The sequence below is a fragment of the Amphiura filiformis genome, chromosome 16, assembly GCF_039555335.1.
Source record: "Amphiura filiformis chromosome 16, Afil_fr2py, whole genome shotgun sequence".
Classification (NCBI taxonomy): domain Eukaryota; kingdom Metazoa; phylum Echinodermata; class Ophiuroidea; order Amphilepidida; family Amphiuridae; genus Amphiura; species Amphiura filiformis.
In genome coordinates, this window is record NC_092643.1 from 46,216,604 (window position 1) to 46,344,064 (window position 127,461).

General features: G+C 37.3%; 4 protein-coding genes across 5 annotated transcripts; 2 read left to right on the top strand and 2 right to left on the bottom strand.

The window, feature by feature from the left end:
* Positions 1–1,379: 1,379 nt before the first annotated feature.
* On the bottom strand, positions 1,380–16,410 carry LOC140136091 (BBSome complex member BBS4-like). Its single transcript, XM_072157797.1, has 13 exons — positions 16,222–16,410; positions 14,064–14,184; positions 13,307–13,386; positions 11,778–11,953; positions 11,233–11,359; positions 10,418–10,545; positions 9,678–9,732; positions 9,053–9,121; positions 8,470–8,622; positions 7,266–7,437; positions 6,470–6,539; positions 5,975–6,116; positions 1,380–2,608 (listed from the first exon to the last, which is right to left on the bottom strand). Exons 1-13 carry the CDS (start codon positions 16,408–16,410, stop codon positions 2,384–2,386), a joined length of 1,707 nt encoding a protein of 568 aa, XP_072013898.1. The 3' UTR covers positions 1,380–2,383.
* On the top strand, positions 16,383–61,938 carry LOC140172693 (multidrug and toxin extrusion protein 1-like). Its single transcript, XM_072195824.1, has 11 exons — positions 16,383–16,515; positions 22,345–22,531; positions 23,390–23,491; positions 24,303–24,371; positions 28,889–29,037; positions 29,332–29,374; positions 30,434–30,576; positions 31,774–31,871; positions 33,154–33,267; positions 60,001–60,068; positions 61,822–61,938. The coding sequence occupies exons 2-11, from the start codon at positions 22,400–22,402 to the stop codon at positions 61,936–61,938; spliced, it is 1,035 nt and encodes a 344-aa protein (XP_072051925.1). The 5' UTR covers positions 16,383–16,515; positions 22,345–22,399.
* LOC140136090 (uncharacterized) lies at positions 38,828–54,665 on the bottom strand. Of its 2 annotated transcripts, XM_072157795.1 has the most exons (4): positions 54,616–54,665; positions 52,022–52,124; positions 48,329–48,416; positions 38,828–45,850 (listed from the first exon to the last, which is right to left on the bottom strand). In XM_072157795.1, exon 4 carries the CDS (start codon positions 45,028–45,030, stop codon positions 41,188–41,190), a length of 3,843 nt encoding a protein of 1,280 aa, XP_072013896.1. In that variant the 5' UTR covers positions 45,031–45,850; positions 48,329–48,416; positions 52,022–52,124; positions 54,616–54,665; the 3' UTR covers positions 38,828–41,187. The 2 variants fall into 2 exon arrangements, with proteins under 2 accessions (XP_072013896.1, XP_072013897.1); XM_072157796.1 differs by lacking the exon at positions 54,616–54,665 and having other exon boundaries at positions 52,022–52,307.
* Positions 61,939–62,906: 968 nt separating the features above from the next.
* On the top strand, positions 62,907–70,408 carry LOC140136619 (uncharacterized). Its single transcript, XM_072158306.1, has 6 exons — positions 62,907–63,175; positions 63,349–63,424; positions 64,142–64,211; positions 64,752–64,884; positions 68,141–68,235; positions 69,499–70,408. The coding sequence occupies exons 2-6, from the start codon at positions 63,351–63,353 to the stop codon at positions 70,081–70,083; spliced, it is 957 nt and encodes a 318-aa protein (XP_072014407.1). The 5' UTR covers positions 62,907–63,175; positions 63,349–63,350; the 3' UTR covers positions 70,084–70,408.
* The last annotated feature ends 57,053 nt before the right edge of the window (positions 70,409–127,461 follow it).

A 127,461-nucleotide genomic window follows, 5' to 3' on the forward strand; every position in this document is an offset into this window, starting at 1 on the left:
CCCCTGACTAATTTTGCATTTTTCTCAAAAAGTAACTGCACACTGGTAACAAAAGTTATGTATATTATAGGGGCAAGGAATCCAATTACTTCACTGAAATTTCAGTGATTCAAGACAAGGGTTCATTATATATGTTAAAAAAAGAGGTACATTCTAGCAGTACTTCTTTTCTTACCATAAATAACATACCTCTTGTCTTGAGTCACTGAAATTCCAGTGTAGCAACTGGATTCCTTACACGTATAATATACATAACTTTTGTTACCAGTGTGTTATTATTTTTTGAGAAAAATGCAAAAATAGTCACAAATTTATCAAGGGGTGTAGTAAAAGCATGTAGGATGGCTTTCACATACTTGTGTGCGCGGGTTTGAGAGACAAACCTTTTTTTTTGGCCTTAGTTGCATTCTATTTCTTAAATAAAGGGTAATGCAGAATCAATTATTTAAATGTTTTTACTGCTGAGGACACATTATTTGAGAGTGAGTTCACATAATAATTGAGTGTAAATTTAGGATACTTGTAGCACCCTTTATTTCTATTCTATTACCTCAAAAACAGTTTGATGTAATAAGAAATATCATTTATAAATACAAATATTTTGAAGTAGAGCAGATCACAATGTAAGTGACTGCACATATTGTGAAAACATTGCATGTATAACCATGCATTTGGTCAACAAAAATGTGCCCTTACATGATGCAATTGAACAAATCACAGTGTTTGAATACTGGGCAGTGGAGGTAATAGCATAAAAAATGTGTAAGCGTGTATAAAACAAGAGGGATACTTTTGGAATGGCATCAATTATACAAAACTTTAATCAAATTTAGCACATACATCACACATGTGGTGTGCTCAAGCAAAATCAGTCTGAAGTCAGGCATATTCAATTTTCAGTTTTCTACATTATTGTATAAGGCATTTGCAAAGATACATTTTGCAGAAACCCCATTAAAATTGAATATTTAGTTCCAAAAATATGGACAGTTGAAGTGTTTCCAAAACAATAGACAGCAAAAGAAATAATTTCCTTTGTTGGGTTGCATGAAATCTGAAAATCAATATTTCCGACTTCTGACTGATTTTGCTTGATCACATCGAAACCAGTATAAAGTTGCACATCTTGGAATTTGAATTGGCTAAAAAAAATTAAAAATCCCAATAAAACAAGCTTTAAAATGGTATATCACATGTCACAATTGCTTGTAAACTTGGTACTCAAAATTCAATATTTTGCCTTAAAATCCTTTTTTATTTAATTTTATTTGGTTTATTGGTCCATATCTCTGAATGTGTACTGGCGACTTTACACTGGATTCGTTGTGGATGGTCACATATGTACATACCTAAACATACGTCACACACAGAAATAGTCTCTTTCTGAATAAGTTCAGGCGAGACAAAACAGAAACAAATTTACAGTTTTCTTAATTTGTGTACTGAAAGCTTTGTTAGTACAATAAAAAAATATTTGGTATACATAAAACAAGTCATACACATGTAATTTTTCCTAATACATCACAAATATATAAACATCAAGGTGTATCAATTAGCTCCAAGGTTTTCAGAGTCACAATACATGCAGTCAGCGTTTTGCATGCAATGGTCTATTTCATCTGAAATTCATACACTCTATAGAAGACCTGACCATAATCTCCCACACAGAGAGTGACGATTTCAAATGGATTCACCAAATGGTAACCCCATTTGAAATTCACACTCCCTGTGTGGGAGATTAAAGGTCAATTGTTCCATATGGGGTGTATGAATTTCAAATGGAATAGTCTATTAGTAGTTCTCTGTAAAAGTAGGTGTTTTCGAAAATATTGAAAGCACATTCACAAGATGTTAATTTCAATTGTGTTAATTCTGTTGTGAACACAACAAATCAAAATGCAAAAAATGTTGAAGGCACTTTCCAACATATTTCCAATAGCGAGAAGGGATTTTCCCATTAACTGCAGGTTTGCACAAATCGCATCAATCCTCATTCTCCTGAAATACAACATTTTGGTATTGGAATTCGTAAGGACCCTCTAAAATCAATCTTGCCCAAGACATATAAACCAAGCAGAGCCTAGGTCCAAAGCCGTGGTCCATCAGAGCTTAAATCTCAGCCAAGACTGAGAAAGAGAATAAAAGAATACATTCGAGAGTGTGATTTGATTCTTCCAAAATTGTTGAACTCTGATATACAGTGGTAAAGTATCAAACTACAATTAGGGCGAAACTGAAGATTGCACAAAAAACACTATTCTGCAGGAACTGCTTTCCTGTTCTTCTTTGAAGCAGCACTCGCTGACTGATTGTTGAACTCTGATATACAGTGGTACAGAATCAAACTACAATTAGGGCGAACTGAAGAGTGTACAGAAAACCATTATTCTGCAGGAACTGCTTTCCTGTCTTTCTTTGAACTCCTCGGCTCCTTATCAGGAGGTGAAGGTGCTGCAGCCACTGCCTGCTCTATACTGGGTACTCCCTGCCTGTTGGTATTAGTGTCTTTAGAGCTACCTGTACCTGATGTTTCTTTTGGTTCTTTCTTCCATACATGTTTCTCTCCAACTTGTAGTGCTGGTCCCATCTTGTTGGCTAGATCAATGATCTGTATGATCAAAATAATACAAAACATAAGTCCAAAGATTACAAAAATTGGCCTGTGTGTAAATGCTTTAGTAAATCCGCATAGAGCCCAAAATTGAACGATAATTTGCTTCTTTAAAGGCGCATATTGGAATGTCATCTTTCCCTGGGTAAGATTTGACACCATGCCAGTCCATGGCCAGAGGGTAACATAAGTAGGTTTGTTTCACCTTGAAGGCAAGGATAGTCATGCAAATATGGGCTAACTTTCCCCTAGGCCATCCAATATGCCATATACAGTAGGACTACAACTGGTATCTACTGGTCAGTTTATACTCCTATTTCCACATCTGTTATTTTTATATGCTCCTTTAAACTAGAGTGTTACAAAGGTTCAGGCACTCAGCGCTTAGTGCGCATGAGCTCATATCAGCTGATACTCAATATCCCTTCACTCAACTGGTGTGCAAATGTATTTGTTTTCAATGATAAAATTTTGCAAAATGTTAATACAGTGCCTCATTTCAAATATATAGTTTTAGTTTTGGTTTTGGTTTTGGTCACGTGGTTTCCTATTGTCCTGCCTAACCACTTGAATCATAAGATATCGAACTCATTGTTTCTACCTTTTGTTTAAAACCGAACATTTGTGTCAGTCAGTTTCGGTTTTGGTTTCAGTTTCTTATAAGTGGTGTGGATCGTAAAATTATTTGATTTGAAGTTACCTACTCTAAGTATACAAAAGAAATGTTTAAATTTCGCAGTGCAATATTCACGAGCAGAGAAGTCGAACAAAGCAATCTACATTTGAAAGCATTGATTTAGTTTGAAAGCATTGACTTGAGACTACGAATTAGCCTAAGTTGATTTCACTGTGAAAATATATAGACCATCGAAATATTTCCACAGACATTACAATAGGCACTTGACAGATTATGACTTCAGTGTTATAAACACTATTATACACAACTCTATTTATGTGCATGTCGCATGACGGAAGATCAATATCATAGAAAGCTGGTTTAAACTAACTTTTATTCAATTTATTTATTGGAGAATAGAGAGAGAGATAGAAGAGATCGCCAGGGAAAGAGGGTATGTGTGTGTGAGGGGGGAGGGGTAAGGGTAAGGGAGAAAGAGAAACAGAGGGGAGAGAGCATTGGAAGTGGGAAGGGAAGGATGGGGAGAGGTGGGCTCAAGAGTGGAGTGGAATAATCGGGAAGAGTCGATATCATGTGTGGGGAGGGGGGAGGGAGGAGGTTATATATAGGTGGCGGAGGAACATAGGTAAGAGGTATGGGTTGTGCTTTCCGGGAATAATCTAATTCATAATCAAATCATCTACATCATCATGCATCGTTTATATTTCAGACAAATAAACAAAACACCCCCACCCCACCCCTCAATATATGCACATGATGTCTATGCATAACTTATCAAACGAATCTCGAAACTCGGGTGTAATTTTATGGTGTCATGGAAGTGTGCCACATACGGCAGAGAGCATCAAAAGTCGTCCGCGTTGATAGATATCGATAATGAAAATGTTAGCACAATAGGCTATTATATACGTATGGTTATAGGCCATTATACTTTTGATTATATATACCCTCTTGTGTCCTCCCAGCACAATAGTGTTATGATTGCATACCAGTTCATCTCCACATTTTAATCCCTTGATTTTTGGTTTCTGAACAATAGAGAAACCAAAACTATATATTTGAAATGAGGGAGTGCCTCATTTCAAATATATAGTTTTAGTTTTGGTTTTGGTCACGTGGTTTCCTATTGTCCTGCCTAACCACTTGAATCACAAGATATCGAACTCTTTGTTTCTACCTTTTGTTTAAAACTAAACATTTGTGACAGGTAGTTTCGGTTTTGGTTTCAGTTTCTTATAAGTGGTGTGACGAATAAAATTACAGGATTTTCGAAGTTACCTGATCTAAGTATACAAAAGAAATGTTTAAATTTCGCAGTGCAATATTCACGAGCAGAGAAGTCGAACAAAACAGTCTACATTTGAAAGCATTGATTTAGTTTGAAAGCATTGGCTTGAGACTACGAAATAGCCTAAGCTGATTTCACTGTGAAAATATATAGACCATCGAAATATTTGCATTCGACATTACAAAAGGGGCCACTACTGTAATTGTATAGGTGCTATAAACAAAATCGATTCATGTCCTTAATCCCATGTACCAGAATCGATGGAAGGCCATTATATGACCTCTGATAACCTAATGACTTTTACTGAAGCAATTTTTACTGCAAAAAGTAGAAGATAGAGGGGAGAAGATTGGTGTGTGTGTGTGTATGTGTGTGTGGGTGTGTGTGTGTGTGTGGGGGGGGTTGGAGGGCAAGGGGGATATGGGCCGGGAGAGAGAGAAACATATGAGAGAGAGCATTGGAAGAGAAAGAGAAGGGGGAGGGGAGATCGAGATGAAGATATCGAAGGTAGGGGAGGAGGATGGGGAAAGGGGTAATTTAGGAAAGAGGTGGTTATATAGGGGGGAGCCCCCTCTTAAAGAGGTATGGGTTGTGCTTCCCAGGGATAATAAACTAATTCATAATCAAATCATCTCCATGCATCGTTTATGTTTCATACAAACAAACAAATTCCCCACCCCACCCCATCCTTCAGTATACGCTAGCATGTATATGATTTCTAGGCCTAGAACTCGTGAGTATAATATGCCACCTATACCTTCGACAGAGAGCATCAACTGTCGTCCATGGGATAGATTTCGATATCAATCATGATAATAATTATGTTAGCACAATAGGCTATTGTATACTTCTGGTTATATACCCTATACTGTGTCCTCCCAGCATAATAGTGTTATGATTGCAGATCAGATCAGCTCTACTTTTTAATCCCTTGATTTTTGGTTTCTGAACAAAAGAGAAACCAAAACTATATATTTGAAATGAGGGAGTGTATATTACCCGACAATTTTAATAATAGTAAGTTGGATTTCGAATTCCCTACACTGGACCCAAGATTAACTTCTTATGACATTAACCAAACTCAGGCTGAATTCCAGAGAAACATGAACAAATGAAAAACAAAATACATGCATCTAAAGTACTAAAAATAAAAAAGACAGGTCTTCAAAGTGATTTTACAGCATCTCTCCTGATGTCCTCTGGTGGCAAATTGGGCTATGCCAGTTGAAATCCATACACCCCCTATGAAAATGTAAGCTTAATCTCCCAACAGGGAGTGTGAAATTTAAATGGGATTACCTGTATGGGTGCCTCCATGTAAAATCTACACCCCTAGTGTGAGAGATTAAGGTCATGTCTTCCATAGGGGGGTATATGGATTTCAACTGGAATAGCCCATTGCATTATTTGTACAAAGAACTGACATTGCATGTCTTACCTCCTGATCTATAGTGTTTATGGCATCCTTGCCCAGTTTCTGCATACGCTGGTCAAAGTTGTTGAACTGTTTAACAGCTGCTTTGCGCTCTCCTTGGTTATACAGGAATACACAGAAATTAAGTGCCACTGCTGGGTCTTTCCTGTAGATACAATGCAGATCATTTGAAGGATAAGCAAAGGCTTGATTGAACTGTAAACCTTGCTTTGAACACTCACAACAGGCCCACCAATGAGAGTGAATTTTCTGGGTTTTTTTTAAAAAGTTAGCACAGTTGATAGACAGTCAAAGTTAGCGCAGTTGATAGTTCATCAGACTTCAGTGCAAGAGGTCCGAGTTTACACAAATGTTCACTGAAGCAGAAAATTGTCACTTATGACCCTAATTTTAGTTGGGCGAATTTGGTGTAATTCGAGAGAGATCATGATTGCAATTTATTTTATATATAATTTTGGCAATACTGCCAAAATGAAAATAAATAGGTGACGTACTTACGTTTCTAAATTAACCGACTGTTCATAAGCTTGCTTTGCATTATCAGGATCATCTAAATGTGTCAATGCCACTGTAACAAAATTAAATTGCATGAAAAATAATGTTCAATCATTCAACAGTTTACTAATATTTCAAAAAAGGAAAATGATGCATCTCTAGCATGATTATATCAGGTTAAAATTTTTGCACAAATCTGTCGAATTCACTCTCACAGTTTCAAAAATGATTCTCATAAAATTTTTTGGTGAATGCCTCTTTTTGGAGCCACCAAACTTTTACATTAGCAGAAACTGAGGTGTTCTTGTTCTCTGTTGACAAGGAGCAATCTTCTTGGAGAACATCTCTTTTCAGAGCTATCAGAAGAAAAAAAGGGGCGGCCTACATGTCTCATTCTTAGGAATTTTGTCCTGAAGAAGTCAAGTTACTCCTGGTGAAAGTTTGCCAGTTTCCAAAACTGTCTGATGGTAAACCCGTTCAAAAAACCCAAAAATTTAGTTCAAACAAAACCAAATTTGCAATGAAAGTAAACTTATCCAATTGAAGCAAGACAGAAGACAAACAAACAAACAAACAAACAAAACACAATACCTGTATCACAGGTTTCTCTCTTCCCACAATGTAATAGGCATATTGATAATAATACAGTTTAGAAGGTTTATCCATCTCCTTTGTTATGCAATATACATATTGCATTGTGGGAAGGAATTTCAGTCAAACTGACTTCACATAGAGAAACCCAGGATCTATGTATAGATGACACGTTCAGTAGCCACTACTGAAGAGAAACATAACCTACCTGCTAGTAACATGAACAGCGCCCCCATCTTTGGTCTGAGGTTAATTGCAGCACTAAGGAAATGGAACGCCGATGCATACTGCTGCATAGTGATGTGTACCAAGCCTAAATTATGCATGATTTTCCAGTCAAATGGGGCTAGGTAGGTTGCTCTCTTTAAACAACTAATAGCCTGTAGGAAAAAACATTTACAAGAGAATGAAACTAAATAAATATAGGTTCTGTAAATGCAAATCACTCTGGGAGCCACCTTGAAAGAAAGCATACGAAAAACTAAGCAAATAATTCCCCTTTAGGGGATGTGAAAAAGACCCTGTTTCATAGGTGGACAGACTGTTCAAGTCAGTCGGGCTTAATAATAACATCAAAAGTTTGAAAAATCAGGTAAAAATTTGATGATTTTATGCAAATATTTTGAAAATGTTCTGCATTTTTTTCAAAATTTTTCATTCAATAGCAATATATTTTTGCATGATTTTAGCAAGATAAAAATAATAAACAGTTCTGTCAAAATACAAAATCTGGGTCATTCGGGTCCGTAGAACTTTTTTTTTTTTGCTTCTAGTCACTAGCCACATCTTAACCTGATGAGCAAGACAACCTTTCTTATGGAGAACCTGGTTGGTAAATTGTGGTTTTTATTAGCTAGTCTATTCAAAAGCGTTTCTTAGCCTCATGGGGTTCTTGTTTTGGTTTAGTTTTGGCTGGATTTTTTTTCATTTTCGAGAGGGGAGGAGAGAGGGAGTAAGGTGGTTTGGTTTAATTGCCATTGCCCCGGCCATATCAGTAATGTCACTCTTGTGAGGTAGTATTAGTGATCGATTACTATTAATTGATAGCCAACAGGCGTATCTTTTAATTCAGTCATAACTGTCATCCTTTCTCAATCATGTATGCCACGTATAATTCTTCCAAATCAATCCTCGATATTGAGCTAGACAGTTTTCTTACTGGTTGATGCCTCCTCTTCTCTTGATATACTACTGTTGCCAAGTGTCCATGGGCTATTCCAATAGAAATCCATATGCCCCTAATATGGAACACTTGACCTAATAATGTTCTACATAGGGAGTGTGAATTTCAAACAGGGTTACCCGAATGGTAACTCCATATGAAATCTATACCCCCAGTGTGCAATATTAAAGTTGTGTCTTCCATAAGGGGTGTATGGGCTTCAACTGGAATAGCCCAATTATCAACTTACAGCTACATATTTCTTCTTGCCAAAGAAACACATGCCAATGTTATTCCATAGTGGTGCACTCTCTGGGACTGATGCTGCTGCGATACGATATTTAGTCAGAGCTACGTCGTAATCGCCATGCTGCTGCATCATGCTACCTGCTGCTAGAATAGCCTGTGTGGAAATAGCAGGAATTATATAAATTAATAATCTCATTTATATTTGACATTACTAAATTAAGGTTTTTAAAACGGCTCTCTATGTTTTCTGGCCAAATATTTGCAAGAAAAAGTATATTATGATCAGCTCATACTAGGCAAGAATCATTCGGTTTTTGGTACTGTACAAGTCAATAAAGTCCCAACTTGCGCCCAATTAAAAGCACACGTCAGTCATGCAATAAGTGACTGCGCTCAGACGTGTGTACGCCATTCTTTATCAATCCACAATATTATGAGCCCCACCTATTAGATATAAGTTACTACAAATACATTGGGAGATATATCGGCATAATTATAAAATCAAGCCAAAATTAGAACCCTCCTTTGAGTGCAAAATGGTATTTAAAAGCACTCTCATGATTAACCTCCGAATCATTACTTACTTTGACATTGCTAGGGTCATAGGTCAATGCATTGCCAAGATGCTCAAAGGCTCGCTGATTCTGTCCAATCTGTAAGGCAAGACAAAAGTATCATATCATTTAACACAAAGTTGTGACTTCCTCATACTGACAAATACTAGAGTTCTATAAACCATCCAAATGCATGATCAAATGCTGGTAGCATTTGCACAATCACTACAAGCGTTCAGTCATGACTAGTGACATAGCAACAAAGTTGCCTTCAAGTCAACTGCACGTGACTTGCCAATAGGGCACGCTATAGTCCTTATACCTTCCGCGGATCAATAGTAAAATCAAATTTTGAGATTTTGCTCATCAAGTGTTGATTTTTGCAGGAATCTGTTCTGCTAGTTGGAATCCTCGCATCCTTTCCTTTCTGAAAATGTATACTTTTATATACTTCTCATCATTACATTTAGAGATACAATAAAAAAAACAATTTCAAAATTACTGACTCGAGAAAGGTATACAAACTATAGTGACTTATTGTTCAAATATCGGCAATTGCTTTTCTGATAAGCGACTCCTTCCGACTACCTAGTATGATCGATATGGGCATTATGTAACCCATAGAAATTTACTGTAATAATTTTGTGCAACATACCTGTAAGTACAGGAGACCTAGAGTTGTCAGCAATTCAGGATTCTCAGGTGAAAATCTGTTAAACAGGAAATATAAAATAATAAATTTACCATCTTCATTCATTTCTCATTGCTGCTGGCAAAGACAAAGGATCACCTTTGAAATATCATGCCTGAGGAGAATTCTATTAATAAGTTGTATAAGACAGGCTAAGAAATGACTTATTTCATCCACAATTCCTTGGAACTTCTGACTACACCATTCTGGACAGAATCAACCTATTGGTGCCAGTTTCGCAAAAAAATTACAATCAATCTTACAATTAATTTCACAAGGTAAGGAATGACATCAAAATTCAAACTGCCGGTCAACCACCAGCACCCTGGCAAAACTGCAGGTTGGGCCTGGTTTCTATTGTTCTGAACAATAGAACAATGTTTACCCACCGGTTTTCCAAGGAGCAAGCAGTTGACAGATGGTTGCTTTTTAAAAATGGGCCCCAGGAGGGGTTGGAAAAGATTTCCCAAAATATACTGGAAAGTAGAAGGTAAAATCCATGAAACAAGACAAGAAAGCAAACCCCATAAATGTTGAACAGACAGCTTAAAGAAATTTACAAAAGCTGCATTACCATCATTTTTGGCATTACTGTCACAAGCTAAGCATCAAGCCCAGAACTGGAGGACCTTCACCTTGATAGAGCCCTAGGCATGGGCAGGCAAAGTATTAAGTCAAGCCATAATTGTATAGTCTCTACTTACTCCACTGCTCTCTTGTATACATCTATAGCCATATTGACATCACCTTCCATCAAGTAGATCTTAGCTAGCATTACATAGGACAAGTCGTGTTTGTTGTACTGGATTGCCTGCTTTAAACACTCTTTAGCCTGTGACAAGGAAAGAAACAACAATATACATGTATTTAAGTAGATTATTTACCCATCAATTGAAATCAAATAGGCTATTCCAGTTGAAATCCATACACCCCCTATGGTAGACATGAGCTTAATCTCTCACACATGGGGAGTGTGAATTTCAAATGGGGTTACCTGAATGGGTGACTCCATTTGAAATTTACACCTCCTGTGTGAGATTAAGGTCATGTCTTCCATAGTGGGTGTACAGATTTTACCTGGAATAGCCCAAAATGTTACACTAGAGAGGCCGTACTCAAAATAGCTGTGCGAAACGCTATGGTAAATCTGCCATATTAGATTGTCACACATAGGGGACTAAAATAGTATACTGTCAGCATTTATTGCAAAGGTCTGAAACTTGAACGATAATTGGCATCGGCAAGCTTGACCATTACAAAGGTTTGTGCAGCGCATTAATGCTCAAATGCAAACAGGCACTTTTTAAATAAACTTTTGCTAGGTATATAGTAAAATGTTCTCTGGTAACACACAAAAATATGTATCATTGTCATTTAGTATTGGCAAGATTATGATGTTATGAGTCATCCAGTGAGTAACCAAATTTAATCAAAATTCCGCAATTTCAATTTTGCTGCAACCTATTCACCAAGTCTTCATCAGAAAATGTTAATAGATTAACTTGTTAACTTTCCCTACCTTCATATATTCTTTGAGATATATATAACAGACACCTTGGTTGTGACTCACTTCCCAGTCCCTCTCACTCATTTTAGCTGCCTCAGTGTAAACATCAATAGCTGCTTTGTGTCTTCCTAACAGAAATCTTGGGTGAAAAGTAACAAAAAAATACTCTTTTTTATAATTACAAAATAATACAAATGTCTTTTACATCATTGTTTTATCAACGTTTAGAAATGTTTGTGCATGCACAGAATGACCCTGAATGTAGGTACACAATCTCGTACTCCACAACTTGAAGTCAGATGTTGAGCTATGATTGCTGAATTGAGGTTGATGAACTATGCCATTGAGAATGAGACGTAGTCGGTAGTCTGGATGTAGGTGAGGATAAAATGTTGAGGGTTTAGGAGCAGAAAGCCCCATCTGCAACAGCTGCCAGATGTCATATTTTTAGATGTGTACAACATAGAATGCAGATATTGTCAAAATGTATATAGGGCAGCTATTGCAGATATGGCCTTCTTGCTCTTAACCCTCGACTATATGCATACAATACTTACAATGACCTAGCCAACTGTTTAAGATTATCTGGATTGTTTGCATTAATAAGAGCACACATCTGAAAGCATTCCAAGGATTCTTGTATCCGTCCCTCTTGTCTCAGAATCAAGGCTTGTACATATGTGGGATATTCACACATTCCACCTGTCTCCTCCATTTGTTCTTTAATAAGTGCCTGGAAAGAAATTATGCCAAAAATACAAACAGAGTTAGAGTAAATATATTTAAAAACAAAAAGTCTGCCATACATAAAGGTGAACCGAATGTTGATCCCCCTCCCCAATTCATCATTCAGTCTGGGCCACACGCTCGATGGTACCGCTCAATCAGTTGATCCATGTAACATGCAGTGGCAAATCACACTTAATGAAGAGAAATTGAAATGTGGTTGTTTATCAACTAACACCTCGCTTTTCAACACCACAACAATTGGTAGTACACTAAAATTTATTGAGCATTCACGCAACATGCAGCTGCGTAAATCTGCTGAATAAAGTAGGATGTTTTACCCTTATCATATCATAGTAGCACTACTACTTGTGTACTGCAGAATACATCTATAGTAACCCCATACCCATGATAATAGAGCAAGGAATTTGTCTTGTGGCAGCCGAGGAGTAAAGCGGAACTACATAGCTGAGCGATAGCGATTGATATTTAGCCAATCTTATTGCTCAAATACCAATCGCTTGTTGCTCAGCGGCAGAGTATAAACTCAACTGCAGGGGACACACAAGCCTGACAATGCTGGCGACCAACCAAAGACTCTGATGCTGACCTGGAGCTATCCTGCAGGTCATATTGGCTTTACTACCAATACACTCCAAAACATAAGGGGAAGGGGGCAACAAAGTGAAAGGCAAAGAAAGCTGCTGGGTGAGAACTATTGCTCATACTTGGTCCATACATTCTGCCTTGGGGTGTACTACCCTATCACCAGTTCAGGACAAGCCCCCCTTGACAATTGGGTAGCTGGTCACTCTTTTTGCTCAGAACACTTCCACTCAAGAATTAGAATGGAAGTACTCCTCGGTGAAAATGATATGCACTTGACAATAACAAAAATTATTATGATGTTGCTACTTGCATTTTTATGCTAAGATGCCTGTGTGTTTAACCAAGACACTTTTGTAAGTTCAGAAATTGCTCTGGAGCAATCGTTTTTGATCAATCGTATATACAACAAAAAGCAAAGAGAGGCGCTGAGGACTGACTTCTACTGAGAATGAAATGCTTTAGAATTTTTGAATGGGAGTGAAATTGAATTGCATAAATTTGACTCTTCAGTAAAACTTTTCTTTTAAGTTGGAATGTGAAATATAACATAAATAAAAGGAAAAATTTATCTCAGAAGGAATGGAAATCATTTATTGCTATGATTATCAATTAGCATTTATTATTGCTATTATGCCAGATGCATTTTTAAAGCTAACAAGGGCTTACTAATGAACTAATGACCCATCTGACTATCGACCTGTCATCATAAAGACTGTCATTTTTAAATTGAATTCCTTGTTTGCAAACCTACCTTGCAAGCATCATGTTCTTTCCTCACATAGTGAAGATGTATCAGCCAATTTCTACGTTCAAATATTGGAATCTCTGGTGCTGTGCATGGAGAAAAATCAGAATTTTTAAGGTACTTTTTAAAAACAATTTCCCACAATACTGTTACATACCAACATAATTGTTCGCTTTACCCGTATTTTAACACATTCCGCGTACATATTCATCAATCTTCCGTGTGACTTTTGTGAGATTTGGATTAAAAAAACCTTTCATGGACATACATATACATACAACATTTCCCTATTATACTAAAACAGTTCTGATATTGATAGACTTTCAATGCATTTTAAGTTCAAAAAGTCAAAATACATGTAATGTTACAGGCAACTGTGATTTGTGTTGCTCCCAAGTCAACTTTTAAGTCAGCTTGTACATTTAGCGATTTGACACCTTGTAACTTCTGGTTGATATAAACAGGCGCACAGCCGAGCTTTATTTGGGGGCGTGGGGAGCTAAAAAAGTGGACCTTTTGTGTTGGCTTTTTTTGGCATAAAAGGTTTAATTTGAATGTTTTTCTTGAATAAACCGGCCTTTTTGATTTAAAAAAAAAAAAAAAGGGCCAATTTTCAACACTTTTTACAGAAGGTTTTTTTTTCAGATTGACATAGGGGTGCATTGCACCCTGCTTCAATCTGGCTATGGTTCTGGATATAAATCATTTCTGATCCTATCTATCCTACTAAACAAATGAATGATCCGATCGTTTGAGTACATACCTTTCTTAACTCTTGGTTTTGGTGGCTGTTGAGGCGGAGATGTTGGCTGTGTCTCTGCTAACTGTGGGTCCATCTTGGGTTCTGGTTGTACTGCTATTGGTTTGATGGGGCCGCCAGCATCCTGAAATCACACATATTGATTGCGAGTTAAAATCAAAGAGATTAAAACAAAAGAGAAGCGACTCAGATTGCCTGGTGCATCCGTCATCTTGCTCTGTCATGCATGTAGACCAAAATAGTGTACATGTACCTCTGGTAAAGCCCAAAATTTACTCACTCACATTTTTGTCTTAACTACATATATTTTTAATGCCAAGAAGGTATAACCACCCAGGTGGTGTCAAATGAAAGAGAAAAAAGTACAGAATATAATAACAATATTTAAATTCCCCACCCAGGGGTGACATTTCTCATGTAAATGTTGGATTTAGGCCTCTGATTTTGCTCATGCATGCATGTTTTGTTCTCATAGTTGTATATATCCAACACTGTTACGTTTGCAATATAATCTATTTCATGTAATATTTTGGAAATTGTTTAAAAATAAAATGACTTAAATAATATTCTAGATATGCCTACTGGTTACAAAATTGCTTCTTATTTAAGCATTGTATACTTTTATCGAATTTTGCACGAATTGATAAATCTTGTAATTTCTCTAATTACAAGGCTTGTTGTTTGTCTTTGTTCGTTTTTTTTCTAATGTATTAAATTTGTTTTGCTTTATTTAGTATTGTATTAATTGAAATATTATGTATAGGGTGCCACAACATCACGCTGTGCGTTTAGTGGCATCCTCATCCACTGCTTCTCATACTTTTGTCATATAATTTAAAACGTTCCGCACTACTCTGTCAAAAGTAATTATTATTCTGTATTATCTTTACACGTATAATTGAATGGATGAAATAAAACTGAAACTGAAACTGAAACTCAAGACTTGAGTCAATATTCATATGCAGGGAAAAAAGTTCATTTTGGCATTTGCGAGGGCAGCCAGACAATTCTTCTCAGGCCTGCTAGGACACCAAGGCAATCACATGCTAAAGAATACATCCAAAGTTACACATTTTGAGGGGCACCGAGACAAACGGGGGTGGGTGAATAATTGATAGTCAATATTAAACCAATAATTAATGATCAATCAGTTATCAACATTTGATTAGATTCTAAAACATAACACATCTAAGATGATAATCACAGACTCGATCATGTTCAATAGCAATTGCTAAGGATGATTTCCTTGTGTGTATCGGGGGGTTGAAGGGAATTGATTATCAATTATTGATAATTGATTATCAAAAATCAATTATCAATTATTGATAATCAATCAATCATTTAACAGTATTCAATGTAATCATGTATCATCATCCATGGACATGTGATACCCTAGTTTGAAAGCCATCCAAGTTCACATTTTGACAAACGAATCAAAACAAATATAATTTTAACATTGTCATCTATGGAAGAAAAATAACTGTCTTTTTCTCAAGAAAAAAAATTGGACCCGAAAATAAATTTTCTTCAAAATCGTTTTTTAAAAATCTTATGCTGAAAAATTTGTCAGATTATGATAATATATCGGAACGGTCGCAAATCGTAGTCTCCTACGAAACCATTTGGTTACGCTCCGCTCCCTCCACACATGTGGAGGGAGCGTAACCAAACTGGCTGCGTAGGAGACTAACTCTGAGGCCGCACTCCAAAAGTGTGAGATATTTCGAGGTGAAGTTTATGATGCTGTTTCCAATGTTTTTCGAATGCAAATGTATTGGGAACTTTCATAATGATTGCATATTTTCATTTGGAAGAAAAAAAGACAAATCTAAAAATTTAAAAAGATTGTACTTTAAGTAGGCTTGCCTTAAGTACAAGCTGATCTTATGTTCATATGGTATTGATGTTATGGTTTCATTTCTTTTGCTAATTATTAGCCGTAAAAATAAGCTTTTTCATGCAGTGAGTGGCATAATTAATTGAATGGACACGGTTGTTGAATTTTGAACCACTTTTCATGAGTTCTCATGACCACGCAAAAAATGATGTTTGTCAAGCTTACTGCAACTCTAAATGCATATCATAATGTTCCTGATCTGGGAAACAAAGCCAATCTTTATTTTATTATATCAAATTATTCACAATTCAACTAAAAACTAACCTTTTCTGAAGGTTCATCGCTGTTTGCCGTGGTAACATTGGACGCCATTTCACCAGGAATGTTTATTTTGCTAGTCTCGTTGCAGTCGCTTAAAATCACGTTGTAAACAAACTCTTGGGCAAGTTTCTTGTCCTTCAGCTGTTCTTGCACAAGTTGCAGGTGATGAAAGGAGGCAAGCAAATGTCTCATACTTCCATGATGAAACTGAGCACTTTCAGAACGTCATTCGTATCTCTGGAATACACAGATATATGTCACTTCACTTGACTAAGAAGCTTTTGTACTCTAGGTCAGGTAAGCTTATCATGATACTTCTTAGTCATGGACATGGTTGCTGAATTCGGCACCACACCAATAAGATGAGATGACTGCATAGTGCATAAACTGAAGAGATACTGCAGGCTAGACTATTCACCAATAGTCAAAGTTCCTGTGCTTTGTAGTTTGTATGCTGTGAATTCTCGCATATTGATATTCATAAGGGCCGATCATTCAATTGTGTGTCTAAAAGTTATTTTGATGAGCTATTCTGTCGGTCCAGCTTCTAGTCTTGGGCCCAAGCTTCACGTGGCTCCTGGGGGGACACGGTTTGTAATGAACGACAGAAACCGGCTGTGAAGGAAGCTATCGATGTTGTCACTCCAGTCCAAATTTAATTTCGGAAAAACCAACACTCGACCATGGAATTTCATCGTCGGTTTGTCATTATGTAAAATGATAAATCAAGTAAGTAACTTCCACTCTGAAAACTTAGAAACTTGTTTGATTCCACTGACTATTTGCGATCAAAATTGGTGGATTTCAATACCAGATTCAGAATGCGATGGAAAGAAACATACCAAAAAGTAAGCCTATATCAGATGATAAAGCAAAGAAGAAGAACAAACCTTTGTGGATGAACAAGGAAGCAATGCAGAAGGTGAAAAAGAAGTATCATGCCTGGAAGAAGTTCACTAAACACCAAGCAGTATCAAGATTACCAGCAGTACTGCAAAATCAGGAACCAAGCAACTAATGAAGTGAGGAAGGCAAAGAAGATGTTTGAGAAGAAGTTGGCAAATGAAATTAAAGACAACCCGAAAAGCTTCTGGAAGTATGTCAGGGCTAAAACAAAGGTGAAGCAAGGTGTAAGTGATCTGACGAGAGAAGATGGGTCTTACGCACACAGTGACCAAGAGAAAGCAGAGGAGCTCAATAAGTTTTTGCCAGTGTTTTTACCATTGAAAATGAGGATGAGATCCCTGAACCAGAGTTAAAACATCATGGGAGTAAACAAGATAGTTTGATCATTACAGAAGTCAGAAGATGATGTTAAGAAGAAATTGAGTAAACTCAATGCTGTCAAGTCTCCAGGTCCAGACGGAATACGGATACATCCCAGAGTTTTGAAAGAAACAGCTGATGTTATTGCATTACCCCTCACCATTGTGTTCAATAAGTCATTGAGTGAATGTGTTGTACCGGTACCAGATGAATTGCGATTGTCACTGCCATTTTCAAGAAGGGAAGTGTAACCAGTCGACAGTCCTGGTAACTATAGGCCGGTGAGCTTAACATCAATTGTGTGTAAGCTGTTGGAATCGATTATCAGAGATCAAGTTATGGAGTAGACTTAAACGATCACCACTTGCTTAGTAATGACCAGCATGGCTTCAGATTGGGAAGATCTTGTGTCACTCAGCTCTTGGAGATTATGGAAATCTGGACGAAGTTATTAGATGAAGGGGAGGCATTGATGTTGTGTATCTTGACTTCTGTAAAGCCTTCGATAGTGTACCACACCAGCGTCTGCTCAAAAAGGCTAAATCATATGGCATTGATGGAAATCTGCTGAAATGGGTGGAGAGTTTTCTAACAGGCAGGAAGCAAAGAGTTAATGTAAATGGAGGCCAGTCAACATGGGCTGATGTACATAGTGGTATTCCGCAAGGAAGTGTGCTGGGTCCAATCCTCTTTGTCATCTTTATAAATGACCTACCAGATGTAGTGGAAAGCTTTGTGAACATTTTTGCAGACGATACTAAGGTATTCACCCACATATTAGAAGATGATGATTGGAAGAAGCTCCAAGAAGATCTGGACAGGCTTAGTGAATGGTCGGACACCTGGCAACTCAAATTTAATGTATCCAAGTGCGGAGTTATGCATTATGGTAGCAAGACTGAGAACCACACTTATACAATGTCAGAGGAAGGTACCAAACGTGATCTTGAAGTTATAAAGGAAGAAAAGGACCTTGGTGTAAAATTTGACCCTTCCTTGTCCTTCAGTAAACATGCAGCCATGGTAGCTAATAAAGCCAATAGAATGGTAGGAATCATCCGTCGTACCTTTGACTTCATGGATGAGGAGATTCTAAAAATACTCTACAAGACATTGGTAAGACCACATCTTGAATATGCCAACAGCATCTGGAATCCATTGTACAACAAAGATGATTAGAGTCGCATCATCAACAGGAAGTGACGTGGCACGGACCGACAGAATATCTTTTGGGTCAAGGCAAAAACACATTCCCGCGAGACTTCTCATCCCTAGGGTGCATATAACAGCTAAATCGCGATGAAGGTGTATATTCTCTAAATCACATATATGATCCGCTGTTAAGAACTGTGCGCCCTAGGGATGAGAAGTCTCGTGGGAAATCATCGCATTACTGAAGAAGTCTCCCGACCAGGGAGACAAAACTGTCTGAGTGAGTAGTTACCTAGCTGGGGGTTTACAACCCCCCACGCTAGGTCCTGTTTTTCTATCCGATTCCTCTTTCTTCTTTCTGGCAACAAACTTCAAAATGCTTCTCCTCCTACATGTTACACCCTACAATTACGTAACTTGCACATATGTATCCGTTATATCCAGTACCCATAGGGTCTAAACAGAATTGGGGTCAAAAGTCATTAAGGGGGCATTTCCGGTATTTAACCAAATACCTTCAAAATGCTTCTTCTGCCACATATTAGTACAATGATGTCATTTGCACATATGCATCGGCTATACCACATGCCTGTAACTTGCATACAGAATTGGGGTCAAAGGTCATTAAGGGGGTAAAATCTTACAATTGCATTATCTGGACATCTGTAAGGGGTATGGGGCTCAAACTCGGTGACAACAAATCTCGTGACCAGGGGAACATTTTGCAGGGGTCAGGTCAAAGGTCATGCAGAGGTAAAATGTTAGAAATGCATTTCCTGGACATCTGTAAGGGGTACGGAGCTCAAACTTGGTGACAACAAACTTAATGATCTGGGGAACATTTTAGAACACTGCAGGGGTCAGGTCAAAGGTTATCTGGGGTCAAATCTTATAATTTCATTTTCTAGATATCTGTAAGGGGTATGGGGCTCAAACTCGGTGACAACAAATCTCATGACCAGGGGAACATTTTGCAGGGGTCAGGTCAAAGGTCATGCAGAGGTCAAATCTTAGAAATGTATTTCTGGACATCTGTAAAGGTACAGGGCTCAAACTTGGTGACAAACTTTATGACCAGGGGAACATTTTTGGAACATTTTGCAGGGGTCAGGTCAAAGGTCATCTGGGGAAAATCTTTAAATTGCATTTTCTGGACATCTGTAAGGAGTGCAGGACTCAAACTCGGTGACAACAAATCTCATGACCAAGGGAACATATTTGGAACATTTTGCAGGGGTCAGATACCGCCACAACACCAACACGCCCAGGCGGCGGATGACATGATCGAGCCGGCAACTCGTGAAACCGCCTGGCCGTATGGCATTTTCCATATACTCGGTTAGTTTTGTGGGGTTCATTATCGAACCCCAACGGTTTTAGCTTGTATTTATACTATTTATCAACATAGGCCTATTTGTTTGTGATATTTCAAGCATTTTAAAATTTCAAAATAATCCCATTCAATTACACGGTTGACGATGAAAATTTACTGAATTTAGGGACTGCACGTCACCACCTGAACACGCCCCAGCTAGGTTTGTGGTCTATGACCACCATTTGCCACTAGTTTTCTATTGGATTTGTCCACATAATTGAGAACTTTAACATAATAATATAGGCAGGGCTCTCAACTTTTTGGAATTGCTTGGCGTGGGACACTGTTGAATCGGATGGAATTATTTTTTGCTGACTACAATGTTCATTTTGACCCATGATTATCTGAGCCATGGTGCTCGAGAATCTAAAAAGTGGGGGGTAGGGACAACAAATTATTTTTACGATGCGTGAGATTTTACTCATTTGACGGCTCTTTGAGGGCTTTTGAGTGAGATTTATTACTTAGGCGTGAGATTATACTACCTTGGCGTGAGACCGTGAGAAAACGACTGAATGCGTGAGACTCACAGCCAATTGGTGAGAGTTGACAGCCCTGATATTAGGTTTATCCCAAATATGAAGTCTGTTAATCAGTGCTAAAATATTTCTGATACCAGTTGACCATGAGAAAATATCACTTGATATTAATCTTCTATTATCAGTGGGTGCTAAAATAACAAAAGATTGATCACCTTTCATGCATTTAATATTAAGTTTCCACCAATCTAACAGAAAGACAAAGCATGACAATTGAACTACCTATTAAAGGAGTGTTTCGTGATCCTAGCATCCTCTTTTTATGACATTTTTCAGTACATATCCACGAAAAAAGCCTATTCCCAAAATTTCAGTTGATTTCGGTTTTGCGTTTGCGAGTTATGCATGATTATGTGTATTACACTGCTCCATAGACAATGCGTTGTAATTTCGTTCTGGTGCACCAGAACGAAATTCAAATTTCACGATATCTTTGCAAAACGAATTAATCTGCAAGAAATATTTTGTACATAAACATTATGTAGCCAGAGGTTTCCAGTGATATAAAAATCTCAACTTTTTTTGAGAAAAGTGGGGGGATGAGGCTGTGGATCACGAAATGCCCCTTTAATTCACCTTGGACAGCATTGTTGGTTGCTTTTTTATGTACACCCAAAATAATATAGTGTGTGGATGACATTGACACTAAAAGTCATCCTTTGTCATTTTTATATTGTGTGCAATTCATTGTTTATCATCACGTAGCTGAACAATTTATTATTACCGTATTGGTCCGAGTATAGTCCCACCCATTTTTTAGGTGAACATTTTTCACAATTGGGGGTGGGATTATACTCAATTTTAAAAAAACAAAAAAAACAATTTTTTTTTTTAAAGTTTTTTTGGTTTTGGAGTGTCTGTGGACCTAGACCTAAATGCTAGGATCATTCATGGTTGACCTAAAAAAAAAAAATTAAAAAAAAAAAAATTTCAAGATGTTTTGTATTTTTAATATGAAAATTGATCATTTGTATTCATGTTGTCATACTCTATTAATGATTTCAAAATGCATTGAATTTGAATGCATTTTGAAATCATTAATAAGTATGACATGAATACAAATTATCAATTTTCATATTAAAAATACAAAACATCTTTTTTTTACAATTTCTGGAATTTTTCGAAAAATGGGGGGTGGGACTATACTCGAACGTGGGACTATACTCGGACGAATACGGTACATGTACATGTGTATGTGCAATTCACAAGTAGATGGTTTGTGACCAGAGAGACCAAGACATTGTGAGTAGTACGGTAGTATTATACTAGTTTACTAGTTTTTTCGTATTCATCATCATTCTCGTAGCTGAACATTTACTATTATGTGGAATTCACTAGCAATATGATCAGAGAGAAGAGGACATGGAGTAGAGTAGTAATACCAGTTTGTATTTCTTCGTATTCATCATTTCAGATTACGAGTATGGATTAGCATAAATTATTTCTTAAGTTAATAGGGTGTTTACATGGTAGTCAACTTCAAAACAAATTGTGAATTCGACTTTTATGCCATCACATCTCATTCTTCAAATAACCATTATGAAGTCGACTTCTAATTACGTGTTCGTTTACGCTGCAAAAGTCAAATTTGAAGTTGACTTTGAATTTGACAAATGTTGCTCTGAGTCGTCATTTGAAGTTGACTTCTGAAGTCGAGTTCAAATCACGACATCCCTGTTCACACACAAATGAAGTCGAGTTTAAAGTCGACTAAAGTCGATTTCAGGCTCTGTGTAAAGCTTTGCTCTGTTTTTTTTCTAATAAACAATTGCTACGCATTGAATTCCATTGCAGATCTAAGCATATTTGAATGATCCATCCAACTGCATTATAATGTTCATCTGACAATATGGCCATTGTTAGAGAAGACTCTCATCTTTCGTCCACATCATCTGTGTGTTGCCATTGCCATGGCCACAAATTCACCAGGAGTGAGGTCAAGACAGAACTCATTGCGCTTCTGAAGATATCTTGGCCAGTGGTACGTACAATTTGTTGTTTGCATGTCTTGTCTTCTGTCCAATACTGTTCGATAGTACTGTCCAATAGTGGTATAGCCAGGACTTTTTCACGTGATACCAATGCAAATTTCAAGGGAGGAAAATTTTGATGAAAATGGTCAAAAATGGGTTCAAAGGTACAAAATAAGGCATCTTAAATATCAAGAATTCTTATGAGGGAGGCAGCTGCCCCCTTGCTCCCCTGGCTACACCACTGCTGTCCAACACCCAGTACTGTGAGTTAAAGGGGCACTTGTGATCGACAGCCTCATCTGATGAGATTTTTCACACATTTTAGTTCATTTATTGATTATTGGTAAAAACAATAAGCTGTCCCGTTTGCTGGGAACACTCTCTAAAAATTGGTGATGGGGATGTGTGGCCACATTGACCCCCATTTTTCAACTACCTCTTTCACCAAATGACCCCCTTTTTGTTTTACTCAATTTACTGTCACCAAAAGACCCTTCATCATTTTTTTACAAATCTGATACTCTCTCACCAAATTTCATTATTTTTTTTTTTCAAATTTTTGATGACTTTCATATTTTGACCCAAATTTTTCTTATGGAAAAACTGCTTATTTTGATAAACTTTTCCCAGTCTCATGGAAAGACACTTTTTTTAGTAAGTCCCAAGAAAAGACCCTCCCCCTTTTTCGGTAAAAATTCCTCCATCTTGTGGAAAGACCCGACTTTTATTGGGTCTTCCCCTAGTTTCAAACTGTTGTCCACATATCCCAGTCATTTCCTAAGTCAAGTGCCACCTCCCACTTCTGGATTGGCACAAAGATGATAAAATAATGGATAGTTTTCATTTTGTATACCGTTGACTTTCAGATGACAAACCAAGTTCTGTGGTTCTTACTGACTGTTATCAGTATCATATTCTCCGGTCATCTCGGTCAAACAGAGTTAGCTGCTGCGGCTATTGGTCAGTCGGTAAGACAAAAACATATGTTTGTCACACATTCATAAAGTTGTGTAGATTTATACTTTTTTCTTGTATTTGATATACAGGGAAAGAAGAATTACGCATCGCAAGACTAGCACATTTAAACATGAATTTACAAATGGAAACATAACATTCATAGACAGATATACCAGAGTAAAAACTCTGGACATACCTGCCTGTGTGGGGACTTCTCACTTGTCGGGCAAGCGCTCTACCACTGAGCTACACAGACTGTCCCTGATAAACATGACTCAAGTCTGGTACTTATGGATATGAGCAGTCAAGGGTAAACAGTACAAACAACACATTACATACCAGTGTACGAGATCAATTTAATAATGATGCTTACCCGCCAGCCTAATATAATCATACAAACAGAGGAAGAGGCTTACGCATTATACACTGGAACATGGAAACATTCAAACATTACAAACTAGTGCACGAGATCAAATTAATGATGCTTAATCTGATCATACTCCCCCTGTATTGTGGCTTTACCTATATCTTCCACACCTGGAGTAAGTATTACAAATGGAAGTTATCCAATTGTCTATTCTATTCAAAATTGATACTCCCTCTGTGGCAGACTTTTTTAGCTAAACCTTCCACAGGGGTAGTATGGCTTTTAAATGGAATAGCCCATTGCATGTTTGTGATGAATTGGTTAAATAGCAAACAATACAAAGAATTTTTTTTTGCTTTGTCTTGAAAATGGTTCAAATTTGTAAGCAGCCAAGACTCATTTGTGAGGGGAAGTTTACTCATATTGGTTGTTTTGTCGTTATTTTTTGCCCTTAGGTTATCCATGTAGCCTTCAGATCAGTTGCTGTGGGGTATACATCTACCTGCGATACTCTGTTTGCACAGGTAAATTACTTTCATAATCATAGTCATAAATACCAGCCCCAGCAGGACGTGCCCATAAGCTAAAGCCTGAAGTATTCCACATTGCAGATTTTACGCGAATAAAGCAGAATTTAGGATGAAAAGCAGAAAATGCAGTTTTCATAAAAAGAGAATAAATAAAAATTCCCTTTAAAAGGAAAGCCAGCCTCAATGTAGAAGAGGTCTTGTAATTAGTTTTGGTCAATGTGAAAGGCATTTTTAGGATCACGACTTACTACATCCATGTTACATGACAGTCCACCAAACCATCAACGGTGAGAAGATGTACACTGAAACTGCAGAAAACATTAACTCCTAATCTCCTGTCAACTCTTTAATTCATTATTGTTCATTATTATTAATTCATTATTGTTCTCTAAATTGTTCTGTTCTGGTTTTATTTGTCTTTTCAGCTTTTTACCCACGATATTTCAATTTTCAATTTTTAATACCATAACTTACGAACTCAATTTCTTCGCTTAGGAATGTCCGATTTTATTGGGGAAAACGGCGTTGTGGAGCAAAATAGCTCTTTATGTGAAAGCCTCCAAATTTATAAGCTGTCCAAAAGATGTCTGTTTTTGACATGATACGCCCAATTCTTAAAGACCCATTCAGTGATCCCAGTGCAAGAGTAAAAAAATTAAAATTGTTTATAAATTGCTTAAAAGAGAAGGATAGGCCTTAGTCATTCTAAAAATACAGATTCGTGTAAAATGTCTTATTTTGTCTTAAATAGGCCTACACGGCTTTTGGCTGAACCATTCGCAGACTTAGCACATCTATGTAATAACAAAGGTACGGTACCAAAATTTTGATGATTTTTACGATCGTCCGGATGAGCAAATCACTGAATGGGCCTTTAATATTAATAATAGATAAGCTGCCTTTAAAAATATTATTGACAATGTTGAGAGTAGGAATTACCTTGAAAAATGTCTCAAAAATACAACATGCCAGTTATATTCCGGTCTGAAACGATCAGACAATATTTTAAACATTAATAACATCATAAACCCAAATCGTGAAAAAATCACCCCGGGTAGATTTTTGGCTATTTCTCCATTTACGATCCTGCCCAAAAGTGTCTGCTTCGATATACCACGTCACAAATACTACACTGCACTGACTGCAGGTTTTAGTTAAAAGGGCATTTCGTGATCCACAGCATCATCCCCTAACTTTTCTCAAAAAAGTTGAGATTTTTATATCACTGGAAACCTCTGGCTACATAATGTTTATGTACAAAATATTTCTTGCAGATTAATTAGTTAGCAAAGTAATCGTGAAATTTGAATTTCGTTCTGGTATACCAGAACAAAATTGCAACACATTGTGTACACATAACCATGCATAACTCTTAAAGGCAAAATCGGAATCAACTGAAATTTTTTAGAATAAGCTTTTTTGTGGATATCTACTGAAAAATGTCATAAAAAGAGGATGCTAGGATCACGAAATACTCCTTAAATTAAGCCATATAACATAATATAAACTCACCTTACATGTACATTTTTTATTTTAAAATAATTTGATATTAATTAGCAATGTATAGTTTACTATATGATAGATGGTGGCAAGAACATTTATAAAGGACTGATTACTCACTGCAATCTTCACTCTTGTGTGTTTTGACTGTAAGTTTATGAATCAAATAAAAAAGATAGAAAGTAGCTTCACTTACGTTATGTGTCATTTTATTTATAACATAGAAGTTATTAAATTAATAAAGTAAGACAATTTATTTATCTATAAGTGCATGTCAAATGGGTACATTGTTCAATACTATAGGCCTACATGCATAAATTATGCCCATATTATAGCTAGGCCCTAAAAACTTTATTTTGCATCGGATTTTTCCCGTTGAAAAGGCAAAACTGATGTTCATGATAGCAACTATTTCATCAATAGCATTTTGAGTCATTTTTATCCATAAAACGACACAGGATAGGATAGATAATTACTTTGACATCAATATGGTCCATATGATGAAGATTTTGATTCTTAGATCTGTTATCAACATGATATCACCACATCTGTGATATCACGCTGTTCAGTGGTCAAGGACCCCGGGTCAAAGACACTGAAATGACATACTTTTCTTCTGCTGACCATATGATGCTGTATATTAACTATTATTGTTACATTTTAGGCCTATACCTAAAACTTTTAAAGTCATATTAATTCAAACATAACTTTGGTAATACTCACTCGTTTTAGTTCGTTGAAACGGCAAAACATACTTACTTTTCCTAACAAATCAATTAAAATATTTAAAAAAAATTTAACCACAAAAAGTAAAAAAAAAAAATCATTCCAATACCACTAAAATATAATCTCTTGAGTAAACTGACCCCAAACCTGAAACAGATCCAGCCCCGAATGGGCTGGCGAAAACATCAAAACCCCACAAAAAATGAAAAGAATGAACAATATTATCAATAAAATGATATAAATATTAAAATCGTGTACAAAATGTAACATAATAAAGAATGTTTTACCATAAAATACAGACCATACCACAGGCCAACAATTTTGCAAATTGCAAAATTTACAAAGCAGAAGAAAGCAGAATTTGACATTTGTAAAGCAGAAATTTTTTGGCTTTACCATAAGCCACACATGATGGATAACAGATGATGGGGAAGACTAATGCTGAATTCATACTTTTCTGCCGCTTTGCTGCTCTGACGACAATTTTTGCTTCGCTAGCGATTAGGCCTGGCATTTTCGGGTAATTTTGTACCCGGGTACCCGCCGCATTTTTCGGGTAACCCGAAATTGCAAAAAAAAAAAAAAAAAAAAAATTCAAGATGTTTTGTATTTTTAATATGAAAATTGATACTTTGTATTCATGTCATACTCTATTAATGATTTCAAGATGCATTCAAATTCAATGCATTTTGAAATCATTAATAGACTATATATGACATGAATACAAATTATCAATTTTCATATTAAAATACAAAACATCTTGAATTTTTTTTTTTTTTTTTAGGTCAACCATGAATGATCCTAGCATTTAGGTCTAGGTCCAGGGACACTACAAAACCTAAAAAATAAAAAACTTAAAAAAAAAAAAAAAAATCTCGGGGCGGGTACCCGCTAGCCCGCCCGAAAATGCCAGCCTTACTAGCGATGACCAGCGACAAGCTGATATGTCAATCACTCCATCACTTTGCACAAAGTGGCAGATCACAAGGAGTTTGAATTCAAGTCAACCCGGGATTGGTGCCGCTCTGACGTATGAGAACGGAAACAATTTTTGGCAGTGCTGAGCGGCAACATTGGCTTTGCTTTCATAGTCATGAGGGAGAGTTTACCATGAAAATGTTGTAACATCTCCAACACCACCACTGCGAGACAAGTAGCCTATTTGCCGGGCCATTTTGCTTCCATATATTGCTCGATTTGAAGACACTTTTTGCACATTTCGTCGTCTGTATTCCATAGTGGCGTATAGTGGGGCGCCGCAAATAAACAACTTTTCAAGAAAATCGGGTTTGAAGAAATGCCAATTTAAAATCGAGTTGTGTAAATCAGACATTCATTATATTTTGTAAATGATGTGAAATTTCTGTAGTAAACTAAATAGATTTTATTGTTATATATTTTTCAAAAGAATAAATACATACTATTGCTGGCAAACTGAAAATAAAACTATACGTCACTATGGAAAACAAACAAAACGCATAATACCCTAACCTAACGTTAACCGTGACGCCACCTCGGTCGCTGTGTAATCCCTATGGGGTTATTGTGATTAAGTATTCCATAGTGGCGTATAGGTCCGATACGTGTACGCCACTATGACATACGATGTTTTTCATTTTTGCCGATATTTCATAATTATAAAATGTGTATAAAAAGTGGCGTATGGTCGATACGCCACTATGGAATACAAAAAATGTCACTTTGTAACTATATGCCTACATTTAATTAATTAATTACTAATTAATTAGCTAATTATGACTGATGAGACTTAGAAAAATGAAAGAGAACATCATTAAAAACATATGTGCCAATTTTCAAAAAATGACCAAAAATCACTATACGCCACTATGGAATACAGCCGACGATTTTATTTGCTTTTTGGTGTCAGCACTATTTTGTCCTATAATTTCAAACAAATCCTTACCTATTAGCAGGATAAAACAAGAATTACTGGTTGATTGTACTGCAGTGGAATTTCATTCTGTGAGTCTGTCATGATATGATTTATGTTGTGGCTCAAGATGTGCAGTAATCATCTCTTCTGACTGAGTGTCCTTTTTCACGTTTATTATTTACATTATGTTACACATCAAAATGATTAGACTGTGTAAGATTATCCTATCACCAAGTGAGGGTACTATCACCCTGTGATAGTTCCATTTTCTTTGTTTTTGCCTGAAAGCAGGAAACGGTAGAAATAGCAAATGTCATGTGACCCCCATTTAAACCAATCAGATGACAGAAAACTATATAATGAAGTATATAATATGTTTTATTCATTTCAGACATATGGTAGCACTAACAAGAAGAGAGTTGGTGTGATGTTTCAGAGGGGTATTCTGACTACTACATTGGTACTCATGGTGTGTGCAGGTGTGCTGATCAATACTGACCTCATATTACTACTGGTGGGTCAAGATCCTGAGGTCGCTAGGTAAGAGAATTCCTATGAGGTAACCCTTAAGATGAAATTGTAACATTTCCATCAAAAATAGATTGTATTTCTTTTCTACAAAATGTTAGTTTTCACTGTCAGATATATGTCCCCGTTTAAGGGGGTACTACACCCTTGCCAAATTTTGTGCCTATTTTTGCATTTTTCTCAAAAATTATAGCGTATTGGTGACAAGTAAGATATGTATATTATAGGGGCAAGGACTAAGTAAATAAGTAAATACCTATTGTTATATATTCTACTAATTTTGTGATTATTTATATATTATTGCAGATTGGCAGGTGTATATGTGTACATTTATTTAATAGGCGCACCAGTAAGTAGGGTAACCATGGTAACCATGTCCTAATTAGCATAATTATATGTTTTATTTATGACATATGTAGAGGGTATCCATTAATCAATGCCAAAGCATTCTGGGCCCCTTGTGTAGCCCAGCTTTTTTCCAGAGGAGGCTGGGGGGGGGGGCAAGAAGAAGGGGGACAATATTTTCCACAGGCTTTGCTGCTGGGTACTCTTTGGGATGTGACAGGGCTAAATTGTGACTGATGAGCGATTGCTGAATTATGTCATGCATCGCTATTAGCAAAATAATAGATCCAATTGATAGGAAATGATTGATTGATGCATTCACTTGTCAAGTGATATCGCTCGATCGAAAGTTGAGATTTCTTCAACTTGCAAAAGCGACATCATTTTTGCCTCAGTGATTTGTATCGATTGATTGGCGTGACGCTCAGAAAACAGAAGAAACATTGAGGGTGTCACTTAGGGATTCAATCATGTTTCACCGTTGTTCATCACCGTTTAACAACGATGCGGCCGCGTCGTCTGCGTGGTTTACTTTGCGAGGGCAGCTTTAGGTGCCCGAGCGAAGTAAACCACGCAGACGCGCCGGACGCGAGTTGTTAAACGGTGATGAACAACGGTGAAACATGATTGAATACCTTTCAACAACGAAAAGAAGCTAAAGATCATATAATTCACATTATTTCATGAGGAATGTCAGTTAAAACCATTGCCACTCAGCCTTACAAAAACTTTGATGATTTCTCTGTTGATATCAGCAATAGGCCTAAAACTACAGAATAAAACTGCAATGTTTAGCCGCTACCTGAAAAATACTGAATTCAAGTTGTTAAGCTTGCATACGCACACAGGTTCCAGGCATGGCCAATTTACGCACTCTCGCGTAAGCGTAAACTTCAAGACGCGTTGGCAGTATACGCTACAGTAAAAGTGTGGATTCATCATGGATTAACAACGGTTGGCTCCTGTACAAAGGTATAGGAGGAGTTGTTGAATGTGAAGCAAAGCACACATTATATGGCTTTGATTTATTGTTAAATTCTGTTTCTCTCACTTAATTTTGTAGATGGATATATTTTCCTATATATTGACAAAGTACCTGCAGTGCCAAAGCTACATGATTCCTACCGTCGTTGTTATGGTGATAACTGCAGGACTTAGTGTCGTCTTCCATTATGTCGCTATTAATCTTCTCGGATATGGCCTCAAGTAAGTTCCTATACTATGACAAAAAAATTGTTTTTTATCTTCATATTGTTATCATTTCCATATAAATGGGCTATTGCAGTTGAAATCCCCACTACACCTGTGGAAGATTTTGGAAATATCCTCCACAGAGGGGGTATGTTTTTCAAATGTAATTGGTCAGGTTAATCATTTTGAAACCCATACTCCCCCTGAATTATGGCTTACCTATATTTTTCACAACTGGAGTGAGTATTTTAAATAGATGTTACCCAATTGTCTATTTGATTCAAAACTTATACTCCCTCTGTGGAAGACTTAAGCTAAATCTTCCACAGAGGTAGTGTGGATTATAAGTGGAATAGCCCAATGAAGAACAGATTGCTGTAAGGCGACAAAATAAAAACACCTATTTTACAGGTCCGACCGACCCAGATTTTGCATTTTGGCATACTTTTTTATTTTATTTTATTCAACTAAAATCATGTTCCATAAGCTGTTTTTTATTATAAAAATGTATTAATTTTGACTGAAAATTTTTGAAAAAACGTTTTGAAAACCATTTTCATTTTTTTTTTTTTTTTTTTGCTTTCAATTCATCAAATTTTTTGCCCGATTTTTCGAACTTCCAGCAATATTTTAGCCACCAGAAAGATTTTTTTCATTGCCTAAACAAATATACAATCTGTCAAGTACCTAGACACTCTGTATTTGTGTAAAATGATTGTCATACATTGTAAGTCTTGCAAGTATCCCCAAAGGATTACTTTAAGGTGACTGTGCACTCTCAGAAATGCATTAATTCATGAATTAAAAGTGCTGTAACTTCACGCAAGATATATAAATGTATACATTTTTGAAAAGGAAATTAGTCAAGGAATCTAAATAAAAACACTGATTTTGCGCAAAACACAAATTTTAGAGAAAAAATGCAAAATGCATTTTTTCCTCAAATTTTTGTAAACACTATAGAAAAAGTAAAATCTAAAATTTGGCTTTATGTGTATGTTTTTGTAAACTAGATACTCCATCCCAGTTTTTTGTTTGGATTTTGGTTTTGTTGAACTTGAATTATTGAATTTTATTGCTATTATTGCATTGTATTTTTGCTTGTAATTGTAGCGATATTGTGTATATGTGATCGAATTTGAAAAAGGTTTTGATATGTGTTTCTATAGAGAATATGTAATGAAGTGAGTTAAATTAATATTGATTTTTCAGTGGTGTGATGATTGCCCAAGTGAGCTCCTATTACCTTCAAGCTTTTCTGTTAGTGGCTGTCACAAAGTGCAAAAATCTTCATGTAGAGACATGGGGAGGTAAGTGTGATGTCATAGAAATGGAAGCTCTCCCACCATTAACAGACGACTTAGAGGAGAGGGCTTCAACGGTGCTCAAATTAATAGTTAGATATAGTTATGGGCATACAGCATCTTAAGGCATTTTGGGTACATCAAACTAAAAATTTGAAATTCCAAGGCGAGACCATTCTGTCAAATTAGAGTATGAAAGCTGTTGCGAGTCTTTAGCCCTACCCACAGTGGTCATTTAGGTGTGGGTGCCCTGTGTGTTAACCGACCCGCTAGTTCCAGTGGAGGCACCCAATGGTGACATTTTGTGAGATTGGGTGGGTTTAGAGTTAATAAAGAAGACATAGTGTTTTGGGTCAACTTTTCTGGTGACCATACGGGCCTTTGTCAACCCTAATGCCAAGAGAGGGGTTTGGTTCGAGTATGTGCCCTATGTGTCGCCTGTCCCCGCCTACTGAAGGGGAGGCATGCACCAGCCTGCAGGATTTTTAGCATTCATTGTGGGTATGGGTTATCCAATAATGTAGCATTTGAGAAGGAGTGAAAATAGTTTGTATTAAAAAGTGTACACATATCGGTCCACACTACTAATACATTGCCATATACGCCATATGTTACTGTGTAAAATGGCAGCCATTCACCATTACAGTGCACAATAGAATTTAGGTACCAGTTATGCTCACCTTTGAGCTTTATTTATCGTAAACAAAGACAGATATGTCATAATTGGAAACAGCAGCCAATAGATTGGCTGCATGTTTTAGTTTGGATTTAAGACCTCATTCATTGAAATCGGTCAAGAAATTAAGGCACGATGATGAAAAACCTGAGGAAGATGCAAATGCAAAAGTTGCAGTTTGCTCCATTACATGCCCTATTGATTTGTACACAAAGGGTTCTCGAACAAGAGAACTAGCACTGTGCTTTCCATTGATTAGTGCATTAACACTATAGTGTCATGCTTTCATTGATTAGGACATTAAAGTGCAACTTTTGATTTTGTTCCTTCCTTAGGTTATAGATCACAGTTTCTTTAATTCTCAACCAATTTCAACAAATGAGGTCTTAAATCAGAGCTAAAGGGTGAGGTACTGGCTGCTTGTTTAAATTTGGAAAAATCTGTCTTTGTTTAGAATATACAGGGATGAACATAACTGGTACCTTAATTCTTTTGCTTACTGTATTAAGTAGTGTGGATTTATATGGGTGAAATTGAAGGAACATACTGAAACATTTATATATTTTCATCACAAAGGGTCAGCTAGTTGTGTAACATTCCATTTCTATATAGGTTGGACACTGGATTGTCTTCAAGAGTGGGGTATGGTCTTTAAGCTTGGTATACCTGGTGCTTTTATGATGTGTATGGAATGGTGGAGCTTTGAAATTGGCTTCTTTGTAGCTGGTAAGTACAGCCTTTATCAAGTGTATCCTTGATGATAAGATGTTCAGGACTTAGATTACTCCCCATTCCAGAAAAATACAGCACTAATTTTTTGGGATTAAAAAATTATTATCAAGTTTGTTCTGCCAAATGAAACAGCTCAATCCTAATCATTCATTTAGTCCTAACTTGAGATAAAAGAAAAAATGCACTATTTTACTAATTTCTTGAAAAAAGAGCCAAAAACATGCATTTTCGGTATGTTTTCTGACAATCGAGTAACAAAAATCACAGACTTGGAACAAGTCTAAGCATTCAAAATCTTGAGTATATGCCGAAATTTTGCTCTAATTTTCACTTTTTTGTGTTACTTTATTATGGTTGGTTATAAGAATGAAACATGTCTTTTCCAAAAATTAGAATGCATAAACTGAAAAACACCCTAAAAATGCATGTTTTTGGCCCTTATTTCCAAAAATGGGCTAAACATTAAAATTTGACTTATATCGCTGTGGGACTAACTAATGGATTAGGATTGAGCTATGTTTCATGTGGCAAAACAGGATAATATTTTTATTATTTCTGGAATAGGGACTAGTGTGAAGACTCCATTGAAAAATTAAGCAGCTTATGCAATAAAGCTGTATGATCATTCAATAGAATATTTATGTTCTAGGCTATTTCCGTGCTCCTTTACACATAGGATAAACCCTTTATGCAGTGGCGGTGCGGGGGGGGCAGGGTGGGGGCAAATGCCCCCCAGTCAGAACTCTTGTCCCCCCCCTGTTGTCCCCCCCCCCAGAAAAAACCCAAAATTACGAAAATTTCCACTTTTTACAATAATTTTAGCATAAACTTTGTTGATTTTGCCCCCCCCCCCTGAAATACACTTTTCCCCCCTAATGCCCCCCCCCCGAAAAAAAAATTTCCTGGCGCCGCCACTGCCTTTATCACAGTTCCTTCACACCTTTTTGCCAATGTAGCATGACTGTATGTGCGTGAATACCTTAGATTGAATAATGTAATGATATAGCGCGATCAACACCTTTAACAAACCCCATGACGTCATGCGACCCTGACAAGAACGGGTGCTTTACATACGATAAACAGATGCATGCATTTGCAAGGGCGAAAGATCTGGCAGAAGGTTGTTTTTTTGTGATACTTAATTAATGCTATTTACGGAATAAATCGCATACACACTACTGTCTACTAAAAATATGTATTGACAATATGTCTCTTGTTATGCCGCACTTTAGTTACTGTAGCCATGTTTGGTCTATGCTCTCTAACACTTTCCAGTAGGTTGCAAGTTCTTATGAACAATCTTGCAAGAATCATTCTTTCTGCTGACATAAGAACTCCTATTGATACATTGATGAATGACCTAAAGTGGCTCAAATTAGACCAAAGCTGGAACAATCATATTCTTGTTATGTTATTCAAGTGCCTTACTGGGAAAGCTCCTGATTATCTTTGTTCTAGATTCAGCTTTACCCATTCTATTCATAGCTATAGTACAAGAGGAAATTCATCTAATTCACTTCTTGTTCCTCATTACAATTGACATTGGTCAATTTAAAAACTATATTCAGGGGGATTGATCATTATGTAATCATATTATTATTATATAATTGTATATTTTAACCAATTCCATTTTGTACAATGTACCGGTACTGTAAATGTTATTCCATTCTTAATATACTTTTGTTAATATTCTTAAGTTATACTCTGTAACAGGGCCCCCTAGAATAGCAGTGCTTTGTCACTGAAGGGGCTACCCTGTATAATGAAAGCGCAAATAAATAAATAAATAAATATGTTCAATACTGAACGCTGTCACTGAATATGAGCTTATGGCTCCCATTACGGTTGTTGAAAGAAAATGCGTCCGGGATCCCCCCAATATATGTGACATCCCATATCAAAAGAAGACACTTTTGGGCAGGTTATCAATTTTAAGGTTTTTACAAATCTTAAATGTAGGGATATTTTGCTCCACAATGCCGTTTTCCATAATGAAATCGGGCATTCCTAAGCAAAGATATTGAGTTTGTAAGTTATGTTATTATAAAATTGGAAATTGAGATATATAGGGTCTTTTCATCTTTTCAGTTTCCGTAAGTCTACTGTTCAAATACGAAAACGCAAGGGATTCAGTAAGTTTACTGTAATCTGACTTCATTGTTAACTTTGAAGTACCAATCAGCTTATTTCAATAGGGGCGGATGCCTATATCAATAAAAGCTGAAGAGACAAGATTATGAAACACTGGTGTTAACACCGGTGTTTTTAATGGTCTAGCGCCCTCTCGTCTTTGACATTTTTAAATTGATCTACATTAATTTGACAAAATGCATGCCAATCCGAATGACAAAGTCCACTTTTTTCTATAAAAACGTTGAAAATAAGCCCTTAAATCACAAAAGGTCCACTTATGAGCCTGTCGCACCCCAATGCACTTGTTCAGGGCCACAGTGGCGCCCTTCCCTCGTATCAATGTCTATCTCCCTATTTTGCTTCCTCCTGCCCCCCCCCATGATCAGTTTCCCCACTCCATCCCCGGTCCCTACTCTCTCCTGTCGAGTTCTTCTCTTTCTAATCTTTCCGTCTCTCCCTCTCCTCTCTTTCTTCCTCACCCCCTCCCACTCTCACTTGTTCAGTCTCAAGTATCTCCTCCCTCCCTCCCCCTCATGAAATTTATCAGTATGATCCATGACTGAAAATAAGCTCTGCAAAAATAAACATTTAAAATAACCCCAAGTCTTGCATATAGGCCCAACCAATTATCAGATTAGCTTGCCATTGCAACGAATGAATAAAATACATTATCTTTGCTCCAATGCAATTCTTTTGCATTGCATTTCAATATAGAACATGATTACCAAATCGCCACTTGTACGCGCCTCATTGGGAGATATTGGGCTATTTCAGATGCTCATTTCATCGCCAATATGAAAGACTTTTGCTTATAACTTGGCAACATGGTTAGTATATATTTCAATGCAAGACTATTTTTACGAGCTACTTACGCCTAGGCGTAAGTGCATATACACCAATCACAAGTCACTTGTATCCGTACAATTTACCGCGAATTTAGGACCGTAAAATTTAGACTCTTCTTTTGTCTAGACTAGATTAGACCTCTCATCTCAAGGTTTTATGTCAAAAATTAACATAACTTACTGAAACAAAAACTGAAATTCATGAGCTTCAAATTATTAGTAACTAACAAACGGCTAGAATAAAAGATTGGTCACACCTGGGAGGCTACCACTTCAGAATAACAATGACTTACAAAAATGGATACGGAAACAGAAACTGAAAAGATAAACGACGGTTGGGCCATTAAAAATATTATTGACAATGTTGAGAGAAGAATTACCTTGAAAAATGTCTCAAAAAATACAAGATGCCATGCAGTTATATTCCGGTCTGAAACTATCAGACAATATTTTAAACATTAATAACATCACAAATTCGCAACAAACCCAAATTGTGAAAAAAATCACCCCACACAGATTTTACCCACATTTTTCCCAATCCTGCCCAAAAGTGTATGCTTTTGACATGGGACGTCACATATTTGCAATGTTCAATTGATATAATGTGCATTTTGAAGTGTCCTACATCTTTTGTAGGGAGGAGGATGGGAGGACAATTCCCATCCAGGAAATATACTCTGCTTAATAGTAGAATTTTCTTATTTCTAGTCCAATAAACAATACTCACTGTGGATGTTTCGATGTCTACCAGACATCTTTTTCTACACTATTGTTGTTGTGACGAACTTCTGTGTACCACTGATGCTGATGGTTGCTTTGCAACATGGTTGCCAGTTCTCTTACCAAGAAGATCGTCAAACATGTGACTGAGAATGTATTGCCCCTCGTCCCTGTTCATGATGGTTTACTGTTTTCTTATCAACCTCAACCACGTTGCTAATAAGCAACCATCAGCATCAGTGGTACACAGAAGTTCGTCACAACAACAATAGTGTAGAAAAAGATGTCTGGTAGACATCGAAACGTCCACAGTGAAATAAGAAAATTCTACTATTATGTTTCATAACAGTCCTGATGAACATGTTCAGTAATATACTCTGCTAGGGGGAACCTAGATCCGTTATTGACATGCAGCAGGACAAGGCCAAATATCATGAACTTTAATCGATAATTACAAAAAAAAGAAAACATTGTAAAATTGCAGTAGAACCAACGAAATGAAATGATTTTATTTGTTTGTGTATGTAAGAAGGTATGGAAGCTTAACCCCCAGAGCACTACCTGCCGATCTAACATTGCCTCTGATTGGTCAATTACATGATATCTTCATTTTAATCACCAATCAGAATGGAGCTTTGCAAATAATTCACCCCAATTTTTTTGGGTGGTGTAATGATTCTAACAATATTGCTGATTGGTTCAATTGATAAAGAAAACTTCTTTTTGACCAATAGGCAGGTAGTTCTCATAGGGTTAAAATTGCCATCCTATTTGACGAGATGGCGAGTTAATTTACGTTGACAAGTGGATAAACTATCAAAATTAAGTTGCCATGGTGAGATCATTTATTTTGATACCTTTTCCTGATTGGTACTTTGATTCAACAATGTTTGACAAAATAATATGAACACTTATTACGTAAATGATACATACATACATACAAACCACTGAATAACATCTTCGTATAATTCTACCTCAGTGGTTATATTTCTTATAAAAGAATGCTTGTTAAGGCTGTATATGTGTGATTAAGTAATCACAATCCCTGCATGTGCTTATTGAAATAGTTGAACCCCCTGAGTACTACCTGCCGATCTAACATTGCCTCTGATAGGTCAATTACATTATATATTCACTTTAATCACCAATCAGATTGGAGCTTTGCAAATAATTCACCCCCATTTTTTGTGTGGTGAAATTATTCTAACAATGTTGCTGATTGGTCCAATTGATAATGAAAACTTCTTTTTGGCCAATCGGCAGGTAGTTCTCATAGGGTTAAACACTAATATTTGTTTCTATGCCGTATTTCTCGAGTGAAAAAAAGAAGTTAGTAACCATTACTGTTTATATCTTAACTTTGTCCATAATGTAAAACTTGTAAACAAGTTACGACTCGGTTGAGTCAACATTGTTTGTATTCATAATATCCCACAAAATCAAAATTATAATGGAATTGCTTTATAAGAATTACAAATAAGCATGCTACATACATTTTTATATTGGACTTAATATGTACATGTTTCGATCAGGGTCATACAATTGTACTCTGCTGATGTAAAAGTTACAGTGAAAATCTTATACTATTAAAGAAAACTAAGCACTAGGTTTACACGGCATATATTATGTAGCAAGTTTGCTAACTACATGAAAATAAGACCTTTGCACTAAATTTCGAAAGTACTCACAGGCTTCACGTTTCAGGGTTGTATAACATGCTATTTAAAATCGCTTGTTTCGAATCGATTTTGTTATATACTACTATGTTCGTTCCTTAACAAATTAACCCTCCTCTTACCAAGGGGGGGTGGTTACTGGTTAGCCCCCTCTAGAATTTTAATTTTTGCACAAAAATGGTAAAAGTTACCATTAAGTGGGCCTAGTGGGTAGTTGTAAGTTCATCCTTTCCGTCCATTTTAGCAAAAAAATTATGGAGGTACAACTTAACCTTCCCCTGGGTCAGGGTGTCCTGTCAAAGTCAAGGTGTAGGGGGGTGGTTGCCACCCTAATTGACTTTGTACAGTACTTTTTTTCACCTTTTTTTGTATATTTGACCTATTGAACTATTGTGGGCCTAAAACTCTCTGATTATTCTAATATTGTTATTTCTCTTCATTTAGAGACAAAAACTGGGTAAAAATCCAACTTTTCCTTGGGCTTTTCCTTAAAAAAAATCCCATAGGAAATGCATGTGATTTTGAATTTTGGCTAATATTGATGACTTGCGGAAGTTGTGACATCCCTGTGATGTCATACTAGGTATGTTGGTACTTATTTTGATATCAATGGAAAGAGGAAGACTATAGCTATCCATTGGTACCCAAATCATAAGTACCGGATGCTTAATAAAAGCATCTGGGGCCGGTGCTCCTGGGTTGGTTATGGTAAACAGCGTTACAAAAATGGCTTGGTAAGAGAGGAGTATTAATATGGCAGGGTAATTTAAAATTTACAGTGACTAGCTCTATATACATGCATATGGTACACACACATATAATTTACATTGCAATTAACATTTGCTTTAGTCTTGAACCCCCTGAGCACTACCTGCCAATCTAACATTGCCTCTGATTGGTCGATTACATGATATCTTCACTTTAATCACCAATTAGAATGGAGCTTTGAAAATAATTCACCCCAATTTTTTTTGTGTGGTGAAATTATTCTAACAATGTTGCTGATTGGTCCAATTGATAATGAAAACTTCTTTATGGCCAATCGGCAGGTAGTTCTCATGGGGTTAATTTATTAAATTGCTTTGTTGAAACATGTCATTTACGTGTTCACGTTTTGGACCCAAATTAGTTTTACGCAATAGTATGCAGTGTACAGTAACATTATTTGTTGTTTTGAAAGGTGGAATCTCTCCAGTTCTTGTAAACCACTGCAAATGCGTTCAACGTCCAAGTTTAAAAGAAAGGCATATTTTAGCAGGATCTCTAATATAAAATAAAGAAATTGAAAATATACTAATATTTTCCCCGAAACGAATGTTCCTTATTAGTTGATGTTTCATGAATATCATTTTGGTATTTTAAGAATGAGATGCATATCAAATCTATACATAACAATTGACAAAGCACAAAATGGGCTATTCCATTTAAAATCCACACTACCCCTGTGGAATATTTTGGAAATACCTGCCTCAGAGGGAGTATGAATTTTAAATAGAATCAGCACATTCCAACTCTATTTGAAACTTATACTCCCTCTGTGAAAGATTCAGGTTGAATCTTTCTCAGAGGGTGTATGGAATTCATATGGAGCTGCCTAATGTGTTCCATTCTATTTGAAAATCATATTCCCCTTGTGGAAGATATTTCCAAAATCTTCCATAGGAGAAGTGTGGATTTCAACTGGAATAGCCCAATATTACTAATCATTGAATTGTACTTAGCTATATCATAGGAGGTATGCCCTGTGATTTGTAAATAACATATTTTAACAACACTAATCTTTAACCATGTGGTACGTAAGAATGAAACACCAAACCTTTGGCAAAATTAGCCACATAGGCCTCAGTATGTCTACTTAATTTTGACAAAAAATGAGGAAGTTTGAAAAGTTGCGATTTCAGGAGAATTGGTCCTTTTTATATATTTTTATTATCACTGTCACTGGTACATGCAAATCTAGCTTATATACATGTATATATATTTTCATGCTATGCTATGATTTGTTCAAATTTCTTTCGTCTTTGTATTTATTTGTCGATTGAGCAGATCAGCTTGTACGGTCATTTACTTCACAAATTTCTTACGTAAAATATATATTTCTGTAAAGTAATTGAATCACTGTTAAAAAAACGGGCGATCGCCCCTCAAGTTTGCGGCATGTCACAGATGAACACTGCATAGGTCTAAAACTCAATCCTCACCACTAGATGCTGTCATAGCTCAGTGGTAGACCGCAGCGATTAGTAATGCCAAGGTAGTTGGTTCAAGTCCTCCTGTCAGCAAAGTTTATTTTTGTGATATTCATGCTACGCTATGATTTGTTCAAATTTCTTGCATCTTTGTATTTATTTGCCAAGCAAATCAGCTTGTAGGGTTCTTTACTTCACAAATTTCTTACGTAAAATGTTACATTTATATGTTACTGATGTTGTCAATTATTTCAAAGCTATAAGATATAAGATTATTTACAAGCAGTAAACTAAGATAATGCCTGATAACCATTGATTGATGACACTAGTAATAATTATTGTTAAATGGTGCTACAGTGTTTCTTGGTCAGGAACGTTGTAAGGGCGACGGCGGTGCTGTTCCTGGTTATGTGGGAACATGGCCGTGTAGAACTCACTCCAGCCACCCATACGCAAACGCAACAGGTCGTAAGCTTCAGGATTTTTCCGGGCCTCATCAAGTGTGTCAGAAGAAGCACATGTCACAGTCATAACGTTCGAGCCTTCACCACTGACAAATGCCTTGAGGGCATCGACTAGATCAGCCTCTGGATAATTTTCGTCGATGTTAAAATCTGTAGCGGCCCCATTGCTGAAGCGGTTAACACCGTCGCCTTTATATCCCTTCAACACCTTGCAAAAGCCGGGGGAATTTTGCACTGGGGCCTGTTTGGGCTCACGGTCATCAGGTGTTGGAGCGGGACTAAGGTCAGAGGAGATGGATCCACCTGCCCGACGTCCATCAGCTGAGGCACCATTCTGATAACCAAAATCCACAAAGCTCTCGAAGTTACCAACACCTGGCTGAATCTGAAAGCCAAATGGAGAATCACAGCTACCAAACTTCTCACGAAAACGGGCCATGTTGTCTTTAATTGGTTTGATTGGATCTGTGAATACTTTCACCGTCTCTTCTGCAATCATCTTTAGCAGTTCCTGGCCCAGATCATCCACCTCAGAATGACCCCTGCCGAAGCGCGGGAGTGACAACGCCACCTCACGCATGCGCTTGTAGCGCTCAGCTGTTAACTCTAACCGAAACCCACCTACCAAGCTGCTGAACAGGGGTTCCACCATCTTATAACCCCAGTCACATCTCAAACAATGTACCAGCTCAGGTAGTGTGATGACTGCTGTTTTGGGGTCAAATACCATGTGTTTGATAGCATACAGAGAGTTAATGGCACTTGGTATGGCAAAGAAGCAAGGGCCAAAGATATTATACTTTGTGCCTCCATCATAGAAGTCTCGACCCCTTTCAATGCAGTCATCCATCAGGACAGATAGCAGGGGAGCGGGACAAATACTTGATGAAGTACCATACAATCCAATCTGGCCGCTGATTGCCTTGGTAATTAACCAGCGGAAATGCTCCTTGTACAACCCCACAAGATCATCAAAACACTTGATACCTTTGATGTCACGAGATGTGAATGAATTTGTCTGGCCCATAAGATAGGTGGGTCCAGCAGTAACATAGAGCTTACCCATATTGAGCGCACATTCCAGGGGGTTGAGGGCAGAGAACCCTCCCAACGTGAACCAGTTCTCACCTGGGAACTGGGGCTCATAACAACCATCACAGGCATAGTTACGTGCACTTTCTAAGGTGACGTCACTTTTCCATTTTGAGGAATTTGCCACATCACCCCCCACATTATTACCACTGGCAAACAGTGCGGGGATAAGTTTATCATCATTCAGAAATATTGGATGTGCACCGCCCGTCTTAAGTACCTTGGCGGCCTCTTCCAGGTATTCCACTGGCATGTCCTTTCTGACCCGCAATGAGAGGCAGGGTGCGTTCAATGGCAATCTGGATGCACGCAGGGCAAGCTTGGTGAGCGTGTTGTAGGCCAATGTTCCATCAGCCGCAGTGCCACCCACAGTGATCTGTTGGACCCATTGGTTGTTGCTAGCCCCTTGTGGATAAGGACCACTTGCGCCACCCATTGCAAGGTTGCCCATGGGTTGGTGATCTTCTATCATCATGCGGTTCTGTTGTACTTTTTCACCCAGCTTGATCCAAAAGGCCTCCATCACTTCCTGGGCACTTGCCTCAGTAATCCGGCCTGCAGCAAGGTCTGCCTCATAGAATGGGTAGATTATCTGATCTACCCTGCCAATGCCACAAGGCTCGCCATTCAGGCTCAGACAAACGTGCATTGTAAACAACAGTTGAAGAGCATCAGTCATGGTTTCTGGCTTTCCTTCAGCAAGTTTGTTCATGCGTTCTTTGATCTCCAGAAGGTTCTTTCTTGTTGCTACTTGGCACGCTTTTAATTTAGAGGCCAATTGGTCAGCTAGTTGAGCATAGTTATGGCAATAATCGACCACACCTTCCAATGATAGAATCACTGACCGGTAGAAACTCCTCTTGCTTTCATCATCATCTGTCCTGTCTAGTTTCCTCTGAACGTGACCAATCAGGCCGGATATGCCAAGTTTTAGTGCCCGCTCATGACCAGGCACCACATGGCCAACCCCACTGGCCTCACTCAAATTTCTCAGGTAGCCCTCCATGGATTCTTCTTCAGTGAGGTACTTCATTACATAACGGCCCTGTCCAAGACCGAGATTTGGCATTGAACCTACGATAATCTCTGTTGGTTGAATATGGAATGTGTTGGCACCATTTATCGCCTTGCCATTGATCTCACGTTGACCTCGGAAGCCATATTTGGTGCTGCTACTGAGTCGCAGGGTCATTTTTGTGGCCCAGCCCTTTCGCTCCATGACTGACAGCGCCATTACCTCGTTGGCTTTCTCAGGACCATATTCTGCTGCAACATAGGCTTTCAGGTGACCAATTTCTTCCTGTTTTCTGTTGAAATACCAGCTATCCTGCCAAAGTGCAAAGGTGTTGGCCAGCAAGGTGAGGATGCGGTAGGAAGGTGGGTTCAACTTCTCCCTGTCTTCTTTCTTTGCTGTGGCCATGGTGAACAAGTAGTCTTTGTGATTGTAGAACATAACACCATTAGGAGAGTGCTTCTTGAAATGACGACTCATCCGTTGCCAATCAATACCTGGGTAGCGGATCCAATCACCAGACCATTCATTTAATGGCAGTCTGAGATTTTTGCAGGAAGGAATGTAGAAGAAGCCTCCTAGATCAGCTCTGAGATCGTGAAATAGGCGATCCTGCATGTAGTCTTCTGTTCCACCAATCATTTGGTCCATGATGGTTTCCAGAACCTTAACATCTTTCGTAAATCCCGCAAAGTATAAACCCTTTTCATCACTTTGGGGGCCTATAGGGTGATTTCGATCGTCAACATATGTCGATAATCCATATGGCAGCCCCAGACGCAGGACCAACGTGGTGTCACCATTTTCATTCCGGGCTCTTGCTGATTTTATGTGGGTGTGCTCATCTTGTCTAGGAATGATGGTATCATCAGTTTTGCGTCCAATCATGTCTTCTATCCCCTGTTCAGACTTGGCATGGATTTGTGCCCAGTTGATGTTCAACCGCTGGGCCAACGCAAATGAGCCACCTATATTGGTGATATCCTCATATCCAATAATGGTATGATTTCCCAGGTTGATTGGATCGGAAGGGTTGTTTAGGTTCTCCGAAAAACGCCTTCCCAAGACTTTCCCATCTGATCCATCAGGCTTCGTGGACCTGGTGTCCACGTCTTGGTGAACATAGTCAGAGCAGACTATGTCTAGCTTCTCAGTGAGATATTTGTGGATATATTGCCGGACGAAAGAGACATGGGCTCGGTTGTCTGATTTTATGTGAAACCAGAGGTCGCCCTTGGAGTCCACAAAAGATGAGGCCCGGCTGAAGACTGTGGAGGTTTTATATTTGGGTATTTTGTCGATCAAGGTCTCCTCGTATTTAAAGGTCATGCCAACCGGTGGTTCTTTTCCTTCCTCTTCACACCATTTTGTCCACAATGAGAAATTCACACCCACCACAGCTGTGGTGTGTGCTTTGCCATATTTTTTGTGGATCTCTATGCGTAGATCTTTCATCAGATGTGAGAGGTCATTTTTGGTGATCTTGACACCGTGGGGATCATCCTTACGCCGCCAATAGGTGACAAAGCAAGCATATGGAGATGGGTAGAGGAGTCCTCGTTGCATATGCCTAAATATATTTTCTAAGCGAACGCGGCCCCCATCAAGGGAAAGCTCTGAAGCCATGTTTGAATTTGTGCGCGATGGATGATGGTGTTTTAATAAATTGTAAAAACAAAAATGAAATGCTTGTTCATGTGAGGAAGGAAACTTTATAAAACGTAACTTGGATTTTCTTTTATGTAGTTATAGTCAGTTCTAATAGTTTACTGTGTAATCATGATATCATTTGACTGTGTTGGCAAAAGGAAAACCAACCTAAACGTTGTTTAATTTAGTCACAAAATTGGAAGAATCGTCTCTAGCAGCTTATGTTTTTACATGTCATATATCAAAAGCTAGATTTGTAATGTAACAGTGACAGTAATAAATTAATTGCTTAGTAAGGGAAATAATAACCAAATCCATTTACTCCCAGAGAGTATTCAGAGATATTTCTTTATCAGACCTTTACAGCAGCTATATGCTAATTTTGTATTATTTGCAATGTATTCCTGCAATAAACAATTGTTACAGTGTTGTTTTTTATCAATGATCTTTTGTCTTTCTCTCTACTTACAATGGTAAACTATGCGGGATGCTCGAAGCTGAACGTTTAAAGATTGTACATAACGTACAGTGTGTGACTACTGCCTGAACATCAGACAGGTTGTACACATGCGTCTTAAGTAATGTATCTGTCCAACCGGCAGTTGGCACTTCAGTGAATGATTCCCCCAATATATGTTCAGGGTGTAACTACAGAACTTCTCTCTATCATTTAGGCTAACTCAGTGTCCAGGGTACTTTCATGTAGGCTAACTCAGTATCTGTACAAGGTACGTCACAGTATGAACATCGGAAACAGGCGTCAGTCTTCGTCAGTAAAAGCTGATTAATTGTATACCTGTAATAACATAGATATATAAAACCCAATTATATATATTATAATTTAGTATAATTGTTACACTTATCAGTGGGTGATTCTGATGATTTTTGACAAGAATGGTGAACAATCCGCAAGAAAAAAAAGTAAAATAAAATAAATTAGTGTCCGACTGTTCACATAAGTCATAGACCTCATAACAAATGCCCAAGGGAAGACCAGCTACAGGGCTGATCTGAACGTTTTTGCATGTATAAATTAAATGTAAATCAGATGAAGCAGGTTGTCCTTTTAGTTCTCTTTCCTCCATTCATGATGATAAGACATAGTTTTACCCCAGCTTGAGCTTAATTATATTATACCACTTTTCCCTGTCCAACATACATACATACACACAAACATACACCCCCACCCCCTCACACACTTGCAGACACCTACTTACACCAGGATTCTTCTGGAGTTAAGCATTATGTGTGTATAAAATAGGCCAGTGGTTCTTTATGGGGTATATTTCTTATCACACCATTCTTTTAGGGTACAAAAAACATACCACCAATTGTTTGTGGGGAATGTTTTTTTTTCACACAGACCCACCTTACCCCCTTATGAGGTACCTCTAAAAATAGCATTTCTACCTAAGATAACTTCATCAATGAGTGCTATCTACCTAAGATGAATTCATCAATGAGTGCTATCTACCTAAGATGACTTCATCAATTAGTGCTATCTATTTAAGATGAATTCATCAATTAGTGATATCTACCTAAGATGAATCCATCAATTAGTGCGATCTACCTAAGGTGACTTCATCAATGAGTGCTATCTACCTAAGGTGACTTCATCAATGATTACTATCTACCTAAGATGAATTCATCAACGAGTGCTATCTACCGAAGATGAATTCATCAATTAGTGCTATCTACCTAAGATGACTTCATCAATGAGTGCTATCTACCTGAGATGAATTCATCAATTAGTTCGATCTACCTAAGATGACTTCATCAATGAGTGCTCTCTACCTAACATGACTTCATCAATGAGTGCTATCTACCTAAGATGACTTCATCAATAAGTGCTATCTATTTAAGATGAATTCATCAATTAGTGATATCTACCTAAGATGAATCCATCAATTAGTGCGATCTACGTAAGGTGACTTCATCAATGAGTGCTATCTACCTAAGATGAATTCATCAATGATTGCCATCTACCTAAGATGAATTCATCAATGAGTGCTATCTACCTAAGATGACTTCATCAATGGGAGCTATCTACCTAAGATGACTTCATCAATAGGCGCTATCTACCTAAGATGACTTCATCAATGGGTGCTATCTACCTAAGATGAATTCATCAATGAGTGCTATCTACCTAAGATGACTTCATCAATGGGTGCTATCTACCTGAGATGACTTCATCAATAGGCGCTACCTACCTAAGATGACTTCATCAATGAGTGCTATCTACCTAAGATGAATTCATCAATGATTGCTATCTACCTAAGATGAATTCATCAACGAGTGCTATCTACCGAAGATGAATTCATCAATTAGTGCTATCTACCTAAGATGACTTCATCAATGAGTGCTATCTACCTGAGATGAATTCATCAATTAGTTCGATCTACCTAAGATGACTTCATCAATGAGTGCTCTCTACCTAACATGACTTCATCAATGAGTGCTATCTACCTAAGATGACTTCATCAATAAGTGCTATCTATTTAAGATGAATTCATCAATTAGTGATATCTACCTAAGATGAATCCATCAATTAGTGCGATCTACCTAAGGTGACTTCATCAATGAGTGCTATCTACCTAAGATGAATTCATCAATGATTGCCATCTACCTAAGATGAATTCATCAATGAGTGCTATCTACCTAAGATGACTTCATCAATGGGAGCTATCTACCTAAGATGACTTCATCAATAGGCGCTATCTACCTAAGATGACTTCATCAATGGGTGCTATCTACCTAAGATGAATTCATCAATGAGTGCTATCTACCTAAGATGACTTCATCAATGGGCGCTATCTACCTGAGATGACTTCATCAATAGGCGCTACCTACCTAAGATGACTTCATCAATGAGTGCTATCTACCTAAGATGAATTCATCAATGAGTACTATTTACCTAAGATGAATTAATAAATGAGTGCTATCTATCTCAGATGTATTCATCAATGACAGTTTTAGAATATTTTATAATATTTTAACTAACCTGTACAAAGAGTAAGTTAGACACTTCATTTCTTTGTTAAGGGAGACCAATATTAATTCTGTTATGCCCAAGCATAAGAAATATTTGAGCAAATCCAATATTGAATCCAATTTCCAAAATTTATGAAACCTTTCAGTTTTCGGATATTTTGTCAATACTTCTGAAAAGAAAATAGTTTTAAGGGTATTTTTCATAATTTTTTTACAGATATTTTGGTCCTTGACGAATCCCTGAAATTCCATATAAATCCTACAAGCAAATCTGATAACTTACCCCTTTTTACATGGACAAAGACTGAAGACACTCTTGGTATACGTCTGTTTCGGCTCTGTGTACGTTCTACATCCCCTTCCTTTCCTCTCTGAATTAATACAAAATCAAAGGGAACTTCTTAATTTTATTGTCTTGAATAAATTATTCTTTTACAAGAGGTAAAAACCTCAAGAGGTTCATGGTGGACAGTCACATGTGCCTGCTTTATCACTTGGTGTGCATTGTACTGTTAATGCCTGGATATGCCTGACAAAAAAGCACTATTTCAGAAGGGGCCAGTCATTAGGTCACTAGAATTTTGTGGTTCTCAGCTTGCGTGGTTCTCGTCTTGTATGGTTCTCGGTTGTGATCATTATATTCACAGAATATTGGTCGGCCTCTTTGTCCTCATCAAGTTTATTTCTGCCAAATTTCGGCTCAATTGGAGGCATTGTAAAGAAAAATTAACCCAAATTACCTTTTACCTCAAATAAATGAACTCTGCTTGATTTGTAAACTGTTCCCCCTCCTGTTTATGTCCAACTTTGAGCCCAAGCAGAGCAATTCTAAAATTTGACCCTAGATGACCTTTGACCCTGAATGACCTGCGCTTGATTTGCAACATGATTTCCTCTACCTCAAGTTTTGGGCCCAATCAGAGCAATTTTAAGATTATGACATTGTATTCTTTTCACAAAGTCTATGCAGATTCACCCATGAACAACAGTTAGTTCTAGGGATCATGTCAAGAAGTTTGTTTGAACTTTTTACTATCTAATCATTTAATGAAGTTGAACTTCGTAATATTATTATGCAGTTCCTATCACGTTTTGAAAAACAAGCAAAATGAATTTCCATTGACATATAACTATTTTGAGCAAAATGCAATCACAGAATAGGACATGATGTCACATATAAGTGGTGTCATTCATGCACGAATAGCTGCATGGGGTTGGATAACTATTATTGTTATAGCCAAGGTGTGTTAGCATTAATAATGTGTGGGACCGTGAGAATATAATCTTTGTTAAGGGATCCAATATTAACATTTAGCGACGTTTTCACATTATTTTTGTGGAAGCTGAGAGCACACAAGACATATCGAATTGCATTCTGAATACGAGAAATGTTCTTCTGATATCAAATAATTTAGATTTTTTGAAATTTGCGATATAATACAAATTTTATGACAAATTATTAAAATTTGACATTTGAAAGATTTTTGATATTAAACAGTCCTTGAAGTTAACTTTATAAATCTAATGATATGCACTTACAGTGTATGTAGCTGGGATAAAAGCCAACAATGAATTGAGAATTTTGACCTTTGATATTGAAGATATACATTTTTTCCCAAAAAGACCTAATTTTTTTTTTTTTTTTTTTTTGAGAAAAAATCCATATCTTCAATACTATTGCTGTAACGGCATCGCTTAATACAACATCTGTACAGTACTCAAATAACTTACAGGGTGTCTCAATAATATATATTGAATTCTCTTAAAGAAATGTCGAGCCTTTTTATTTGTCTACCTTAGGCCAAAAATAAATAAATTGTTTGCTTGCCCTTCCAACACAAAAATTTGGAGGGTCAGTAGGTTGAGCCTTTTTTTTTCATGGGCTCTTCCTCCATTTTCCTCCATTTTGAAAAAACTAGTATTGACAAATTTTTGATCATTTTACATTATAAAAATTGTGTGTTTTTGGACAGAATTTAAATGGAAATACTTCCTATTTTTAATCAAATATGTGACCCATCACATCGAAACACGGCAGTTGTCGGAAACCCACATTTAAAGATAATAAAGAAAATGTGTCCCGAAAAATAAAGAAAATAATAAGGATTTTGAATTCTATTTGTGACATAAAATCACCATTCTACATACGATATCAATGGAAGAGGTGTCATTTTAAAGCTTAAAAGCAGTCCTTTAGTCTGGTAAAGAAACCTACAAGTTCATTTTTGACGACAACTGCCGTGTTTCGATGTGATGGGTCACATATGCATTTAATAAATAAAATGAGTGAATAACAAGTATAAAATGTCCTTGATACTGTCCAAATTTAAGGTCTCTTCTAAAAAAGTGATCAAAAAAAAACACGACCCAAGATTTCTGCTTTTTTGGGTCGGTCTCTGAGGGCAAACAAACATTTTTTATGCCTTATATAACAAGGGTCATTATATTAATTTAGTAGGTGTATGACTTAACCTGATGATGGCAATGATTTATTATAATATTGTTAATCTTATTAAGATTATAGTTAATATAATTTTGCCACAATTGTATTTTTGTTTGATTCTAAGACATGAGTGATATCCCTGAAACATCAAAACAATGCATAACCTTGCATCAGTGACATCACACATTCTTAGGCCATGTTTGGTGTCCTTTGTCGATAGACAGGAAGCTATTATGTTCCTGATCACATACCATAACTTTGGGCCAATCAGAGTGAGTTCATCCCCAACTCCCACACATATTCTTATTGTATATTAATTATGTTGTATCAACCAGTACATGTAGTTAGTTATGATTGGAGATCTGTCGGGTTTTACATCATATTATGGTTACATACACATTAAATATTACTTCTACAACTTCTGTTTCCCCATTTGATTCATTTATATCCCAGTCATACTTAAATGAATTTCCACTGGATTGGTTCACTGGTTTCAAAAACAAAGCCCATGATGTAATACTAGTGATGTTTGTCCCATTCCAAATTTGCCACTAAACACTCATGGCATGATTGAATAATGTTGACAAATGTTCTCTGTTTGCAAAAATGAATGAGCAGACTCCAAGACAATTTTCAGCGAAATATTTTACAGATGTGCTCAGAGGCATAGCCAGGATTTAGGAACCGAGGGGGCACAACTTGTAAATGTACCGACGGAAATATTATTTACCGACGGAAGTTGTGATTTGTTGACCCAAAAATTTTTTGCATGGATTGAAAAAGTGAAGAGAAAAAAAAAAAAAAAAAAGGATAATAGGCGGTACTAACATAAAAACACATAATTTTAAGGTGTATATTCACAATTTTTCAACATTTTCTTTACAATTCTCCCCTTTTTTCTGTCACCCTGGGTGAAAATTAGTCAATTGTTAAGCCAATTTTTTTTTCAACAACGCCTTCCGTCTACCGATGGCCTTACATGTACCGACGGCCATGACGAAAGCGGGCACGCCACTGGCTACGCCCACTGGATGTGCTAATAATATAATTACTGACATCAAAATAGATTGCATACATCTAGAATTACATCCCCTTCAGAGGGACAGTTTGGCAGCACAGAGCACCTCTGTTTGACCAAACCACTCTTAAGGTTATTATGGCTATAAAAGATGAATAAGGTTGTATGGTTTGATTTAAGATTAATTGATTTTTAACAACTTTTACTAAATCAGAGGAACTCCCAAAATGGAAATCATTTTTAAAAAGCACACTATAATGTGTGATTTGCTCCACAGCGACACCCTCAATTTTTCTTGAATGTCTACTTTTTGCATGTTTTTTTTAAATGCCAAATGGTATACAACACAGTATGTACACTGTACATTTTACAGTTTGTTAACATTTTAATATCCTGCAAGTAAATTGTGGAGAACAACAGAGTCAACTTTTTCCCCACATAAATTACAGTGTAGAAATTAAGAAGTTATTGTTTTTAAAAATGAATTGTTAATTTAAAAAGAAAGGCAAACTTACCATGTGTTAAAAGAATCCAGTTCCCCAAGCGCCCTTTCCTGGTAGGTTTAATCCGGTGAAAGCAAGCAACACCCAACAGTGTGGACGTCTTCTACTGACAATCCTACAAAAGTAAATGACTGCATTTAGCTCTATGTATTTTGAGAGCTGATATAGTTGGATGAATACATAGTTCTACGCATGTCTGATTTAATCTTTTATCATTTTATTCATTTCCATTTTTTATGGTAGGCAGGGCTTGCTGCAACAGGTGACTTCTCCGGTAACTTCACAGATTCATGGTTAGCACATTAGCACAAAGTACACATGCACTGATCAATCATATCATCTATTTTAGTACATTTGACCATGGACTGTAGTTTATTTCTATGATTTGACTAGGTCAGTTCCTTCCTTCCTTCCATATACGGGCTTACCTCAACAGTTTGAGTTGCTGTGAATATAATAACATTTGTTAATGAGGTCACACGTACGCAATAGAAAGCAATTTCCAAGTTCAAATTTAAGTTTATTCGTTTAATTCCAGTTTCTTTTCTCACAAAGTAAGGGCTAAGAGTAAAATTGTACAATTGCCCAATGCTCGTTTTAAGCCCAATTGGGTGAAGTTTAAAATTTATCGCCTAGATGACCTTTGACCTCAGATGACCTCAACTTATTTGTTATGTGCTCCCTACAAAGGATTCCACCCACCAAGTTTAAGCCCAATCGAGCAAAGTTTAAATTTAGCACCCAGATGGCCTTTGAGGTCGGTTATATTTTGCGCACATATTCCCCTTGTAGGGCCTATCAAGTATTCCACCCACCAAGTTTGAGCTCGATCGGACAAAGTTTGAAATTTTGACCTTTGACCTTGGATGACCTTTAAAACCACCCGGTCAAAATGCTATGGCTGGTACCTATCTATATTCAAAATATCGGATTGATGCATCCAAGCGCGGCCAAACGCATAGCTGGACAGACACGCAGAGCTCATTATCTTTATAGTATACCAGTTCACCCGTAGATGTTAGAGTACCTGTAGTAGCATGATAGTGATACTGTTTGACCCCTGATGACCCTTTTGACACATTCCCATTATATCCCATCATATTGAGGATTCTTTTTACTACTTTTTACCGATTTTGCATACTCTAACGTTTGACCTCATATAACCTTTGCCCTCGAATGACCTCGGTTTGATTTAATGTATGTCCCGTGATATAGAGAAATTACTTTTACTAAGTTTCAGCCAAATCGGGTGAAGTTTAAGTAATAAGTCCCGGAGGGCCCCTCAAATCAAACTTGAAGTCATCCTCGAGCAGAAAAATGCCAAAAATGGTACCGGTAGGCTTTTCAGCATATTGCACGGGCCGCGATAAGGGTATCAATTTCACGCTTTTTGCCAAACAGGGTAGTCTTTTTAGCCACTTAGGCCTACAAGTCGGCGTTAAGGGTAGTGATTTTCATGTTTTGTCGGAAGCCGTTTTCCAACCCGGGTAATAAGAACTTCCACTATAAAGTACCCCCTAATATAAAGTGCAAAGCTAGAAAGCTGGTACATGCCTCTCACTCCATCAGCTATGTGGTGCTACAACGGCCCTAGCCAGTAACATTGCTAGGGGTCAAAGGGGGAGCTTCCCCCTGTGAGAATATCAGTGACACAATTTTAAATACAATGACATTAAAATGAATTTCAGTGACCGATTTTTGAAATTGATTTTAAGTTTCTGTGCGTGTGAGTTTTTGGGATGAATTTGAAATGTCGTTGTGCTAATACCATTCATAAAAGCAAGATCGAAAGAAGCTCACTCTCCACCATACCAACACGCATTGCGTATTGTTTCTACTACTTATTACATCAGTAGCTACTATTTTAAACAAAATACACAATTTTAACTGTTTTTCATATTTGAATTGACCGTTAGTTTGCCTCGGTGACGTTTAATTGCTTATTTTGTTTTCTACTACAAAAATTAAGCGTCTGTTACTCTGTTTTAAATCAATTTAGACTCTACTTCCCCGTGTTAGAAACACTGGACTAGGAAGTTTTTCCAGTCGATTGGTGGCGCACTGTCGAAAATCTCGATTTTCTCGAGTCGATCTGAGTTGAAGTAGAAAACCTTTCTAAAACTTCTGTTTTTGACTAATTTGTCGATGTATTCAGGGAAAAGTGGTTTAATGAAATTCTGTAGACTTATTCTTTATTTCTAAGCAACTCTGACAAATTTCCATTTTTTTTATTGTTCTTGTTAAATAACTGAAAGGGCCTTTAAGCCTAAAAACTTAATATGCATGGTCATTGTCTATAGTCTTACGTGTGTGCAAAGTGGTTTTTGACTTCTCTGCTTTAAATGGTCGCCATTTTGTAATTAGACCATGGATGTTAATGCCCTTTTCAGCAATGACAGTCCAGACATAGAGGTTTACAAATATGTTCAACTTATTTCAATATGTGTTTTCATTTCTGAGAAATAAGCCATCGAAAAAGTGTGAACTTTTTAATGGCCCACCCTGTAGATGGAAAAATAATTATTCCATCAGTATAGGCAGCTCTAACCTAAATGTAAGTCCTCTTACCAATATTAGAATATAATAAACTTGAAATATTGCCTTACCTTGTTTCTCATTCAATGACAAGAAACAGCAAATGCATATGCCTGTTATAGGTTATCCTGATAAAAGTTTGCATCAATAATTGAACATTATGTACTCAACAGGTACAGGTAACAATACAATTTTGGTGCATGCTGCTCTGCTTTTGGTAGGAAACTCTTGGTGTTGTCCTGGGGAATAGTCAAAGTAGATGAGATCTCAATAATTGGGAGTGTCTAAGTGGCGAGTTGTGTATGAGAGAGTTGTGATTTGGCGAGTTGTGGGGCGAGTTGTGGAGCAAGTTGTGATTGCTGTAGTTGTTGTTGTTGTTGTTGTTTACACTAGAAACACTTTATAAAATGTGTGCACAAGTGACAATCTCAAATTAGAGTAACCAACTAGCTAGTAAACTGGTTTATATGGTACAGGTGTTTCAGGAGGACACGGAGGTCATCATAATAACCAGGTTATGTGCAAAAGGGCATGGGTTCGTTATGCACAAATCAATTGTAGTCCCGGCCCCCCAGGGGCCTGGCAATAGCGGGGTCCGAGCCGGGACTTGGCCGTGGATGTAACAGCTCAATGTGTCCCGGCAGTGCAGGGACGTAGTGGGGGAGTGTACGGGGATGTAATGCCTCTCAAACAGGCCGGGATCTACCCCGGGAGTGTACCTGGGACGTAATAGAAGAGTACTCACAACTGTGCTGGGTCGTATGCGGGGAAAAATCTCGTGGTGACTTCGATCTTTGTGCCCGGGGCTAGGGGGTGGGGACTTGGCCGGGGATGTACACAGAAATAGTGCTCCGCCCTGTGGGGACTAAGCCGGGACTGTAACATGTTTGTAACAGTTTCCAAAATTACATCCCCGGGTAGGTCCCCGCTATCCCCGGCCCCCAGGGGGCCGGGACTACAATTGATTTGTGCATTATATGGCTGTCAGAAGTGAAAGTATCTAGACCATTATTGGTTGGTATATTATAGGCATATGTTTAACACAAGGTGTGGTTGCAGAAATAGCTTGGGAATCTAAAATGTTGAATTCAGAGGTGATTTATTGACAGTTTCGTGTCGTTTTGTTCAGTACAGCGTATATAATGTTGCTATGCAAACCGTGTGATCCATCACCAAGGAAGTAGCTGTGACCTTGGCAGGAAGTGGCGTTGGACTATGATAGGTAATAAACACAAATTTTATGCAGTGTTTCTATATATTTACAACTATACGGCAACCACAACTCGCCCCACAACTCAACGCACAACTTGCCCAAGCACAACTCGTCCATACACAACTCGGTATTTTGCCATCCCCCCCAATGATTTGACCTGTTAGCTTTATGGTTCAATAGGAACAATGTCACAGTCAGAAGCAAAAATACTTTGTGCCAAATCAGCTCTTTATACTATACAATGAGCTACAATGGACTTTTGGACTTTCACTTTCTGGCATATATCCAGTGTCAAAGGTTAGCATTTACCCTTCCAGTACAGTGATATCAGGGTTATAATGCTATCTTTTAAAACTAACTTGGGACTGTAGGTTATGTTAGTGTATTTTATAATAAATTAGATTTTTTTAAACAACTTATTGCCCAGTGACTGTACATGTATATTACATCTGGTAAATGTAAGTGTATTCTAGATGTGCAATGGATTTTGGGGCTGTGGTGACTTGAGTAGGGGTGGTTTGGGGTTAGGGCCTATAAGTGAGCTTAGCTGACAGAGCGCATTAGCTCTGTAGCCAGGCGCCTAAGGGTACTAGGTTTTGTAGGCATCATTTTTGCCAGACGGTGGCCAACATCATTCAATGTGGCAACAGCCAATATCATAAGCAAAACAGACAATATGACAGCAACACTGCCTGGACGTTGGACACAATTTCCACCCAGCCGAGGTGCGTTTTTAGATCTTATTGGCCCGTTACAGAAAAAAGGTGCACAAAATATATTTCCCAATGCAATTTAATAAGAGTCCAATACAAGAATGAACTGCAGAAATTCATGCTTTAATAATCTGTCTTCTTGTATAACGGGTTATTTGGGATAATTACCATCCCGTTATCTTGCTATTTGATGGCGGCGGGGTGTTAGCGTCCAGCTTTTGACCTTCGATGACCTCGATTTTATTTGTTACATGTTCCCCTCATATCAAGGATTCCATCTACCAATTTTGAACCCGATTGTACAAAGTTGGACAAAGTTTGAAATTTCAACCCTCCATGATGACCTTTGACCACACATATGCATCTCGTATCAAGGAATCTGCCTATTAAGTTTGAGCCCGACTAGACAAATTTTGAACTCCATGACCTTTGACCTTGACCTGCAATGACCTTTGAATCCACCCCGACAACATACTTTTCTGCAATACCTATCTGTATTCGAAATATCACAGTGATGCGTCAAAGCTCGGCGAAACGCATAGCCGGACAGACAGAACGATAGACAGACACACACACTTTGCTCATTATTTTAGTAGTATTGACCTCGAGTGACCTCGATTTGATTTTGTTCATGCTCCTGTGATATGGAGAATTACTTTCACCAATTTTTCGCCAAATCAGCTGAAGTTTTAAATTTAGCCCCTGGATGACCTTTGACCTCGGATGACCTTGATTTAATTTTTTTTTTCATGTTCACCTCATATGAAGGATTCCACCCACCAAGTTAAAGCCCAATCAGGCTGGTCAATCACAGAGACTTTACATCGCCAACGTGCAGTGACTTTCTTCTCCTAAAATAGCCACTGACCCACATCTACAATGTATATCCAGACAATACCTGTCAGTGACCATTAATGATATAGGTAAAAAAGGTAAAGGAGTCAAACCTGCATTTTCACAGGACGGAGTGCCCATCTCTCTGTTGTTAGCGATTAGGCCAGACTGCACCATACAATGTTGCTGTGGGTGGATCGCCACACCTCCTCCACAGCGAGTCTTACCTTCCCAGCATTTATAAATGCTGGCTGGTACCCATTTATCCGGGCCATTTATACACCTGGGTAGAAACTTCTGATTATGAGTCGGAGCCTGTTCCGCTTGGCCACTTTGCTCATACTCACTCTAGATATAAAAGTCCTTATTCCAGAAAGTTTTAATTTTGTTTGTGATTGGTACATATCATTAAACAGAAATGAAAAATGTGAAATGTGAGTTTTATCAGCTAAACAACATGTGAAAATAGATGTTATCATTTGGTGATCATTTACCCAGCAAACACAAAACGTTTTCGACATCATTCGCAAAAGGTTATAAAAGGTTGTCAGAAAACGTTTAAATGTCGGGTTATATAAAGGGTATAAAACGTTTTCATAACATTAAAAAACATTTTGTGATAATCTACTACCCAGCAAACACAAAATGTTATACAGAAAACGTTTAAATGTCAGGTTATATAAAGGGTATAAAAAACATTTTTGAAAACTTCATACAAAACATTCTAAACAGAATGTTATTTTGGGGTTGAAAAAATATTTTGCAAATATTTTCTGTATTTGCCACTCTTAGAAATTGGGCAACTCCTTATGAATTAAGCAACACCCTAAAGTAACAAAATATACATTTTCCCAGTACATACTTTTTATTTGATGTATAATACTTTTTGATGTCACGAAAAGTATTAGCATTAAATATTAAATGTAATATATGGAGTCTGTAGCTACCCTTACCCCTCCAAACTCCCTGTTTATGGGGCATTAATGTTTCAAAACAGAAATAATGTACAAATAAACTGGAAAACTAATTTTCCATGGGAATATTTCATGTCGAAAAACATTGATAGAGGCTGTAACAAAAGGTTCTCACCAGGGATGTTCATCACAATATGATTTGATGTATTACCTGTTCATGGTTCATTTATGGTTCAAAAAGAAATAAGTAATGTTCAAATAGTAGTTTTCCATGGGAATATTCTGTGTCTAAAAATTGATAGAGGCATAACAAAAGGGTCTCACCCCATCACAATATGAAGCAAAATATTATTGATAAGGCAGACTTCCTGTTCATGGTTCATTAAAGATCTAGATCCTGAAAAGAAACGACAGGTAACCTACTTTTAGCCTTGGTTCATTATGTTAAAAATTATTTTATTTTATGACCACTAGAACTTTCTTCTGTTGAGGTGTTTATTATTGACAACATAATCCCCACTATTTTGTTTCCAAACCATGCACGCATGGTCACATCATGGAAGAATACATGGATTTGTGCACAAAAGATCTAGATCCTGAAAAGAAACGACAGGTAACCTACTTTTAGCCTTGGTTCAAGGCATTAGGCTGTTTTTCCCTCTAGCTCACTATTTTCTTTAAAAATTGTTTAGTTTATTCACCATATTTCATAATCGATGATTTGCTCAAAACCCTTTACACTTTTGTGGACGGGGCTCTTCATGTTTGTATGTTTTAAAAGCGCTCGATATAAAGGGAGGTGTAAAGAGCGAACCATGGTTTGGATTCCAGAGGGAGGGTGTCTGTAAGAGTCACAGCCATCAGAAAATGAATAACTGAGATCGCGCGCCAAATAAACTTACTGCAGTAATTTTCCAAGTCCAGGTTCATTAATGTTAAAAGAAGATAATGTACAAATGAACTAGAAAGTAGTTTTGTGTAACCTATAGAATAAGTGTGAATTGTGGTGACAACATTTGTTTATTTCGGTATCGACAGAGAATATTACCAGTGTTATGTCCCATGATTCATAATATTTTAGATGGTATCATTATATTTTTGAATATGTTCATCAGGTTTGTTGATTAAATAAACAAAAACACATTTGAGCTTGACAAAACCAAGTGAATTTTTACTCACTACATGTACAATATTTCGTCCTTCACATCAGAGGACTTCATCGGGTATGACTGATATGGTCATCTGATCCACTTTTCCGGGATACTGGTTTCCGGTGATGTTTAAACTCATTCCAGTGGAAGAAGAGACACTAGATTTTATCAAACAAAGACTAGTTGCAGATAAAGATCTAAAGCTTGACCAATATATTTGTGTATCATGCTCAATCCATCCAATTTTATATCAATCATGTACCATATCCTATAACTGATATTGAATTGTTTGTTTTCAAGTGCCTTAGATTTTATGAACTATGTCAATACTTCAAAGGTAAAGTATGACTTCATTCTTCATAGCATGTGGCTTGAGGTGGTTAAGTAAATATCGACTTCAATTCCAGATCTGGAACGACTCAAACTGTTGATTTTAGTTGGAATTCCAAAATCTTCCACACCCGTGCCATACTATTTCAGGTGAAAAATGGTTGGATCTGGAATTCCAAAAACTGATGATTTTGGTTGGAATTCCAAAATCTTCCACAGGGGTTGTGTGGTGTGTGGATTTCAAATGGAATTGCCCATTTGCTAACATCACCTTTTGTTTTCTTCTGAATTCTGTGTCCAGGAACCCTAGGCAATGCTGCTGTTGGTGCTCACTCTGTTTTCTTTTATATTGCCACATTACTATGGAGTGTGAGTATCTCGAAATATCTTAGTCCAATCCACAGAATTATAACCAGAGAACCTGGACTCAACCGCCATCTTGATATTTGATTTCGCTCGGAATGAGCTCATAGCAATCATTGTCACGTGAGAGAGACATCACATACATTAGTGAGATGCAATTGATGCACCCTCATGCCCTGCACGGTGCACACTATACCTATTGCGCTTCAGAATATTATTGTTTTGTTCGTTTCTGCGCACCATCATTAGGGAGGGCGAGTTAGCGCAGCGGTAATTCCCTCGCTTTGCACCACTGAGGTCCCGGGTTCAAGCCCGGCGCGCCCAAGGACTCATGTGCACTTGGTTTATCCCGATTCCATGCTCGCTCTCGCAGGTTTTCTCCGGGATCTCCGGTTTCCTCCTGTATCGCAAAAATCTGTGATTTAGTTGTTTGGTTATCAAAAACTTCCTTCACCCAATGGAATTTGGGGAGCTGCACAGATAATTGGTGGATGTTACAATCTAAATGCGGATAGGTGTGCGCCGTTCGGCAGCAACCTAGTTGATGCGATCTGATTGTGATGATTCACCATTGCAGCGAAATTACAGCGCTTTGAGTCCTCTAAGATCTGGAGAAAGGCGCTTTATAAATCCAAAATTTATTATTTATTATTATTATCATCAAGGATCAGAATACCCCCAATTTTGCCCCCATATTTAACAGCGCTGCTGTATGTGTTGGTAATGGGAATTCATGTTCTCTGGTTTTAATTCTGTGGTCCAACTTCCCTTATTTGGTCCTCTTCTAAACTGATATCACTATTATTCGGCCATGTGGTCTTCATAGGAATACATGATATTGCTACTTTGACACTTTAATGTCATGCTGTGAAGCATTTTAAAGGCCCATTCAGTGATTTGCTTATCTGGACAATTGTCAAATTCTTCAAAATTCAGATTTTGGTACCTTTGTCCTTGTCATAGATGTGCTAACATAGCCTGCTAGTGGTTCAACCGAAAGCTGAGTATTTAAGACAAAATAAGGCACTTACATGAATCTTTAATTTATATACTGACAGTATATAGATATATGTATTTGAATGGGGCTTCAACTTTTCAATACTGCTATTTTCTTCATTTTCTCCACAAAAATACCAAATGACAATTTGAATGACTCAATTAGACTCATCCTTCACTTTTAAGCAATTTATAAACAATTGTAACTTTTTTACACTTCTGCTGTTATCACTGAATAGGCCTTTATTTATGTTGCATGCAATACTTTCACTGGTATTACACCATATTTATATAAAATTGTATATTATTTCAGTATATAAAGATCAAAATAAATTAAAGGATTGATACCCCGTAGCATATCCCCCGGAAAAGCTCCCATAAATGTTCGAGGTCGTGTGCAAGCGCTCGGCCATCTTGCCAGAGGCCTGATCTATTTTCAGAATATGAGTGTGTTGCCCATTTACATCTCTGAGTGACATGTCTACCAAACTTGAAGCGACATAAGGTATATATTTTGATCAGCTTGCGGATTAATATGTGACATGATCAAGGGGAATGACTCGCATGTCGACCCTGGTCGAAAATGAGTTTTACATTTGTTTCTAAAGAGGACATTTAAAGCTTTCTGAAACTGATACACCATCTACTTTGGGCGTAGTGATAAAAGCTTAACAATTCCAGCTGAGTACGAGCTGATCACACTTGTTGAAATTTGGATGCAATCTGATACAGTTAATATTGTTTCCTCTGCTTCATTTTTCAGGCTGGAGGTGGTTTAGGTATTGGCGGTAGTATCCGTATAGGCAATGCATTAGGTGCTGATCAACCACACAAGGCTAGGGTGTCTTCCTTCATAGTGGCAATACTGGGAGGTAAGTAGTTATCTGAGTTGGGGGAGGGCTGGAGGGTGCTTCTCATATAGGTTGGAGGGTTTGGGTATTGGTGGTAGTATCCGTATAGGCAATGCATTAGGTGCTGATCAACCACACAAGGCTAGGGTGTCTTCCTTCATAGTCGCAATACTGGGAGGTAAGTAGTTATCTGAGTTGGGGGAGGGCTGGAGGGTGCTTCTCATATAGGTTGGAGGGTTTGGGTATTGGTGGTAGTATCCGTATAGGCAATGCATTAGGTGCTGATCAACCACACAAGGCTAGGGTGTCTTCCTTCATAGTGGCAATACTGGGAGGTAAGTAGTTATCTGAGTTGGGGGAGGGCTGGAGGGTGCTTCTCATATAGGTTGGAGGGTTTGGGTATTGTTGGTAGTATCCGTATAGGCAATGCATTAGGTGCTGATCAACCACACAAGGCTAGGGTGTCTTCCTTCATAGTGGCAATACTGGGAGGTAAGTAGTTGTCTGGATTTGGGGGAGGGCTGGAGGGTGCTTCTCATAGGTTGGAGGGTTTGGGTATTGGTGGTAGTATCCGTATAGGCAATGCATTAGGTGCTGATCAACCACACAAGGCTAGGGTATCTTCCTTCATAGTGGCAATACTGGAAGGTAAGTAGTTGTCAGGATTGGGGGAGGGCTGGAGGGTGCTTCTCATAGGTTGGAGGGTTTAGGTATTGGTGGTAGTATCCGTATATGCAATGCATTAGGTGCTGATCAGCCACACAAGGCTAGGGTGTCTTCCTTCATAGTGGCAATACTGGGAAGTAAGTAGTTGTCAGGATTGGGGAGGGCTGGAGGGTGCTTCTCATAGGTTGGAGGGTTTGGGTATTGGTGGTAGTATCCGTATAGGCAATGCATTAGGTGCTGATCAACCACACAAGGCTAGGGTGTCTTCCTTCATAGTGGCAATACTGGGAGGTAAGTAGTTGTCAGGATTGGGGAGGGCTGGAGGGTGCTTCTCATAGGTTGGAGGGTTTGGGTATTGGTGGTAGTATCCGTATAGGCAATGCATTAGGTGCTGATCAACCACACAAGGCTAGGGTGTCTTCCTTCATAGTGGCAATACTGGGAGGTAAGTTGTTGTCAGGATTGGGGGAGGGCTGGAGGGTGCTTCTCATAGGTTGGAGGGTTTGGGTATTGGTGGTAGTATCCGTATTGGCAATGCATTAGGTGCTGATCAACCACACAAGGCTAGGGTGTCTTCCTTCATAGTGGCAATACTGGGAGGTAAGTAGTTATCTGGGTTGGAGGGTGCTTCTCATAGCTGGAGGGGGTTTGGGTATTGAAGTTAGTGTCCATATAGACAATACATTAGATTCTATTCAACTACACAACCTGCTGCCAGTGCAGCAAGCATGTGCAGGATGACAAGTAATATTTGATCACAACCTTTCTTACAGGTATGCTAGGTGTGTCCTTTTCAGTGATAATACTCTCCACACACACTGTCATTGGCTACATTTTTACTACGGATAGGTAAGTCAGTCAGCGATCTATGATGTTGGGTTAGTGTTATTTTGGTCCACTATTTGTGACATTAAATACTTCCACAAGGAATGAGTTATCTATAAATACAGTACACAATGTTCAAATGAAACCGGCTCCCACAAAACCTGGATAAAGTCAGGAAGTTATTATTTAGAGATATGTCCAAATTTAAGATAATATATCACATACTATGATTACCCAATCAATCTTTTGTCCTTGAAATCCTGCTCCCACAAAACCCGAACAAAGTCGCTTCCTTCAGATCCTTCAGCTTGATTTCTACTGATTTTTGGCATGTTTATTGCACATCTTAAAGAAAGCCTAAGAGACTTTTTTCCAGGTTTTTGGGGAGCAGGTATCAAATATCCCCACAAGGTATATGATATCAATATACATACATATACCTACCACACACACACCCCCACACACCCCACACACCCCTTTTAGAGGACACCAATCATGACACATGCTCCCTCCTCGGAAGGTGATGTGCTAGCAAAAATGTCCAGGAAATGTAAAACATGATTGTGTGTTCACACTAAAGCTTAATTTTAAGGCTATAAGATCTTTGGAAGTTGGATACATGTCCTTGAATATTATTACTGTTATAATTAAAGATGTTCAACTTGTGAAAGTAAAGAATGGTATGACCACTGTTAGAAATCACTGTTTTACATTTTATGTTTCTATGAACTTTCTTTCCAGAGAAACTTTACAGGTTCTGTCCGAGGTCATTCTGCTTTTTCCCATCTTTGTAATATTGGATCAAATGAATGTAAGTAAATAACAACAAACAATGAAAATTGCTAATGAAGAGAAAATAAGTTACAGGAAGATGTGATAATTTTTTTTGCAATGCTAGCTTTACCCTGCTTCTTTGCCATGCTGCTTTGCTTCTCATATCAAAAAAGGTTAACCAAAAGCAGAGTAGTACAAAACGCCACTATGGAACGAAGCCGACAAATTGTCTTAGAGATATTGGCAGATTTTAATTTTTTACAGAAAGTTTTTGATTAAATTGGGGAGCCTTATCTGTCCCAATTATACTTAGCATGATATATGCAATTTGATTTCTCAGTGCCAGAAGTGGGCAAGTGCAATAGCTGCCATGTGTAGATAAGTACAATATACTGTGTGTAATTGCCAAATTGCCACAGGGCAGGCTGCTATTGTACATACCCACTTCTGACACTGAGCAATCAAATTTCACAACTTCTGTTATTTCATGAGTAAAAAGGTGCTCTATAGAGAAAGAATCTCTTCGTGCACAATTCTAGTATCAGATTGATTGATTGATAATTTGTTTACTTAACAGGGTGTCAATACTGGAATTATTAAAGGGGCAGGCCACCAATTTATTGGCGCATTGATCAATGTCATCTGCATAACGTGTATTGGTGTACCACTCTGTATGGTCCTAGTCTTTGTGTGCGAGTTGGGTATTATAGGTGAGTATTACACCTCACATACCATACATAATACGTACACACCCCTGTTTGTGAATACCTGCAAACAACGACCTCATTCTGCATATGATTTAATCCAATCTAACCAAGGACACACACCTGATTTCCATCGACACATCATGGACCTACCCCACACACACACCCGACAACTTCCTATCGAAACGTGACCTGTCCTGAACCCCCCAAACATGGACCACATTTCCATTGTCCTGGTTATAGCCAGCATCTGTGGATGTCTATGGTTTGCAGGTGTGTATCCTAATGAAGATCCATTTTTGCAGGTAATTACAAACGCACCCCCACACACCTACCCCTACACACCCACACACACAATATGGAGGCGTGTACATAATTTTTAAATCTACCTTGGAAGTTAATTTGGTCCACATTGGACCGTACAGATGTTTTCAATTATGATGGGAGTTTTAACATACAGTTGCATTGTAAGGGAATAAAGATGATAAATGCTTCTCAAGGAGAATAATGTATGATTTTTGTTATGAATGACTTCGAGAGGTCCAAGAAAGAATATACCTAAGAATGAAAGCCCTTATCTAGATCAGACACAATTTTATCATATACTTCAAGGTCAGCCAGTCAGCCATGTATGAGGAGTATTGTTTTCCTAAGACCAAATTGACACTTGTGAAGCAATATATCTACCAAGAAAGTTGAAGAGTCTTTTATGAATAATATATTCAAAAAGTTAGATAAAACACAAAGGACTGAAATAGGACAATAATTACTCCAATTAACTGGGTCGCCTGTTTTGTGAATTGGAACAACTCTAGCAATTTTAAGCTGGTCAGGCACAATCAGAAGTGCTGATTGATAAATTAAACACATGTACCAAAGGTATCTTAATCAAATCAATTACTGCTTTAACAATGTCGGGCTTAATATCATCATACCCACAACTGGTGTCCGATTTAAATGAATAACAGATGTTAAATCTCGTCATGCGGGTGTCGACTGCAGACGACATGTTTCAAATTTTTTTTAATTCAAAAATTTCAGAAATGTAAATTTTCGTGGCCATATTTTGAATCAGCATGAAAATTGCATTAAAATGAGTACAAACAAGCCTAGTATTGGTTGAGTAGATCTTTAGATAGCTCTTGATATTTTGAGAAAATATTTCGAAACTTGAACTTTTTCCATTGAAGCGCATGGCTAGCACGCAGAGCATTAATGATCTCATCACAATCACAAGGAGATAAAAACAATGGATTCAAAGAAGATGGAATATTAGATACAAAGTCAGCAAAGTTTGTTTGAGACGCAGGGCTATTATCAGCTAACTTTAGACCTATATTAATAATAAAAAAGTCACTGAATCCATCAGCATTCCCACACACACACACCCCCACTCACACACAATATGGAGGCATTTACGTAATTTTAAAATCTACCTTGGAAGTTAACTTGGTCCACATTGGACCGTACAGTTATTTTTGGTGGGAGGTTTAACATACAGTGACATTGTAAGGGAATAAAGATGATAAAGCTTCACAAGGAGAATAATGAATGATTTATTGTTATGAATGCCTTCGAGAGGTCCAAGAATATACCTAAAGAATGAAAGCCCTTATCTAGATCAGACTCAATTTTATCATATGCTTAAAAAAACAGCCAGTTAGCCATTTATGAGGAGTATTGTTTTCCTGAAACCAAATTAACACATTTGAAGCAATAGATCTACCAAGAAAGTTGTAGAGTCTTTTATGAATAATATATTCAAAAAGTTAGATAAAACACAAAGGACTGAAATAGGACAATTAACTGGGTCGCCTTTTTTGTGAATTAGAACAACTCTAGCAATTTTAAGCTGGTCAGGCACAATCAGAAGTGCTAATTGATAAATTAAACACATGTACCAAAGGTATCTTAACCAAATCAATAACAGCTTTAACAATGTCGGGCTTAATATCATCATACCCACAACTGGTGTCCGATTTAAATGAATAACAGATGTTAAATCGTCACGCGGGTGTCGACTGCAGACGACATGTTTCAAATTTTTTTTTTTAATTCAAAAATTTCAGAAATGTAAATTTTCGTGGCCATATTTTGAATCAGCATGAAAATTGCATTAAAATGAGTACAAACAAGCCTAGTATTGGTTGAGTAGATCTTTAGATAGCTCTTAATATTTTGAGAAAATATTTCCAAACTTGAACTTTTTCCATTGAAGCGCATGGCTAGCACGCAGAGCATTAATGATCTCATCACAATCACAAGGAGATAAAAAACAATGGATTCAAAGAAGATGGAATATTAGATACAAAGTCAGCAAAGTTTGTTCGAGATGCAGGGCTATTATCAGCTAACTTTGGACCTATATTAATATTTTTTTAAAGTCACTGAATCCATCAGCAATTGTGTGAGGATTAGAAATAGGAGTACCGTTAATATCAAATGAATCGGGGTAAATGCTTTTTCTTATTATTACCTACAAGATTGTTGAGCACTTTCCAAGTCTGTTTAAGGTTGCATATATGTGATATGATCAAAGGGAATGAGTCACATGTCGACCCTGGTCGAAAATGAGTTTTACATATGTTTCTAAAGAGAACATTTAGAACTTTCTGAAACTGAAAACCCTATGTTGATACATCTTTTCTCTGCAAAGTTACATCAATTTATCAATCGCTGAAAACAATATAAAACAAAAAGATTTTAACACTTCCTTTGCAAATATCTCAAAATCAATATTAGCGACATCCGACTCATTCCCCTTGATCAGGTCACATTTGCTTGTCAAGTAGGTCTGCATAGTAACACTTCTTTGCAGCTCTAATCATAGTGGTTAATGTGTTCTTATATATAGATAAACCAAGTTTATTAGAAGCTGTCTGGGAAGAACAGGGGATAGGGCTAAAGTGAAAAGAGCTATGTAATGCAACTTTGCATAAATGATCACACTCTTATTGGAGGGAACTTGAGGGGGGCTTCCCCCTCAGAGTTGGAAAATTTTTAAAATAAGTGGTCAAAATATCCAATTTCCATAGTATCCACATTTCCGTATAAATTTCTTTTTCGCCGTTTTCTCTCTTTTCATCTCTTCTTTCTATTCCTAGCTCATTTTTTGGTGTTTTTTGTTTGGTTGAAAATTTGAAGGGATCAAACCCTTCAAAGCACCTCCCCCCCCCCTTTGGCTTCAGGCCTGCTGGGGTAATGTGTCATGTAATATCAAGAATTTATCCATCAGTATAATACATTTTTTATCTCTTGATAGGTATATGGACTGGTCTGCTAATTGGCTTTGCACTTCAGTTATTATGCATGCTTATATTCATATTCAAGATCAACTGGAATACAGAAGCTGTAAAGGTAAGGTTAATAATTGCGCATCGGTTATTCCGAGGTCCTCACCAACATGTTAACATTTTTCATCACAATGCCTGACATATAACTGATGCAAATTGATCACTCAACCAAATCTCAAGATTTTATTATCTGAAATTTGTTGAAATAATCAATTATATTTCACCCTTCAAAAAATAGAACAGGCTAAAGCAGACTTACCAATAGCAGTGCACAATCACGCCATGTGCAAATATGGTAATTGCATGCATGTGAAGTGTTCCAATGCAACTGATGTGCACATCCGGTAGTCATTGTACTGCGTATAATCATTGATGGATATCAATAACCTCCGCTCCGGAGTGCGTATATCATCTAACAAGCAATTTGATTGGGACACACATATAGTGTGATACGCGGAGGTTGTTCTAACAACATTCTTCTAACAACAGTGGAATAAATGTAAAGTGCTTTAATTCACATGAAAGGCACTGTATAAATGCCAACATTTAATATTATTTTAACCCATTAAATTTGGAAAGTGACTTATTTGACTCAAATCGATCTGAGAAAAATAGAATGAGAAGGACACTCTGTACAATTAACGTGCAAACGGCCTATACCGATGTGAGGACAGAAAATGTGACTCTCGTGCTAGTCTCCCACACAACCAGCTAATTATGTGGTCCTGACACTCTTCGTTCATAACCGCCAGGACCACATAATTAACTGGTTGTGCAGGAAACAAGCATGAGAGTCACATTTTCTGTCCTCCGGAGTGTTGCGTGCGTGACTCGATCGATAAATGACTTGACTCCAGCTGAATGTTTTGGTAACTTATTACAACAACACATTTCTTTGATACATGAATAAAACAAGATATTATTCAGGAGCTAGATGCCTTCAGACAGTCAATTAATAATAGTTTGTGTGCAATAATGTTGGTAACTGCCTTCACAAGTAAACTTATACAAAAGTTATAGGTAGTGCTTGTATAGACACATTCTTAGCTACATATGATTTACCAGTGTGTAAAATTGCGCACATCCGATAAGGGCTACTTTGACTTTGGACATGCTACTATCCTAACCAGCTCTTCCAACATATGCCCTGAAATTTTGACAATGGTCATTATTTTGGCTCATTTCAGCATTAAGATTGCAAACTTAGGCACACTAGGTGCACTCGTTCTGCAAAAAAATTGGGGGCGCCCAAAATGTATTATGCATTTAGAAAATGCTGCCAAATAGCTTTTATGATGTATTTTTTTAATTTATTTTTACCGTTCAGGCAATGAAGAGAGCTGCTACTTTACCTGCAAATGCACAGGGTACAGAAGAAAACAAAGAGAATCAACTAGAAATCATCAGTCCAACATCTACACCATGTAATGCATTGAATAAGGACACAGGTACAACTATATCAAGCATAGAAATAAACCAAAGCGAGACACCAAAGCAAAGTGAAATACCGACCCAAACCGAAGAAAGTGACTTTGAGGAATCTCATGAAACGGATCCTTTGAAAGTAACAGAGAATGTATCCGTCTTAACTACTAATCCGGCTCCATTCCAAAGTATCGTTGTACAACATACAGATCAAGGTACTCAAACTCAATTGTACAACAAGCTAGCATCTGACATTACAGTGGATCCATCAAAACTGCCAAGGAAAATATCCGTTCTAACGACAAATCCGATACCTTTTAGAAAACTTGTCTTTCTTCGTGCAACTGCTTTCATAGGATGCATATTGTGGCTGTGTGGTGCCGTAGCATTCAATGTACTATATCCTGTTTCGTTTGATCAGGTGATTCATGATTATAATGACACATTACAGGTGAATAGGTCTAACTACATTGTACCAAGTGTGTGATCTACAGGGTTACAGTATTTAATGGTGTTTAACCAGGGTTATAGTATGGTAGAGTGCTTAACCAGGGTAACAGTATGGTGCAGTGCTTAACCAGGGTCACAGTATGTTATAGTGCTTAACCAGGGTAACAGTTTTGTGCAGTGCTTAACCAGTATGGTAAAGTGCCTAACCAGCGTCACAGTATTGTGTAATGCTTAACCAGAGTCACAGTATGGTAAAGTGCCTAACCAGGGTCAAAGTGTGGTATAGTGATTAACCAGGGTCACAGTATGGTAGTGCCTAACCAGGGTCACAGTGTGGTATAGTGATTAACCAGGGTCGCAGTATAGTACAGTCCTTACCCAGTAAGCATATAAAGTTTTACAGAAAATGTAAAACTTTTCAAATTTCAAAAGCACAAGAACATTTGTAATCATGGTTATTTTTTTAGGCTACTATAGAAAGACTTGCAAAGTAGGGGACCAGCCAAGCCAAATGAGCTCTTTTGAATGCTCAATTCAGGTGAGGCGTCTTCTTTTTTTTCCTATCCTATTGTGTGTGTATAAAGATTTTTCACTTCTGCCTCTCTAACTTAACCTTACTTGATATTAGAATCTTGATGTCAGATGACTACTGTACCAGTTTTAAATGTAGTACCCAAGAATTGTAAATGTGGTCCATACAAAGAAATTAACTACAATGAGGCTGCTAAAAAGAGGGTTTGTTTCCTGTTGATGGCCTACAACCAATTTGCTGCATGTGTTTGTTAATATATTTTATCGGGATTTAGGCCAATGAAAGTCAATTCCTTGTTTCCCGTTACACAATTTTTCATGACTGTGTAAGTGACCATTTAATTTTTCATTATTCATTATTTCATACCATTTCATTATTGCATCTGTTACAGGTGTAAACCAATAACTACCCATGTATACAAGGGATAAATCACAGTTTGTAGTTTACAGATGTAGTTTACAACCACATGAAGGTGATTGTACAACTGTTATCAAAAGTTTCACAATATTTTTAACGGGATGAGATCAGAACAGATCAAAAAGTGCGGGACAGAGAAGTGAGTAGGTATTCATTATTAATTCATTATTAACCATATACCATTGCTCCAACTGCAAAGAAAATCCCTGAAAATCAACAGAAAGAGATTTATGATATATTTAAAACCACAATTATTTATTGGTATGTAAAAAGTTTGTTAGAAATCAACATTTTATTCAAAATAATGAAATATTTGGCCAGCAATTGGTTTTGAGCGGAGTAGGGTAACGGGAAACTAGGAATCGACTTTCATTAGCCTTATAGTAACAGATGCCTCATATCACAAATATTCAAGTTTCAGGAGAATTATAATGGTTTCCATAGGAGGTATTGATTTCATATTGCTTGTAAAAGTGTACAACAACAAAAAATCAATTTTGAATTATTTTATCATTTGGTTTTTTGGGTTGTTTTTTTCTGGATTTTGCAAACAAAAATAAAATTAAAAAGCAAACTGCAGTAAAATTGTCCCAAATCACAAAATTTGCACTGCATGTACAGGAAACAAACTTTTTTTTGTTTTTTGGGGTTTTTTTGTAGTCTCAAATCTAGATCTTAAAATGTTAGTGCAATGTCTCATGAAAAACCTCAAAACTTATAAAATACCTCAACACTTATTTATCAGAACTTTTACACCATTTTCTCCTGATTAAACTCTCCCGTTATCTAATCAATTTTTACATGCTATGCTAAATTTCTTGTAAAAATAATATTACCAAAGATCTTTTATTTGTGCTATCTTAAAATATTATGGCATGATTTGCTTCTAACCATTTGTCAAGTGAACTCCTTAGCCGCAAAAGAAACATTTGTTTACTTGGTCATTTTAAAAGAATTTATTTTTATTTTTAAAATATGTATTATAATTGCTGTGTGTGTCAAATGCTTTGTAGTCATGTATTTTATGCCATTTTCTGTATTAGGTTATTCCCTTTAAAATCCACACTACCCCTGTGGGAGAGGGAGTATGAGTTTTGAATAAAATAGACAATTGGATAACTTCCATTTGAAACACTCACTCCAGGTGTGGAAGATATAGGTAAAGCCACGATACAGGGGAGTATGGGTTCCAAAGTTACATTTGAAAAACATACTCCCTCTGTAGAAGGTATTTCCAAAATCTTCCACAAGGGTAGTGGAATAGCCCATTCGGTGCTTTATAAATTTCTTGTATTATTATTATTATTATTATTATTACTGTTGAATATATGCATCACTACTTGAGTTGCTATATGCCTAATTTTTACCTTATACATATACATTAGGCTATTATATACTAAAAACACCAAAGGTCCAGCATACTTGGTACTAAAGTTATGAAGTTTTGTGATGTTATCTATTTATGTATTACATTATCTTTTTACTCCATATTTTTGCCTTTATCTCAATTTCAAATTTGCCGTCTTAAACTTCCATGAACCAGATCATGTCACCTATTAGGCCAAAAAAATAATAAATTGTTCGCTTGTCCATAGATCACTTTCAGATGTTGGGTCGGTCAGTCAGGAAAAGTTTTTATCCTTATATCTTTTTTTTCCAAATACAAAAAGTATAATGTGAAGTACGTGTGTGTATATAAAACACTCACTGACCACAGAATTTCCACCAAATACAAATTCAAGGTAAACCTAACTTTATTTGACATTTACATGTCTGGCAGACTTTTTAAGTTTTGAAAAAACACTGTATTTTTTAGTTCAACAGTGTTTTAATTGTGTAGATGCTGAAAATGATAATACAAAATATCAGAACCCTCAGCCAGGTATGACTAAACAGGGAAAACATGCAGCAAATGGTATTTCTATTGTATCTTCAGTTTTTTAGCCAAAAAGTTCATGACATTTTCCAGAAAATTGTTTAAAAAAAACCTATAAAAAAAAGTTATGTGGACGGGACTGTCGAGACTGTTGGTCAGATGAGGACAAGCAAACAACTTTTTTTCTTGACCTTATTCATTTTGCCAAATATCGCATTTGGGGACAATCCTACACTGTTGCCGATCCAGTTTTGTGGCACAAACTTCTTTGTCACATTAAATTTTTGAACTCTTCCTGTATATTGTTACAAAATGTCCTACAATTCCTTTTTTTTCTAAATGTAGGCAATTATTATGTTTTTTCACATTTATGTGTAAAATTGACAATTTCTGTGTGCTTCACATACAGTTGTCATGAATTTGCAAACAGTGATGTGTGAGGAATAGTATAGTTTGGATTGACAGATCTCTGAATGTACCTTAACCCCTGAGCACTACCTGCCGATCTAACATTGCCTCTGATTGGTCAATTACATGATATCTTCACTTTAATCACCAATCAGAATGGAGCTTTATAAACGATTCACCCCAATTTTTGTGGTGAAATTATTCTAACAATGTTGCTGATTGGTTCAATTGATAATGAAAACTTCTTTTTGGCCCATCGGCAGGTAGTTCTCATGGGGTTAAAAGCAAAATGCTGCATATAGTTTGTCGTCTGCTTCACATACTGTCGTATCTCAAAAGGCTGCCTTTTGTGATTTTTTTATTATTGTCATCTAATTGTATTGAGATATTTTGAAGTATCACAATATTACAACCTCATGTCCATTCACAAAAGAAAGGAGCATGTTGAAAATATAAAATAACAATATGAAATATAACAATGATAAAAAAATCACACAAGGCAGCCTTTTGAGATATGATAGCATGTGATGCAGACGATGAATTGTGATTTGAGTATTATATAATAATAGAAATATCTACTCCTATAGTATTATCATTCCAAAGTGAGCTTAAATCCCAGGCTTAAATCATGTATTAATTAAATAAATGTACGAGGGGGTATCCAAAAGGTTTTGACATCACCCAGAAGGAAAAGAGCTATATTGATGAAATTTTGTCAGTGTAATCACTGGTTAGTGGATAATTAAATCTGGTCAACCAGAAAAACTCACATTTTGGTCAGATGGAATCACCGACGTTTCGGCCAAAACCTTTGGCCTCCAGCTGGGTGGATGATTTAGGGTCATCCGAGGTCAATCGATGAGGAAGTTGCTTGATGACCCGATCCCAACCATGTGACAGATTCACTCTAACGCCCCCGCTCCTGTTGAGTGACGGTTGTTCGGCTCGTACCCACACTGCTTCTTTGACTCCCGTTCGTACCAGCGGGGTTCACGATCAAAATGACAACGTCGTCAGTGTCAAAACTGTGACCACTGCCCTTAAGGTGTTTGTAGACAGCTGAATCGTTGCCACTTGAACTGGCGGCGTCTATGTTGGGACATGCGACTCTGCAGTGGTTGGCGGTTTCACCAATGTAATGTTCTTGGCACCCCTGATCTTCAGCGCACTGGACACCATACACAACACCACTTAAACGGCCCTTGGGCTGTTTGTCCTTTGGGTGTACTAGCGACTGCCGCAGGGTATTGGTTGGCTTGAAGTGTGTAGTGATGCCGTGATCGCGGTAGATCCTCTTTAATTTCTCTGAAACATCCCCATGGTAGGGGATGGTGACAAAAGTCTTGGTACCAGAAGACGCGGTGGGTTCGCTGGCTGGTTTAGCGTCTTTCTCACCACGATTTAGGGCCTTGTCAATTGCCCAGTCTTTGTAACCACACGTTTTCAAGGCGTGGCGCAAGTGTTGGTGCTCATTGATCTTATCAGAGTCCTTTGTGATGATGGTATCGGCCCTGTGATAAAGAGTATTCACTACACGAGTTTCTGGACCAATGGATGATTAGAGCTGAACTGCAAATATTGATCAGTATGTGTTGGTTTGCGAAATACAGATACTGAGAGAGTGCGATCTTGGTTGACAGTAACCAAGCAATCCAAAAATGGAAGTTTATTGTCCGTCAGACCTTCTTGGGTGAATTTGATGTTATTATCCACTTGGTTAATATGCGCAAAGAACTTGTCGAGCTCCGAAAACTTGACTATAACCCAAGTATCGTCAACATAACGATACCATTTGGAAGGTGGAGATCCGGGGTAAGACGACAAGGCACACTGAAGAACTGAGATCACGGGTAAGTGCTAGTGTCATCAGCGCTAAACCCCCCCAACATAACTTGTCTAAAGCTGAATTTACTGCGTTGGAAAGTCTTAAAAAGAACAAAGACATTACCATCCTTCCAGCTGATAAGGGTCGGTGCACAGTGGTGTTGAATTCGACAGACTATGACAAGAAAGCCAAAGAGTTGTTAGGGGATACAAAGACTTATACCCCCCTCAATAAAGACCCCACGAGTGGTATTAAACGCAAGATCGCGGCTAAGTTGAACCAATTCTTGGAGAAAGACAAGGTTATTGACATTAAATTGAAACATCAATTATACCCCACGTCTGAAACTATACCTACCTTCTATGGACTTCCGAAGGTTCATAAGGCCAGTGTACCTTTACGCCCTATTGTCAGCAGCATAGGATCGGTCACTTATAACATTGCCAAGTACCTCGCTAAGATCGTAGGCCCTTTGGTTGGCAAATCGAAACATCATATTTGGAATTCAAAGGACTTCATGGAGAAAATTCAGGGTATTGTGTTGGACGCGACGAGACGATTACATCCTTCGACGCCACTGCCTTGTTCACGAGCATCCCTCCAGCAGACGCGGTACTCGCGGTTCGGGACGCTTTTGAAGGAGGATAAGACTTTGTCCAACGCACAGACTTGTCGCCAGATCAGATTTGTGAATTGTTGAGCCTTTGTTTGGACAATACTTACTTCAGCTATGACAATAACTTTTACCAACAATGTCATGGTTGTTCGATGGGCTCCCGGTGTCGCCGATTATTTCCAACTTGTACATGGAGCGATTTGAACAGTGTGCCTTGTCGTCTTACCCCGGATCTCCACCTTCCAAATGGTATCGTTATGTTGACGATACTTGGGTTATAGTCAAGTTTTCGGAGCTCGACAAGTTCTTTGCGCATATTAACCAAGTGGATAATAACATCAAATTCACCCAAGAAGGTCTGACGGACAATAAACTTCCATTTTTGGATTGCTTGGTTACTGTCAACCAAGATCGCACTCTCTCAGTATCTGTATTTCGCAAACCAACACATACTGATCAATATTTGCAGTTCAGCTCTAATCATCCATTGGTCCAGAAACTCGTGTAGTGAATACTCTTTATCACAGGGCCGATACCATCATCACAAAGGACTCTGATAAGATCAATGAGCACCAACACTTGCGCCACGCCTTGAAAACGTGTGGTTACAAAGACTGGGCAATTGACAAGGCCCTAAATCGTGGTGAGAAAGACGCCAAACCAGCCAGCGAACCCACCGCGTCTTCTGGTACCAAGACTTTTGTCACCATCCCCTACCATGGGGATGTTTCAGAGAAATTAAAGAGGATCTACCGCGATCACGGCATCACTACACACTTCAAGCCAACCAATACCCTGCGGCAGTCGCTAGTACACCTAAAGGACAAACAGCCCAAGGGCGCGTTTAAGTGGTGTTGTGTATGGTGTCCAGTGCGCTGAAGATCAGGGGTGCCAAGAACATTACATTCGTGAAACCGGCCACCCACTGCAGAGTCGCATGTCCCAACATAGACGCGCCAGTTCAAGTGGCAACGATTCAGCTGTCTACAACCACCTTAGGGGCCGTGGCCACAGTTTTGACACTGACGACGTTGTCATTTTGGATCGTGAACCCCGCTGGTACTGAACGGGAGTCAAAGAAGCAGTGTGGGTACGAGCGAACAACCGCCACTCAACAGGAGCGGGGCGTTAGAGTGAATCTGTCACATGGTTGGGATCGGGTCATCAAGCAACTTCCTCATCGATTGACCTCGGATGACCCTAAATCATCCACCCAGCTGAAGGCCAAAGGTTTTGGCGTCAAACGTCGGTGATTCCATCTGACCAAAATGTGAGTTTTTCTGGTTGACCAGATTTAATTATCCACTAATTGATCAAATCCCAGATGACTGAAAGTATACACAGTGGTAATCACTGGTCCTTATGTACATTATGGTCCAAAAATGGTCTCATAAGTATGTTTACTTTCTTTACATGGGGCACTAGATGGGCAGTAGGCGCATAACCTGCAATATGGTGAAAATTGAGGCACGATCATGATTAAGTTCCTGCATTTGAAGGGTTAGGCCTACAATGCTCAGAAAATCTATGATGAAATTAAAGCAATCTACGGTGATGATTGCCCATCATATGGCACTATTGCTTTTTGAAAAAGGAATTTCCAAACTGGCCACATGTCCCTCACAGATGAGTCAAGAAATGGACGTCCATCACTTACGGATGATGCGACCACAGTGAAAAAACTCAAGAAAGTGGAGGATCTTATCACGAAAAGGTTATGCGCCTACTTCCCATCTAGCGCCACCTGTGAAGAAAGTAAACATACTTATGAGACCATATTTGGACCATAATGTACATAAGGACCAGTGATTACACTGACAAAATTTCATCGGTATAGCACTTTCACTTCTGTGTGATGTCAAAAACGTTTGGATACCCCCTCGTAAATGCTTGTATAATTATGATGAATTATATTAAAGATCCATCCTATATAAATTCTATATATGAAGTAAAAGTTTCAACATGATAAAATGTTTACGTTGTCATTTATTTCTAGAAATTAACTTTTTCTAGAGAGACTCATAAACTAATTTTGCACCACAGATGTAAATCCCAGGGAATGGGGGATACATCCTTTTGATATATTTTGATACGAGTACATGTAGATAATCCATACAATCATCCCCTATGAGGATGCCTCTGTTTCCAGATGTGACTACTCTGCTTGGGGAATATGCTATCATTGCCTGAGACAACTGTTGCAAGTGAGGTTCAAAGTTACTGTGTCTTATAATTGTCTTTATTCCATTTGTTTAAGTTGCATGAATTTATTTATTGTAATTGATCTGAATATTGCAACTGAAGCTGTTCTGGTTTGTAATTCTCTACTATTTTATGCAAGCATCAATTTGAAGCTTGAACCTACCCATGTCAAGCCTCAACATATTATGATTGAGGTCATACTTTTATTGACCTCAATCATATGCCAAGGCTTCAAGCATGCTTGCATTAGCCATGTCTAAAGCACCATCCATATGATATACTAAACAATTGGGCTATTCCAGTTGAAATCCATACAGCCCTTAATGAAGACATGACCTTAATATTCCACACAGGGAGTGTAAAATTCAAACGGGGTTACCTGAATGGGTGACTCCGTTTGAAATCTATACTCACTGTGTGGGAAATCAAGGTCATGTCTTCCATAGGGTGAATGGATTTCAACTGGAATAGTCCATTGCGCAACAATTACAGCTCTGTGTGCTGATGAAATGAGTAGATACCTTAAAATTGTCATGTCTTCTGGTAAAATTTAAAATTTCCATGGACTATTCCAGTTGAAATCCATACACCCCATATGGAAGACATGACCTTAATCTCCCACACAGGGAGTGTGAATTTCAAATGGACTACCTGAATGGTCAACTCTGTTTGAAATTTAAACCCCTGTGTGGAAGATTAAGGGGTAATGGATTACAACCGGAATAGCCTATTTTTATTCAGGTTAGTCCTTTATAAGATGCAGAAAAAAATAGTAAAGTATTTTTGGGTATATATCATCCAGACTAATGGGGTGCGGGCCTGGACCAAAAAAATTCCAATTCAAAACAGTCTGTTTTTTTCTGTAAAACTTTGAAAATCAGCCCTTTTTGAACATTTTTGTTTTCAAAAGGTCCACATTTCAGCCCTTGCACCACACTAAAGATATCATCCTGTGGATCTGAAAATCCCTCATTCCAACATGTGTTGTTAAAGAAAATATAGTTTGGTGGGAATTTGTAGAAATGTCAAAAAAGTATGTTGTGCATTGCACATATATTCAGATTGATGTTGCAAATTGTTGTTTACATGCCATGACTGACTGGCCACCTTGTAAACAAATAATAGTGTTTAAAATTCAAAACAAGTATACAATGCATGATCAACTGTGCATGAAGAGAAATTGTCATTAGAGCTGATAAAATCAACACAATCCTTTATTCAATACAATATGACAACAAAAACATATTTGTGATGAGATCAAGCACTGAGCTGGTGGTTTAAAGATTTGGTAATATAGTTTGTTTTTGTTTGGGATTGCATTTGACAGCATAACTTGATCACAGAGAAAAAAAATCTGACCCTTCCCAGAATCCTTTGCAACATGATTTATCAGCTCATTTCATCAGATGACACTTGCATTACTTTACACAGATTTTCTTGGTTTTCATTTTGAGATTTGACTGATTAAATATGGGTCGATAGTCAAGAACAGGGTTATAGCTAGACCAAGTTGAGTGCCGGCTAATTTTACTATCCAAGGGCTGGCTCGGGGCACAATCTTTTTAGCGAACACAAGGGATCTGGGAAAAGGCTAGGGGTATACCCCCCTAATTTTTTGGTTTTTTACTCTTTTTATGATAGATAAAACATTTGTGGGGAAAAATTCAAATTTTTTTTTATAATTTTTTTTTTTTTTTTAGTGCCGGTCGGGTACCGGTCGGTTACCGGTCGGCGCCAGTCCGTGCCGGTTACCCCCGACCGGCACCGACCAGCGTGGCTATAACCCTGGTCAAGAAGTAAACATATTTTGCAAGATCTGGACATGCTCTGTTCACTGAGGTACACTTCGTCATTATCGACCCATGTTTATACTAGATAGCAAATCAGTACAGGAAATTAAAATGGGAGAAATGCATTATGGGAAGTGTAGGATATCTTCTCTGACTTGATCATATATCAGGTCGTACATTTCTGTTTTCTCTCTTCCCTTTCCTTTTGTTCGTAGTTGATGTTCTCAGTGGCGGCGCACAGAATTATTTTGGGGTTTATACTGGGGAAACTGGGGGAAAGAGTTCTAACTGGAGGATTTCTCCACTTGGCACCACCACTGGATGCTCTCTCTTCTCTTTTGTCCTGTTTCCCACATTTTATTCTTTCAGTTAGATCCCCAGTTCATTCAATAGATAGATCAATCATTCTATCAAGGAATCAATAAATCAATCAAACAAACAAGCAGTCAATCAATCAGTCAACTTGATCAACTCATTCCCTCAACTCACTCTGACTCAACTTCCTCTCTATTTGAGAAAAATGAAATAGGAATAGGATTTAAATTTTTGACATTTCTGGGCTATATTGAAGTAACAATTCAAGTTAGAAAATAATACACATAACAGGGAATAGTATTGTGTAAACAAGTAGTTTGTGCATAAACATGTCACACTTCACGGCTAATGATAATTAAAGTAATTGGTCGTGCGTGGTCCATTAGACAGAACACCATACTGCCATATCCAATTTGTGGTTGCAGCTTTCATGCTCCACTTGTAAGCGTGTTAATTTATCTTGTAGGCAACAGAACAATGATATTAACCCTTTATTACAGTGCTCCTGATTGGTTAATTACAAAATATAATCATTTAATTAACCAATCAAAATGGAGCTTTTATATATCATCAATCCTCTTTCCCCTACTAACTATTCTTGCCAACGTATCTGATTGATAGGCGTGTGATTGGCTCGATATGATTTGTAGAATGAACTTTTGCAAAACATCAAAGTGTTATTAGTCAATGAAAATTGATTTAGATAATGAAAATCGATATTTTGGCTGCTTCGGCATCTACCCTTAAATGGCCAATTTAGCCAGCGGGCCAGTTTCTTTCATTTATTACATGTACCAACATTTATATTTCAGCATTTTGATTAAAGAATAACAAAATTAATATTTGATTGAAATCATACATTAGGGCTTATGGCGTTAAGCGTGGGGATATTTGTACTGGTGTGTATTTAAGATATATGTAAACAGCATTCAGAGGTATGTTTCCGTTATACGTAAACAAACATGCTCTTTTTGAGTACCACTTCAGCAAAACAAGGATAAAATCCAAAATTAAATTTTGAAAAAACATGACATTTCTAGGCTTGTTATTTGCACTGGAATGTTTGACATTAATTGTTCCCATGAATGAATGTAGAAACACTCATTAAAAAGTTACACTGAAACAAAGCGGATTTTCAGCTTGACTGCTAATTAATTATCTACAAACGTGGGAGCTGTAATTATCATGACACTTAGGGACCTGAACATCACCATGCATGAAATATATCGTCCACAAACTTTACTCCAAAAAGTCACATACGGGAAGCTGCATAACAAGCTATTGGACACAGAATAAGAAAATATGATGAAATTTCAATAATTACCATTTCCAAATGGAACCAAGATCCAGGGAGCAGGTGGAGCTTTTTGAAAGTTACTTCTTTCTATCCTTGTACCATGTTTACACCGTTTTTTAATATTACTTTAACAGCATAGCCAACCTAAAGAAACTTGTAAGGGCAATGGCAAGACTTTTTGAGGAGGGGGAAGGCAAATTCCAAGGGGGAAACTTTGACGAAAATGGTCAAGCGCTCCAAATTTGGTACAATTACCAAATAGGGTGCAACTTGCAGACAGCGATCTAGGGGCAAGAGGGGAGACTCTCATAGGGTGCAGCTCCCCCTGTCCATAACGCCACTTTACCAGGGCCTGTAACATTAGTGATTCATGATCTTGAACGGGAAATTAGGTAAAACATCTCAATGATTTGATTTTGATTTTAATACCAATATGTACTGACTTTATGTTTCATGGCCTACATTACATTTTTTACAACAAGTTTGAAATATTTGCCAAAATAACCTCATCACGCTTGGACAAATTCAAAATAACAACAACTCTCAATATCAACAATCGCTGTCGATTAAGTTTGATTCTATATTTTACACTCCATTGAACTGCACAAGTTTATGAATACAGGGGCAATAAAAAAACCGCTTTTTGGTTCTGAGATTGTGTTCAACAACCAGATAATAGTGTTTGCTTATTGCAATTATGATACATGGGGGATACAGCATCACCAATCTGTACACATGTTTCAATTGTTTTTGTTTTGTATTTTTGTACTTTAATTTTTCAGTTGGATTGGTATAACCTTTTGGTAGAAACATGGTAGAACTATGTGGTAAAATTTCACAACATCAGATAAGACCGGCGCATTGCAGATATTTGTCATTATAGGCCTATGCTTATTTTTTCAGGGAAGAAAGGAGAGACAAAGGGGGAAAGGCAGATTTCAAGGGGGGGCAAAATTTGATGACAATTTCTTTCTTTTTTTCTTTCTTTCTTTCTTTGGTTCATTTGTTTGTTCGTTTGTTGTTTCTTTTCCTTTTCCTTTTCCTTTTCCTTTTCCTTTTCCTTTTCCTTTTCCTTTCCTTTCTTTTCTTTTCTTTTCTTTTCTTTTCTTTTCTTTTCTTTTCTTTTCTTTTCTTTTCTTTTCTTTTCTTTTCTTTTCTTTTCTTTTCTTTTCTCCTTCCTCCCTTCTTTCATTCCTTACTTTCTTCATGAAGTCCACCTAAATAGTATCATGATAACAACAATGACAAACTTATTTATTTATTTATTTGACATTTTGACATGTCAAATTTTATTGTCTCTATAATTGTATTATATATTTATTGTAAATTTTCGTTTTAAATAACATTCACTTTAAAGTGTACGGTACATAATGAGTCCAATAAATACATTTTATTAATACATGTGTTATATCAGTGAATTTGATCTTAAGATCCTGAATCATTTCCCAATTTCATGTGAGTGTAAAGAAGATGCATATCTAAATAGCTGCCTCTCACTCTTGAAAGTTTTTAGTTACAAAATATGATTTTTTTCAGCAGAATATTTGTTAATTTGGTTTCTCCTGGGTGACAGAGTCACTCAAGAAAAATAATAAAACCGGGAAAATGAAAAAGTAACTTTTGAAACAAACATTTTTTGCATTATGTAAAAGTAAAAAAAAGACAGCTATGTTGCATATGTATTTCTTGCACTCACATAAGTTGTTGAAACTTTTTTAAATATTGCACAGTAAAACATTTTACCTCATGATTTTTATACTCATCTTGTGGAGGTCAGTGACATTATTAATCCATGCTGAAAATTTGAGCCCATTTCCCAGACAAAAATACCAAATACAAAATATCACATGATCTCAACAAAGATTTTGGAACCTTGCATTTCATGAGCTACTCTTGTTTGCCATTTACTATAGTAGAGTAACTATGAAATACTTTGGTTTGAATGTTCCTCTGAAAAGCATCACTACCCTAACACTCAATGTATACAGTGTATACACATGTGTGAAAACAATTTTTTTCAAAACACCCCCTATACGAGTTTCACCATTCTGGCAAAAACATCTTTTTTCCATTTTTCCATTTTTTTCATTAATTTTTCCATTTTAAGTTTTTGGCCAAAAAATACCCTTTTCTGGACTAAGTAATATTTACATATATTTCATAGTGAAAATCTACCCTAAATTGACCAAGTTCAGAAAACTACCCTTTTTCTTGAAAATCAGTCTTTTTGTTATGTCACACATGTGTACAATGTATTATTCTTGTGTACCTACCCCTCCCTGACCCCTCCACTGGCTAGGCTCTTGGCATCTTCTCTGGTTAGTTCCCATGCACCTTTTTTTATGAGACTAATAACATGATTTTATAAGGGGAAAGTGCCAATTGGCAGGACAAACCCTAATTACTAATGCCCTTTAAACAGAAGTACGTTTTGATACCTTTATGAGATTTTCACAAGGAGTTTTTACATGAGCAGAAGTTAATTATTTTAATAGTTAGCCCTTTCGGTGTTTTTCATGATTTTGCAGCTAATGGGGCACCCTTCTTGAAACCCTCTTCCCTAGTCCCTTTTTACTGATTGTCGAAACATGTCTTGCATATTTGTAAGCGCATGGGAATTAGGAACCGGACCTCAATGCCAAGACCCTCCTCCCGGAGGCCCTACTTTTCCCTCAATGCCAAAACCTTCCCCTCCCACATGTCTTACTTAGCCCTCAATGCCAAGACCGTCCCTCCTCCCAGAGGCCAGACATTTCCCCAATACCAAGACACTCACCCCTCCCAGAGGCCTTACTTAATTAGCCCTTAATGCCAATACCCTCCCTCCTCCCTCCCCCTTCCCGGAGGCACTACTTTGCCTTCCATTTATCTTTTAGTTTAGTTAGCATTGATATGATCCACTTCATATCAGGTCTACTAGCTGGATCTGGATCTATGCAATATGTAGCCCAGTTGATGAGAGGTGTAATACCTGTAACTTCTCCAATCATGTACAAGGAAACACCAAGTGAAAAGACATCACCTTTCACGTTTACACCACTGGTACCGTCCAAGATTTCTGGTGCAATATGAGTACACACCTTTTGATAGTAGCTAATCTGTGCTGGAGTCATTTGATATGGTTTAGGAGGTGGGTTCATTGGTTCTGCTAACCCCAAGTCTATAATAGTCGCGTGCCACTTGCCCTTGTTTTGATTTATCATAATGTTTTGTTCTTTGAGATCACCATGAATGAATCCTGCCTTGTGCAGATCTTGAAGCCCTTTGGTAAGACTCATGGCAACATCTATCCAGTCCACAGCTTGCAAACTATTTGCTTCCAGTGCATCAATTAAAGTGTCATGACCGAGGAATTCCATTGCAATGCAACCGTTCTTTGTAATCCCGTACAGCTTTGGAAAGTATTTGCTTCCTTCCATTTTGGACAATATTTCGGCTTCTTTAAGCCAGTGCTTGTCAGCGTGCTTCTTGAACTGTTTTATTACGCAAAGTCCACCGGATGGACCAAGTGAAGCCATATATACGCTGCCTTGTGCGCCGCTGCCAATATTTGATTGAAGATCAGGGATCACATGTATCCCCAAACGAAGTACAGGGATGGTGGATTGAGCCAGTAGAAGATGAGATGAATCTTCTGTTTTCTGAGACTTAGTAGTGGCTTCTGGTGTTTTGGAATTAACCGTGTCCTTTGTTATCTGCTGAGCATGGGCTTCTGAGTTGTGAATACCAACAGTATCATCTGTTGTTTGCTGAACAGGAGTCTCGGGAATGCCGGAGTCCTTTGTTTGCTGAGTTGAGATGTCTGGCGTCTGAGGAATATGAGAGTCCTCTGATGTCTGCTGAACAGGGGCCTCTGGAGTCTGAGGGTTACTCGTGTTGTATGCCTTCTCCTGAACAGGAGTTTCAGGAATATCAGAGTCCTCTGTTGTTTGCTGAATAGGGACAGGGACCTCACGAGTTAGAGGAATATCAGCATTGTCTGATGTCTCCAGAACAGGACCTTCTGAAATATGGAGACTGTCGGCAACATTGACATCTGTTGTCTGCTGAAATGGGACCTCCGAAGTCTGAGGAATATCAGAGTCCTCGGTGGTCTCTTGAACAGGAGCATGTGGAATCTGAGGAATGTCAGTGTTCTCTGTTGTCAGCTGAATAGGAGCGTCTGACGGCTGACTCTGATGAATATCAAAGTCCTGTGTAGTCTCATCTGGTGTCTGGGAAACAACAGACTCTTGCACTGTCTGAGGAGCATTAGCCGTGGTAATGTCATGACTTGAGTGAGCTGCTTTAGACACTTTCTGAGGATGAAGTGAAGTCTCTGATGTCTGAGACTGGGTGTCTATGGCCGTGTGGGGATGATCAGATGTCTCCTGCAGAGAATAAAAACAGGTTACAATTTTATTATAGTGGACACACATATTCCTTTGTTGCTTGTAAATTTGATTAAATTTACCACCTCCATTATATCCCCAACAGGGTTGAAAAATTTGCTCCGATTTTCGTAAAAATGTATGCAAACTGTTCCTCAAGTTCAAGGAATTCAGAAAAAGAATAGTTTTTACTATCGGCGATGTCAAGTTCAGAAAATAGATGATAAATAAATGCAAATTCTATTGAATCCTATGCAATCCTAAATATTTGTTTACTCTTTGCTGTGTAACATGCTAACAAGACATCGCAGATAGTACAAACTATTCTTTTTATGAAACCCCTAAGCAAGGCGAACAATTTGCGTCATTTTGATTAAAATTGGAGCAACGTAGACTTTTGACCCATACACAATAAGCAAATCGACCTGTGACCCTTTGTGCCCCATAACTTCTCAGCGATAGGTCGTATACACACAAACATTACATTTCTGGGATCAGCGGGGCCAGACGCACAATTTGACATGTTTGAAAGTGTTATTGGAATAAAATGATCCTATGGGGTCATGGGGGTCTTTTTAAGGGTCGCGGTCTCAAAATAATGCTTGGCAGATAGCAGATTCGAGTTCAGCTTACCCAAATTAACAAAAATAAGCTGCTTACCCACTTTTACGCATTATTATGTTTTGATGGATCCAAGTTGTGATAATATTGGATCCAAAACATAATAATGATAAAATTGATGCTTTACGCCAATATTTATTGGTCTCGCTATGAGTTGTAAAATATTGGACTCGACTACGTCTCGTCCAATATTTTAAAACTCATAGCTCGACCAATAAATATGGGCTCAACCGATCCAATTTTATATCAAAATTGCCGTTAGGAACACGAATTTTCCAAAATAGAACCAGTAGGGGTCAGGAGCATTTTTAGCCATATCCCAACCAACCTAGCTGCCATTTATATCCTTTAGGTTGGCCCCGAAGGCTTGTTTATTTGATTGTTTTCAACCATAATGGGCCACAGTACGCTATACCTAACCCTACAACCTAACCATAAGGATTGGTTGTATTGCGGTGGTTGCAAAAAGAAAATTAGCGTCCTGGAGCCTGTAATCGTGGAGCAGCATGACATTTGAAAGGAGTATAATCACTCGTGGCGTTCCTAGAAATGTGCAGGGAAAAACAAATACTGTTTAACTAGAATTATCTTTAGAAACCAGCATCAAATCTGATAATAACCCCGATAAGTCAATCCCAAAATTCTAATGTTGATAATATTAAAAGAATATAGCATTATCAATTATTATACTTACATCTACCACAATGTAGGCCTCGGCACGGGACTTGTTTTTCTTGGATCTCATGCCAAAGCATGATGTCAACCATTGCCATCGAGATGATCGAGGCTTAGAACTAGAGAAAAAAGAATAAAGAACAGTGGCGTAGATTTCTTTTTGACATTGGGGGGGATGGTGTTGAAAAAAAGTTTTGAAGAATTGTGAATCCAGGACCTTTTGGCGACAGAATAAGTTGATGTTATAAATGCGCAAAATGCGAAAAATTTTGCTATTTTGAAGCTAAACTGATGAAATATGGTGCAAAAGTGGAATAAATGCGCGCGAAGCGCGAGAAAATTTGCATTTTGGGGGCTAAAATGGGCAAATATGAGGTTAATTTGGTCAGAAACCTATATTCAGGCGTCAACATTGGGGGGGATGATTGTATGGAGCATCCCCCTGGCAAAATATTGGGGGGGATAAATCCCCCCCGGATCTACGCCTATGATAAACAATATAATTAAGATCAGCACCTATCATAACAATACCCTTTTAAACAAAAGAAAACATAAAATATGAGTGTCAAGCACAAATTATTATTGTTTTACGTCACGAATTGGACCTATCTACTGATCTGGATCATGATCATAAAAGTGGTTTTCCAAGTACGGTGTTTAGATTTACCACATCATGTCTTATCCGATTTTAGATAATTTTGATCCAGAATCCAACTCAACTTTGATAAACCAGACTAGGCCTATAATATTTTATCTGAATCAGTGACTAGGGCCTAGGCTATTATAATTAGGTGTAGGCCCTAGATCTATGATACATTTAGTTTGCCAATTGTTTGTTTTCTCAAAACTGGTTTATCGATGTATCGCCAAAAAAAAAAAAGGTCAAATCTGATTTTGAAGACGCATTCAAGATCTAGTAGGCCTCTAATAAAACAGGCCTATACCTGGCCTGGATGGAAGTAATTGATTCAACTTATCATTAAACACTGAAAATGTACTTTTACGAATTTGCATTAGTTTCCAATATTTAACACTAACAAGACTCCACTGGTATCGTACATTCAGTCATGTCAGTGAATTATAATAACGAAGTTGCTCTTAGTTTCAGACTTATAAATATTTTGGAACTTACCTTTGCTTCGATAAGATAGAAGGCATCGTTGTACTAAACAACTGACTATAAAACTTTATCTAAACTGCTAAAATGCAGAAAAAACTTGATAAATTCGCAGTCGACTTTTGACTATGTCAAATATGAACCGCATGTGTAGCGTTGTGGTATCACTATGCATGTAGCTGCGCGCGGGTTGTCATGACCCGAGCCAACACGCGTACGACAATGACGCACTGAAATTACGCATACGCACACGTGGTGCGCTAAGCAATGCGCTTACATGTCATAACTGTTCATAAATCCGCCTGTGAAGCGGTTTATGGCAAAAGTTTATCACACCTATAGGCCTATAATAGTCCCAACTTTGCATAAAATTTGTGGAAAATCGGTGCCGAAAATCGTGTTTTTATAGATTTTGTGAATGTGATCTCTACAAATTTGAAAAGAAAATGCGAAAATTTGAGTGATGTTTACAATTATGGGCGCATGAACACACGGAGTCAAAACGCGGCTCGCAGTCAGATGTAAACACGGGAAAATCTGGTCTTATTCTCAAAAAGTAGGCCTAAAATGTGGAGTCATTTTCAGATATGTTATGCAGAATTTTGTGCTGATTAGGGGAGATAACTCGACTTTTGGCCTAAAACGTGACATAGCACGTTAAGTGTATGGAAAGCTATTTTGTGGTCTATACCCTTAAAGAAACATCCAAATATTTTACATTTAAAGATAAAACCATACGCCGACTGTGGAAAAGCTATTACAGATAGAATTTGTGATTTGCTCTCTAGGCCTGATATAGCAAGTATTCGTAATTATGTAACTTGCTATCGACAAGTCAGGCCTACTGCAGATAGCAAGTTTTCATATATAATTAGCTATCTACTGCAAATTGTTGCAAAAAATTTAAAATTTGTAATTTGCTATCTCCTGTAGTTAGCAAGTTTTCATTATGTAATTTGCTATCTACTGCAGATGGTAAGTTTCCATTATGTAATTAGCTATCTACTGCAGATAATAAGTTTTCATTACGTAATTTGCTATCTACTGTAGATAGCAAGGTTTCATTATGTAATTTGCTATCTACTGCAGATAGTAAGTTTTCATAATAATGTATTTTACTATCTACTGCAGATAGTAAGTTTTCATATATAATTTGCTATCTACTTAACCAACAAGTTTGAAATATTTGCCAAAATAACCCTGTCATGCTTGGACAAATTCAAAATAACAACAACTCTCAATATCAACAATCGCTGTCGATTAATTTAATTCTATATTTTACTCTCCATTGAACTGAAAAAGTTTGTGAATGAAGGGGCAATAAATCTTTAAAAAAAAACCTTTTCGGTTCTGAGATCGAGTTCAACAACTAGATAATTGCAATGGGCATACATGCGTCACCCATCTATGCACATTTTTATTGAATTATTGTTTTGTATTTTTGTACTGTAATTTTTTAGTTGGGTTGGTATACAATTTACCTTTTGGTAGAACTTTGTATGTAGTAGAATTTCACGACATGAGATAAACCGGTGCAGATCGTCATTATATGTGACGTGTCATGTCAAAAGGAGACACTTTTGGGCAGGTTATGAATTTTGAGGTTTTTACGTATCTTAAGTATTGATATATTTTGCTGCACAATGCCATTTTCCCCAAAGAAATTGGACATTCCTAAGCGAAGATATTGAGTTCGTAAGTTATGTTATTATAAAATTGGAAATTGAGATATCGGCCTTTAAAAATATTATTGACAATGTGGAGAGTAGGAATTACCTTGAAAAATGTCTCAAAAAATGCAAGATGCCAGTTATATTCCAGTCTGAAACCATCAGACAATATTTTTAACACTAATAACATCACAAATTCGCAACAAACCCAAATTGTGAAAAGATCACCCATGACAGATTTTTGGCTATTTCTCCATTTACAATCCTGCCCAAAAGTGTCTCCTTTTGACATGACACGTCACATATGCGTATTTTCCACATACATCTTTCCCCAATACACGTCCGTCCGTTACTGTTCAGTGGAAGTTAGGTGGGGTTCCATTGGCGTAGCCAGGACTTTTTCAGAGAAGGGGTCTTTTCCTTCTTTTTCTTACCATTTCCTCCATTTCCCCTTCTTTTTCCTTCTTTTTCCTTTTCCTTCTTTTTTCTTCTGTTTTCTTTCATTCATTTTCCTTTCCTTCCTTCTTTGCTTCCTTACTGTCTTCCTTTCTTCCTTTCCTTCCTTTCTTTTTTCTTTCTTTCTTTTTTCTTTCTTTCTTTTTTCTTTCTTTCTTTCTTTCTTTCTTTCTTTCGTTCTTTCGTTCTTTCTTTCTTTCCACCTAAAAACTATTATGATATGAACAATGACAGACTTTTTTTTTTATTTATTTGACATGTCAAATTTTATTTTCTTTCTCTCTGTATCATTATTGTAAAATTATTTTTTTGAATATACATTGAATTCAATGAATAGTGTACATAATGAGTCAAATACATTTAATACATGTTAGCAGTAAATTTGAACCAAAAAGATCCTGAATCATTTTCCAATTTTATGTGAGTCTAAAGAAGATGCATATCTAAGTAGCTGTCTCTTGCTCTTGCATGTTTTTAGTACATTGTATGTAACAGAATGTGATTTTTTTCCAGAATATTTTTGAACTTGGTTCCTCCTGAGTAACCCAAGAAAAACAAATAGGAAAATGAAAAATAAAAATTTAAACAAACATTTCAAGCATTTACATTGTGTAAAAGTTTTTTAAAAAAATAGCTTGTAATAATATATTTAACTGTACAAAAAAGACAGCTATATATATGTTACATATGTATTTCTTGCACTCACATAAGTTGTTGACGATGATTGAAACTTTTTAAATATTGCACAGTAAAAAGGTCATGATTCTTAAAATCATCTTGTGGAGGTCAGTGATATCATTAACCCAAAAAATTTGAGCCCATTTTCCAAAAAGAAAAGCACCTAAAATATCACATGATCTCAACTATGATTTTGGAAACCTTTTGAATTTCATGAGTTGCTCTTGTTTTACCATTTGAAGCAGTATCATCCATGTCCATGAGCTTATTGCCTCAACAAAATTCTATGATCCACTTAGTCTGAATTAAGTGGTCTGCAAATGATAGTTATCAAAATTATTTCAAGAAGAGATATGCACATAGTTCATGATTTTGATATCCAGATATCCAGGGTAGATGTGAAATACTTTGGTTTCAATGTTCCTCTGAACGCTATGACAGCAGTTTCAAGTGCTTGCTGCCTCTATGAACAGAGATGAGATGATACTACAACACAGGATGATAAAATGCAATATTATAAAGCTCTTCCACATAAGTATAGTCTGATACTATGATATAGTATAAGTACTAGCAACATTGCCCTTCAAGTTATCCCACTCAAGTATGCTATACACACATGCAAGAAAACAATATTTCAAAACACCCCTATACGAGTGTAGAAAAACGTTAAGAGTCCCACGTTACATCGCATGGTAAAAATTGTAAAGAAACTGAACAAAAAGGTGTTGTTCAACGATGTATTTAATATAAAATAATTCACTGACGTTTCGTACAAAAGTACTTTATCAAAGTCAGAGAAAATAAAGGTTGTCAAAGTGATGAAATAGAGAATGTCTGCGAGCGCGGAAAACAAATATGATAAACGCGATGTTAAAAGGTGCGTACTAGAAATGGCGCAACACGCAAATTAAAGCAGCGCGAGCATACGCGATCGCAGACAAACTCTAGATATTAAATGAAATGCAAAGAAAGAGGAAGAGAGAGAGATGAAAATGAAGGAAGAAAGTAAAGAATGAAAAAGAAAGAGAAAAGAAAGAAAGAAAGGAGGAAAGAAAGGAAGGAAAAAAAAAAAGAAGAAAGAAATAAAGAAAAAAAAAAGAAAAGGAAAGAATGAAAGTAGGCCTATGAAAGAAAGAAAATAAGATAAGAAAGAAAGACCTACTTTCTTTATTTCCTTTCCTTTTTAGTTCTTTTTCCTTTCTTTATTTCTTTCTTCTCTTTTCCTTTTCCTCCCTTTCTTTCTTTCTTTCTTTCTTTCTTCTTTCTTTCTTTCTTTCTTATCTTATTTTCTTTCTTTCATAGGCCTACTTTCATTCTTTCCTTTTCTTTTTTCTTTCTTTATTTCTTTCTTCTCTTTTTCCTTCCTTTCTTTCCTCCTTTCTTTCTTTCTTTTCTCTTTCTTTTTCATTCTTTACTTTCTTCCTTCATTTTCATCTCTCTCTCTTCCTCTTTCTTTGCATTTCATTTAATATCTAGAGTTTGTCTGCGATCGCGTATGCTCGCGCTGCTTTAATTTGCGTGTTGCGCCATTTCTAGTACGCACCTTTTAACATCGCGTTTCTCATATTTGTTTTCCGCGCTCGCAGACATTCTCTATTTCATCACTTTGATAAAGTACTTTTGTACGAAACGTCAGTGAATTATTTTATATTAAATACATCGTTGAACAACACCTTTTTGTTCAGTTTCTTTACAACCTATACGAGTGTCACCATTCTGGCAAAAAGATCCCCAAATTTGTTCCCCTAACAAGTTTTTAAACAAAAATATGCCCTTTTGGTACTTTAAAAAACTACCCTGAAATTGACCAAGTTTAGAAAAACTGCCTTAATTCTTGAAAAGCAGTGTTTTTAAAACACGTCACTTGAGTTACTGGTCAAAGAAACACTCTTTTAAACTGTTTTTTGTTTTGTCACACGTGTGTATAAATTGTATTTCTTTAGTGCCTTCCCCCTCCCAGGCCCCTCCACTGGCTAGGCTCTTGGCATTGTTATGCTAGATCCCATGCACCTTTTTATGAGACTAATAACATGATTTTATAAAAGGGGAAAGAGCCCATTGGCACTACTTACAGATAGACAGACCCTTATTACTAATGCCCTTTAAACAGAAGTACGTTTTGATATCTTTCTGAGATTTTCACAAGGAGTTTTTGCATGAGCAAAAGTTAATTGTGACAGTTAGCCCTTTTGGTGTTTTTCATGATTTTGCAGCTAATGGGGCACCCTTCTTGAAACCCTTTTACATAATCCCTTTTAACTGATTGTCGATACATGTCTCACATATTTGTAAGAGCATGGGAATTAGGAACCGAACCTCAATGCCAAGACCCTCCTCCCGGAGACCCTACTTTTCCCTCAAGACCCTCCCCGCCCGCAGGCCAGACTTTTTCACCAAAGCCAAGACACTCCCCTCCCCCTCCCGGAGGCCTTACTTGGCCCTTAATGCCAATACCCTCCCTCCCAGAGGCCCTCATTGTCAAGACCCTCCCTCCTCCCTCCCGAAGGCCCTACTTTGCCTTCCATTTATCTTTTAGTTTAGTTAGCATTGATATGATCCACTTCATATCAGGTCTACTAGCTGGATCTGGATCTATGCAATATGTAGCCCAGTTGATGAGAGGTGTAATACCTGTAACTTCTCCAATCATGTACAAGGAAACACCAAGTGAAAAGACATCACCTTTCACGTTTACACCCCTGGTACAGTCCAAGATTTCTGGTGCAATATGAGTACACACCTTTTGATAGTAGCTAGTCTGTGCTGGAGTCATTTGAAATGGTGTAGGAGGTGGGTTCATTGGTTCTGCTAACCCTAAGTCTATGATAGTCGCCTGCCACTTGCCCTTCTTTTGATTTATCATAATGTTTTGTTCTTTGAGATCACCATGAATGAATCCTGCCTTGTGCAGATCTTGAAGTCCTTTGGTAAGACTCATGGCAACATCTATCCAGTCCACAGCTTGCAAAATATTTGCTTCCAGTGCATCAATTAAAGTGTCATGACCGAGGAATTCCATTGCAATACAACCGTTCTTTGTAATCCCGTACAGCTTTGGAAAGTATTTGCTTCCTTCCATTTTGGACAATATTTCGGCTTCTTTAAGCCAGTGCTTGTCAGCGTGCTTCTTGAACTGTTTTAGTACGCAAAGTCCACCGGATGGGCCAAGTGAAGCCATATATACGCTGCCTTGTGCACCACTACCAATATTTGATTGAAGATCAGGGATCACATGTATCCCCAAACGAAGAACAGGAATGGTGGATTGAGCCAGTAGAAGGTGAGATGAATCTTCTGTTTTCTGAGACTTAGTAGTGGCTTCTGGTGTTTGGGAATGAACAGTGTCCTTTGTTATCTGCTGAGCATGCACTTCTGAGGTGTGGATACCAACAGTGTCATCTGTTGTTTGCTGAACAGGAGTCTCAGGAATGTCGGAGTCCTTTGTTTGCTGAGCAGGGATGTCTGGCGTCTGAGGAATATCAGAGTTCTCAGTTGTCAGTTGAACAGGGACCTCTGGAGTCTGGGGGTTACCAGTGTATGCCTTCTCCTGAACAGGAGTTTCAGGAATATCAGAGTCCTCTATTGTTTGCTGAATATGGACAGGGACCTCAGGAGTTTGAGGAATATCAGCATTGTCTGATGTCTCCAGAACAGGACCTTCTGAAACATGGAGAGTGTCGGCAACAATGTCATCTGTTGTCTGCTGAAATGGGACCTCCGAAGTCTGAGTAATATCAGAGTCCTCTGTGGTCTCTTGAACAGGAACATATGGAATCTGCACATGAGGAATATCAGTGTCCTCTGTTGTCTGCTGAACAGGAACGTCTGATGGATGACTCTGTGGAATGCCAAAGTCCTCGGTGGTGTCCTCTGGTGTCTGGGAAACAACAGACTCTTGCACTGTCTGATGAGCATTAGCCGTGGTGATATCACGACTTGAATGAGCTGCTTTAGACACTTCCTGAAGATAAAGCGAGGTCTCTGATGTCTGAGACTGGGTTTCTATGGCCGTGTGGGGATGATCACATGTCTCCTGCAGAGAATAAGAAAGGTTACAATTTTATTATAGTGGACACACATATTCCTTCGGTGCTTGTTAATTTACCCCCTCGATTATATCCCCAACAAAACCACATGCCTACATTATAGTCTCTGTAACTATAACAGAAAAGTGCAAGACGGGACTTTTGCAAAATGTGTGATTTATGCGTCATGATGTTTCGCATGCTTCAAGCCTTTACACTAACAGCAGCCTTAATCTTCAGGAGCAACCATATCCCAATCCTAGCTGGCATTTATATCCTTTAGGGTGGCCCGGAGGCTCGTTGACTTTTTACAACCATTGTCACAGTACGCTACAACTAACCCTAAACCTAACCCTAATGGTTGGTTGTTTTGCGGTGGTTGCAAAAAGAAAATTAGCGTCCTGGAGCCTGTAATCCTGGAGCAGCATGACATTTGAAAGGAGTTTAATCACTCGTGGCGTTCCTAGAAATGTGCAGGGAAAAACAAATACTGTTTAACGAGAATTATCTTTAGAAACCCGCATCAAATCTGATAATAACCCCGATGGGTCAATCCCAAAATTCTAAGATGTTGATAATATTAAAAGGAATATAGCATTATCAATTATTATACTTACATCTACCACAATGTAGGCCTCGGCACGGGACTTGTTTTTCTTGGATCTCATGCCAAAGCATGATGTCAACCATTGCCATCGAGATGATCGAGGCTTAGAACTAGAGAAAAAAGAATAAACAATATAATTAAGATCAGCACCTATCATAACAATACCCTCAAAACATAAAATATGAGTGTCAAGCACAAATTATTATTGTTTTACGTCACGAATTGGACCTATCTACTGATCTGGATCATGATCAGATTTACCACATCATAATATGTCTTACCCGATTTTAGATAATTTTGATCCAGAATCCAACTCAAATTTGATAAACCAGACTAGGCCTATAATATTTTATCTGAATCAGTGACTAGGGCCTATTATAATTAGGTGTAGGCCCTAGATCTATGATAAATTTAGTTTGCCAATTGTTTGTTTTCTCAAAACTGGTTTATCGATAGACCCTTCATGTTGTATCGCCAAAAAAAAAGTCAAATCTGATTTTGAAGACGCATTCAAGATCTAGTAGGCCTCTAATAAAACAGTCCTATACCTGGATGGAAGTAATTGATTCAACTTAAACACTGAAAATGTACTTGCATTAGTTTCCAATATTTAACATCTAACAAGGCCGCGCTCCACTGGTATCGTACATTCAGTCATGTCAGTGAATTATAATAACGAAGTTGCTCTAAGTTTCAGACTTATAAATATTTTGGAACTTACCTTTGTTTCGATAAGATAGAAGGCATCGTTGTACTAAACAACTAACTATAAAACTCTTTATCTAAACTGCTAAAATGCAGAAAAAACTTGATTTATTCGCAATCAACTTTTTGACTATGTCAAAATATGAATCGCATGTGTAGAGTTGTGGTATCACTATGCCCAGACAAACGAGAAATGTCTATGTCACTATGCATGTAGCTGCGCGCGGGTTGTCATGACCCGAGCCAAACACGCGTACGACAATGACACGCCGAAATTACGCAAACGCACACGTGATGCGCTAAGCTACGCGCATACATGTCATAACGGTTCATAAATCCGCCTGTGAAGCGGTTTATGGCAAAACTTCGCCTATAGTCTCATCTTTGCATACAAATTATGGAAAATCGGTACAATATTAACAACTTTAGTGGCGAAAATCGTGTTTTTATAGATTTTTTGAATGTGATCTCTACAAATTTGAAAAGAAAATGCGAAAATTTGCGTGATGTTTACAATTATGGGCGCATGAACACACGAAGTCAAAACGCGGTTAGCAGTCGGATGTAAATACGGGACAATCTGGCCTTATTCTCAAAAGTAGACCTAAAATGTGGAGTCATTTTCAGATATGTTATCCAAAATATTGTGGGCGTTAACTCGACTTATGGCCTAAAACGTGACATCTATTAGCACGTTAAGTCTATAGAAAGCTATTTTCTGGTCTGTACCCTTAAAGAAACATCCAACTATTTTACATTTAAAGATAAAACCATACACTTGTGCCGACTGTGGAAAACCTATTACAGATAGGATATGACTTGTGATTTGTAATTTGCTATCTGGGCCCACTGTAGATAGCAAGTGTTCGTAATTATGTAACTTGCTATCTACAAGTCAGGCCTACTGCAAATAGCAAGTTTTCATATGTATGATTAGCTATCTACTACAGATTGCAAATTGTTACAAAAATTGTAAAATTTGTAATTTGCTATCTCATGTAGATAGCAAGTTTTCATTATGTAGTTTGCTATCTACTCCAGATAGTAAGTTTTCATTATGTAATTTGCTATCAACTGTAGATAGCAAGTTTTCAATTAGCTATCTACTGCAGATAGTAAGTTTTCATAATAATGTATTTTACTATCTACTGCAGATAGTAAGTTTTCATATATAATTTGCTATCTACTTAACCAACAAGTTTGAAATATTTCTCAAAATAACCCTGTCACGCTTGGATAAATTCAAAATAACAACAACTCTCAATATCATCAATCGCTGTTGATTAATTTAATTCTATATTTTACTCTCCATTGAACTGAAAAAGTTTGTGAATGAAGGGGCAATAAATCTTTAAAAAAAAACCTTTTCGGTTCTGAGATCGAGTTCAACACCTAAATAATTGCGTCACCCATCTATACACATGTTTATTAAATTATTGTTTTGTATTTTTGTACTTTAATTTTTCAGTTGGATTGGTATACAATTTTAATACCTTTTAGTGAAACTGTGTAGTTGAATTTCACGACATGAGATAAGACCGGCGCGAATCGTCATTATATGCGTATTTTCCACAAAAACCTTTCCCCAATACACATCCGTCCATGACTGTTCTGTGGAAGTTGAGTGGGGATCCATAGGCGTAGCCGGGACTTTTTCAGAGAAGGGGTCCTTTCTTTCTTTTCCCTTTCCATTTCATTCTTTTTCCTTTCCTCTCCTTTTCCTTTCCTTCTTTTCTCTTTCCCTTTCCTTTTCCCCCTTCCCTTTCCTTCTTTTCTCTTTCCCTTTCCTTTTCCCCCTTTCCCTTTCCTTCTTTTCTCTTTCCTTCTTTCCCCCTTCCTTTTTCCGTTCCTTCTTTTTCCTTTCCTTCTTTTTCCTTTCCTTCTTTTTCCTTTTTCCTTTCCTTCTTTTTCCTTTCCTTCTTTTTCCTTTCTATCTTTTTCCTTCTCTTTTCATTTCCTTCTTTTCCTTTCCTTTTTTCTTATCTTCTTTTTCCTTTTTCCTTTCCTTCTTTTTCCTTTTTTCCTTCTTTTTTTTCTTTCTTTTTCATTTTCCTTCTTTTTTCTTTTCTTCTGTTTTCTTTCATTCTTTGTTCTTTCATTCTTTCCTTTCTTTCCTTCTTTCTTCCTTTCTTTCTTCCTTCCTTTTCTTCCTTCTTTTCTTTCTTTCTTTCTTTCTTTCTTTCTTTCTTTCTTTCTTCCTTTCTTTCTGAAGTCCACCTAAATATGATAAGAACACTGACAGACTTTTTTTTATTTATTTGACATTTTGACATGTCAAATTTTATTTTATTTCTCTCTGTATCATTATTGTAAAATTATTTTTTATATTATACATTGAATTCAATGACGAGTGTACATAATGAGTCAAATAAATACATTTAATACGTGTTAGCAGTAAATTTGAACTTAAAGATCCTGAATCATTTTCCAATTGTATAACGAGGCAAATAAATACATTTAATTAATACATGTTAATAGTAATTAATACATGTGTTATATCAGTGAATTTGAACTGATCCTGAATCATTTTCCAATTGTATGTGAGTGTAAAGAAGATGCATATCTAAGTAGCTGCCTTCTCATACGTAACCCAAGAAAAACAAATAGGAAAATTAAAAATTAAAAATTAAACAAACATTTCAAACATTTGCATTGTGTAAAAGTTTTTAAAAAAATAGCTTATAATTATATATTTAATTGTACAAAAAAGACAGCTATGTTACATATGTATTTCTTACACTCACATAAGTTGTCAATGATGGTTGAAACTTTTTAAATATTGCACAGTAAAAAGCTCACGATTCTTAAAATCATCTTGTGGAGGTCAGTGATATCATTAACCCATGCTGAAAATTTGAGCCCATTTTCCAAAAAAAAAGCACCTAAAATATCACATGATCTCAACTATGATTTTGGAAACTTGTGTAATTTCATGAGTTGCTCTTATTTTGCCATTTGAAGCAGTATCATCCATGTCCATAAGCTTATTGCCTCTCAACAAAATTCTATGATCCACTTAGGAGTCTGAAGTGGTCTGCAAATGATAGTTATCAAAATTATTTCAAGAAGAGATATGGTACATAGTTCATGATATTGATATCCAGATATCCAGAGTAGAGAAGCTGTGAAATACTTTGGTTTCAATGTTCCTCTGAAAGCTATGACAGCAGTTTCAACTTTGAATTGACCAGTGCTTGCTGCTTCTATGGACAAAGATGAGATGATACTCCAACAAAGGATAATAAAAAGCAATACTATAAAGCTCTTGCACATAAAAAAAAAATGCAATAGCAATGGAGTAGTATTATAGTACTAGCAACATTGCCCGTCAAGTTATCCCACTCAAGTATGCTCTACACACATGCAAGAAAACAATATTTCAAAACACCCCTATACGAGTGTCACCATTCTGGCAAAAAGATCCCCAAATTTGTTCCCCTAACAAGTTTTTGACCAAAAATATGCCCTTTTTGGGACTTTAAAAACTACCCTGAAATTGACCAAGTTCAGAAAAACTGCCCTTTCTTGAAAATCAATGTTTTTAAACCGTAACACGTCACTTGTGTTACTGGTCAAAAAACACCGGTTTTCACTGTTTTTGTTTTGTCACACATGTGTACAGTGTATATCTTGAGTGCCTACCCCTCCCTTACCCCTCCACTGGCTAAGCTCTTGGCATTGTTATGCTAATTCCCATGCACCTTTTATGAGACTAATAACATGATTTTATAGAAGGGGAAAGTGCCAATTGGCAGGACCTAAAGATGGACAAACCCTAATTACTAATGCCCTTTAAAGAGAAGTACGTTTTGATACCTTTATGAGATTTTCACAAGGAGTTTTTGCATGAGCAAAAGTTAATTTTGATAGTTAGCCCTTTTAATGTTTTTTTTCATGATTGGGGCACCCTTATTGAAACCCTCTTCCATTGTCCCTTTTAACTGGTTGTCGATACATGTCTCACATATTTGTAAGGGCATGGGAACTGGGAACCGAACCTCAATGCCAAGACCCTCCTCCTGGAGGCCCTACTTTTCCCTCAATGCCAAAACCTTCCCCTCCCACAGGCCTTACTTAGCCCTCAATGCCAAGACCGTTCCTCCTCCCAGAGGCCAGACATTTCCCCAATACCAAGACCACTCACCCCCTCCCTCCCCTTCCCGGAGGCACTACTTTGCCTTCCATTTATCTTTTAGTTTAGTTAGCATTGATACGATCCACTTCATATCAGGTCTACTAGCTGGATCTGGATCTATGCAATATGTAGCCCAGTTGATGAGAGGTGTAATACCTGTAACTTCTCCAATCATGTACAAGGAAACACCAAGTGAAAAGACATCACCTTTCACGTTTACACCTCTGGTACAGTCCAAGATTTCTGGTGCAATATGAGTACACACCTTTTGATAGTAGCTTATCTGCGCAGGAGTCATTTGATATGGTTTAGGAGGTGGGTTCATTGGTTCTGCTAACCCTAAGTCTATAATAGTCGCGTGCCACTTGCCCTTGTTTTGATTTATCATAATGTTTTGTTCTTTGAGGTCACCATGAATGAATCCTGCCTTGTGCAGATCTTGAAGCCCTTTGGTAAGACTCATGGCAACATCTATCCAGTCCACAGCTTGCAAAATATTTGCTTCCAGTGCATCAATTAAAGTGTCATGACCGAGATATTCCATTGCAATGCAACCGTTCTTTGTAATCCCATACAGCTTGGGAAAGTATTTGCTTCCTGCCATTTTGGACAATATTTCGGCTTCTTTAAGCCAGTGCTTGTCAGCGTGCTTCTTGAACTGTTTAATAACACAAGGTCCACCGGATGGACCAAGTGAAGCCATATATACGCTGCCTTGTGCGCCACTGCCAACATTTGTTTGAAGATCAGGGATCACATGTATCCCCAAACGAAGTACAGGAATGGTGGATTGAGCCAGTAGAAGATGAGATGAATCTTCTGTTTTCTGAGACTTAGCAGTGGCTTCTGGTGTTTGAGAATGAACAGTGTCCTTTGTTATCTGCTGAGTACGCACCTCTGAGGTGTGGATACCAACAGCATTATCTGTTGTTTGCTGAACAGGAGTCTCAGGAATGCCAGAGTCCTTTGTTTGCTGAGTAGGGATTTCTGGCGTCTGAGGAATATCAGAGTTCTCTGTTGTCTGCTGAACAGGGGCCTCTGGAGTCTGAGGGTTACCCGTGTTGTATGCCTTCTCCTGAACAGGAGTTTCAGGCATATCAGAGTCCTCTGTTGTTTGCTGAATAGGGACAGAGACCTCAGGAGTTTGAGGAATATCAGCATCGTCTGTTGTCTCCAAGACAGGGCCTTCTGAAATCTGGGGAGTATCGGTAACAATGTCATCTGTTGTCTGCTGAAATGGGACCTCCGAAGTCTGAGGAATATCAGAGCCCTCTGTGGTCTCTTGAACAGGAGCATGTGGAATCTGAGGAATATCATTGTCCTCTGTTGTCTGCTGAACAGGAATCTCTGACGTTTGAGGAATATCAACGTCCTCTGTGGACTCCTCTGGTGTCTTGGAAACAACAGCCTCTTGCACTGACTGATGAGCATTAGCCGTGGTGATATCATGACTTGAGTTAGCTGATTTAGACACTTTCTGAGGATGAATTGATGTCTCTGATGTCTGAGACTGGGTGTCTATGGCCGTATGGGGATGAGCAGATGTCTCCTGCAGAGAATAAAATAGGTTACAATGTTATTATAGTGGGCACACATTATTCCTTTGTTGCTTGTTAATTTGATTAAATTTACCACCTCGATTATATCCCCAACAAAACCACAATGCATATCAACTTTGGAAGTGACGGAGATGTGCGAAACTAAGGGTCTTTCAGTGAGAGATTAGACACCGAAAAAGGAGGGTCTTTCAGTGAGGAGGCCCCCAAAAAATGGGGGTCTTTGAGACTGGGATAATATTACCAAAAAAAGGGTGTCATTCAGTGAGACTGGGAAAATTTTGGATCAAGATGTAAAAGTTGATAAATTTTTTCAAAATTTCATCAAAATTTGAAAAAATTTGTTAAAATTTGAGGAAAAATAATGAAAAAACGCGGTTATTCAGTGAGATATTATCAGAAATTTTTGAAAAAGGGGGTCTTTTAGTGACAGGTAAACAAAAAAAGGGGCCATTAGGGGTCACCCATTTTTAGTGAGTGCCCCCGGATGTATACGTCATGTTGTTTCGTATGCTTCAAGAATACAAGCCTTAACCATGTTAACACTAACAGCAGCCTTAATCCTCTGGAGCTCTCAGGGTCAGGAGTAAATCCCAAATCCCAGCTGGCATTTATATCCTTTGGGTTGGCCCCGGAGTCTTTTATTTATTTTTGCCGGGATTTTTTTGCAACCATAATGGGCCACAGAACGCTAAGCCTATCCATAACCCTAAACCTAACCCTAAGGGTTGGTTGTATTGCGGTTGTTGAAAAAAGAAATTTCGCGTCCTGGAGCCTGTAATCGTGGAGCAGCATGACATTTGAAACGGGTTTAATCACTCTGGTGTTCCTCGAAATGTGCAGGGGAAAAATATTTTTCAACTATAGAATTATCTTTTAGGAATAATGACCTCGACGAGTCAATCCCTATATTCTACCCTGATGACTCAATCCCTATATTAATGTTGGTAATATTAAAAAAGAGTTTGTAGCATTATCAATTATTATACTTACATCTACGACAATGTAGGCCTCGGCACGGGACTTGTTTTTCTTGGATTTCATGCCAAAGCATGATGTCAACCAATGCCATCGAGATGATCGAGGCTTTGAACTAGAAAAGAAATCGACAAAACAATATTTTGATCAGCACCTATCATATAACAATCCCTTTTAAATAAAAGAAACTTTAAAACATGAGTGTGAAGCACAAATTGTGTATTTTTTGCTTCACAAATACCCCCCCCCCCTTAGGTCTATTATAACCCGAATCAGGCCTATCTATATTGATCTGGATCAGGATCAGATTTGCCATATCAAAATAGGCCTTACCCGATTTTGGATCATCAAGAATCCTACTCAATTTGATAAACCGGATAATGTTTGATCCGAGTCGGTATTTCTGGATCATCTTTTAAAATAAATTCAGAACAAATTGATCTGGATGGGATACCCTATACAACCATCTGCAGATCTGCACTTTAGGCTGTTAGGTGTGGGCCCTAGATCTAGAAGACTATGCGTTAAAACTGATTTATCAATAGGCCATGCATGTTGTATCGCCAAAATATGTCAAATCTGGTTCTGAAGACGCATCCAAGACCGTGAAGTCCTAAATTATAATTATCTTACACTCATATAAATAATAATAAGTCATATACGTGGAGAGTAGTAATTCATTCATCTTCTTACTAAACATCAAAAATGTTCAACTTTTACGAATTTACATTAGTTTCCAAAAACAAGGCTCCACTGGTATCGTACATTCAGTCATGTCAGTGAATATAATAACGAAGATGCTTTTAGTTTCAGACTTACAAATATTTTGGAACTTACCTTTGTTTCGATAAGATAGAAGGCATCGTTGTACTTAACAACTGACTATAAAACTTTATCTAAACTGCTAAAATGCAGAAAAAACTTGATTAATTCGCAATCGACTTTTGACTATGTCAAATATGAATCGCATGTGTAGCGTTGTGGTATCACTATGCATGTAGCTGCGCGCGGGTTGTCATGACCCGAGCCAAACACGCGTACGACAATGACACGCCGAAATTACGCATACGCACACGTGGTGCGCTAAGCTACGCGCATACATGTCATAACGGTTCATAAATCCGCTTGTGAAGCGGTTTATGGCAAAACTTTATCACGCTTATAGTCTCAACTTTGCATACAAATTGTGGAAAATCGGTACAATATTAACAATTTTAGTGTCGAAAATCGTGTTTTTATAGATTTCGTGAATGTGATCTCTGCAAATTTGAAAAGAAAATGCGAACATTTGAGTGATGTTTACAATTATGGGCGCATAAACACGGAGTCAAAACGCGGCTCGTTTCCAGGTTTCCAGGTTTCCAGTGGTATCTCAACTTGATGAGGCTGTGAATCACGAAATGCCCTTTTAACAAGGCATAACTTCTTTTAAAATCTGGTCTTATTCTCAAAAAGTAGGCCTAAAATGTGGAGTCATTTTCAGATATGTTATGCAGAATTTTGTGCTGATTAGGGGAGATAACTCGACTTATGGCCTAAAACGTGACATCTATTAGTCTATGGAAAGCTATTTTGTGGTCTGTACCCTTAAAGAAACATCCAAATATTTTACATTTAAAGATAAAACCATACGCTTGTTCGGTGTGTCGACTGTGGAAAAGCTATTACAGATAGAATATGTGATTTGTGATTTGTGATTTGCTATCTAGGCCTTCTAGGCGTACAGATAACAAGTATTTGTAATTATGTAACTTGCTATCGACAAGTCAGGCCTAATGCAGATAGCAAGTTTTCATAATAATTAGCTATCTACTACAGATTGCAAATTGTTACAAAAAATAAAAAAATTGTAATTTGCTATCTCCTGTAGTTAGCAAGTTTTCATTGTACGTAATTAGCTATCTACTGTAGATAGTAAGTTTTCATTACGTAATTTGCTAGCTACTGCAGATAGCACGTTTTCATAATAATGTATTTTACTATCTACTGTAGATAGCAAGTTTTCATTATGTAATTTGCTATCTACTGCAGATAGCAAGTTTTCATTATACTGCAGATAGCAAGTTTTCATATATAATTTATTATCTTTTGCCGATAGCAAGTTTTCATGTGTAATTAGCTATCTACTGCAGATAGCAAGTTTTCATATATAATTTGCTATCTACTGTAGATAGCAAGTATTCATATGTAATTTGCTATCTACTGCAAATAGCAGGTTTTGCAAATTGTTACAAAATTTTTAAAATTTATAATTTGCTATCTCCTGTTGATAGCAAGTTTTCATAATGTAATTTGCTATCTACTGCAGATTGCAGTTTTCATATATAATCAACTATCTACTGCATATTGCAAGTTTTCATCATGTAATTAGCTATCTACTGCAGATAATGCATTTTACTATCTACTGTAGATAGCAAGTTTTCATTATGTAATTTGCCATCTACTGTAGATAGCAAGTTTTCATTATGTATTAGCTATCTACTGCTGATAGCAAATATTTTCATTATATAATTTCTTATCTACTGCAGGTAGTAAGTTTTCATTGTGTAATTAGCTATCTACCGCAGATTTTCATATATAATTTATTATCTTTTCCCGATACCAAGTTTTCATATCGTCGCTGGGCAGGAAAAACTTTGTGCTTTTGGCCCCTGAACATGTTTAAAACAAAACTGCCAACAGGTTACACAGGAGGTTTTGCTTTAAACATGTTCAGGGGCCAATGACACATAGGAGGTTTTTCTTGCCCAACGACGATATATGTAATTTTCTATCTTTTGCCGATAGCAAGTTTTCATGTGTAATTAACTATCTACTGCAGATAGCAAGTTTTCATATATAATTTGCTATACTGCAGATAGCAAGTAGGCATATTCATATGTAATTTGCTATCTACTGCAGATAGCAAGTTTTAATTATGTAATTAGCTATCTACTGCAGATAGCAAGTTTTTATTATGTAATTAGCTATCTACTGCAGATACGAAGTTTTCATACGTAATTTGCTATCTACTGCAGATAGCAAGTTTTCATACGTAAATTGCTATCTTCTGCAGATAGTAAGTTTTCATGTATAATTTGCTATCTACTACCGATAGTTAGTTTTCATATGTAATTTACTATTTTTTGCCGATAGCAAGTTTACATGTGTAGTTACTAGGGTGGGCCGAAAAACACCTTTTTTCTCGGATCGACTTGGAACTCTTGGAGAATTTTACTAGGGTACATACTACTATTGTGCTAAAATATCAGTAAGATCGGAGCATGTTTCGCCCAGGCAGTAGATTTTCACAAAATCCCTACTTATTCACCATTTCTTACTGTATAACTCTATAGAGAAATCAGTAGAAACAACCTGGGAAAAGTAGGCATTGAGATGACATCATAGCCAGTATTAAATAATTTTGGTAGTTTGTTTAGACCTTCCAGAACATCACCAAATAGCAAGCAGTCTCCAATTGGTTACCATTATTTTTTGCTAGAGACCTGTATTTAGTTAAATATTGATGATATTTGAGTTGCTAAATTAAGGGGTAGGGGTAGCATTATGGAGCATTTCCCCAGTTCTACTGAGTCAAATTTCACAATCTTGGTCTTGTTGGGTAGATATGAACTGCAAAAGTACAAACAATACATGAGATATGAATTTAGAGCAGCTCTGACATGACCAGGGGTTAAAGGGTCATGTGACGCCTGATTTGTAGTAATTTTCAAGGTTGTGTGACCTTTTGACCTCTGGTCAAAACATGGATAACCGAAAATCATATAGCATTTATTTTTGGCAATGCTGCAGTTCATATCTATGCAATAATACCACATTTGGTAAATTTGACTGAGTAGAACTGGGGAAATTCTCCATAATGCTACCCCTACCCCTTAATATAGCAACTCAAAAATCATTAATATTTGACTTACATGCATGTCTTTAGCAAAAATATAAATGGTAACCAATTGGAGACGGCTTGCTATTTGGTGATGTTCTAGAGGGTCCAAACAAACTACCTAAAGTGTTTAATATTGGTTAGGATGGCATCTGAATGCCTACTTTCCCCAAATTGTTTCTACTGATTTCTCTATATAGAATTATACAGTAAGAAATAGCAAAAAAGTAGGGATTTTGTGAAAATCTACTGCCTGGGGAAACATGCTCCGATATTACTGATATTTCAGCACAATACTAGTATGTACCCCAGTAAAATTCTCCGAGAGTTCCAAGTCGATCCGAGAAAAAAAGTGTTTTTTGGCCCACCCTAGTAGTTACCCAGCAAACACAAAAACGTTTTTAAAACGTTTTCAATAAGTTATATTTTGGGTTTTGGTTTAGGTAAAAACGTTTTAATAACATTAAAATGTCGGGTTATATAAAGGTCATGAAATCGTATGAAAACACCCTACAACAATATTTTTTTAATGTTTTCGAAATGTCATTGTAAACTATTTTTGCAAACATTTTTGACCAAATATTTTGTCAACACTTAAATAACATTATGTTAAACTATTTGCACCCAGCAAACACAGAAATGTTCTTAAAATGTTTTTTACAAAACATTTTAATAACATTTAAATGTCGGGTTATTTAAAGGTCGTGAAAACATTTTAAAAACGTTAAATATTTTGGGCAAACATTTTTTGCAAAATATTTTTTCAACCCCAAAATAACATTTTGTTTAGAATGATTTGTACCAAGTTTTCAAAAATGTTTTTGGAATGTTATTAAAACGTTTTTATATCCTTTATAACCCGACATTTAAATGTTTTCTGTAAAACATTTGTGTTTGTTGTGCAGTAAATTACCAACAAATGTTATTTAATGTTATGAAAACCATTAATGTACCCTTTATATAACCCGACATTTAAACGTTTTCTGACAACCTTTTATAACCTTTTGCGAATGATGTCGAAAACGTTTTGTGTTTGTTGGGTAGCTATCTACTGCAGATAGCAAGTTTTCTTTATGTTATTAACTATCTACTGCAGATAGCAAGTTTTCATTATGTAATTAGCTATCTACTGCTGATAGCAAGTTTTCATATATAAGTTACTATCTTTTATCTCTATCTGATTGGAAGGCGTGTGATTGGCTTGATGGAGTTATTGCATGTACCAATATTTATTTCAGCATTTTGAGTAAAGAATAACAAAATTAATATAAATATTTGATGGAAATCATACATTAGGGCTTATGGCTTGTGTTCAACAACCAGATAATAGTGTTTGCTTATTGCAATTAGGATACATGGGGGATACAGCATCAACAATATGTACACATGTTTAAATTGTTTTTGTTTTGTATTTCTGTACTTTAATTTTTCAGTTGGATTGGTATACAATTTACCTTTTGGTAGAAACATGGTAGAACTATGCAGTAAAATTTCACAACATCAGATAAGACTGGCGCATTGCAGATTGTCATTATAGGCCTATGTTTATTTTTCAGGGAAGAAATGAGAGACAAAGGGGAAAAGCAGATTTCAAGGGGGGCAAAATTTAATAACAATTTCTTTCTTTCTTTCTTTTCTTTCTTTCTTTCTTTTCTTTCTTTCTTTCTTTCTTTCTTTCTTTCTTTCTTTCTTTCTTTCTTTCTTTCTTTCTTTCCTTCTTTCTTTCTTTCTTTCTTTCTTTCTTTCTTTTTTTCTTTTTTTTTTTTTTTTTTTTTTCTTTTTTTTTTTTTTTTTTCTTTTCTTTTCTTTTCTTTTCTTTTCTTTTCTTTTCTTTTCTTTTCTTTTCTTTTCTTTTCTTTTCTTTTCCTTTTCTTTTCTTTTCTTTTCTTTTTTCTTTTTCTTTTCTTTTCTTTTCTTTTTCTTTTCCTTTTCCTTTTCCTTTTCCTTTTCCTTTTCCTTCTTCTTCTTCTTCTTCTTCTTCTTCTTCTTCTTTTTTTTCTTTTTCTTTTCTTTTCTTTTCTTTTCTTTTCTTTTCTTTTCTTTTTCTTTTCTTTTTTTCTCTTTCTCTTTCTCTTTCTCTTTCTCTTCTCTTCTCTTCTCTTTCTTCTCTTCTCTTCTCTTCTCTTCTCTTCTCTTCTCTTCTCTTCTCTTTTCTCCCTTCCCTTCTTTCATTCCTTACTTTCTTCATGAAGTCCGCCTAAATAGTATCATGATAACAACAATGACAGACTTATATATTTATTTATTTGACATTTTGACATGTCAAATTTTATTGTCTCCATAATTATATTACATATTTATTGTAAATTTTCATTTTAAATAACATTCACTTTAAAGTGTACATAATGAGTCAAACAAATACATTTAATTAATACATGTGTTATATCAGTGAATTTGATCTTAAGATCCTGAATCATTTTCTAATTTTATGTGAGTGTAAAGAAGATGCATATCTAAGTAGCTGCCTCTTGCTCTTGAAGTTTTTAGTCACAATGTAATTTTTTCAGAATATTTTTAAATTTGGTTTCTCCTGGGTGACAGGTCACCCAAGAAAAATAATATAAAACGGAAAAATGAAAAAGTAATTTTTGAAACAAACATTTAAAACATTTGCATTATGTAAAAGTTTAAAAAAAGCTTATAGTTATTTAACTGTATAAAAAAGACAGCTATGTTGCATATGTATTTCTTGCACTCACATAAGTTGTTGAAACTTTTTTAAATATCAGTAAAACATTTTTACCTCATGATTTTTATACTCATCTTGTGGAGTTCAGTGACATTATTAATCCATGCTGAAAATTTGAGCCCATTTCCCAAACAAAAATACCAAATACAAAATATCACATGACCTCAACAAAGATTTTGGAACCTTTCATGAGCTGCTCTTGCTTGCCATTTGCCAGAGTAGAGTAGCTATGAAATACTTTGGTTTGAATGTTCCTCTGATAAGTATCCCCTACTCCCTACCCCATACCCATACTACACCCAATGTTAGTGTATACTAGTACACATGCGTGAAAACAAAAAACCTATACGAGTATCACCATTCTGGCAAAAATATCTCTTAAACAAGATTATTTTACCCTAAATTTTTCAATTTAAAATTCACTTGAATTGTGAAAATCTATACCCTAGAATTAATCAAGTTCAGAAAAACTGCCCTTTTTCTTGAAAACCAGTCATGGTGTTTTTTAAACCGTCACCCGAGTTATTAGTCAAAGAAACACAATTTTTCAGTTTTTTGTTTTGTCACACGTGTGTATACATAGTATTTCTTGAGTGCCTACCCCTCCCTGACCCCTCCACTGGCTAGGCTCTTGGCATTGTTATGTTAGTTCCCATGCACCTTTTATGAGACTAATAACATGATTTTATAGAAGGGGAAAGTGCCAATTGGCAGGACCTAAAGATGGACAAACCCTAATTACTAATGCCCTTTAAAGAGAAGTACGTTTTGATACCTTTATGAGATTTTCACAAGGAGTTTTTGCATGAGCAAAGGTTAATTTTTGAAAGTTAGCCCTTTTGGTGTTTTTAATGATTTTGCAGCTAATGTGGCACCCTTCTTGAAACCCTATTTTCCATAATCCCGTTTAACTGAATGTCGATGTCTCACATATTTGTAAGAGCATGGGAATTGGGAACCGAACTCCAATGCCAAGACCCTCCTCCCGGAGACCCTATACTTTTCCCTCAAGACCCTCCCCTCATGCAGGCCCGACTTATTCACCAATGCCAAGACACTCCCCTCCCCTCCCCTCCCGGAGGCTTTACTTAGCCCTTAATGCCAATACCCTCCCTCCTCCCTCCCCCTTCCCGGAGGCACTACTTTGCCTTCCATTTATCTTTTAGTTTAGTTAGCATTGATATGATCCACTTCATATCAGGTCTACTAGCTGGATCTGGATCTATGCAACATGTAGCCCAGTTGATGAGAGGTGTAATACCTGTAACGTCTCCAATCATGTACAAGGAAACACCAAGTGAAAAGACATCACCTTTCACGTTTACACCTCTGGTACAGTCTAAGATTTCTGGTGCAATATGAGTACACACCTTTTGATAGTAGCTTATCTGCGCAGGAGTCATTTGAAATGGTGTAGGAGGTGGGTTCATTGGTTCTGCTAACCCTAAGTCTATGATAGTCGCCTGCCACTTGCCCTTCTTTTGATTTATCATAATGTTTTGTTCTTTGAGATCACCATGAATGAATCCTGCCTTGTGCAGATCTTGAAGCCCTTTGGTAAGACTCATGGCAACGTCTATCCAGTCGACGGCTTGCAAACTATTTGCTTCCAGCGCATCAATTAAAGTGTCATGACCCAGGAATTCCATTGCAATGCAACCGTTCTTTGTAATCCCATACAGCTTTGGAAAGTATTTGCTTCCTTCCATTTTGGACAAGATTTCTGCTTCTTTAAGCCAGTGCTTGTCAGCGTGCTTCTTGAACTGTTTAATTACACAAAGTCCACCGGATGGACCAAGTGAAGCCATATATACGCTGCCTTGTGCGCCACTTCCAACATTAGACTGAAGATCAGGGATCAAATGTATCCCCAAACGAAGTACAGGGATGGTGGATTGAGCTAGTAGAAGATGAGATGAATCTTCTGTTTTCAGAGACTTAGCAGTGGCTTCTGGTGTTTGGGAATGAACAGTGTTCTTTGTTATCTGCTGAGCATGCACTTCTGAGGTGTGGATACCAACAGTGTCATCTGTTGTTTGCTGAACAGGAGTCTCAGGAATGCCAGAGTCCTTTGTTTGCTGAGCAGGGATGTCTGGCGTCTGAGGAATATCAGAGTTCTCTGTTGTCTGCTGAGCAGGGGCCTCTGGAGTCTGGGGGTTACCGGTACCAGTGTTGTATGCCGTCTCCTCAGGAGCTTGAGGAATATCAGAGTCCATTTTTTGCTGGATAGGGACAGGGACCTCTGGAGTTTGAGGAATATCAGCATTGTCTGATGTCTCCAGAACAGGGCCTTCTGAATTCTGGGGAGTGTCGGTAACAATGCCATCTGTTGTCTGCTGAAATGGGACTTCCGAAGTCTGAGGAATATCAGAGTCCTTTGTGGTGTCTTGAACAGGAGCATGTGAAATCTGAGAAATATCAGTGTCCTCTGGTGTCTGCTGAACAGGAACCTCTGAGGTCTGGGGAATATCAAAGTCCTCTGTGGTCTCCTCTGGTGTCTGGGAAACAACAGACTCTTGCACTGTATGATGATCATTATCCTTGGTGATATCATGACTTGAGTGAGCTGATTTAGACACTTTCTGAGGATGAATTGATGTCTCTGATGTCTGAGACTGGGTGTCTATGGCCGTGTGGGGATGAACAGATGTCTCCTGTAGAGAATAAAAACAGGTTATACTTTTATTATAGTGGACACACCTTATTCCTTTGTTGCATGTTAATTTGATTAAATTTACCACCTCGATTATATCCCCAACAAAACCCACATGCCTACATTATAGTCTCCGTAACTATAACAGGAAAAGTGACGGGACTTTTGCAAAATGTGTTATTTATACGTCATGATGTTTCGCATGCTTCAAGATTCAATCAAGCCTCAATCCTCAGGAGCTCTCAGGGTCAGGAGCATTAACCATACCCCCCCCCCCCCAGGGGCACTCCCACTTTGGATGTGACGTGTATGTAGGGCTGTTAAGACACCCTTTTTCAGCGTCGCTGTCACCCAAAGACACCATATTTTTAACGAACACATGCTCTGTCACCCGAAGAACCCTTATTTTGTCCATTTGATCTGTCATCCAAAGACCCTTATTTTTCAATTTGAACAGCAACTTTCATTTATTACTGATTTTGTTACCTATTTTGAAAAAACAAACAAACAAAGAAATTTGAAGCCATTTAGAACTATAAATTCGATGTTCGAGGTTTCTGTGGCGCCGTTTCGGCTCTCACCCAAAGATTCCATTTAAAAAAAAAGGTAATGTCTTCACCCAATGACCACAAAGCTAAACCTAACCCTAAGGTTTGGTTGTATTGTGGTGGTTGCAAAAAGAACATTAGCGTCCTGGAGCCTGTAATCGAAATGCTTTTTAACGATATCATGGATATAGATTATCTTTAGAAACCCGCACTATCTGATTTTTGGAATAACAACCCGACGAGTCAATCCCTATACGATATTCTAAAATGTTGTATACCATTTAATATCAATTATTATACTTACATCTACCACGATGTAGGCCTCGGCACGGGACTTGTTTTTCTTGGATTTCATGCCAAAGCATGATGTCAACCAATGCCATCGAGATGATCGAGGCTTAGAACTAGAGAAAAAAAATCGGTAAAACAATATGATCAGCATCTATCGTGATAACAACAAATTTGAGTGTCAAGCACAAATTGCGCATTCTTAGCTGATCTGGATGCGGATCAGATCAAAATAGGTCTTACCAGATCATATTAGATCATATTTATCCTATTTATTTGAGTTCTACTCAAATTTGATAAACCAGATTACAATTATTTGATCTGAATGGATCATCTTTAGAATTACTTCTGGACCAAATTGATCTGCAATGGGATTCACACATATTTTGATCTTCATGTACAACCCCGGGGTACAACCATCTGCGCTTTTTAAGATGCCCGGGCGGGGGTTCTTCGAAAGAGTTCGTGCCGATCCTGACTTTCTCTATATCTGGCCTATACTTTTGTTGTTTTTGCAACCCATCAGTACACCAATTTATCACATAAAATACCAACCTAATTCGGCGCTTTTAAGGGTAGGCGTGATACACCTTGATGTTTTGCAAAAGTTAATTCTACAAATACTATACTTTGCAAACTGGCATAATTAATTGTTGTTATTGGGTTATGTACGTTTTACAAAAGTGTTGTTGTTTCAGCCCTCTTTACAACATAACTCAAGAACTACAGGACCTACAAAAGTATATCTGTGATTTTTGAATTCTTCTACACATTTCGCTATGAAATGAGCAATGCAGTTTTTGCCAAGGCTCACTACCATTCACAAGATGCTGTGAACTACCAAATCGCAACAGTTTGAAATAGTTAATAACCTTAAGGGCACTTTTGCCCCAGGGCGCATTGGTGGTCTCCACTGAAAAATCACTCATCGATATACCAAAATCGCTGTAAATGTACCCCAAAATCGTGGCGCACACAAGTATACCTTCGAGTTCAACGGGGTTAGATTATGGTTAGATGTAGGGCTTTTTTAGGCCTAGGCCTATGCACTCAGTTAATTTGCCAATTAACAATTGCAGACATTGTTAGTTTGTTTATAGACCCTTCATGTTTTACCGCCAAAATATAGGTCAAATCTGATTCTGAACACGAATCCAGTATCCAAGATCGAGTATTGTACGCCTACGTGGAGGATAATAGTTGATTCAACTTTAATATTACTGAAAATGTTCAACTTTTACGATCTTAGGCCTATATTATTATATAGTTTGCAACATAGGAGCGTATGTAACAAGACACCACGGACACTCAGTCATGTTAGTTAGGCCTAGGCTAAATATCCAAATTTCGAAATAACGAAGCTCTAAGTTTAATTTAACAGACTTATAAATATTTTGGAACTTACCTTTGTTTCGATAAGATAGACGGCATCGTTGTACTTAACAACTGACTATAAAACTTTATCTAAACTGCTAAAATGCAGAAAAAACTTAATTTATTCGCAATCGACTTTTGACTATGTCAGATATGAATCGCATGTGTAGCGTTTGTTGTGGTATCGCTATGGATGTAGCTGCGCGCGAGTTGTCATGCCCCGTGCGAGCCAAACACATGCGTACGACAATGTCACGACGAAATTACGCATACGCACACGTGGTGCGCTAAGCAACGCGTATGCATGTCATAACCGTGCCCACATACACAGTGGCCCAAAAGTTTCTTTGCCATTTTGATCTTCGATATCTTTGTAACAAATTATCTTACAAACAATATCCTTAGTATGTAAGTAAAATAAATTGTTTGCCGCTTTTGTGAGAACAACGATAAATGCGACACCTCAAAGTTTCTACGAAAGTAATTGACCGTAATCGAGAACGTAATTTACTTTGCCGTGTTGCCGTATTCTGACCACGTTTGCTATCTACTGCAGATAGCAAATTTCCGTATGTAATTTCTATCTACTGTAGATAGCAAGTTTTCATACGTACTTTGCTATCTACCGCAAGTTTTCATATGTAATTTACTATCTACTGCAGATAGCAAATGTCCGTATGTAATTTCTATCTACTGTAGATATCAAGTTTTCATACGTAATTTGCTATCTACCGCAGATAACAGGTTTTCATATGTAATTTACTATCTACTGCAGTAGCAAGTTTTCATACGTAATTTGCTATCTACCGCAAGTTTTCATATGTAATTTACTATCTACTGCAGATAGCAAATTTCCGTATGTAATTTCTATCTACTGTAGATAGCAAGTTTTCATACGTACTTTGCTATCTACCGCAAGTTTTCATATGTAATTTACTATCTACTGCAGATAGCAAATTTCCGTATGTAATTTCTATCTACTGTAGATATCAAGTTTTCATACGTAATTTGCTATCTACCGCAGATAACAGGTTTTCATATGTAATTTACTATCTACTGCAGTAGCAAGTTTCCGTGTGTAATTTTCTATCTACTGTAGATAACAAGTTTTCATACGTAATTTGCTATCTACCGCAGATAACAAGTTTTCATATGTAATTTACTATCTACTGCAGTAGCAAGTTTCCGTGTGTAATTTACTGTCTACTGTAGATAGCAAAATTTCATTTTGTAATTTGCTATCTACTGCAGCTAGCAAATTTCAGTATGTAATTTGCTATCTACTGTAGTTAGAAAGTTTTCATATCTAATTTGCTATCTACTGTAGATAGCAAGTTTTCGTTCTGTAATTTGCTATCTACTGTAGATAGCAAATTTTCATTACGTAATTTGCTATCTACCGCAAGTTTTCATATGTAATTTACTATCTACTGCAGATAGCAAATTTCCGTATGTAATTTCTATCTACTGTAGATAGCAAGTTTTCATACGTAATTTGCTATCTACCGCAAGTTTTCATATGTAATTTACTATCTACTGCAGATAGCAAATTTCCGTATGTAATTTCTATCTACTGTAGATAACAAGTTTTCATACGTAATTTGCTATCTACAGCAGATAACAAGTTTTCATATGTAATTTACTATCTACTGCAGTAGCAAGTTTCCATGTGTAATTTACTGTCTACTGTAGATAGCAAATTTTCATTTTGTAATTTGCTATCTACTGCAGCTAGCAAATTTCAGTATGTAATTTGCTATCTACTGTAGTTAGAAAGTTTTCATATCTAATTTGCTATCTACTGTAGATAGCAATTTTTCATACGTAATTTGCTGTCTACCGCGGATAACAAGTTTTCATATGTAATTTACTGGTTTTCATACGTAATTTGCTATCTACCGCAGATAACAAGTTTTCATATGTAATTTGCTATCTACTGCAGTAGCAAGTTTCCGTATGTAATTTACTGTCTACTGCAGATAGCAAATTTTCATTATGCAATTTACTATCTACTGTAGATAGCAAGTCTTCATTATGTAATTTGCTATCTACTGTAGATAGCAAGTTTTCATACGTAAATTGCTATCTACCGCAGATAGCAAGTTTTCATATGTAATTTGCTATCTACTGTAGATAGCAAATTTCCATATGTAATTTGCTATCTAATGTAGATAACAAGCTTTCATATGTAATTTGCTATCTACTGTATATAACAAGTTTTCATACGTAATTTGCTATCTTCCGCAGATAGCAAGTTTTCATTATGTAATTTGCTGGTTTTCATACGTAATTTGCTATCTACCGCAGATAGCAAGTTTTCATTATGTAATTCGCTATAATATCTATTCGTTTTATATATCTCCTCCTCTTTACCCCTCGCAACAACAACTCTCCATATCAACAATATTGCTGTCGATTAAGTTTGATTCTGTATTTTACTCTCCATTGAACTGAAAAACTTTATGAATACCGGGGGCAATAAAAAAACCTTTTTGGTTCTGAGATTGTGTTCAACAGCCAGATAATAGTGTTTGCTTATTGCAATTATGATACATGGGGGGATACAGCATCACATGTTTAAATTGTTTTTGTTTTGTATTTCTGTACTTTAATTTTTCAGTTGGATTGGTGTACAATTTACCTTTTGGTAGAAACATGGTAGAACTATGTAGTAAAATTTCACAACATCAGATAAGACCGGCGCATTGCAGATTGTCATTATAGGCCTATGTTTATTTTTCAGGGAAGAAAGGAGAGACAAAGGGGGAAAGGCAGATTTCAAGGGGGGGGCAAAATTTGATGACAATTTCTTTCTTTCTTTTTCTCTCTTTCTTTGGTTTGTTTGTTTGTTCGTTTGTTCTTTCTTTCTTTGTTCATTTGTTCTTTTTTCTTTCCTTTTCTTTTCTTTTCTTTTCTTTTTCTTTTCTTTTCTTTTCTTTTCTTTTCTTTTCTTTTCTTTTCTTTTCTTTTCTTTTCTTTTCTTTTCTTTTCTTTTCTTTCCTTTTCATGATAACAACAATGACAGACTTATTTATTTATTTATTTGACATTTTGACATGTCAAATTTTATTGTCTCCATAATTATATTACATATTTATTATAAATTTTCATTTGAAATAACATTCACAGAAAAGTGTGCATAATGAGTCAAATAAATACATTTAATTAATACATGTGTTATATCAGTGAATTTGATATTAAGATCCTAAATCATTTTCTAATTTTATGTGAGTGTAAAGAAGATGCATATCTAAGTAACTGCCTTTTGCTCTTGAAGGTTTTTAGTTACACAGTATGATTTTTTTCAGAATATTTGTTAATTTGGTTTCTCCTGGGTGACAGGTCACCAAAGAAAACAAATAAAAACGGAAAAATGAAAAAGTAACTTTTGAAACAAACATTTTTGCATTATGTAAAAGTTTTTTTTTTTTAAACAGCTATGTTGCATATGTATTTCTTGCACTCACATAAATTGTTAACCATAGTTGAAACTTTTTTAAATATTGCACAGTAAAACATTTTTACCTCATGATTTTTATACTCATCTTGTGGAGGTAAGTGACATTATTAATCCATGCTGAAAATTTGAGCCCATTTCCCAAACAAAAATACCAAATACAAAATATCACATGATCTCAACAAAGATTTTGGAACCTTGCATTTCATGAGCTGCTCTTGTTTGCAATTTGCCAGAGTAGAGTAGCTATGAAATACTTTGGTTTGAATGTTCCTCTGATAAGTATCCCCTACTCCCTACCCCATACTAACACTCATTGTTAGTGTATACACATGCGTGGAAAAAAAAACCTGTACGAGTATCACCATTCTAGCAAAATATCTCTTAAACAAGATTATGTTACCCTAAATTTTTTCCATTTAAACTTAAATTAAAGTTTTTGACCAAAAAATATACCCTTTTTGGACTTGGTAATATTTACATGAATTGTGAAAATCTATACCCTAGAATTGATCAAGTTCAGAAAACTGCCCTTTTTTCTTGAAAATCAGTCACAGTGTTTTTAAACCGTCACCCGAGTTACTGGTCAAAGAAACACCTCTTTTCACTGTTTTTGTTTTGTCACACATGTGTACAGTGTACAATATATATTTTGAGTGCCCCCCCCCCCATATACCCCTCCCTGACCCCTCCACTGGCTAGGCTCTTGGCATTGTTATGCTAGTTCCCATGCACCTTTTATGAGACTAATAACATGATTTTATTAAAGGGGAAAGTGCCAATTGGCAGGACCTAACGATGGGCAGACCCTTATTATTGATGCCCTTTGAACAGAAGTACGTTTTGATACCTTTATGAGATTTTCACAAGGAGTTTTTGCACGAGCAAAAGTTAATTTTGATAGTTAGCCCTTTTGGTGTTTTTTTTTCATGATTTTACAGCTAATGGGGCACCCTTTTTGAAACCCTCTTCCATATTCCCTTTTACCTGATTGTCGATACGTGTCTCGCATATTTGTAAGAGCATGGGAACTGGGAACCGAACCTCAATGCCAAAACCCTCCCCTCCCACAGGCCTTACTTAGCCCTCAATGCCAAGACCGTCCCTCCTCCCAGAGGCCAGACATTTCCCCAATACCAAGACCACTCACCCCCTCCCAGAGGCCTTACTTAATTAGCCCTTAATGCCAATACCCTCCCTCCTCCCTCCCCCTTCCCGGAGGCACTACTTTGCCTTCCATTTATCTTTTAGTTTAGTTAGCATTGATATGATCCACTTCATATCAGGTCTACTAGCTGGATCTGGATCTATGCAACATGTAGCCCAGTTGATGAGAGGTGTAATACCTGTAACGTCTCCAATCATGTACAAGGAAACACCGAGTGAAAAGACATCACCCTTTACGTTTACACCTCTGGTACAGTCCAAGATTTCTGGTGCAATATGAGTACACACCTTTTGATAGTAGCTAATCTGTGCTGGAGACATTTGATATGGTTTAGGAGGTGGGTTCATTGGTTCTGCTAACCCTAAGTCTATAATAGTCGCGTGCCACTTGCCCTTGTTTTGATTTATCATAATGTTTTGTTCTTTGAGATCACCATGAATGAATCCTGCCTTGTGCAGATCTTGAAGTCCTTTGGTAAGACTCATGGCAACATCTATCCAGTCGACAGCTTGCAAAATATTTGCTTCCAGCGCATCAATTAAAGTGTCATGACCGAGGAATTCCATTGCAATGCAACCGTTCTTTGTTATCCCGTAAAGCTTTGGAAAGTACTTGCTTCCTGCCATTTTGGACAATATTTCGGCTTCTTTAAGCCAGTGCTTGTCAGCGTGCTTCTTGAACTGTTTTATCACGCAAAGTCCACCGGATGGGCCAAGTGAAGCCATATATACGCTGCCTTGTGCGCCACTGCCAATATTTGACTGACGATCAGGGATCACATGTATTCCCAAACGAAGTACAGGAATGGTGGATTGAGCCAGTAGATGAGATGAATCTTCTGTTTTCTGAGACTTAGCAGTGGCTTCTGGTGTTTGGGAATGAACAGTGTCCTTTGTTATCTGCTGAGCATGCACTTCTGAGGTGTAGATACCAACAGTGTTATCTGTTGTTTGCTGAACAGGAGTCTCGGGAATGCCGGAGTCCTTTGTTTCCTGAGCAGGGATGTCTGGCGTCTGAGGAATATGAGAGTTCTCTGTTGTCTGCTGAACAGGGGCCTCTGGAGTCTGGGTGCTACCAGTGCTGTATGCCGTCTCCTGAACAGGAGATTCAGGAATATCAGAGCCCTCTATTGTTGGCTGAATAGGTATAGGGACCTCAGGAGTTTGAGGAATATCAGCATTGTCTGATGTCTCCAGAACAGGGGCCTCTGAAATTTTGGGAGTGTCGGCAACAATGTCATTTGTTGTCTGCTGAAATGGGACCTCCGTAGACTGAGGAATATCAGAGTCCCCTGTGGTCTCTTGAACAGTAGCATGTGGAATCTGAGGAATATCAATGTTCTCTGTTGTCTGCTGAACAGGAACGTGTGACGACTGACTCTGAGGAATATCAAAGTCCTTTGTAGTCTCCTCTGATGTCTGGGGAATAACAGACTCTTGCACTGTCTGATGAGCATTAGCCGTGGTGATATCATGACTTGAGTGAGCTGCTTCAGTCACTTTCTGAGGATGAAGTGATGTCTCTGATGTCTGAGACTGGGTTTCTATGGCCGTGTGGGGATGAGCAGATGTCTCCTGCAGAGAATAAAAAAGGTTACAATTTTATTATAGTGGACACACATATTCCTTTGTCATGTTTGTTGCTTGTTAATTTGATTAAATTTACCATCTCGATTATATCCCCAACAAAACCATATGCCTACATTATGGTACGCTAAACCTAACCCTAAACCTAAACCTAACCCTAACCCTAAACATAATCCTAAACCTAAGGGTTGATTGTATTATGGTGGTCTCAAAAAATAAACAATATAGAATTATCTTTAGAAACCCGCATCAAATATGCTTTTTGGAATAATGACCCCGACGAGTCAACCCCTATACATTCTAAAATGTATTCTAAAATGTTGGCAATAATGGTATAGAATTTGTTATACTTACATCTACCACAATGTAGGCCTCGGCACGGGACTTGTTTTTCTTGGATTTCATGCCAAAGCATGATGTCAACCATTGCCATCGAGATGATCGAGGCTTTGAACTAAAAAAAAAAGCAATATTATGATCAGTACCTATCATAATCCCCTTGAACAAAAGAAAACATAAATGTGAGTGTCACGCACAAATTATGTATTTTTGCGTCACGAATACCCCCGTAACCCCGAATTGGGCCTATCTACTGATCTGGATCAGGATCAGATCTGCCAGATGAAATGCGATTTTAGATCACATTGATCCAGAATCCAACTCAAATTTGATAAACCAGAGTATATTTGATCTGAATCAGTGAATGTGTTATCTTTTTTTTAAATTAATTCTAGATCAAATTGATTTGGATGGGATACGCTAATATAACCACCATCACTGACTATCTGCGCTTAAGTGTAGATCTATACCTCTCGAAATGTAAAAGAGTGAAAAACTCACTCCCCAAAAGAGTGATTCACTTATCATGCTTATAAGACCACTGAAAAAGGAAATGTATTTCGTTTGCCAATTCTTTGCTTTCTAGCTGGTTTATCGATGGACGCTTCAAATTATATCGGCATAATAGGTCAAATCTGATTCTGAAGATGCATCCAGGATCGACATGATCTAATAGGCAATAATACAGGCTAACCTATAGTAATTGATTCAACTTATTATTAAACATCGAAAATGATAATCGAATTTACATTAGTTTTCAATAGGAGCATAATTATCTAAAATTTAACAAGACGCTGGCATTGTCATTGTACATTCAGTCACGGCAGTGATCCAAATCTCGAAACAACGAAGTTGCTTTAACTTCAATTTAACAGACTTATAAATATTTTGGAACTTACCTTTGTTTCGATAAGATAGAAGGCATCGTTGTACTTAACAACTGACTATAAAACTTAATCTAAACTGCTAAAATGCAGAAAAAACTTGATTAATTCGCAATCGACTTTTTGACTATGTCAAATATGAATCGCATGTGTAGCGTTTGTTGTGGTGTCACAATGGGTGTAGCTGCGCGCGAGTTGTCATGACCCGAGCCTAAAGACGCACACGCATACGACAATGACACGACGAAATTACGCATGTACGCTCACGTGGTACGCTAAGCAAACGCGCATACTTCTTAGTGAAGCTCGGTGCTCACATACATGTCATAACCGTGCCCACATGATATATGCACTGTTGCCCAAAAGTTTCTTTGCCATTTTGACCTTCGTTATCTTTGTAACAAATTGAAACAATATGAATCAATTTCCATCTACATATGTGACGTGTCATGTCAAAAGGAGACACTTTTGGGCAGGTCATCAATTTTGAGGTTTTGACATATCTTAAATAATGAGATATTTTGCTTCACAACGCCGTTTTCCCCAATTAAATCTGACATTCCTAAGCGAAGATATTGAGTTCGGAAGTTATGGTATTATGAAATTGGAAATTGAGATATCGGCCTTTAAAAATATTATTGACAATGTTGAGAGTAGGAATCACCTTAAAAATGTCTCGAAAAATACAAGATGCCAGTTATATTCCGGTCTGAAACTATCAGACAATATTCTAAGCATTAATAACATCACAAATTTGCAACAAACCCAAATTGTGAAAAAATCATCCCGAGCAGATATTTAGCTATTTCTCCATTTACGATCCTGCCCAAAAGTGTCTCCTTTTGACATGACACGTCACATATATATTTCATCATTTTGTGAGAACAACGATAAATACGATACTCTACGAAGGTTTCTACGAATGCCATTGACCGTAATTGGGACCGTAACTTCTGACCACGTTTGCACCATATATTATTCGTATTTAGATTTGAATTGGAAAAAAAATGTTTTAAACTTGAAACAATACTGAAAGGATTAATTCCATTACCGCTTTTATATGATCTTAATTTTGATTTTTTTTTTGTAAAAGTGGTACATATTATGTGCAGCTGGTGGTGATTAAGCGCATCGGACAGGAGCTTCTTCATCAAAACAGTGGCGTAGCCAAGGGCAAAGGAGTCAGCCACCCCCCTCTCGCGAAGTCTTGTCCCCTCTTACCCCCTGTCGGATGCTAGCCTCCCTGAGATGTACGATTTTTAGGCTTTTTTTTATATTTTTTGACCATTTTCGTCAAAGTTGTCTATCCCCTACTGCAGATAGCCAGTTTTCATTGTGTAATTTGCTATCTACTGCAAATAGCAGAATTCATTTGTAATTTGCTATCTACTGCAAATAGCAGAATTCATTTGTAATTTGCTATCTACTGCAGATAGTAAGTTTTCATATATAATTTGCTATCTACTATAGATAGCAAGCTTTTATATTTATTTTATTATCTACTACAGAACCTACTGAGGAGAGCAAGTTTTCGTATGTAATTTGCTATCTACTGTAGCAAGTAGCTCCATTGCAATACACACCCACTGCATAAAATTGAGATCACCTCCTCTTTATCCCTTAAATACTCGTTTTTATTCCAATTGCAAAACGATTGGTAACTTTCTACTTTAGGCCTATAAACGTGTTTTGGTTTTCTTCAAAAGTAATATCGGGGTTTTGAACACGTTTTTAAAAAGAGAAAAAGCTTTATATGAGAAAACACAGAACCAGCATTCTGTAAAATGTCAAAATGTTATTGTAAGCAACTTGTCGGCACACATTTTTTGTTACATGTCAGAATAAATGTGTTGCAGCAAGTTTTCAAAAAAGTCTTTAAATGTTATTAAAACGTGTTATACCCTTTCACCTATGTAAACAGTTTGTATAGCCCCTCTCAAAAACGAGTGCATTGCTCAATTAGCATTTTTTGCACATTTTATTACACACGTGAAAGGGTCTTTTTAATGGACCTTTTCGTTATACATGTAAAGTCTATGGCGACAAAGGCTGGAAACGGCGTTATAGCCATTTTAGGCACTTAAAGGCGCATGAAAAAAGAACCCCAAACAAATTCTCACATCAAATGCTACTTGAGCAAGTAAAAATAGGCTATAATTGAATACTTCTGGAGAGGGCAAACCCAAAATATCCAATACCTTGGTGGTTATGAAACAAACATACTTTATATAACTGTGACATTGCAAATTACATTATGTTTGCTGTAAAACGTTTTGTGTTTACTAATCCTAATTAAAAAGTATACGTAATTTGTTTGCTGGTTAACTCTGTTATTAAAATTCTCATTAAAATTTACGATATCCCAATTACATTGTGCGAAAGAATAAAACTATCACTCCGGGTCCAATTAGCGCTTTCAACCATTTGTAAAATATGAAATATAAACTTATCATTATAACTATACAAAATTTATTCGATGTCTAAGGCATCCAAGTATCAAGTGTCACAGTATTGACGGAATTGCGTTTCTAGAAAGTATGTGAATTTTGTACAAACTACACAAAAATACTCTATCTTTCACAAAATCGCAAACCATATACAGACTAGTATCTATAATTATCTATTAGACCGTATTGTTTCGGACGAGAGACACTCAGATATTTTGTTTTCGTGGGCGACCATGTTTGTCCAATTCGATGCCACTGAAAAACAAGGCTGCATTTATTATTGGCTGCGAAGCACCACCTAATTAATCAAGCAATTGTTGGAGTTCATCTTATTCCCACCAAGTACCGAGTAGGGTAAGGTGGTGAGTTTTCATCTGGGCAAGCTTCATTCCCATACAAAGGGTAAGTGGAATAAACTACTCCTTACACCCAATGTCACCTGGAAAAAGGCTTGTGGAATTGAACAACGCACTATCGAAAACATCGCGTGCCGCAGAAGGAGCTGTGTTTGCCGACGATTGCAGATTCAGACACTTTTAATGGTTGACGAATGCCTCGGGAGAACGTCAAGATGAAGATGATGTTGCCCGTTGTGTGTGTTCTTGTGATTCTTGTGATCAACCTTCCTGGTCAGGCAGCGCAACGTAAGTATTGAAGTGCATAAAGCGCACAAACGTACGATGTGTCTTTAATTTTTTTTTTTTAAATAATGAAAGCGGGAAGATACTCAAAATTTATTTTAAAAGATCGTATAGTTATGGCTTTAATTCTGTATCATGGAAAAAAGCGACTGAAACTAAAAACGCCATGGACTTATATTATACAATCATGGTCTTCAATAGTATCTTTTCCGTTCATGTTATTCGTGTTCGTTTTCGTAACTCTTTATTGAAGTATTTTGGAGGCTCTCATTTTCTTCGGAAGAGGTGTCATAAATGTTTGGAAAGAAAAGTTTTGATGACCAAAATGTAGGGAGTCACAAGATGACCACACATAGTGTGTCTATTTTATTCAAAAAGACTTATTTCAATGCAATTTTAGCCTATTTATGGGGTAAGGTGTATCGGTGTGGGGGGGGGGGTCATAAAATATTTGTTGCTAAAATAGGGGGGTCACCATTTTAATGGCGCCGATTTTTTGTAAATTTGGGACCCCGCCCTTCCGAAGGAATTGAGAGCTCCCTAAAGCCAATGTGGTACCGAGGGGGGGGGGGCAATCCTCCTGGCTCGATGATAGCAGGACAAAATTGAACAACATTTATGATGTTCATCTTCTTGTTAGCCAATGTTAGGTCACATGAACGTAGGCACCTATTCTCATTTTGACCAATTTAAGCATTACAACCAGAGCCGGATTTACCATTAGGCCAGATGGGCCCGGGTCCAGAGCCCCACAATTTAGGGTAAAAATAGGGTAAAATTGCACAAGTTTGCGCATTGCCCCCCCCCCCCAGCAAAATTCATCTTTATTTTGGGCTACAATAGTCTGAAAGTTAAAAAATTTCGAGCATGAAGCGCGCGAATATCCTACCCCCTCTATAAATTTTAATGCATCTGCCACCACTGAAGATCTTATGTAAGCAATACTTTGCCTATTGGTGAGTTTAGGGCCTCCAAAATTTTGCCTGGCCCAGGGCCCCCCAAAAGGTAAATCCAGCCCTGATTAAAACTGCAAATTTTGTACGAATTTTGACCCGGTAAACATCGGGTCAGCCCCGTCAATAGATAGGCACCTGTCCTGGGATAGGCTGTCCTTAATTAAATTATACTGAAATGTTACTTATTCTATTATACCAAACATCAGATTGTATTGAGATTTTGCACAATTACATCCAATTTATATCCAATTTACTAATTCTTATGTAAATGTATATTATAGAGCCAATAGTTTCCAACTGCCCTGGTGACATAGTTGAAACAACTGACGGAACCTCGGCCACCGTTGACTGGACAGTGCCAACAGCTACACCTTCGGTTCCCGGTAGCGTCATCGTATACACAATCAGCGATATTAGAGATAACACAGGACAGGTTTTAACTGGACTTGGTCCTAGGGCTACCTTCCCCGTGTCAGGATCACCGTATACTGTGGCGTACTTTTGGCTGGAAAGTATTGGAAGCTTCACAGCCAGTTCATGTTCGTTCACGATAACCGTACAGATGCGGCAAGGTAAGATCCTTACGTCTGGGGTTCAAGTCCCCGGACAGGCATGTTATAGTCCGGAGGTTTTTTTGGGTTATCTGCCTATGCATGTTACGTTTCCATTGCAATTTCATGTTATATTATGCTAGTGTGCGATGCGTGTTTCTGTAGCCTAAGTTACGTCATACACACTTAAAGGAGGATTTTGTGATCCTTTTTATGACATTTTTCAGTAGATATGCACGAAAAAGCTTATTCCCAAAATTTCAGTTGATTTCGATTTTGCGTTTGCTAGTTATGCATGATTGTGTGTATTAACACTGCTCCATAGGCCACTGTTGTAATTTCGTTCTGGTATACCAGAACGAAATTCAAATTCGACGATATTTTTGCTAAACGAATTTAATAAAATCTGCAAGAAAATTTTGGTACATAACATTATGTAGCCACAGGTTTCCAGTGATATCTCAACTTGATGAGGCTGTGAATCACGAAATGCCCTTTTAACAAGGCATAACTTCTTGTAAAAAAAACTTCAAAAACTTATTTATCAATATTTTGAAGCTGAAAAAGTAGCGTAGGCCTTAATTATGTTCTGCACATACCTAATACAATACATAACATAAATAGTCACTCGATAGTCGTTTCACAGTGCTCAATACCAATTTTTAACAAGGTAGAGCTAATTTAATAAAACAATTTTGGCTAAATAATATTCAGCATTTAGTAACTAGTAGTTTCACGCCTCACGGCGATCGTCAGACTATACATATATATACTTCATTTGTGTCAAATTTGTCTTAGAAGTTTGTGTCAGACTTTGTTTGCAACACGTATTACCAGATTACAGTTGGACAGTTATAATGTAGGCATAAAGGTTTGGAATTATTGTCTTCCAAAAATTGGGACAATAAGTATTAACTTTTTATACTTGCGTATGTTACACTGTAAACCCAAGTCTTTAGGATTTTGTAACACTTTTTAAACACTACTAGGCGTTTAATTTTTCATTTACACAGTAAAGATATAGGACACCTAAACACCAAAGTAAACACATAAATACAAAGAGTATAACGCACGAGAGTATAA

Excerpts from the sequence above, each read along its gene's own strand:
- LOC140136090 (XM_072157795.1), bottom strand. The coding sequence starts at position 45,030 with ATGGCTTCAGAGCTTTCCCTTGATGGGGGCCGCGTTCGCTTAGAAAAT.
- LOC140172693 (XM_072195824.1), top strand. The coding sequence starts at position 22,400 with ATGGCCATTGTTAGAGAAGACTCTCATCTTTCGTCCACATCATCTGTG. Across the intron at positions 24,372-28,888 it reads GCGATACTCTGTTTGCACAG|ACATATGGTAGCACTAACAA; the intron begins GTAAATTACTTT and ends TATTCATTTCAG. Across the intron at positions 33,268-60,000 it reads AATTGGCTTCTTTGTAGCTG|GAACCCTAGGCAATGCTGCT; the intron begins GTAAGTACAGCC and ends TTCTGTGTCCAG.
- LOC140136619 (XM_072158306.1), top strand. The coding sequence starts at position 63,351 with ATGCTAGGTGTGTCCTTTTCAGTGATAATACTCTCCACACACACTGTC. Across the intron at positions 63,425-64,141 it reads TACATTTTTACTACGGATAG|AGAAACTTTACAGGTTCTGT; the intron begins GTAAGTCAGTCA and ends CTTTCTTTCCAG. Across the intron at positions 64,212-64,751 it reads TAATATTGGATCAAATGAAT|GGTGTCAATACTGGAATTAT; the intron begins GTAAGTAAATAA and ends TTTACTTAACAG.
- LOC140136091 (XM_072157797.1), bottom strand. The coding sequence starts at position 16,410 with ATGAGACATTTGCTTGCCTCCTTTCATCACCTGCAACTTGTGCAAGAA. Across the intron at positions 6,117-6,469 it reads CAGTCGGTTAATTTAGAAAC|GAAAGACCCAGCAGTGGCAC; the intron begins GTAAGTACGTCA and ends TTGTATCTACAG. Across the intron at positions 2,609-5,974 it reads TAAACACTATAGATCAGGAG|ATCATTGATCTAGCCAACAA; the intron begins GTAAGACATGCA and ends TTGATCATACAG.